Consider the following 113078-nt stretch of genomic DNA (forward strand, 5'->3'; position numbering starts at 1 on the left):
AGTCCAGCCAAATTTTATTATGGTCAATTTGATTCTCATCCTTTTGAGGTTAGTTAAACTTAAAACCTTTGCTTTGTGACTCTTTCTAACCAAATATTGAGGAGGAACATATGCAATTTAGCCCCTTGATCCTGTTCTGCCATTTAATTAAATCATGGATAATTTGCATCTTAACAACTTTCCTCAGTTCTTTATACATTATTTAACCATCTAATGGTCATTATTTGCCAGATGCTTCCTTATCATCAGATTGTTAACTAATCCTGGGTTAGTAATCATAAAATTTAATATGGCCTGTTCCCTAGATGGCTGTAAAACATTGCAGCCTGTTCACTTTTACTGAAATTCCTGCTTTCTACTGTGGTTAGTTATCAACAATGCTACTTCTCATCCCTTTCCAATGTCCATCTCCTCCTCCTTAAAAAATCCCAACCCCTAGAAATGTTTAGCTCCCAATCACTTGCTCAGGTCTAAATGAGTCTATTTAATGGTCACTACATCAAACCCTTCTGGCTGAATTTGAGCATCTAACTCACTTGTTTTATATATCTTAAGTGGTGTGCATTCTTGTACAGAATGCTCATCTGGATAAATGCCTCCACCCTGCCCATGCATGTTGCTGGTCTTTTTCTCACTTCATTTGTCCCCCTCCAAACCCCTCAATTTAAATCTTTCTCTGCTGCCTTATTTAGCCTTTCCATGAGAACAATGCGTGACCATAAGGTGGGATAGCCATCGAAACCTGAACACCATATAATCAGGTTTCTCATAATTAGACATTTTCTTAGATAGTTGCATCACCAAGTCATATTTTACTTAAGACCTGTTCATGTTTTAACACTAGTAAAGCTTACAGTTTGACTAGCAATGTAATTAACTTAGGTGCCATAAAAATCACTTATCTGGGTTTAGGGTCAACTGATATTTTACCTACTTCAGCTGTTTGCAAGCTACCAAGGTCCAAGAGCAATGAGATTCTGTTGAGCCTTTGAACTGTTGGCATGCTAAAGGAAGTTCCAATAATCCTCCTGTTAGTCTTTTTAAAAATATATCAGCTCATAAAACATAATTAAAACAGATCTTGCGAAACAATTAGTGGTGAGGCAAGCAATGCTCACTGTAACTGGGTAAATCAGACAGCAACCTTTGGCGTCTGAACATGCATTGGCAGGATAGGCACACCAACGTCAGTGTTCTCGCTCAAGCCAACATCCCCAGCATTGACCACACGCAATCAGCTTTGCTAGGCGGGCCACATCGTCCGCATGCTGACATGAGACTCCTGAAACGGGCGTTCTTCTTGGATCTTCTTTCGCAGTAAGTGAGCCCCAGGAGGGCAGAGGAAACGCTTCAAGGGCACCCTCAAAGCCTCCTTGAAAAAGTGCAACATCCCACCAACATCTGCGAATCTCTGGCCCAAGACCGCCCGAAGTGAGGGAAAGCATCCAGGAAGGAGCTGAACACCCAGTCTCATTGCCAAGGGCTAGCTGAAGCCAACAGTGAAAGGAGCGCGTGGCAATCCAGGCACCCCACCCACCCATTCCCCCTATACCACCATCTGCCCCACCTGTGACAGAGGCTGTTGGTCGCGCATTGGACTCTTTAGTCATCTGAGAACTCATTTTTGGTGTGGAAGCAAGTCATCCTTGGCCCTGAGGGACTGCCTAAGAAGAGAAGAACAGCTAAACATAAAACACTGGCAGCTTCTGTTAGAGATATCCTGTTCCTTCATTAGGTGAATCCTTGCAATGCTCTCAAGACTTGACACTGAAAATAGTTTAATGGCTGAACTTGGGGTACTGGTCCACTGCAATCATAGAATGATTACAGCACAGGAGGCCATTCAGCCCGTCCTGTCCATGCCAGCTCTCAGAGCAACTTAGCTAGTCCCTCTCCCCTAGTCTTGCAATTTTTTCTCCTCTTCAGATAATTATCCAATTCCCTTTTAAAAGTCATGATTGAACCTGCCACCATCATACTCTCAGGCAGTGCATTCCAAATCCTAACCACTTGCTGCGTAAAAGTAGTTTTGCCTCATGTCACCTTGGAGTTCTCTTCGTCAATCACTTTAACTCTATGTCCTCTGGTTCTCAACTCTTCTGCCATGGAAACAGTTTCTCCCCACCTACTTTGTCCAGACCCCTCATGATTTTAGATAACTCTATCAAATCTCCTCTTCTTTGAGAACAGCCCCAGCTTCATCCATCTATGTAACTGAAGCCGCTCATCCCTGGAACCACTTAATTTTTTCTGCACTCTCTCTGATACCTCACATCCTAAAGTGTGGTGCCCAAAATTGGACAAAACATTGCTGTTGTTGCCAAACCAGTGTATTGTAAATGCTCAGCATATATTTCTTGCTTTTGTACTCTTATGCCTCCTATAAAGTCCAGGATCCCATATGCCTTAGCCATTTTCTCAACTTCATATCTGTGCCGCCACTGTCCCTTTTATTCCATGGGCTTCAACTTTGCTGACAAGTCTGTCACGTGACACTTTATCAGCACCCTTTGAAACTCCCTGTAAACCACATCACTGCATTACCCACAACAACCTGCTGTTAGTTCATTGAACAGCTCAGCCAAATTAGTTACACAGAATTTTCCCTTTACAAATCCATGCTGGCTTTCCTTAACTCTTGTGTGTCCAAGTAACTGTAAATTTTGTTCTGGATTATCAATTCTAAAAGCTTTCCCACCTCAAGTGGTTAAACTGACTGGCCTGTAGTTGTTGGCATTAACCTTGCGCCCTTTTTTCAAACACAACTGTAACATGCCTAGCTCCAAGGTGGATTAGGAGATTACGATCAGTGCCTCCACAATTTCCACCCTGGCTTACCTCAGTATCCTCAGATGTAGCCCATCCAGCCCTGGGTAACTTGTCAACTTTAGGCACAGTCAGCCTAAAATCTCTAGCAATTTTTAGCACCCATCCACTCCTCAACTTCATCCTTTCACTACGAATTGGGCAACATCTTCTGCCTTGGTAACATAAGATGCATAGTTCTCATTTAATACTTCAGTTGTGCCCTCCACCTTCATGCACAAATCTCCTTTTTGGTCCAAATTGACCCTACTCCTCCTTTTAACACTCCATTATTTATATGCCTATAGAAGATTGTTGGTTTCCCTTTTATGTTGGCTATAATTTCTCTCACTTTTCCTCTAAATTTTCTATATTTAGCCTGGTTTAACACTTATATAATCAACCTGACATCAGTCACATGCACCCTTATTCTGATCACACTCAGTAGTAAGTTTTTAATGGTGTGATAATTACTGTGAACATCTTTGGACCTTGTTATGAAAATTGACTTACCTTGATGTTGAGAGCAGAGGTTGGGAACTTCAACTCCTGACAGACCAGGGAGCTTTTGAGCATGTACAGACAGTGAGCGGGCTGCACATTTTTTTATTCATTCATGGGATGTGGGCCTTGCCCAGCATTTATTGCCCATCCATAATTACCCTTGAGGTATTGTTGGTGAGCTGCCTTCTTGAACTACTGCAGTCCATGTGGTGTAGGTACAAATATGCAGATCAGCATTTTTACGTTCTTGGGCCCAGTGCAGCCGTATGGAAGAAAAACAGTGCAAAAACGCAAGGAGGTGGCCGGAAGTGGAACGCTATTGAGAAGGGAAGACCCAGGTAGGAGACAGGGAGAGGTCGCAAAGGGAGATGGGACAAAGAGAGGTCCAAAAAGAGTCCCAGAGAAGGGGCAAGGACAAGAAAAGGTCCTGGTTCAGTTAAAAAAAAAGAGAAACAGGCTCCAAACAGGAAAAGGGCTGTGGGGAGCAGACTTTAAGTGAAAAAGACAGCTGAAGGTTGGTGACTCTGTACTGTGGGGGAAAAGGTACCCCTTTGGAGCATCAGTGTTCTGCTTAGCATGGCCAAAAAGCTTAAGTTGTGCTTGTGCATTGGTGTTGAGTGCATTCTTGGGAATCCAGGTGAACAGAATCTTGGGAGACGAGATTGAAACCCTCCGAGGTTGGCCATTGTTGATGCCATGCGAGTTGGAGCAACTTTTGGAGAAGAATTCCCAGGCTAGATCTTTAAAGGTGAAGACTGGAATCCCCTGTGAGAGACAGAGCTTCAGTGAGTTTGGTTGACTCAAGTGTTACTGACATCCAGGTGGGCTGTTGAGAACTCCATGGACTCTGTCTTAGTTGCATTTGCCATTTATTGTGTTGTGTGGTGTGTGTTTGACCACAGTTGGCTTGTTAATTCACATGTGCCTTATACTTACCCTAAATGTTAGAATAAAGAATAAATATTGTAAATGGTTTTATCTTTCACGCCTTTTATTGTAAGTTTATTTTTGTTTGTTCAAAACCAGTGGAAGCTTGTGGCTTTATTCATTAAATGTCTTGGATCTCAAACTCTGTCAATTTTAAATAAATTTCATTGGTCTCTGACCAGTTCTTACCAAAATCTTGGGGATAATTCTAGGATCATAGCTTGAAAGTTTAATTTTATTAGTGTGGAGCTTCATTCCCTCAGAATAACACTTCCATTGAAGGCTCAATTTTCTTTTTTAACCTCATCTCTTTCCCTTTCATCGCTCCTAATTTCATCTGCATTTCCCAATCTTTATTTCCTACTCTATAATTACTGGTTCAGACTCTGCAAGAAATCTTCGATCTGATTGTTTGAAGAGATTTGCTGTCTTGGTCTGCTGATAGGTATTATACGACATATACAATAGATGCCGTGTAGAGGGTGCCACACTGGATTGAGACACAACATTAGAGAAAGACTGCAAAGCTTTGTGAAGAGCTGTCAGTGAGGTAAATAGCCAAGTGCCAATCCTTTGCTGCTGACTGATCCATATTATACAATGTTGGATGAAATCCTTGCTTCACAGTAATACAGACCTCATAAGGTGAACTTTATTATTGTAATATTAATTCCTTAAAAATAAGAATTTTGAATAAAAATCAAACATTCGAACATACCAACTCTGCTCATATTGACCAGTGCTTTGACTTTTTAAATTTCAAATATGTTTTTGCTTTAATCTTCCATAAGGTGAATGAATTTATGAGGGGCCCAAATGGAGTGAATAGAAATAATCCTCAGCAAAGAGGCCAATAACCAGGCATCATAAATTTAAATTAATTGGTAGAAGGATTAGAGGGAAATTGAGAAGAGTGATGAGGGTCTAGAACTTACTGTCCGAAAAGGGGTACAGGCAGAAAGTCTCATCATATTAAAAAGTACTTGGATACGATTATAAGTGCTATATCCTACAAAGCTGCAGTTTAAGAGCTAGGTAGATTATTAGGCTGGATAGATAATTTTGAACCGGGACAGATACATTGGGCCAAATGGCTTCCTTAAATCTTTAGGATGTTGTTATTCGGTTATATCACTTGCTCAGTTATGTAACATTCTTCTTAAAAATAAGATTCAAAGGAAATACACATAATAATGCAGTCAATGGTGCAGAGAAATGTTGCCAACTTGCAATTAATTTTCCACATTTTTTTTCCATGTGTAGGTTAAGGGACTATCCATAATTTACTTAGTTGTTGCTTTGAAAGTATCACTTTAGACTGAATTAGAATTCTACATATTTGCTACAACTTCACACTTAAGAGTAAACGAATAAGCCGGAGTACAGACCATAAATATCACAGGATACACAAAGACAGTAAAAGATCTTGCTTGTTCCTGAAAAGAATGGAGAGCTTGCAAAAGGTCTGTCCCCAGGACCAGCTTCATTCAGGCACAATGGCTGCCATTTACACAGTTGGAATTTGCAAATTACCATTTTTGCAACAGCAACTCTAATGATTTGTACATAAAATAGAATTATTATTTATTACTGATTTGTACATCGACACTTGTTCCACATACCTTATGACTGAATTGCCCAGTAGAATTACTGGCCTTGGGTTAACTGCAGTTCAAACCATGTGGATTCTTGCTCATTTCTGCTCTTCTACTATTTTCATCCTCTGATATTTTTAATCTCTGGGACAATCCACCAGGACTATTTCATGCAGATTATTTTTCCCTCATGATTTGTTATACTTTTAATAGAATCCTCAAAGTGCACATCACAATCATTCCTCTTTTGTATAACATTATCATTTTACTTATCTCTCCAAGCAGTCATTTACATTCTTAACACAAGAAACTATGGAATGGGAACATACTCATTCTCTCTAGAATAGAAGGTTTGATATTATCCAAAATCTTATCATGTCAAATTTACATCTTTAACAAACTTGTCTTTTTTTTTGGTAAAAAATTAGATTCAGTGTTTACTACGTTAAATAGGAGTTTATTTCCAAAATCACATATGTAATAAGAAATTCTTTAAATTATTCAGCGCTGGTTTTATAGTTGCCTCTCCCGCAAATGCTGAGAGTGGTACAGTGGTCATTAGTTGCTTTACTCAAATTACCACTAGCCCAATCATGATAACATAAGTGCATGTTGCTTCTTCCAACCTTTCTTTTTGCTTAAATTAATAACCTTAACTCTTCCCCATCTATGCTACATTCCTAACTTTTCCAATGAACCCTTATCATTTTAGGTGTTCTTGTGATGAGAGCTAAAATAAGCAGCATTTAATAAATAGACTATGCATCACAGGGTATCATTTACCACAATGGAATACGAAGGGTCTATGAAATAAGAGCTAGTCGTTTACCCAAGGTATAGGTCAATTTTATTCTCAACTTCCCAAGCAACCAAATTATGTAGTTCCTTAGTGTAATTGTAGAAAGATGGTTGGAATGGTGTTTGCAGGGTGGGTGGGTGGGGGTTGGGTAAGCTCATTGGGGGAGGTCAAGAGAATAAAGGCAGAGAGGACACAGTCATTGTCAGTTCTTTGAAAGGACTATCTAATTAGCCCCACTCACCAGCTCTTTCCCCATATCCCTGTATTTTCTTTTTGTTTTGAACTATAGATCCAATTCTCTTTTCCATGTATTAATGTAATTAACAGATGTCCACTATCTACAAGGCACAAGTCAGGAATGTGATGGAATACTCCCCACTTGCCTGGATGAGTGCAGCTTCCACAACACTCAAGAAGCTTGACACCATCCAGAACAAAGCAGCCCGCTTGATTGGCACCACATCCACAAACATTCACTCCCTCCACCACCGACACACAGTACCAACAGTATGTACCATCTACAAGATGCACTGCAGGAATCACCAAGGCTCCTCCGACAGCACCTTCCAAACCCACGATCACTACCATCTAGAAGGACAAGGGCAGCAGATAGATGGGAACACCAGCATCTGCAGGTTCCCCTCCAAGTTGCTCACCATCCTGACTTGGAAATTTATCGCCGTTCTTTCACTGTTGCTGGGTCAAAATCCTGGAACGCCCTCTGTAATAGTGCTGTGGGTGCACCTGCACCACATTGACTGCAGCAGTTCAAGGCGGCAGGTCACCACCACCTTCTCATGGGCAGCTAGGTATGGGCAATAAATGCTGGCCCAGCCAGCAATACCCACGTCCCGTGAATGAATTTTTAAAAAAATCACTGCAAGGTTACTGCAGATCATGGTCATTTTCTGTGCAATACTCCAGGACTGGTACATGTGAATCAAGAAGTCCCTTAAGCTCCATGAGCAGTGATGAATATCATTCGCCAGTAAGATTTGGAAACTAGCAAAGGTACATTTTGGAATTAAGACTGTAATCACTATATTCCTGAATGGTCAGTTATCCAATTAAACCATGCAGTGTCGCTCCAATTCTTCCTCTACAGAAGACAGCAATGACAGTGGAGGCAACATACTTACTCAGGCATCAGTTTCAGACAAACATTCTGGTCATATTGTTATTCAATGCCAATTTGAGCAATGAACCAACTGTCAAAGTAGGATTCTTTTCAGTCCAGTGATCAATCCTGGAGGCGACTGTAGGTCAGAGAATCCAAATACATTTATTCATGTTATACAAATTAACGTGGCTTGGCCAGAACACGTTTTGTAATATTCTCTACAGACAGTTTAAGTTCCTCCTTCACAAGAACATTTTAAATTGTTTATTTTGAATTGTCTCAGGAATGAATATCCTATATTTATGAATTAGTTGTAATCTACACATCGACTCATGGTGTCTTTCACTTTTTATTGAAAAAATCATCCATAAATTAATACAAAAATGTATAACAAATGAGCAAAGGAGTGAAGATAGGACAGAAGGCTTTGAGGTGAGAACTCTAATGCTTTTCAGTGCACAGGTCTAGAACTTTGCTGATCTGTCCAGCTCTACTTGGAAACATGCAAAAACTAGACCATACAACAAAAATTTAAATAGGAACCATATTCTATAAACAATACATGCCAACATTTGAGAAAAAGATCTTATATTGTCAGGCCTCTTTTGCCCCTCTTCCTGCAGTGTTATAGAAAGTTTGATAGATTTCTACGTTCTTGTATATTTACTAATTTCTTTTTGCATGCAATTTGGGTCATATACAAACATATTGTGGGTCTTGTGCACCAACATGGTAAAAAGCGATCCAAATCAGAATTATCCTTCATTCCCACAACATGGAACACGTTTGTGAAATGAGCAAGGGGTTTTACCGAGTAGATATACCAAAAAATTATAAGGTATATACAAAAAGCAAAATCTGTGGTTTGAATTGTTTTAAATTGACACCAAGTACCTTTACCAAGATGATTTTGGAGCTTATGCTGCCTTACAACAGCTTTCCAATTCTTAAGCTGTGGCATTTTTCAAAATGTTTTCTATATCATGTTGGAACATGCACATCACAATTTTCTCTTCTATACAAATACACAAAACTCATTGTATAGAAATCGCCAAAACATGAATAGTACATATTTAAGTGCTTCATCAAAGCCATTTTGGAGAGGGAGTGGGAATGGAACTGAAGGAAAAAGAGGTGGAAAAAAACATATGGTTACATATAGCTATAAATCAAAACAAAATACATTTACAATTTTATTTCTGCAGTAATATACCAGATTCAGAAATAGCAACACAATTCACCATCGACAGCTGAAAATGAAACAAATCAGCATTCTCTTTATTGCTATACACTCTGACTGCATCATACTTGGTCTTCAGGATAATATATGCAATATTCCTCCTTTGTGAAACATCAGTTTTAAATGCAAACATAAAAACTAAATAAGGCTAGCAGCCTTTCAAGGACAGATAAGCCTAGGACAATGAAATTCTTTGTCCTGAATTTTTTTTTAAGCAAAAAAGGATCAGCAGAAAATAAAATAGAAATTCTATTTTGTGTTCACACTAACCGTTTGGCTAAAAAAAAATGAACAGGAGAAATTTCATCCCTAGATGTCCTCTCATACCGACTGATCATGACCTTGCAACAAAAGCTTCAATGTCTACTCACTTGGGTTGTTCCTCACTGCAAACAGCAGGGCCTGTGTCATGTCACTGCCATTCATTGGTGGGTGGGATCATAGACTCATAAAAGATGTAAACCAAAGATTGATACAAAAATATACATACATATATACATATACACATATACATATACATATACCCCACTTCTTTTAAAAAAAAAATTTTCCCATCTCTTCTCCTGGCACGTTTAACAATGGACCTTCAGCAGTTGTTAAAGCTGCATAGGTGGGCTCATCATGTTTTCCCAAACACTTCATTTATCATTGGCAAAAAAACTGCAGAATCTTGCGTGTAGCTCCATATCCTACCATTCTCTGATGCAGTGAGCTACAACATCTAACACCATAAATTATGCTTCATTTTAAAACAGCTAACAATTTAAACAGGCAATGGGCTTTAGCAACTAAATCAATAAGTTGACATTTTACTAATGTTCACAAACATGGTAGGGGTAAGAAACTCTCCAAGTCAGACAGATAAACTCAAATTATCAGCTAAATGCCATGGACTAGAGAAGGCAGTTGAACCCCCAATGTAGAACATTAAAGAAACACAAACTCAGCAGTTTCACAAGTGCTGGACGTTGTCATAAACTCAATTCATAACAAAGATGGAAAATAGTTTTCTACACTTATAGTGTCATAACATATGAATTAATAGAACAAAATGCTACAATATCATTGGCACATATTTGTTTTTAAGAAAATGCTGATATTTCAAATATAATCAGTAATGTTGAATAAAGTCAAGCAACCACAGTTTAACTAAGGCATGTGTAAAAATGTCAATTTTTCTAGGAAGGATCTATGAATTTCAGCAGCATGAGAGTGTAGCAGTAAAGAGGGCTGAAACAGAACACTCAAGTCATATATTCAGGAACACATACTAATCAAATCACCTCACATTTAAAATTAAAGGAGATTATATTCAGTGTGTGTTCTGTGCCTTACATATACAACAGTGTCAGACTTAAATTGTTGACCTCAACATGTAAACCTTGTGGTTCATTAGACTATAAATAAAAAAATATCTGGCAATTCACAGCTTATTTACAAAAACTTTGTCCACTAGAAGTGCATTAACAATTGCTAGTGAATAAAAAAAAAAGGTAATGGTATGTTTTTCAGCTAATTTAGTATTTGATCACAAGGTGATTGGAAAGGAAACTGCTCACTTCATTCCTGTTGGCATCCAATGCCAAAATACGATACAATAGTTTCCAACTAGGTCTGCAGTCTTGGAATTCAGTTTGATTCATTGCCCCGATGCTGCCGCATGGATTCGACAGTTTTTTTTTCCTTCTTGATCAATGATGTATTATTCAATTGGAAAAGTGAGATTAAGAGGTTACACTGATGAAGTTCATGACAATGAATTTCAAACCTGATTCTATCATAGTCACCAGCACTCCTGCATAGTCATTGACCATTACCCAACCTGTTGAGAGTAAAATCAAGCTGCTGGCCAATTCCTCAAGACTACGCAAAGGAACTTTTGTGTTGTCTCACTGCAGATTTTTTTTTTTTTAAAACCAGGATTACAAGTCCATCAATTTTCTCTGAGCAAGCAACCCTAACCCTCACTAACCTGTTATGCCTATTATAACTTAATAGTCACTCACTGGAGCCAGCTCCGGTGTCAAGTTTACAGTTATGTTTTTATACAAGACTTCAACTGTGATATTTGGAAAGTACTTCAAGTTTTGCAGGCCATCAAGCTGTTGCCTCTCTTTAGAATGTCTCAATAAAGCATATCTGCAACAAAAAAAACAGCAAAACAGCTTGTTAATGTTTTCATGTCAGTTAAAATAACTAAGGAACAATCTCATTTCACAGTTAAGAACAACAAATAATAGGCACAGGAGTAGACCATTCGGCCCTTCCAGCCTTCTCCGCCATTCAATAAGATCATGGCTGATTTCATGTGTTTCGATTTCCACATTCCCATTTAACCCCGATAACCTTCGATTCCCTTGCCTAACAAGAATCTATCTACCTCTGCTTTAAAAATATTCAATGACCCTCACCTTCTGAGGCAGAGAATTTCAAAGCTGCACAACCCTCAGAAAAAATTTCTCCTCGTCTGTGTCCTAAAAGGGCAACCACTAATTTTAAAACAGTGCCTCCCAATGCTACTTGAATTTGTATACAACTAATAATGAACATTACTCAAAATAGATAGGTTCAATTTTTCAGAATTAAAAGTTAGTAAAATAGAGCAGAGGTAGAATCCTAACACCATTAGTACCAGCTAATTATTGGATGCAACTAAACTTCAATTTCTAGGAAACCTTGTCCTAAATATCCATTGGCACAGTATGTTGAAGACCTGTACAGCTATGTTGTTGAATAGGTGGATAGCATGTTTTGGGGGTGGAGTTTAAAAGCATATCAAACAAGGTCAAGTTTGGAATACACTTTGTTTTCTATGTCACAATACATCTGGCAATTTTGTAAACTTAACAGCAAAGGACTGAAATGGAGCTCAATTAATACATTAATGACTCAAAAAACTACAATCAACTTTTAGCCCAAATTGTTATTTATTCTTTGACCTTTGTCCTTCGTTTAACCAATGATGGGAAACACTGAGCCAAGAGATCTATGGTTCAGTGCCATTCTCAGGAGATTTACTTTCGTAGCATTGAACCCAACACCATCTCCTACAGAAAATTCAGAGTTCTTTTCAAAGAGAGTAATCTGTAGTGAGATGTTAAGTGATAGTCAAATAAGCAATTCACAAAACTGAGGAGCATAAACTCAAAAATTATATTGAATTATGTTACATTGTTGCTCACCTATGTCCTACATTTGTAGAATTAGTGCAGAATTATGGAGATAAAATTTTTTGGTGTTAAAGTTGCCTTAATGATCAATGCACTATAAACAGTACATTGGCCTGGGTTTTGCAATGACAATGATAGTGAAAATGTCAGTGTCATCATCATTGCACAGCACTGATACCACCAGTAACTTTGGGAGTCTACCTATGTGGAAATAATGCAGAAGTCCAGAAGTTGCAGTTAGTGATCTACGCCCCTCCATAAGGTGTGTTTTTGAAGTCACTTCAATCAAAGAATGGGCTGAAACATCCACTTTCATGTCATTAATCTCACTGTAAATTTCCTTAGAAAAGTTGCACATTACTAATGTGTTTTTAATAGTATACTAGCTAAACACCCTTATCAACCCTGAAGAGATAATTTTATATTCGTGGAATGTCAAACTTCTCCATTATGATTTAAAAAATTCTACATGCTTTGAAAAAAATGTTTATGTTAATACTTCAGCTTGCTAAATCCAATCATTTATTTTGCTATCTGAAAATTTAAATTAAAAATGAAGGATGAAGTACTTATAAATTCTTGCTGTCTGAGAATACTTCAATGTAATTGGCTACTTACCCTGCCAACAGATCTCACTGTTTTTGCATACCTGGAAAACCTCACGCTGGTGCCAGATTCAGAATGCTGCCAGGCAAGGGGAACAGCTAAATTTTTGTGAGCAGCTTTCTTTAGAGTCAACAGCAAGTGACACTGCTTTACCGCTGACTGCAAAATCTAGCCCATTGCTTCCCACCAGTGCTGGATTCACATTTCAAAAACATCCTAGAAAATCTCAGTACTGGAACCTACAATGATTTATTAACTACTTGGATCAGTTTGCATACTTGCTATGCACTGCCAATTTAATCTGTTAGTCAAGAGTAACATACATTTAGAGCCGTTATACTCCAGGCCTGAAGATGTATGTTTATGCTTGGGATTCTAGCATAAGGTTTTGCACTTTATTGATAAAAATGTGTGTCGATTTTGAAACAATGAGGAATTAATTAGGCTACCTCACAATAGGCATGTTCTTCATTTAATATAATTCAGTCTCACTGCAAATCTCTCTGTGTCCAGGCTTTACTTACTTCTCTTTACAATCTAGTGTGGTTTAGAGCTGCTTTTCACCTATTACCTACATCTCAATGCTCCAAATATCGGTAGTCTTAATGCCACCTCCTTAGATCAAATATTGAAAGGCAGTACTTAAAGGATTACATATGGTTACACAGTTGACAATTAGTTAATCCACACATGGGATGGAATTATTCAAAAGGAGAGCTTTTTCAAGCCAGTTTACCAACCAATGTTATGACAATGTCCCATGTGAATATGTAGGAGCATGAGGAACACCCTTCTTACAATAGACAGTCTAACCTTTTGTACACTTCATTTATATGCTAGAAATTCCAATAAGAATTTTTACCTTGTTGTCCTGTCAAAATTGGTGCTAAGTAGTTCTGTGATCAATTTTTATTTTGTATTATTTGTATGACCTTGGACAAACCATTTTAAGGACACTTTCTACTATCTCTTCAGAATCCAAACTCAAACTCAATAAGCATGTTCAAGTACAGTACCTCAAAAAGTTAGACTCACCTTCCCAAGAACTGCACTTCCCCTCTATGGTGGTGAGGAACAGATTTGTATTTTCCCAAATCACCGCCTGGTCTTGTTACAGTAAGGCCAGCAAACTGAACCCTAAAAAAAGCCAAATAGATGCTTCAACACAAGTTCTTAGTTCAAACACTACATTTAATTTTTTTGCACTTGATTACAAGCAAATCCAGAGGTTAAGTCAAATATTGCAAAGTTTATTCATCTTCGTAACAAAGGTTTTGTTGCAAGGAATTTCAAGAGCAACACATTTGCCAGTTGAATTTGACAAAAGGATCACAAAGTACAGCTCAAAGAAGGTACAGAACGTTACTCACCTTTGGCAGTTGCACTGTTCATTCTTCAACTTAAATTATCCTCCATTTACCATCAACTTGTGTGAGAAGGGGAGAAGAAAGAAAAACTAGAGAAACTTGTCCTAAAAAACGCTTTACCGACTAGACTAGTGTGATTCCCTCTTCTCAGGCCCGTGCATAATATTTCCATCAATAACCCAAACAAAAAGATGCACTAATGAATCTACTTTCCTTTTTAAAAATACACAGTTCAATGCATAATCACTAACAATTACCAATTCCCGATAATGTTTTATCAAACCTGTCTCAAAGACAAGTGAAAATAAACGTACATCATGGCAATAGCATAATTTAGAACCCCAAAGCAAAGAACCAAAATTAAGCTCATGTCAATGGTAATTTAGCAAAAACAATGGAGGGACTGCTCTAATATATTAGTATCTACACTACTCAAATTTCACCAATTACATTAGCAATGACGATTTGATTGATCCAGTACCGTGGAACATTTGTGCCTGCAGTATTCCTGAAAAGTTTCACGTTCATCCTTACAAGATATTTATCCCGACCCTTTAAATAGTTATTCAAATATATTATGAAGGCACTAAATCCTGCTAATGTATCCACCACACTTCAGCTCAGTGAAAAATTCAAATGTCAGTATAATATTTACTCTCCATCTAGTTTTCCCCTCTTGTATGTGGAGATAATCACCTAACCTTTACATAGCGCCACTCCAAAGCAGCTTAATCAAAATTAAACACAATGGGAGACCAAACCTGCTTTACAACCCCTCTCCCTGGCAACTGCAGCAGAAAGCATCATATTCCACAACTCTCAATGAAAACCAGCTGAATTTTGTCAAGCTCTTCTAATATCAAACTGTGAATGCTAGAAATCCAAATTAAAACATTCTGCAGAGTTACTGGAGGGGCTTGCCAGGAACATTAGTTTTAGATCTTTTCAGATGCTGACAATCCTACTGTATAATACAAAACTTGAGTAAAATGAAAAGTTAGCATGCCCTGACTTTTGAACTTAGTAATATTTAAATTTCAGAATTTTAACTATTTTTAAAAATTAAATTGAAGATAATCAGCGATTTATCAATTTTTATACCCAAATAGAAGGTAACTAAGCGTGCAACACCATATCCTGAAGTGAAGCTGTGGCATTAACTGGGTGTTTTATCTTCAGTGCTACTCAAATACTGAAAGTGTTTCCAGCAGAAAGAAAATAATGATGGAGCTGTGCCAGAAATCTTACAGCAATGGGGAGAAGGTCTATCATCCTTGGCCTGTTTCTCGTAGAGGTTGGTCAAGTTCTTGCAACCAAGGATAGTTTAAGCTTCATAGCCTCTTGGGTATTATCAAGCTGAAGACTGAAATCAGTATGTATTCAAGCTTGGCACATAGGACCACATTCCTTTCCACTGCATAATTCGTGAACTTGTTGCCTTCCAGATCCATGGCCACATCTCTCAATTCCACCTGAAACTCTCCAATTATGTTTCCATTCCTGCCACAATTCCAAAATTATTCTGGCAAAGCACAAAAATGACATTCCCTACAAATCTGCCAGAAGATATTATTCTTCCTTGGCCCCATGCTCTGGAATTCCACCCTAAAGGTCTCTGCCTCTCTCTCATCCTGTAAGATGCTTCTTAAAACCACCTCTTTGATCGCTTCACCTGTCCTAATATCTAATGTGGAGCAGCATTTCATAATTATCTTTGAGAAACACATTGAGATATTATACTGCAGGTGCTATGCTTATTTTTTATTCATTCACGGATTGTTAGCATTGCTGGCTAGACCAGCATTTATTGCCCATCCCTAATTGCCCTCGAGAAGGTGGTGGTGAGCTGCCTTCTTGAACTGCTGCAGTCCATGTGGTGTGGGTACACCCACAGTGCCGTTAGGGAGGGAGTTTCAGGATTTAAGTACAAGATGTTGCCCTTTCTTTAGCCTTCAGCATTGTAAATCATACCACCCTCTTCAATATCTTTCCTTAACAATCTAGCGCAGAAATATTCCTCTTATTTAGTTCTACTCTTCAGCTGACTGTGGCCAGAGCATCGCCTGCAATGATCTCTCTTCCAAATTCCTCAGTCACCAGGAAAGAGCATCCTTGGCCCCTTTCCTCTTCCACATGTGTATATATGAGGGTAGCTTCTACAACATGCTGGTGACACTTGGCACTGACTCCACTGCCTTTTGACTACTCTATTGTCTTTAAGCTTTTAGTCCTAGAGGATCCGAACCTTCCTTCAGCTAAACAATAGGAAGACCAAAGCTATAGTTTCAGCTCCAACAACAAATTCTTGCCACCAATTCCAACCCCTCCCACTTATCACCTCAGGATAAACCAGACCATTCAATCTTAATATCCTATATAAATTCTAAGTTCTCCATACCCCAAAAAAAAAGTTTATTTCCATCTCACCCTGGCACATAACCATCATATCCAAACCCTTCTAATCCATTGCATTCTGTTTGGTCTCCTACTTTCCACCCTTCATAAATTGCAGCTCTTAACTCTTAACGTGGGTCCTATCCCCTTGCCCATCATCTGAGTTTACACCGATCTAGATTGTCTTTTGGTCTTCCAATATCTCAAAATTTCAACTATTCATTCTTGCATTAAAATCTCGCCATGTCCGCATCTGACCATATCTCTAACCTTGCAGCCGTCCTTCCAAACTCTGCTCTTCTGAGTCTAGCTTCTTTTTCTGCCCTGTTCCCTTCACTCTATCAGTACATAAGAAATAGGAGCAGCAGTAGGCCAAAGGACTCCTCAAGTCAGCTACACCATTAAATGCGATTATGGTTGATCTTCTGCCTTTTCCTTATATATCTCTTCATTTCCCACAAAATCAAAAATCTATCTATCCCAACCTTGAATATATTAAATGATGGCACATTGGAAATCTTCTGGGGTTTATGCCAAAGATTCATGAACCTCAGTGAGGAAATTTCTCATTTTAGCCCTATATGATCAGCCCCTTTATCCTGGCTCATTTCCCCCATGTTCTAAATTCCCCAGGCAAGAGAAACAGCCTCTTGTGAAGTACCAGGGATGCTTTTCTATGTGAAAAGGTAGTATATAAATACAAGTCATCAGCATTGCTGTTGTTGATGCATCGCCAAAAATAATCTATTGGACAAAGCTTGAGAAGGTAGTGAAAGATGGGGAAAGAGATTATTTGCAGCTGATTATTGAATTGTGGTCAGAATTATGCAATTTTTAAATAAAAAAATTAATCTTCCTTTATTCTTACATGAAAAGATGCATTAATTTCAGACAAGCATCCAAAAGAAGTCAGATGGCTAGAGCTACGAGTTTACAACAGGTGAGCAATGACAGCATTCCCTTTTATGGCTTTTAACTGCATAAACTTATGAAAGACAGAGTAAGCCTTGAGTGCATCAGGAGAATGTTTACATAAGTTGCAAGCTTCTTGTTTAAATTGTTTATTGTACAAATGATGACCTTTGATTTTCATCTATCTCATTTAGAAAGCTACCAATGTCACAACTGTAGTACCTCAATATCTGTACATTGTAGCAGTAACAAATATGAACACGCCAGTTATTAAACCTTTAATTGCCTCCAATAAAAATTTCAGTTCAAAGTTTCCCAGGTCTGGGTGAATACTTCAAGGTACAAGCTTTGGGCGGCTTGAAGGAAGGGCAGAATTTGAAGTGGGATTTAATACTAAACTACTAGAATTGTCTCTTTTTATTATGCTAAGATTTTCTGGCAGGAGGACAGCTTGCGTCAGCTACACTCACTGTGCTAATGGCAGATGAACTCAGGATGACATTATCCACCATTAACTCCAGCAGTTTGCTCTCCTTACCACCCCACCCCCCAACCACCAAAGAGAGTATACTCCATGGTGCAAGTATACTTACATTCCCAAATTAGCTTGCTGACAGAAGTGGTGGGATCCACGATGCCAGTTTCTTAAAATGATTGACTGCCTTTAGGAAAAGCAGCTACTTCAAGATCAATATTTCTTTCACCTTCACTGTGTTTGGACAGATTAGCTCACTGGCTTCCCCCAACCCCTCCCACAAAAAGGAAAAAATTCCACATGGAAATCCTTAGCCTGCTGCAGGGATGCACCATAAACAGTATAGGTTTCCAAATGACCCTGGCCCAAAGAATTCAGGACAGTCAATCCAGGGAAAACTGCCTGTCAGAAATCTGCCACACTACACTACCAGCAGCAGTGCAGCCCAAAATTTTCAGGCCCAATATATTTATGACAAGTTGAACATTTGCTCTGCCCACTTATACACACAGATGATTACAGCTGAAAGATATTTCATTGGCTGTGAAGCACTTTAGAATGTCTTAAGGATATAAATTCAAATCCTCTCCTTCGTGCAGTAGGAATCCAAAACAAGCACGATCACTTTCAACATGGTATTCACTTGAATATGTGCAACTGTTTTTAACCAGAAGCATTTCATATGGATTGAATTAGTGACATATGAATTTAGATATAACTCATTATTGTGTCAAACCTAACCAACCTTTTCCAGAGATCATCATCTTCACCTCCCCAACCCCAAAATGCATTTGGGAATCCATTGATTTTTCTAAACTGTTCCACTGTTAATCCACTTACTCCACCAAAAAATTCATCGTAAGGAAGCCTGTAGAAAAATATGACAGAACTGTAATAACCAATTAAAAATTCCTTTTAAATATTTTAAATATTTTAGGCGGTTAGGGGTTGAAAATTAGAGAGAGAGGGGTCTGTGTAGTTGCAGTAATGCATCAAGGGAAAGGATTATAGGACCAGGGTTTCTGCTCCAAATGGCACATGCAAATTCAGGGCGTTTCGAAAAATTGACTCTCTTGTTAATTGTTAACTGTTTATGGCCTTCTTAATGATCTTATACAGGAGCATAAACATAGTTCTCTGAACAAGTCACTTGCTTACATAGCTTTCTGAAGAATGGTATACAGTATGGAACTTCAAAAAGGAAGGAAACTTAAAAAAGATGAAAATATTGTGAAACTGATTCAAATAAAGTTTTGCTCGAATTTCACACAAATTTAAAGCTACATAATACCTTTCCTAATGATATTTTGTCCAGTTATATTTCTAACTATAATTAATCGATCACCTCAGATTAAGCAACAGGACGTACAAGTACATGTATTTATCCAACTTGGCTGCAAAGTGCCTTGGCATCTGGCCACAACCGTAGTAGTTACGATCATTTTCAGGTATGTGATCAACATCGTGAAAAATTACACAATCCCAGTCCATGTCTTTCAAAGCCTCCATAAATCCAACATTGAACAGCATTGCACGGTTAAATGGGTGGAACCCAGCCTGATAAAAGAGAGAAAAGAATTAACTTCTCTAGCAACATAATTTAAAAAAAATTTTTTTTTTTTTTTTAAAGAAGTAGCCAAGGGTGGGATGGATTATTTTCTGTGTTACTTGCAACAAACTTATAACTGAACTCATAAAGTTGTTTACAATTTTGTTAAACCTATGGCACAAAGAAAATCTCGACTATCTTGACACCAAATCTACACATTAGATCTCAAAATTACCGACACTATATACATCTCACCATTAGAATAAGGATTTTATCTACATGATACAATATTAAAAACCAGATAATAGGATAGAAAAAAAGTTACTGAAATCATAAGCAGCTTTGATCAACATTGTTGAAAAGGAAGTGCAGTTATTTTGCAATGCTTAACAATAGTTCTTCACATTGCGATTGGTGGCAAAAAAGAGAGAAGAAACAAAAATATACAGCAAGGTACAATCATTGTAAAAGAAAAACAGATTTGCATTTATATGACACTTTTCATAACTATCAGACAAAGTGCTTTACAGCAGCCTCGTCTAATCTAGTCACTGTTGTAATGCAGGAAACACAGCAGCCAAATTATACAATGCAAACTCCCACAACAGAAATACAATAGTGACCAGGTAATCTGTTATATTTGTGATTTTGAATAAGGGATAAATATTGGCCAGGACATCAGGGCTCTTCTTTGAAATACAGCATCCAACCAAAAGACAACACTGAAAAGGAAGTGAAAGAATACACACGGCATGTTCCGTTGCAAAGCTAGATTTTATCCATAGCAAACTATGGTAATTATAATAAACGCAAAATACTGCGGATGCTGGAAATCTGAAACAAAAACAAAAATAACTGGAAAAACTCAGCAGGTCTGACAGCATCTGCGGAGAAGAATACAGTTAACGTTTCGAGTCCGTATGACTCTTCATCAGAACTTTTCTTTTCTGATGAAGAGTCGTATGGTAATTATAATATCTCTTTAATCATTACTGAGCCTCACCAGTGAGGGTCAGTGGGCTATTTGACAAAAGGTCACAGCAAAGACATGCCCCATCTTCACCTGACATTCACATATGCTCAAACTTTAAATAAACTTCTAAATGTACTGTTGACTGTACAAAGAGCCTGTAATTTACAGTGGTCAGTTGTAATAGCAGTGATAGGCTATAACTGGTTCCCCACTTAGCAATCCTGTTGTGATGGAAAGTGCAGGTGTACAACTTGCTCGGCTTTAAGGTAGATGTTTTGCAATACACTAGATAATGACCAACAGTTAACAACTTATAGATCTTACAGTTTTACATTTGAGGGGATATGCTGAATATCTTATGTTGAGACCATGAACCTTAAAACACTTTAAAAAAAAAAAATTAAAAATTGCCACTTACCTGTTCAATGACATAAAAAGCAAACTGCAAGCGTTGGTGCTGTAGCATTGGAATCAGATGCCTCAACAGGATTGGAAGATGCTCATGACGATTGCGGAATGGGATCAAAATTGCGACCTGAAATGATAAGCTCAAGTAAGGTTATTTGCAATAACAGATGGTTAATTTGATAGGCAGAATTAATATTAATCTGGAGACTCATTCAAAATCTTCAAGCATTCAGAAAATTAAGTATTGCCAATTCCACAAAGCAGGGAGGCTAAGTGTTCCCTGGATCATATATTCCATGAGGCAGACAGAGTTCAGGATAGTTGATGGGTGACCATTTGGAACAGTAAAAAGCAGGAAGTTATTTTTTCATTCATTCACAGGATGTGGACTTCACTGGCTGAGCCAGCATTTATTGCCCATCCCTAGTTGCCCTTGAGAAGGTGGTGGCTGCCTTCTTGAACCGCTGCAGTCCATGTGGTGTAGGTACACCCATAGTGCTGTGAGGAAGGGAGTTCCAGGATTTTGACCCAGCGACAGTGAGGGAACTGCGATATATTTCCAAGTCACGGTGGTGAGTTACTTGGAGGGGAACCTCCAGGTGGTGGTGTTCCCATCTATCTGCTTCCATTGTCCTTCTAGGTGGTAGTGGTCGTGGGTTTGGAAGGTACTGCCTAAGGAGCCTTGGTGAATTCCTGTAGTGCATCTTGTAGATGGTACACACTGTTGCCACTGTGCATTGGTGGTGGAGGGAGTGAGTGTTTGTGAATGTGGTGCCAATCAAGCGGGCTGCTTTGTCCTGGACGGTGTCCAGCTTCTTCAGTGTTGTGGGTGTTGCACTCATCCAGGCAAGTGTAAAGTGTTCCATCACAGTCCTGACTTGTGCCTTGTTGATGGTGAACAGGCTTTGGGGAGTCAGGAGGTGAGTTACTCATTGCACGATTCCTAGCCTCTGACCTGTGCTTGTAGCCACAGTGATTTACATGGCTAGCCCGGTTCAGTTTCTGGTCAATGGTAACCCCCAGAATGTTGATAGTGGGGGATTCAGCGATGGTAATGCCATTAAACATCAAGGGGCGATGGTTGGATTCTCTCTTGTTGGTTTGGTCATTGCCTGACACTTGTGTGGCACAAACGTTACTTGCCATTTATCAGCCCAAGCCTGGATATTATCCAGGTCTTGCTGCATTTGGATGTGGACTGCTTCAGGAGTCAGGATGAGGAGTTGCAAATGGCGCTGAACATTGTGTAATCATCAGCAAACATCCCCACTTCTGACCTTATGATGAAAGCAAGGTCACTGATGAAGCAGCTGAAGATGGTTGGGCTGAGGACACTACCCTGAGCAACTCCTGCAGTGATGTCCTGGAGCTGAGATGACTGACCTCCAACAACCACAACCATCCTCCTTTGTGCTCGGTATGACTCTAACCAGCAGAGTTTTCCCCAATTCCCACTGAGTCCAGTTTTGCTAGGGCTCCTCAATGCCACACTCGGTCAAATGCTGCCTTGATGTCAAGGGCAGTCACTCTCACCTCACCTCGGGAGTTCAGCACTTTTGTCCATGTTTGAGCCAAGGCTGTAATGAGGTCAAGAGCTGAGTGGCCCTGGCGGAACACAAACCAGGCATCAGTGAGCAGGTTATCATTACGCAAGTGTCGCTTGATAGCACTGTTGATGACTCCTTCCCTTATTTTACTGATGATTGAGAGTAGACTGATGGGACAGTAATTGGCCAGGTTGAATTTATCCTGTTTTTTGTATATCTGGGCAATTTTCCACATAGCTGGGTAGATGCCAGTGTTGTAGCTGTACTGGAACAGCTTGGCTAGGGGTGCGGCAAGTTCTAGATCACAAGTCTTCAGTACTATTGCCGGAATATTGTCAGGGCCCATAGCCTTTGCAGTATCCAGTACTTTCAGCTATTTCCTGATATCACGTGGAGTGAATTGAATTGGCTAAAGACTAGCATCTGTGATGCTGGGGACCTCCGGAGGAGACCGAGATGGATCATCCACTCGGCCCTTCTGGCTGAGGATTGTTGCAAATGCCTTATCTTTTGCACTGCTGTGCTGGGCTCCTCCATCATTGGGGATGGGGATTTTTCTGGGGCCTCCTCCTCCAGTGAGTTGTTTAATTGTCCACCACTATACACAACTGGATATGGCAGGGCTCGATCTGATCCGGTGGTTGTGGGATCGCTTAGCCCTGTCTCTCACTTGCTGCTTATGCTGTTTGGCATGCAAGCAGTCCTGTGTTATAGCCTCACCAGGCTGACGCCTCATTTTTAGGTATGCCTGGTGCTGCTCCTGGCATGCCCTCCTGCACTCTTCATTGAACCAGGGTTGATCCCCTGGCTTGATAGTAATGGTAGAGTGGGGGATATGCCAGGCCATGAGGTTGCAGATTGTGTTCGAGTACAATTCTGCTGCTGTTGATGGCCCACAGCACCTCAAGGATGCCCACTCTTGAGTTGCTAGATCTGTTCGAAATCTATCCCATTTAGCACGGTGGTAATACCACACAACACGATGGAGGGTGTCCTCAATGTGAAGGCGGGACTTTGTCTCCACAAGGACTGTGCGGTGGTCACTCCTACTGATACTAGCATGGACAGATGCACCTCTGGCAGGCAGGTTGGTGAGGATGAGGTCAAGTATGTTTTTCCCTCTTGTTGGTTCCCTCACCACCTGCTGCAGACCCAGTCTAGCAGCTATGTCATTTCAGACGTGGCCAGCTTGGTCAGTAGTGGTGCTACCAAGCCACCCTTGGTGATGGACATTGAAGTCCCCACCCAGAGTACATTCTGTGCCCTTGCCACACCCTCCGTGCTTCCTCCAAGTGGTGTTCAAGCACTGATTCATCAGCTGAGGGAAAGCTGTACGTGTTAACAAGCACGAGGTTTCCTTGCCTATGTTTGACTGATGCCATGAGATTTCATGGTGTCCGGAGTTGATGTTGAGGACTCCCAGGGCAACTCCCTCCCGACTGTATACCACTGTGCCATCAGCACGTACCCAGGGATGGTGATGGAGGAGTCCGGGACATTATCTGTAAGGTATGATTCCGTGAGGATGACAATGTCAGGCTGTTGCTTGACTAGTCTGTGAGACAGCTCTCCCAATTTTGGCACTAGCCCCCAGATGTTAGGAAGGAGGACTTTGCAGGGTCAACAGGGCTGCGATTGCAATTGTCGTTTCCGGTGCCTAGGTCGATGCCGGGTGTTCCATCCGGTTTCACTGCCTTTTTGTGACTTTGTAGTGGTTTGTTACAACTGAGTGGTTTGCTAGGCCATTTCAGAGGGCATTTAGAGTCAACCACATTGCTGTGGGTCTGGAGTCACATGTAGGCCAGACCAGGTAAGATGACAGATTCCCTTTGCCCTGAACCAGATGGGTTTTTACAACAATGGTTTCCATGGCCATTAGACCTTTAATTCCAGATTTTTATTGAATTCAAATTCCACCATTTGCTGTGGTGGGATTCAAACCTGGGTCCTCAGAGCATTATCCTGGGTCTCTGGATTACTTTTCCAGCGCCTGCAGGAGTCTTCGAGGCCTGTGGCATTCTCAAACCAGTACCCAGCATTGGAGACTACTGGCAGTGATGACACTCGAAGGAGTGCAGTCCAGACCAGTGCACCAATGGTCAAGGTACTGCACAGGAAGGGGGGGCAGAAAACAGTAATGGTGTAGAAATGCAGTCATTCCATAGGAGATTCCATAGTTAGGGGAATAGACAGGCATTTCTGTAACTATCATGGTGTGTTGCCTCTCTGGTGAAGAATATCATGGAGAGTGCAGAATAACTCACTTCCTTCCTCATACAAGTTAAGTTGTGGTACACATCAGTACCAATGATAGACAGCAGACATTTGCGGGGGGGGATGTTAAAAAAATAGGACCTCAAAAGTTATAATCTCTGCATTACTCCCAATGCCACATGCCAGCAAGAGCAGAAATAGGAAGATAGGGAAGATCAATGTGTAGTTTGAGGCACGGGGTGGGGGGGCTTCACATGTTTGAGGCATTGAGACCAGTTCTAGGGCAGGAGACACCTATTCAAAAGGGACAGGTTGCACCTCAACTGGACAGGGAACAATGTCCTCACAAGGAGGTTCACTAATGTCTTGGTGAGGGTTTTAAACTAAACTGGCAGGGGAAGGTGGGCACTAGCATACAGGAGTAGAAAAAAAGAATTAAGTGCATAAAAGGAGTGAGTGTTGGGTAATACTAGAGAAGGACATAGTATCACATTAAACAGGAATGGACTAAGAATGGCTACAAGGATTACAAAGACAGGTTTAGAATGCAGAGAGTAGTGAATAAAGCTGATGAGCTACAAGCACAAATAGCTGTGTGGGAATATGATGTAGTGGTAATAACAGCAATGTGGCCGAAAAATGGGTGAGGAATGGGCGCTTAATATTCAAATGACAAAGTGCTCAGAAAAGATAAAAAATAAGAAAGGGTGGCAGTACTGATTAGGGAAGTCATTGTTGTGTTGGAAAGAGAGGATGTCCTGAGGGGGCAGGAAAGAAACATTTGGTTAGAGAAGCAAAAAAGGAATGATCATGCTACTGGGGTGTGTTCTATAGACCGTCAGTTGTGATAGAGAGATAGAGGAGCAAATCTGCAGGGAAATCAGATGCACAAGAACTACAGAGAGGTGATATTGGGGGATTTTGATTATCCAAATAATCGATTGGGATAATATTGGAGAGAAGGCAAAGGTAAGGGAGTAATTTCTGAACATGTTCAGGAGAACTTCCTTGACCAGTATGATTTTGTTCTAACAAGGAAGGAGGTAGTTCTGGATTTGGTGCTGGAAAATGAAGGGGGAAGAGTTGGGCAAGAGTGACAATCGTATCATAAGGTTTACATTAGCAATGGAGAAGAGCAAAGCACAATCTAAAGCAGGTTTCTGAATTGGAAGAGGGCTAACTTCAATGAGATGAAGGGGAATCTAGCCGGGGTAAAATGGAACCAAAGACTGTAATGGAACAATGGGTGATCTTCGAGGAGATGCTTCAGGTACAGATGAAATACATTCCAAAGATGAACAGCAGGAAGAAGCAAATCCTTGCCTCAATGGATGTTGAGGGACTTAGAGAATATGATGAAACAAACAAACAAACAAACAAAAAGGGTGTGAGGGTGTTTTATTCTTGTCAGGTGAATTCATCAAGCAAGAACCAGGTAAACTACCAGGTCAATGAGCTGAAAGCGGCAAAGAAGAGGAAAATATGAAAGGTAAAGAAAGTGTATAAGAATAGAATGGGAGTTAAATAAGAAGCCTAAAAATTTACCACTGTGTAAATAGTAAGCAGCTAATAAAAAGGGTGGGTCCTATTAGGGACAAAGAGGCCAATATATACTTAGAGGCACAGGACAAGGCTAGAATACGTGGTATTGGAATTTACGAAGGAAAGGGGTGCTTAAAAAAGTGGAAATGGAGGTGGTAGAGGTAACGGACGGGGTGAAAAATCGATAGGCAGGATGTACTGGAATGGCCGACTATGCTTAAAGCGGATAAGTCTGGGTGGCTTACATCCCAGGTTCCCAAGGGAAGTGAGGATGGAGGGAGCAGAAGGGCTTGCCATAACCTTTCAATCTTCTCTAGATACAGGGAAGGTGCAGGAGGACTGGAAATCAGCAAATGTGACACCCTTGTTCAAAAGGTATAAGGGCATATCTAGTTACTACAGGCTGGTCACTTTAACATTAGTGGTGGGTAATGTTTTGAAAACAATAAATCAGGAGAAAAAAGAATCAACAGGCCAATAGCGTTTGACTAGTCGAATTGAATTTTTTTTTAAATGACGGATGTTGCCCATATAGATTTTAACAAAGCATTTCAAGGAGCACCACATAAAAAGCTGGCTGACAAAAGAAAATGGGATTCATGGAAAATGAGGTTCATCCAAGTGTCAGCTTAGATAAAGGATTGGTTTAAGGACAGAAAGCAGTGAGCCGTGGTAATTAATTGTTTTTCAGACTGAAGGATGGTAGACGTTTGTATTCCTGAAGGGTCAGTGATAGGAGCACTACTTTTTTTTTTAAAAAGATATATGTAAATGTGAGGGAACTATTTTTTTAATGCAGTGAGCGGTAATGACCTGGAACCCGCTGTCTGGGAGAGTGGTGGAAGCAGAGACCGTCAACGATTTAAAAAGGAAATTAGATGGACACTTGAAGGAAGTAAACATACAGGGCTACAGGGATAGAGTAGGGAATGGGATAGATTGGATTGCTCTACAGAGAGCTGGCATGGAGTCAATGTGCAAAATGGATTCCTCCTGCGCTGCAATGATTCCATGACTATGCTATTCTTGGTACGGAAATGGGTCCATTCCACAAGTGGAATAATAAGTGAGCACAATGTCCACTGTACAAAACAATAATAGAGATCCTGAACTTATGAATGCACAGATGCTTAGCAGGCAATAATGTAGAAGTGGTCTTTTACACTGCTAAAACAACACTATTACACAACATTCTTGTACATCAGAACAAGGCACAATTTAGATTTAAAAAGGTGCTTAAATGCTGACCTGCTAGATTTTAGTTCAATAAAATACCATTGTTTGAGAAATACAGAAATATTTGAGGTTACAAAAAAATTGAAGGTTAAATTTCAGGAGCAAGGTTTGTTTCTAAAAACACTTCTATAAATTCTTAAATGTTTATATAATTAACTGCAAAAGTAAATAAATTTAGGATTTTTAAAACTGTTACATTTCACAAATGAATGAAGCAGCCAGAATTCTAATTTGTCTAAAATGAGGAGTGAGTGAGTTAGATTACTCAGTCAATACTGGAGATATTAAATCATCCATCACGCAAATGGTTGGACTGCTCATGCATATAATATGGGTACTGCATTGCTTTCTTAGGGACATCTCCAACACCAAACAAGTACAGCAAATCATGACTGTCAATTTTACCAATTAAAAAAAGGCTGAATGAATTTAGCATGGCTAACCTTGGTAAAGATTCGAAAGCCAGGGAATTTGTTGAAAAGTCTAATCTTTTATTACTAGCTCTCATGCACCAGGGGTTAAGCACAATAATTAGGTGCAGTGGTGAAGCTGTGTGTACAGCACAACATAGAAATCAGCATTAGCTGAGAGAGAAAAAACGCCAATCCTGTCATTTCTTATACAATAGGGATTTTCTTCTGTTTGTAAAAATTTAATGAAAACAGACGTGAGGGAGACTGCACTAATGGGAGATTCCATTTATTTTTATGAAATGAGCTCAAGAAAAAAACTAAAAAGAGATGCAAAACTTGATTCATGCATAGGCCTCATTTTTCAAAAGCTCCTCCCACTGCAAGATGATCTTGCCCAACGTGAGTCTCTGCTTTCAGAATGTGCCTGGTGCAGGTGCTGGTATTTCTCTGGTCTATAGCTCTTGCATAAATGAAAGTCAGCATATTAGGAGCCAAGTTCAATCCTATGCATACAAAGGCACGCACTTGCCATAAGATTACTGGACTGTGATTAGGAGGAAGAATTCAGGCAATAATGTGCAAAAAAAATGAGCATCATGATGCTTAGCAGTAAGTTTCACGTTTGATCACCAGATTGAAACTTATGTCAACTCCTAACTAATTATTAAGGGTACCATTTTGCACTCAATATATCATTACTATTGTATAGTATAAACATTAGATGCAAATTAGATGGCTGTTGCACGTAGTATGGTTCAGAATGTCCAGAGACCTCAAAATCAATGTCGAGACACCTCAAAATCAATCTAATTTCTTTTGCAATAACTGATCATCTGCCTTTTAAAACATGCCCATACTAGCATTTAATTCACACAATAAATTATTGGTGTGTAAATTATTTCTGCTTATCAATACATTGGTTTTGCACTTATTGCCATTTCTAAAATGGATTAGTGCTGCTACGGTTAATATACCGATGCTTACAGCATTAATTACATTCCTTTTTTAAATCTTGAGACTCACAATTTAAGCTTTGTAAGAATCCAAGTTCACATCTTTCAAACATATTAAAAAGTCAAAAGGAAAGTACCATTGTTTCATAACCATACATCAATTTATTACCTTCCAACGAGGCATGCAATCTCTTGGCTTCCAGTGACCACCAATCCGAATATAAGGATCCTTAGCATATAATTCCTGGATCTCTTCCAATGAAATTTCAGTCATGTTTACATCGATTGGGCCCTCTGTTTGGGAACATTTGAAATGAAAGGTCAAGCTGCTCCAAACGTGTCAGCAGTCTATGTTGACCACAGCATTAAGCAATTTTAGAACCAACAGCATACTACTACCCAAGGACACAGCTACAAGCCCAAAGCTCTGCATCAACATAGACAAAAGGATTGTGTACTACCAAAATGTGTAAGCCCATGGCTTAGCACATGCCTCACTCCTCCATCACTATCAATTTGTCAATGGGAGTGTAGGAAAAGGGTGCCAGGTACATTCCCAGGCATAGACCAGCAAGTAAAACTACAGCAGAGGGCTACCTAGATACTAATCATCAAAAAAAAAATGCACTAAACAGTTCCACAACTAACAGATTAATGAAAAGTTTTGTATAGTCTTACCATATCCAGCGAGAATGATGGTAAACAATCAGATAACTAATGTTGGGAGAAAGTTCCACAAACATACTCAGTTCTGGTGGAACACAGCATGTGAATGAAAGAGGCAAGGCTGAAGCATTTGCAATATCTTCAACCAAAAGTCCCAAGTCGATCTGACACTCCCTTCTCCCTAGGTCCCAATCATAGGTGCCAATGTCTTGCTAGTTTGCTCCTCTCCATGTGGCATCAAGAAACAGCTAAGTGTACGAGACACAAAATTAACAACTGTGGCAATATCCTAGATATAGTAAAGCCTTGCACACCAGAACTTGATACTTCCATTGTCAAACTATTCCAGAGCAGCTATGACACTACTGTCCACCCACTGACATTGGAAAATTGCTCAGGGTATGTCCTATACATAAAAAGCAGCAGAAACCAAACTCAAGCAATAACTGTCATCAGGTTCCCCCAATTATCAATAAAGTGATGAAAGGAATCTTTCCACCAAGCGACACCTACTCACTATTCCGCTCACCGAACTTCCATTTCAGTTCTTCCAAAACCACTTGGCTCCAGATCTTAGAGTCTTAAATAAGGAACGGATGCAAGGGCGATTACTAAAGGAGACAAGAATAACTGCATTTGACGTGGAGGAAGCATGGATACAAAGGAAGATGAGCAAAGTTGAGGTCAGTGGCAGGTGACTGTGGAAGTCTGCTAGTGACTGTAGTCATACCTTATGCATAAAAAAAGGATGGCTGCAATTATTAGACTCAATCATTGCAGCAAAAGTGCTTGGTCCAACCATCTTCAGCTGCATCATCACTGCCTTTTCCTCCATTATAATGTTAGAAAAAGTGGTACAGTTCAATGACAACTCTGCTGTATTCATAATCCATTCACAACTCCTTACATAATGAGGTAACATGTCAGCCTACAGCAGGACCATCCAAGTATGGGTCACAAGTGACAAGCAAGCTTTGCACCACACAAGTGCCAGGAAATGCCCATCTCCAACAAAAGGAAAACTACCTCTCGTCAGCCTTCAACACTGCCAGGTTTACCCATTAACATGAAACTTAACTGGTCCAACCACACCAACAACATAAGAGCAGGGCAAGATACTACATAATCTGCAATGAGTGGCACATGTCCCAACCCATCAAACCATTCATAAGGTTTGACTTAGGCAAGTGGTCAATGTTACACTATGTTTCTGGTGAGTGGTTATTATAATAAAACCCATGAAGCGTGACTCCATTTATGAATGAGTAGTCCACTTGATGGCCGCCCCTGCCACTGGACTCCATATCCATCCTCTCCTACTGTGCTGCAGTAATTATCTAAAGGATCCATTATGGCTTCACATTAACAACACCTCACAATTCTGTGGCCTCTACCATCAATAAAGGGCAACAGCAGAAAGGTCACTGGAACACCAAGTTCCTCTCCAAGTCTCTCACCATCCACATTTGGACATAGGCCACCATTTGCATCATTGTCAGCAAATCCTTGAGGTAGATATCCAATGTGGGATCAACATTAACACAATGACTGCAGTAGTTGAAGAAGGCTTCTCACTTTCTTCAAACAAGTAGGGATGGCAAATAAATGTTGTTTCGGCAGTGTCATCTATATATTTGGTAAAATCTTTATTTTAAACCAATGGTCTGATCTGTGGGTTTTTACGACAATGAGCAGCAGTTTCATGGTCATCAGACTTTTAATTTCAGCTTTTTATTGAATTCAAATTTTGCCACCTGTCATGGTGGGATTCGAACCCCAATCCCCAGAGCATTAACAAAAATACCTGGAAAAACTCAGCAGGTCTGACAGCATCTGCGGAGAGGGGTACAGTTAACGTTGGGTCCGAATGACTCTTCATCAGAACTAAGGAAAAATAGAAAATAGGTGAAATATAAGCTTATATTTCACCTTTTCTATTTTTCCTTAGCTCTGATGAAGAGTCATTCGGACTCGAAACGTTAACTGTATCCCTCTCCGCAGATGCTGTCAGACCTGCTGAGTTTTTCCACGTATTTTTGTTTTTGTTCTAGATTTCCAGCATCCGCAGTATTTTGCTTTTACCCCAGAGCATTACCCTGGGTATCTGGAATACGAGTCCAGTGACAATAGCACTATGCCACCGCCTCCCCATATAAATTTACCAAAACTAACTTTAAACAAATTATAGATCGTTTGGATCTCTATAAACTTCCATTGCAAACTTAATGCACCACATTTATGCTAATCGTGGCTTGAATTTGGTACAAAAATGTGTAAAATTAATATTCTACTGCTCTGCATCCAGAAAGACCAAGTAGGTAATTCCATGATTCTGTCATACTTTCTGACTGAATTCCAACAGCTGCAGCATCCCATAAAGCAATCACCAGGCATCTGCTTACCAGGGCAAGTACAGGCACCCTTGGGCCTTTTGAGGTGTGTTGTTTAAATATAAATGGAATTCTTTGCACGTCTGTTGCACAATTTTCTTCTCCCGCACCATCCCTCTACCTTGGTCTAGGCATGCTTTGGCCAACTACAACATCCCACTGTTGTTTTATGACTATTGGAAGCCATAATTAGTATAAATCTATACAAAGCAGGAAGAGGTCTATGTGATGTCGTACATTAATTTATTGAGTCAAAAGGAAGTGTAATCTTAACAAGCGTCTTCCTTTACAAAATGTAATCAACATTTTCTTTTGGGTTTATTTTTAACACTACATACAGTAGTGACAAATTATAGATTTCCATGCATATATTCTATTGTTTTAGTTTCCATGCTCAAATATTGTGGTATTTCTGTAGTAGAGAAAAACCTAGCTATAACTTTGAATGGATAAAATAATTCTTATTTAGGTTAATTCCAACAGCCATTTGATGTCTCAACAGATTTACACTAAGTTGACTTGTTCATATACTCACTCATAGAAGGAAGTCTTTCAGGGCACATGAGGTTTGCTTGGTAGGTAAAATCTTCAGGAAGAAATGTTGTGGTTTGTAGATAAGTTTCACTATGGTTTAAATCATCTGGATAATCTGAGAAGAAAGTTGAGAGCACAGTAAATTTCAGATCTTCTGGCATGTCACAGTAAAGCTGCAACACATACATTGATGTCAGGATTGCAGGCAAGTACCAATGTTATGTTAAATATAAAACATGTTACTTGCCATTCGAAATATTTCTAATTTCACTACAGCAAGGTGTTGCAGTCCATTAGACTTTAATGATATCCAAGTGTTTATTATCCATCTGTTATATACGTGCAATGATTTAGTGCGAGTATAAATAATGTTTCCCTACTTTATGCATATATTGACTTTCTGCTAACAAATGGCAAAAAAATACATTTTTGAGTAGTCTGGAATAATTACACGATCACCGTGATTCTCAACTTCATTGGGCACAAAATACACTTGGAAATATTTTCAGAATATGGGGAAGTTGCTAACAGGCATGGCTAAAGGAAATGGCCTCTTCAAAATGGATTTGGATTGGAGCGCTAATGGTGAAACTGGCCTACTTTTGGGTAATCCTATTCTGACAATATTGTCAGCCAATTCACAACCTACTGATGAGGCTCGGCCATAAGCATGCTGAAAACCACCATGCTCCAGGTCCTCACTGTGTAACAAGGGATTTGTGGAAAGAGAGATAAATCATAAATCAATTAAAAAAAAGACCAGCCACCAACCACAAAATTTAAAACTGAAATATCCTGTCAAAGGTTTTGTAACACTTTTCTAGTTAGTCAAGTTGTTTTTCTAATTCATTCATGAGATCTGGGCACTGGCTAGGTGAGTATTTATTGCCCATCCCTAGTTGCCATTGAGAAGGTGGTGGTAAGCTGCTTTCTTGAACCGCTGCAGTCTATGTCGTGTAGGTACACCCAGTGCTGTTAGGAAGGGAGTTTCAGGATTTTGACCCAGTGACAGTGAGGAAACGGCAATATGTTTCCAAGTCAGGACGGTGAGTGGTTTGAAGGGGAACATCCCATCTGTCTGCTACCCTTGTCCTTGATAGTGATAGTGGTGGTGGGTTTGGAAAGTGCTGTCTAAGAAGCCTTGGTGAGTTCCTGCAGTGGACCTTGTAGATGGTATACACTGCTGCCACTGTGCATCGGGGGTGGAGGGAGTGAATGTTTGTGGATGTGGTGCCAATCAAGTGGGCTGCTTTATCCTGGATGGCATCAAGCTTCGAGTGCTGTTGGAGCTGCACTCATCCAGGCAAGTGGAGGGCATTCCATCGCACTCCTGACTTGTGCCTTGTAGATGGTGAACAGGCTTTGGAGAGTCAGGAGGTGAGCTACTCGCCACAGGATTCCAAGCCACTGGCCAGCCCTTGTAGCCGCAGTATTTTTATGGCTGGTCCAGTTCAGTTCTTGGTCAATGGTAACCCCCAGGATGTTGATAGTAGGGGATTCAGCAATGGTAATGCCATTGAATGTCAAGGAGTAATGGTTAGATTCTCTTTTGTTGGAGATGGTCACTGCTTGGCATGTGTGGCGCGAATGTTACTTGCCACTTGTCAGCCCAAGCCTGGATATTGTTCGGGTCTTGCTACATTTGGACATGGACTGTTTCAGTATCTGAAGAGTCGTAAACGGTGCTGAACATGGTTTGCTGATGATTGCGCATCCCCACTTCCGACGTTATGATGGACGGTTGGTCATTGATGAAGCAGCTGCAGAAGATTGGGCCTGGGACACTACCCTGAGGAACTCCTGCAGCGATGTCCTCGAGCTGAAATGATTGACCTCCAACAACTGCAACTATCTTCCTTTGTGCTCGGTATGGCTCTAACCAGCGGAGAATTTTCCCCTCCGATTCCCATTGATCCCAGTTTTGCTGGGGCTCCCTGATGTCACACTTGATCAAATGTTGCCTTGATGTGAGGGGCAGTCACTCCCACCTCACCTCTGGAGTTCAGCATTTTTGTCGATGTTTGAACCAAGGCTGTAATGGGGTCAGGAGCTGAGTAGCCATGGCGGAACCCAAACTGAGTGTCAGTGAGCAGGCAATTGCTAAGCAAGTACCGCTTGATAGCACTATTGATGACCCCTTCCATTACTCTATTGATAATCGAAAATAGACTGATGGGGCAGTAATTGGCAGGATTGAATTTGTCCTCTTTGTGTATAGGACATATCTGGGCAATTTTCCACATTGCCAGGTAGATGCCAGTGTCGTAGCTGTACTGGAACAGCTTGGCTAGGGGCACGGCAAGTTCTGGAGCACAAGTCTGCAGTATTATTGCCAGAATATTGACAGGGCCCATAGCCTTTGCAGTATCCAGTGCATCCAGTCGTTCCTTCACATCACATGGAGTGAATCAAATTGGCTGAAGTCTAGCATCTGTGATGCTAGGGACCTCTGGAGGGGGCAGAGATGGATCATCTACACAGCACTTCTGGCTGAAGATTGTAGCAAATGCTTCAGCCTTATCTTTTGCACTGATGTGCTGGGCTCCCCCATCATTGAGGATGGGGACATTTGTGGTGCCTCCTCCTCCAGCGAGTTGTTTAAATTGTCCACCAATGGATGTGGCCGGACTGCAGAGCTTAGCTCTGACCCACTGGTTGTGGGATTGCGTAGCTCTGTCTATCACTTGCTGCTTATGCTGTTTGGCATGCAAGTAGTCCTGTGTTATAGCTTCACAAGGTTGACACCTCATTTTTTGGTAAGCTTGGTGCTGCTCCTGGCCTGCCCTCCTGTATTCTTCACTGAACCAGAGTTGATCCCCTGGCTTGGTGGTGATGGCAGAGTGGGGGATATGCCAGGCCATGAGGTTACACATCGTGGTCGAGTACAATTCTGCTGCTCCTGATGGCCCACAGTGCATCATGGTTGTCCAGACTTGGGTTGCTAGATCTGTTCGACATCTATCCCATTTAGCACGGTGGTAGTGCCACACAACACGATGGAGGATATCCTCAATGCGAAGACGGGACTTTATCTCCACATGGACTGCGCGGTGGTCATTCCCACCAATACTGTCATGCGCAGATGCATCTGTAGCAGGCAGATTGTTGAGGATGGAGGTCATGTCTTATTGGTTTCCTCACCATCTGTTGCAGACCCAGTCCAGCAGCTATGTCATTCACGATCCAGCCAGCTCAGTCAGTAACCCTGCTTCCAAACCACTCTTGGTAATGAACATTGAAGTCTCCCACCCAGAATACATTCACCCTCAGTGCTTCCTCTAAGTGGTGTTCAACATGGAGCAGCACTGATTCATCAGGGAGGGCAGTACATGGTAAAGCAGGTGGTTTCCTTGCCCATGTTTGACCTGATGCTAAAAGACTCCATGCAATCCATGTTGAGGACTCCCAAGGCAACACCCGCCTGACTGTATACCACTGTGCCACCACCTCTGGTGGGTCTGTCCTGCCGTTGGGACAGGGCATACCCAGGGATGGCGATGGTGGTGTCTCGACCATTGTCTGTAAGATATGATTCTGTGAGTATGACAATGTCAGTCTGTTACTTGACTAGTCTGTGAGACAGGTCTCCCAATTTTGGCAACAGCCCCCTGCCCCCCGAGGTTCATAAGGAACATTTTGCAGGGTCAACAGGGCAGGGTTTGCCATTGTCATTTCCGGTCCCTAGGTTGTTCCTGGGTGGTCCATCCGGTTCCATTCCTTTTAGGCTTTTTAGCCATTTCTGTGGGTCTGGACCAGGTAAGGATGGCAGGTTTCCTTCCCTAAAGGACTTTAGTGAACCAGATGGGTTTTTATGACAATCGACAATGGTTTCATGGTCATCATTAGACTTGTAATTCCAGATTTTTATTGAATTCAAATTTCACCATCTGCCATGGTGGGATTTGAACCCCAGAGCATCACTCTGGGTCTCTGGATTACTAGTCTAGCAACAATACCACTATGCCACCTTCTTCCAGCACTCCTGTTCTATGACTTTTTATAATGATAGAAAAATGCAAGGCGGCGTGGATCTATTGAGTACCAAGCTAACTGACCACAATTCTTACCGATACCTTGTGCCCAGGACCTGATGGTTTCCAATCCAGACTGCTAAAAAGTGGAGGGGTGCATTAGTAATAAACCTCCAAAAGAACTTGCAATTTGGGATTTGTGCTATTGGATTGGAAAAATTGCTGAAGTCCATTTTTTTTTAAGAACAGAGGAAGAGAGAAATTAGGCAATTACAGACCTGTCAGTCTAATGTTACCTCTCAGGGTATTACTGAAATGGAACATGAGGGGATTGTGAATGAACAGGTCAAAATGTAACAGTACACATTTGTGAAGGGCAAGTTATGGCTGAATAATCTAATACTGAATATTTTTGAGGAGGTCACTAATACAGTGGATAAAACTGCCTCCATGGATATTATATGATAAGGTTCCACACAAAAAGATTGGTTAAAAAAATGGAAGTGTGCAGAATTGGAGGTAACCTTGCATTTTGGGTTAGAAACTGCTGGGGGAGTGAGAAGGAGAGAAATAAATACCACACGCACATTGACAGGACATGCCATGTGGTGTTTCTCAGGGATCTGTACTGGGGCCTCAAACTTTTGAAAACCATATTTGTCCATAATCAGCATGAAGGAACAGTGAATTGTATATCCAATTTTGTAGGCAGCACAGTAAGTAGGACAGGTGGGAATACAAAGGGATGTAGGCAGATTAACAAGAGTTTTTTTTTCCTGTCATTATTGAAGTTCAATATCTGAGAGGTCATTCACTCTGCTAATTCAAGCAGATGTGCTCCCATTCTTCTTCGCATCGTCTATATTTCGAGCTGATCTTGCTTGGACCAAGGAAATATTCTTTACATTTCATGATAGCTAAATTCCCCTCATATGCTTGTGAGTCTGGAATGTATTTCACCACTAAGATTCGATTCCATTGATTTATTTTTCACTTGGGTCTTTGAGATCCTTTGGGTTGTCACTGTGACTTTTCCAAACTAGAGGAGATCCCTTTCTTGTGGTTCATTGAATTCCTTCTGTAGTGTTGTACGCCACCAAGGGGCAACTTGTCAGCCCCAGATAATAGGTCATCAGATCATATGCTGCTTGGTTTGAATAGGTAACAGGCTGTAATAACACTTCCCTCCCCTTCCTTGGCCTCTCTGTCTTCATTTCCAGCGATAGCCTCTCCACCAATATTCATTACAAGCCCACTAAATCCCACAGCTGCCTCAACTACAGCTCCTCACACCCTGCTTCCTGTAAGGGCTCCATCCCATTCTCTCAGTTCCTCTGCCTTTGTTGCATCTGTTCCAATGATGCCACTTTCCAAAATGGTGCTTCTGACATGTCTTCCTTTCTCCTTAACCGAGGTTTCCCACCCACTATAGTAGTTGGTAGGGCCCTCAACAGTGTATGACCCATCTCTGGCGCCTCTGCCCTCACACCTTCCTCTCCCTCCCAGAACCATGATGGGGTCCCCCTTGTCCTCACTTTTCACCCCACCAGCCTCTGCATTCAAGGGATCATCCTCCGCCATTTCCGCCAACTCCAGCATGATGCCACCGCCAAACACATCTTTCCTTCAATCCCCCAGTCAGCATTCCATAGGGACTGTTCCCTCTGGGACAGCCTGGTCCACTCCTCCATCATCCCCAACACCTCATCCCCCTCCCAAGGCACCTTCCCATACAAATCGCAGAAGGTACAACACCTGCCTCTTTACCTCACCATTCAAGGGCCAAACACTCCTTTCAGGTGAAGCAGTGCTTCACTTGCATTTCCTTTAATTTGGCCTATGGCCTTCGTTGCTCCCAATGTGGTCTCCTCTACATTGCAGAGACCAAATACAGACTGGGTGACCGCTTTGCAGAACACCTTCGGTCTGACCGCAAGCATGACCCAGACCTTCCTGTCGCTAGCCATTTCAACACACCTCATGTGCTCTCATACCCACATGTCCGTCCCTGGCCTGCTGCAATGTTCTAGTGAAGCCCAACGCACACTGGAGGAACAGCACCTCATCTTCTGATTAGGCACTTTACAGCCTTCCGGACTTACATTGAGTTCAACAACTTCAGACCATGAACACACTCCTCCATCCTCACCCCTTTTTTATCCCTCTTTTTCAATATTCATTTTTATTTTTTAATTTTTATTTTTTATCCACTTATTTTTATTTTCATTTTTATTCATTGTTTTATCCTCACCTTTTATCCTATTTTTGATCTTTTTTTCCCTCCCCCGACCCCACACCAAGAAGGGCCATCTGTCACTTGTTCATGTTGTTCTTCTCTAGTCCTGCTATTACCACATTCTGCTTTCTGACCTTAATGTCACCATCAGCACCTCCTTTAGCCAGCACCACTACCATTAACACCCCTTTTTCCTTTTGTTCATGACATCTTTGTCAATCTCTCCTTTGCCTCCACCTATCACTGGCCTTCTATCCAGCTTCACCTGCTAACGTAAGTAAAAGATTGGAAACTAGACTTTCTTCAGACAAAAGACTATATATGGAGTTAATCCAAACCATCCTCAAAGTTAACTTTGGAGAATGGCTTAATCAAAATGTAGAGTTTCGATATGATGACCCACCGGTGTTTTCTGAGAGTGAACACTATGAGCAATGGAAGAATGAAGTAACTGTGTGGACACGGGTTACGCCCTTACCGAAGGAAAAACAGGGAGATCTATCAGAAAGATGACTTAAGTGCTTACGAAGCGTGGTCAGATTTTGCCAAATTTAGAAAGTTGGAGGATAGCTCCATAAAAGATTACATAATGGAATTCAGTCAATTATATGCAAGATTGCAAACGTTCTGTCTAGCAATTCCCCTATCAGTGCTGGCATTTAAGTTACTAGACTGTGCTAAGGTATCAAATGTAGACAGACTTCTAGTTTTGATGAGAGTTAATTTTGCGGAGAGACAAACTGCTAGAACAGATGTAAGCAGCTCTAAACAAAATTTCTCGGAAAACATTCCTTTCCAGCAGCGTTCACGGCACAAATGGGTCATTTGGTGGCAAGGCAGGAAACGGAGGATACAATGTTAATGGGATGGTGAGATCGTCTAGAACCAGGACGCAGGCGTCAGTACGAAAGGAGATTTGTAACTAGAAACAATGAGGACAGAAACAGGGGAAAAGAATTGGGGAATTACAACAAAAGGATGAACCCCAGAAATGCCCAGGGTGTGGCCAATCGGTGTTTTAGACATGTGATTCAAAATGCAATGAACTGTCTTAAACAATATAATGTGTTCAAAATTGAACATGAGACAGAAGACTCGGAAGAAGATGATGGGGACATTGACCAAAGAGAGGGCATTGTATTAGTTACAAGAAGTTTCAGCCTGGTGATGATTTTTTTTTTAAAAAGTCATTCATGGGATGTGGGCTTCACTGGGTGGGCCAGCATTTATTGCCCATCCCTGGTTGCCCTTGAGTAGGGGTGGACTTGAGAAGGAATGTCTTGAATGCAGAGTCCTTCAACTGTGCAGCGCTAGATAGCGGATGCACATCTACAGCCTGGAATAGATTGGTTAAAATGTTACCTGGACCCCTTAAATGACAAGGATCAGAATAAGGTTAAGGAATTTGAGAGTTCCACCAGCTTTAAATTTGGAAATGGCAATACCTTAAAATCTTCAAAAAGGGTAGTGAATCCCTGCAAGATAGCTGGAGTCAAATCATTTCATCAGTATGGACATAGTGTCTAGCGAAATACCATTACTGTTGAACAGGTCATCGGTGAAGAAAGCACAAACGAAGCTGGACATGGAGAACGACAAGGTGATTGTATTTGGAAAACATGTGAATTTACAATTTATGCTATCTGGAATCTATTGTATTCCTTTCACGAAACCTAACTTTTCCACTAAGGAGATTAAAGATGTGTTATTAACGTCAGGGGATAGGAATTTTAACAAAAAGCTAATTGAGGTTGAAAATGCATCGGCAGTTTGCCCAGCCTTCTTTGCAAAGATTAAAAATTTTGCTAAGGGATGGAACTTATAGAGGAGATAAGCGATAGATGTGATATATTTAAGAAATACAGAAGGACACCGTCGCATCTACCCTTAGCGGGGGATTTCAATAAAGTTGTGGTGATGGATTTAAAGGTGTGGGGTAAAGAAGAGAACATTTTTATTTTACATTTCGTAGATTTGGCCACAAGGTTTGGCCAGTCGACAATCATACACAGCAAAGAAAAGAAAATAATAGTGGATCAGATAATGGAAAAGTTGACAGGGACCGGATTGGGACCACTGGCAAAATTATTTGCTGATAATGGGGGCGGGGGGGAGAGATTGCTAACCATGAGTTTTGGGATATGTGCAAAAACATGAAAAGTCATAAATACAGCAGCAGAGCGCCCTTTCACTATCGGAGTGTGTGAAAAGAATCAGGTGGTGATAGATGAGACGCTTTGTAAAATATTAGTGAATAGGCCAAGCTGTAAATTAATATCATGGGTGTCCATGCCAAAAATTCACTGCAGATGGGTGGGGACTATAGTCCATATCAGTTGGTTTTTGGTAGAAACCCAAAAATTCCTTCAGCCCCGAGTGATCATCCCCCAGCTTAGGAGGGTACTACGATTAGCTTCACCTTTTGAGCATTTAAATGCACTACATGCAAGTAGAAGAGTTTTCCTTAAAGCCAAAGTTTCAGAAGGAATTCAGCAATCTCTAAGACGCAAAGACCATCGGAAACTACTTTTAATCAGGAGACATTTCTTACTATAAAAGAGGAGGGCTTAACAAGTGGAAAAGCCTGAAAAAGGTTACAGGTAAAGATGGTAAAACAGTCATTTTACAGCATGGGAACCAGACTATTCGGGTACACTCATCGAGGTTAGTTGGCGCAGACTACAAATTTGCAGTTCCGCAAAGGGCTATAGGAAGGATGAGGAACCATATACTTCTCATACCCATTATGTTTTATGATTGTAGACCAGGTTGCTGAGGTTGACAGAATATCTGAAGATGGGCACAGTAATTCGGACAAACAAGGTGAAGCGATTTGTCCCAGAGGACAATTGCCGAAAGCTGGCACTAAAGTTACATACTTGCCAAAAGGGGCCAGTCAATGGAGGGGTGCAATGATTGTACATAGAGCAGAGGCCGCCACGGGAAAATACAAAAACCGGTTATATGTACGAGAGAGGGGACAAGAGGTTAGGCCTATGGATTGGGAATATGAAATACAAAAATGGAAGGCACACATCACAAGGGTACCTTTAAGGTTTTACCTCCTAGATTTGTACATTGATTCCAAGGAGTGGAGGAATGATAAACAGAAAAATAATTAAGATAAGACTTCTGCTCCTAAAGAAACTTTATAACATAATCAGGAGGCTAAATCCACTGTTGACTTTCTCACCTGTACCTTCCCAGGAGCTTACTCAAGGGATTAACAAGTGCTCCCTTGTGATAATTTGCTTAACGCATATAATGCACTTTGCAAATTCTCTTTGGAAAAGGTGTTGGATATCACAACATCAGTTAACAAACCAAAGCAAATATAATTGCAATTAATGATATGAGCCACAACTCAGCAAACACACAAGAAACATTGAAGGTTATAAACAATTGTCCTTCATAGTCTTCAATGACAAGAATTGCTATTTAAAAATATTGATCAAATTTGTTTCTGAACAATAAATGTGATCAATTTTCATCCTAATAAAAATAAAAATACCTGGAAAAACTCAGCAGGTCTGGCAGCATCTGTGGAGGGGAACACATTTAACGTTTCGAGTCCGTATGACTCTTCAACAGAACTGGACTTCCATCACGTCCAGATAGCTGGAGCACTGTCTATAGACTCTCGTTGCAGGATAACAGAGTCTTCTGCGGACCCTTCAGTCTTGTGCTTCCTGCTGGCACTGCACCCCATTTGGCTGCGCCTCTTTCCACAAACCGCTCTCTGGGATGCTGCCTACAGATTCCAGCCCCCCCTTTCTCTTCTGGCCCTCTCACCCTCTTCAGAGAGTAAGTCCCTCCAGCAGAGTAGACAATCCCCATTTGCTGGAATACAGATGGCACAGGATAGTGCCCTGAATGGTGCACTCGGCAGAGAGCCTCTAAGAAAACTTGTAAGCCAAAGAGTCCTCCGGAAAACACAAAATGCAAGTAACTGTCAGAAAAGCACCTACAACCAACTCCCACCTAAACTCCTACCTATCCACATAGCCATGGCTCTGATCAACTTTCATCCTGCCTGGATTGAGTGTCACTTAACAGGATGGCCATCTGCCCGTGTGGCCTGTGTGCTGATTGCAAAATCGCACGGGTCACATAAAATTTCAATCAATTAATTTTACATTTAATTATTGATGGGCATGCTTCCCCCCCCACCCCACCCTGCCCTGTGTATGCCCACCGACCGTAATATGACGTGATGGCGCAATGACGTCAGAACGCATTCCCGACATTTTCTCGTGCAATTTCACGTGAGGTCAAGTTGGCCTTGTGCCCGATCCTGCAACTTAAAAATCTGGCCATGGAATCAAAGTGTGCCAATGGGAAACTATTCTCACTGAATTCCTAGTTCATCTCAAAAGATAGTGGAATTGAGAGGGTTACCAATTTCTAGAACATTCATAGATGACAACACTTCTAGGCAGGAATGATATCAAAACATTAATGGCAAATTAATGTTTCCATTAGATTAGCTCTGGTTGACTTTGGCCTTTGATATGTGGGCAAACCAATTTGCTTTATTTTTATGGAGCTTTTGAAGGCTGCTGGAACAGGGGACTGGAACAGAGGTGCCATCAATTGGAAAGACCAAGTTTGGATTGCCTACTATGATTGGGATAGCTTGCTTAAACTCTCAGTAAGTTTTCCTGTTAGATGCACAAGGACAAAATATTGAATGAAAAACACTTGGAAAGAAGAAGTGTGAAGTTGAGAATGGAGAAATTGAATCCATCACCTAGTGGCAGTCAAAGCAAATGGCAGTGCTTAATGCCAAACTGAACCAGCCAATAATGTACAAGAACCCAGTATCTGAATTATAGCTTGTGATTTGGCAACACAATATGTCAATGTCAGACTTCATACACGGCTAACTTGCAAATAACCAGCAGAGTTGATAAAGGGGAACAGTAGATGTATGTATTTTTATTTCCAGAAGGCATTCAATAAGGTGTCACATAAAAGGTTATTGCACAAGATGGGAGCTCATGGTATTGGGAATAATGTATTAGCATGGATTGAGGAATGGTTAACACAAAGAGAGAGAGTCAGGATTAATGGGTCTTTTTCAGGTTGGAAAGATGCAACTAGTGGAGTGCCACAAGGATCAGTCCTAGAGCCTCAATTATTTACTATCTATATTAATGACTCGGAGGAGTGGGCAGAGTGTAATGCATCCAAATTTGATGATACAAAAATAGGTGGGAAGTCATATTGTGATGAGGATATAAGGAATCTGCAAGGGGATATAGATAGGGTGAGTGAGTGGGAAAAAACTTGGCAGATGGAGTTTAATGTAAGAACGTGTGAGGTCATGCACCTTGGTAGGAAAAATAAAAAGACAGACTATTATTTAAATGGAAAGGTGCTCCAAAAAAGTTCAACACAGAGGGATCTGGGTGTTCTTGTGCATGAAACACAAAAAGTTAGCATGCAGGTGCAGCAAGAAGGCAAATGGAATTTTGGTCTGTATGCTAGGGGGTTGGAATTTAAGAATAGGGAAGTCTTGTTACAACTCTACAGGGTGTTGGTGAGGCTGCACCTGGAGTACTATATACAGTTTTGGTCCCCTTATTTAAGAAAGGATATACTTGCATTGGAGACAGTTGAAGAGAGATTCACTAGGCCGATTCCTGGGATGAAGGGGTTGACTTACCAAGAACGGCTAAAAGGTTAGGCCTTTATTAGGCTCAGCGGCAGGAGTGAGAGCAGCCCTCGGTGAAAACAGCATGGAGAGTGAATAACGAGCGGGGAGGGAGAGAGGGACAGGAGTCCCAACCAGCGATCCGAACCAACACTGAAAAAACAAAGTGTTATGTAACAGGAGAGCAGGCAGGTGATTGGCTGGTGAATATTTCAGCTTTTAGCTTTGTTTTAGATTTAAATGAGGTGCTGGGTAACTATCACTTGATTACTAAATTAGTAACACAAGGATAGGGGGAAATTAAATAAATAATAGAGGTGAAACAAAGCAAAAAGAACGGGAATGGACCAGCTGTATAAAGAACAGGAATTTACCTGAGAGGGAGGGGAGCAGCTGTATAAAGAGCGGAGCGGTGTTTACCTGTGAGGGAGCCAGTTCTCACCCAGATACTCGAAAGGAGTGATGTCAGGACATCGGAGAGAGCTTATTGGTAAGTAGTGGGTAAGTTGTTTTTTTTTCCACTTTAAAGCGATATTACAGAAGGTAAGAGTTTCAGCATGTGTTTTTTTTAAATGAAAAACTAAATAGTTTTCTATTTGGCTTAAATTTAAGAAAATAGTCTTTTAATTAAAAACAAACAATATGACAATATGGGAGCTCAGGCCTGTGTGCTGTATGGCCTGCAGCATGTGGGAATTCTTAGACACTCCTTGCAGTTTGGATGACCACATGTAGGAAGTGCCACTGGCTTGACCAGCTTGAGCAACGGGTTTCGGAGCTTGTGCGTCAGCTGGAAACACAGCGGGGCATCCACGAGGCTGAGGGTTACGTGGATAGCATGTTTTTAGATGTGGTCATTCCGCAGCTTAAAGAAGTGCGGTCAGAGAGGGAATGGGTGACCACCAGTCAGAAGAATGGAAGCAGGCAGGTAGTCAGGAAAGCCCCAGACTGCATCTTACTCAAGAGCCATTTTTGTGTGTTGGAAAACGGTGAGGGTGAAAGTTCCTCTGGAGTGTGCAGCCAGAGCCAAGTTCACAGCACTATGGGTGGCTCAGCTGCACAAGTGGGGAGGAGGAAGTGTGCAAGAGCAATAGCGGTAAGAGACTCATTAGTGAGGGGTACAGACAGGCACTTCTGTGGCCGCAGATGTGACTCCAGGATGGTTTGCTGCCTCCCTAGTGCCAGGGTCAAGGATGTCTCAGAATAGCTGCAGGGCATTCTGAAGGGGGAGGGCAAATAGTCATGGTTGTGGTTCACATTAGTACCAACAACATAAGTATAAAGAGGGATGAGGTCCTGCAACAAGAATTTAGGGAGCTATGTAGCAGATTAAAGAGTAGGGCCTCAAAGGTTGTAATCTCTGGATTATTCCCTGTGCCACATGCTAGTGAGTATAGGAAAAGGAGGAGAGAGAGGATGAATGCGTGGCTGAAGAGATGGTGCAGGAGGGAGGGCTTTAGTTTCCTGGATCACTGGGTCTATTTCTGGTGAAAGTGGGGCCTGTAAAAGTCTGATGAGTTGTACCTGAACCGGAACAGGGCCAACATCCTTGCAGGGAAGCTTGCAAGTGCTGTTGAGGGGGCGGTTTAAACTAATTTGGCAAGGGGGTGGGATACAGAGTGGAGGTACAGTAGGAGTTGATGCACAGCCAAATATAAAAGAGAAACTAAGTCAGTCTGGAAGACAGAGCAAATAGAAACTTGTTAAGGTGCAAGGGAATAATACAAGACTGGATTGCATCTATTTTAACACAAGGAGTCTTACAAGTAAAGCAGATGAATTGAGGGCAAAAACAGAAGCAGAAATACCTGGAAAAACTCAGCAGGTCTGGCAGCATCGGCGGAGGGGAGCACAGTTGACGTTTCGAATCCTCATGACCCTAGGGTCATGAGGACTCGAAACGTCAACTGTGCTCTCCTCCGCCGATGCTGCCAGACCTGCTGAGTTTTTCCAGGTATTTCTGCTTCTGCTTTTGTTTTGGATTTCCAGCATCCGCAGTTTTTTGCTTTTATCAGATGAATTGAGGGTGCTGATTAACACATGGGAATATGATATTATTGCTATCAGAGAGATATGGTTGAGGGAAGGGCAGGATTGGCAGCTCAATATTCCAGGGTATAGAATCTTCAGGCGTGGATGGGGAGGTGGGGTTGGTTTTATAAGAGAGGAGGTAGCATTGCACTATTGATCAATAATTCAATTACTGCAGTAAGGAGGGATGGTATCTTAGAAGGTTCCTCAAATGAGGCCATACCTGTAGAACTTATAGGAGAGCAATCACTTTGCTGGGAGTGCACTATAGGCCTCCAAACAAACAAGCAGTCAGGGGGAGATAGGGGGGCAGATATGTAGGCAAATCTCAGAGAAGTGTAAAAATAATAGAGTAATAATAGTAGGGGATTTCACATCCCCCAACGTTAACTGGGATAGTCTTGGCGTGAAAGGCTTAGAGAGGGCAGAATTCTTTAAGTTAATCCAGGAGAGCTTTTTGAGCCAGCACGTAGAAAAGTCCTAATAGATAAGGGGCGGTACTGGGCCTAATCTTAGGGAATGAAGCCGGGCAAGTGGTAGAAGTGTCAGCGGGGGAATATTTCGGGGATAGTGACCATAACTCTAAGATTTAAGGTAGTTATGGAAAAGGACAAAGGTAGTCCGAAAATAAAGGTCCTCAACTAGAGGAAGGCCAATTTCAATATAATAAAACAGGATCTGACCAAAGTGGACTGGGAGTAGCTACTTGTAGGAATGTCTACATCGGGCCAGTGGGAGTCATTCAAAAATGAAATAGCGAGAGTTCAGGGCCAACATGTTCCCATAAAGGTGAAAGGGTAGGACCAACAAACCCAGGGAACCCTGGAGGTCAAGGGATATAGAAAATTGGGTAAGGGTAAAAAAGGCTTATGGCAGATACAGAAGGCTGAAAACAGCAGAAGCCCTAGAGAAGTATAGAAAGGGGGGGTACTTAAAGTAATTAGGAGAGCGAAGAGGGGGCATGAAAAAACACTGGAAGGCAAAATAAAGGAAAATCCCAAAGCATTTTATAAATATATTAAGGGCAAGAGGGTAACCAGGGAAAAAAGGGACCAAAGTGGGGTTGTGGGTGCGGAGCCAAAGGACTAAGTGAGGTTTCAAATTATTACTTTTCATCTGTGTTCACTATGGAGAAGGACTTTGTAGGTGTAGCAATCAGGGAGGGGGACTGTGACATCCTTGAACAAATTAGCATTGAAAGGGAGGAGGTATTAGCAGTTTTAGCAGGCTTAAAAGTGGATAAATCCCCAGACACAGATGAGATGTATCCCAGACTGCTATGTGAGGCAAGGGAGAAGATTGCAGGGGCTCTGACATTAATTGAAATATTCTCTGGCCACAGGAGAGGTACCAGAGGACTACAGGACAGCGAATGTGGTACCATTATTCAAGAAGGGTAGTAGGGATAACCCAGGTAATTACAGACCAGTGAGTCCAACATCAGTGGTAGGGAAACTATTGGAAAAAATTCTGAGGGACAGGATTAATCTCCACTCGGAGAGGCAGGGATTAGTCAGGGATAGTCAGCATGGCTTTGTCAGGGGGAGATAATGTTTAACAATTTTGATTGAATTTTTCAAGGTGGTGACTAGTTGCGTAGAGGAGGGTGGTGCAGCTGATGTAGTCTCCGTGGACTTTAATAAGGCTTTTGACAAGGTCCCACAAGGGAGAATGGTCAAGAAAGTAAGAGCCCATGGGATCCAGGGCAATTTGGCAAATTGGATCCAAAATTAGCTTAGTGGCAGGAGGCAGAGGGTGATGGTCGAAGGTTGTTTTTGCGATTGGAAGCCTGTGACGGGTAGTGTACCGCAGGGATCGGTGCTGTGACCTTTGCTGTTTGTAGAAGGTACATTAATGATTTAGGTGTGAATATAGGAGGTATGATCAGTAAGTTCACAGATGACATGAAAATTGGTGGTGTTGTAAATAGTGAGGAGGAAAGCCTTAGATTATAGGACGATATAGATGGGCTGTAAGATGGGCACAGCAGTGGCAAATGGAATTTAATCCTGAAAAGTGTGAAGTGATGCATTTTGGGAGGACTAACATGGCAAGGGAATACACAATGAATGGTAGGACTCTAGGAAGTACCGAGGATCAGAGGGATGTTGGTGTACATGTCCACAGATCCCTGAAGGTAGCAGCACAGGTAGATAAGGTGATTAAGAAGGCATATGGGATACTTGCCTTTATTAGCTGAGGCATAGAATATAAGAGCAGAGAGGTTACATTGGAGCTGTATAAAATGCTAGTTAGGCCACTTCTGGAGTACTGTGTATAGCTCTGGTCGCTACGCTATAGGAAGGATGTGATTGCACTGGAGAGGGTGCAGAGGAGATTTACCAGGATATTGCCTGGACTGGAGCATTTCAGCAATGAAGAAAAACCGGTCAGACTAGGGTTGTCTTCCTTAGAGCAGAGGAGGCTGAGGGGACACCTGATAGAGGTATACAAAATTATATGGGGCATAGATAGGATATATAGGAAGAAACTTTTCCCCTTAGCAGAGGTATCAATAACTAGAGGGCATAGATTTAAAGTAAGGGGCAGGAGGTTTAGAGGGGATTTGAGGAAAGATTTTTTCACCCAGAGGGTGTTTGGAATCTGGAACATACTGCCGGAGGGGGTGGTAGAGGCAGGAACCCTCACAACATCTTAGTAGTATTTAGATGGGCACTTGAAACACCATAGCAAACAGGGCTATGGGCCAAGTGCTGGAAAATGGGATTAGAATAGGTAGGTGCTTGATGGCCGGCAGGGCCTGTTTCTGTGCTGTATAGCTCTAAAACTCTATTTATTCATTAGGGGTGATCTTATTGAATCATACAAGATTCTGAGGGGGCTTGACAGGGTAGATGTTGAGAAGATGTTTTTATTATTGGGGGAATCTCAAACTAGGGGACATAGTTACAGAATAAGGGGACACTCACTTAAAACTGAGATGCAAAGCAATTTCTTCTCTCAGAGGGTAGTGAATGTCTGGAATTCTCTACCGGAGAGAGTTGTGGAGGCTAGATCACTGAAAGTATTTAAAGAGGAAGTAAATAGATTTTTGAAATATCAGGGAGTTGAGGGATATGAGGAGCTGGCACAAAAGAGGTCTGGAGGCCTAGGGCAGATCAGCCATGATCTTATTGAATGGTAGAGCAGGCTTCAGGGGCCAAAAGGCCTACTCCTGCTCATATTTCTTATGTTCTTATTTCTTTGTTGAAGCCATGAGGTCAAATCCTGCAAACACATGCCAGGTCTTTGTTGTAAAATGCAATCTAATTCCAATACATCCTCCCCCATCTCTATTTGGTTACAAACTGAGCATAAAATGATATTTTTCCATGAAAGCATGGAAATATTAGATGCAGCGTAAAAATTGATTTTTTAAAGCAAAATAAGCACAATATATGGCTTTCCAGGCTAACTTCATTTGCATCAAAGCAGTAGTTCCTCAGAGTATACAGATGGTGACCCGAATAAACACATCAACCTTTTGATCCAGGTTCAAGTTTTCCACAGGGGTGGAATGTTTTCACATTAGATTGGAGAAAAGTGCACTGAAAATTTGCTAGGTTTAAATAATGAATCCACTGGCGTGCAGACTGGACGTTAGGCAGTTGTTCTTTACCCAGAGAGAGTAGAGTGCCTTTAAGAGGTAATAGCACCAGTTCTTGACTGAGGCAGAGATCACACCATATGGAGGTTGTGTCTTTATGGATAACACTTGGTCCATGTGATCTCCTGAACTGGTTTTGATCACTTGAGGGATTTGGCAAGAAATTTTCTAGGGTCTTTTACCCCTTCTTATTATTCTGGTTTCTCTCCATCTCTTAGGAAATAACATGGGTGATGAAAACCAAAATATTTGGGGAAATAACATGTTGTGAAGTGTTGCATTTTTGCATTCAAAATATTAGTGCCTGCCACCCTTCAATACCCATTTCAAGCTGCAGCACATGTCCTCTACACCTTGAGCAAACCATATGCAAATGTATTCAACTCTTCTACAGAGCCAGCAAAATGGCAGTGTGTTTATTTACACCTCATCAGATCCTTCAAAACCCCAAAGAACTTTACTTTAGAAATGTAGTTACTTATCTAGGGAAAAACACAATAGCCATTTGCACACAGGAAGATTTCATATCAGGAGGCTGATGTACACTGGTTACAAGGGCATGGAGACCTCCCAGCTCCTCTTCAAAGTTTGCCAGGTCATCTTTTATGTCAGCAAACAGGCACACACAGCTTTGATTTAACACATCACCCAAAAGATCGCACTGCCAACAATGCAGAGCTCACATGACATTTGCAAGAATACCAAATGTATTGGCAACACCGCTACAAGAGTCCACTTGCCAACCAATTAGCACTCTCTTCTTGTGAAACATAAATTGTTGTTCCCTTTACATTTGGCATTCTCGCAAATGACCTGTTAAGTGCAAGACATTAAGCTTTAAGGTGTCTTCTTTCGGAGATACTCAATTTCAGTACTCCCAAATGATTTGTAAAGGAATTTTCTTTTCCAGGTGCATAATATTTATAGATGTTAAACAGAGGCCAGTTATTCTACACATGTAAAATATATTTCTCCACTTTAATTTGTTACCATGGCTACTGCATAAATACCTGTACCATTAAGGCTGCTGTTCATCTTGGCATAAGTGCCGCGAACCACCTGCTCATACATTTGGGATCCCATTGTTTTCACACTCTCTCTGATCATGATGCCTTGGGCTTGCATCATAAATAGATACGTGTTTACTGGAAAAGAAAATAATGCACAATTAAATACACTTCAGTAGAATTGCATAATTGGGAATTGCAGTTCAATTATGGTAAACAGCAACAGCTGAATTTAGAAATAAATCAAGTACCTCATTAAAATCAAAATGTACAAACTCCAGCCTAATAATACTGATTCAAAAACAGGCAGACTAGCAGGTAGCAAGCTTGAGTTTCAGACTCTGTACATTACATTCCTGATCTCAGTCAAACTAAATGAGCACTATACTATGAGGAAAGGAATCTGTTCAAACAGCAGCCATAGAAGAGCAGACACCCAGTGACAGGTAAAAATGAAGTCAGAGGGGGTGTAAAAGGGATCAATCCTTAGAGAAAAAAAATAGCATTGAACAGGTTCAAAACAACAAGCATCAAGAAACTCAGTTCTTGCAGTCACCAAAACAGGCATTTAAAAAGTGATATCCTTTGAGACGTTCCTGCAGATGTCTCATCACCCTGCCGGCCTTGTGCACTTTCCTCCTCTGGCTGCAATCAGGGAACCTCTTTAAACAGTAGAATAAATACACAATACAAAACACCCTGCTAACAGTAATCCGCAATTCTGCTCGGAGTATCATGGTACCTGAAGCCTAACTTCCGAACACCACTGGCCTTCTTTGGACTAAATCAGTTGCCACCATGAGCCTCATTATATCCATGCTCCTTTGAACAAAGGGTAGCTCCATTCTCAGTGAAGGCACCCAGACACTAGTCTAACTGTAAACATGTGGTGGACTGCCTTAAAATGAAGGAATCTTGGGACAGCATAATGGTGTTTGAGATCACTAACCAGCTCGGCAGTTAAATTGTTCCCTGTTGAATGAGTTTATATCATTTTTGAAAAGGGGCATTTATGGCTTCAGCTGACATCATTTTGAACCTGGGGAAATACAACCAATCGATAAAAGGGAACTGCTCCTTCGAGCTGATGAGTAATCTTTATGGGAAAGATGTGACACACAACTCATTTTTTGTTTAGATACGTGGAGTAGCTACTCAGAGTCACAGGAGTCAGCTGATGAACTAACAAAAGAATAAAATATTTATTAAACAAGAAAAGATGAACTATATTACAATACTCCTTCACCCACAATTGTACCTTTACAGATATATACAGATTTGTAAGGATAACACAAGTTACAAAAACTCTTATACTCTGATGTTCACAGTAAGTACACAGTACATGTAAACCAATAGGCAACCTGTGGTCAGATATGCCACACTCCGAAACCAACTGATAAATACCACCCAACAGATGCTGTGGATCTCTCATCAACTCTCCCCAGGTGCTTGTCACACAGTGAGCCAACCAGTCTCACTGAACTCTGTCTTTCACACAAGGGTTTCCAATCTTCACTCTGGAAAAACTCGCTTTGGGGTCCCAAGCCGACACTCTCTCAGATGCCTTCTACAAGGGTCTACCTCCAGTGTTTTGAACTCTCCTTCTGATGCTCCTCTCTCCTAGATCGCCACATGCATTCAAGCTTTCTTCCACACAGTCTCTCTGACTCAGCCATACCAACAGATCATCACTGCTTCACATGCCTATAGTAAAGAGTTACAGACCTTCAGCTGTCTTTTGGAACTTCTGGCTTCTCTCAAGCCTATATTGCTTTGAATCTGCATCCTGCAGCTTTCATCTCTTTAAGCTTGAAGCCTTCCTCTCTGCTCCTTACTTTCACTTCCATAGAACAGAACCTCTTCCAGATTCCTGTCCTTTGACTGGATCATCCTCTTTGGACCTTTCCTGTTTCACTTCCCTGGATTTGGGGACTTTCTTCTGTAGTTTCTGGAACCTGCTTCTGCAGTTTCTCTCCTATTCAGCTACCCCTGGCAGCTGGCTTCAACTTCAGTTTGGGACTTGCTATGTGTCCCTTTGCTGTTCAGCCTTTCTTGGAAACTTGCCTGGGCGAGTGAAGCTCCAACAACACTCAAAGCTCGACGCCATCCAAGACAAAGCACCTGCTTGATCGACACGCTATCCATCATCTTAAACATTCACTTCCTCCACCACCAGTGTACAGAGGCAGCAGCGTGTATCATCTACAAGATGCCCTACAGAAACTCAACATCTTCCAAACCCATGAACTCTACCCCTAAAAGGATAAGGCACATGGGAACACCACCACCTTTAGGTTCCTCTTCCAAGTTGCTCACCATCTTGACTTGAAACTATATCACCGTTCCTTCCCTGTGTCAACGGTTCAAAAACCTGCAATTCCATTCCTAACCACATTCCTACACCACATGGGCCTCAGCGGTTCAATGCTGCAGCTCATCACCATCTTCTTGGGGGCAATTAGGGATGAGCAATAAATGCTAGCCTTGCTCACAACATCCACGTCTCAAGAACAAATTTTATAAAAATTACTTATTTTACCATTAAAGACCCAGTTACACCCGATTAAACAAGGTGTAAAGAGTTTCTAAAAGCGTTGTGAGCGTGGCAAAGGGGAGGTTCGCACTGACTTCGATAATTGCTGGCTTGGGGTGGGAGGGGGTCCAGAGTACAGCATCTTGACGGAGTGCTGAGTGACAAACCGCAGTTTCAAGATTTCCATGCTAATCTGCGGATGTGCTATATCCTGGAGTTGCGGCAAATTTCAGAGGGGTAATTCTAGCAAACGCCCTTCTGTAACCACTGCCCCTGTAAAATCCAGACCTTTATATTATCCTAGATTTCTGTGACAACTTTGCCCCTTCTGTAGCCCAGGGCACAGAGGTCGGTTGTACCCTCCTGCGTCACCTGCCTGGGCTGAGAACATTGAATGCAGTGCAATTCAGGGATTAAGCTGGGGACCTACCTTGCTTGTCTAGCACAGCTAGGGACTAGATAAACTCACTGAGCTTTTGGAGGAGTTGAAGCAAAATGAGCTATAAGCTAACCCTACAAAGAATGCTATTAAGCATTTTTAGAATATTTTTCCATTATTCGAATACATGCTTAACAGAAACTATTTATCAGGAAATAGTTAACCACCAGACACTAATGCTGGCTGGGATTTTGCAATTGTGTTCACCAGCCCATAATTTGGGACCGATCATGAACTGGCAGTGCAAAAGTGGAAAGCTCGGGGCCTCATGTTCAGTCATTTGTGGCATTTTCAAATCACACTAATATGCTACAAAAGTCTCTAACATTGCTCGGAATGTGCAACTATGGTAATCAAACGAAAACAAATCTTTATTAAGTTAAAAAAAAAATACAACCAGCTGAGCTGGACAAGCAAGGTTAATTCCTGAATTGCATTGCATTCAATGTTCTCAGCCCAGGCAGTTGATGCAGGAGGGTACAACCAACCTCTGTGCCCTGGGTTACAGAAGGGGGAAAGCTGTCACAGAAATCTAGGATAATATAAAGGTCTGGATTTTACAGGGGGAGTGGTTACATTAGGGCGTTTGCTAGCATTACCTCTCTGAAACTTGCTGCAACTCCAGGATATAGCGCATCCGCAGATTAGCATGGAAATCTTGAAACTGTGGTTTGTTACTCAGTATTCTGTCAGAGAACGTGCTCTGGACCCCCTCCCACCCCAAGCCAGCAATCATTGAAGTCAGTGAGAAGCTCCCCTTTGCCACACACAATGCTTTTAGAAACTCTTAAAAAAGTTACACCTTGTTCAATCGGGTGTAACTGGGTCTTTAATGGTAATTTAAGTAATTTTTTTTTAATTGTTTTTGGGACGTGGGTGTTGTGGGCAAGGTTAGCATTTATTGCCCATCCCTAATTGCCGAGCTGGTGGTGACGTGCTGCAGCCTTGAGCTGCTGAGGTCCATGTGGTGTAGGTACACCCACGTACATAAATTAATTCAGTATAATTTTAAATGAGTATAATTTAATGGAATCATTAAATTTTCTGTTTCAGTCTATTGTACTGAAACAATGAATAGATAACAATGATTATATTTTGCTGTAAGTAAACAAACAATGGTATGTTTAAAGACAAAAAATGCTCAAAATACTCAGCAGGCCTGGTTTATCTGTGAGGAGAGAATCAAAGTTAACGGTTCAGGTTGGCGACCCTGAGATTTCAGGTCGGTGCCCTCTTGTCAGAATTGATAATGGGTAATTGATGTTAATTCCGTTTTGCTCCTCACAGATGAGCCAGACCTGCTGAGCATTTCCAGCATCTCTCTTTATTTCCAAGTTCTCCAGAATCTGTAGTTCTATATTCTTGTATTAATGGCTGTGTTTGATTTAATATAGTCAGAATGATTGCTAACAAAGGCTTGTGAATAAGCAACCTTTTATTAGGTATATTGGTGGGGGCAGTAAAGAACTTAGTTCTTACCAAGGAAATTTGATATTAACATTGGATCTCCAAGTCTCTGAAGTGAAAAGGTACTTAATTGGTCAGTACTAATATGACTGACCTTGAAGATCTGAAGTATGATTCTTTTTAAAACAAATGTTGTGTGAACCAAACACATCAAGTAATGCTGAACATGATTTATATTATACAAGCAGGCTGGCCTCATGACTTTGTTCACAAGTCATGAATATTGCTAAATTTGAATGCTGATAAGTTTCATCAGGAGTTGAAGGATACAATTCATAGCACATACTAAACAATTAAAATTTTTGATGCAGGCATTAATTTCAAATGTGAACTATAATGACACCAATTTGTGGACTGAATTTGCCCCTACAGCTTATGATTCCCTTCCCACAGCCCCCTCCCCACCCACCCACCTTTTCAAAATGTGAGCCATTTCCATGAAATGTATACTTATTGAAATATCACATGTAGTAACATTTACAATGTACTCACCCTAGTCTGTACAATAATGAAGAGTTTTTTTAAATCTGGTACATCTCATAAGATTTTCCAGCAAAGTCTCAAGTCATGAACTTCCTTTACTTCTATTCATAGTAACATAATGCGTGACCTTACGCATGCAAATTTGCCACAACTGTACTGTATGGATTTAGATTTGAAACTGAACAAAGGAAAGCTATGGTACTCTTCATTGCCTGATATAGGCTAAACAGGAAACCCAACATGGTATTTAAAACCTCCTATAAGCATAAAGCACGTCAAAATTCGAGAAGTGAAGCAATTCATTGAGCGCTGACATTGCATGTTAAACTATAATACCATGTGGCAAGTATTAAATAGTCAATTTAACATTCTCGCCATTCAGTCTAGCACCTGTAAACTTAGATTTCCATTGGTATAATTTGCAATAATAAAGGACACCTGCTGTTTTGAGAAGAGCCCTTTCACAACTGCATACAGGCAAGTCATTATTTTTATGAAGTGCTGTCACTTTCTGATATGGGGAAAACACTGCTGCCAATTTGCAAATGTAACTCTGAGTCAAAACAATTAAACTAATTAACAAAATCAGGGACAAAGTAAAAGCAGCCCCTTAAAAGGGAAACTGCAAAAGCAAAAGACAAACTTCAAAGGAAATTTACAAACATCAAACAAAAATGTGATTAAGATGGTCAATAAAACATCCCAGTCCCCACGGTGCCCACTGAGCATGGAAGGCCTCAACGGTGCCGGCAGACACCACGTGCTCCCTGTCCAGGGACATCCGGCCTCGAACGTAGCCACGGAAAAGGGGCAGACAGTCGGGTCGGATGACCCCCTCGATCACCCGCTGCCTGGACCTGTTAATGGCCAACTTGGCCAGGCCCAGGAACAGGTTCACGAGGAGGTCCTCCTCCCTCCCTGGCCCCTCTCCACACCGGGTGCCCGTAGATCAGGAGCGTGGGACTGAAGTTAAACGAACCAACAGTGAAAGGTTTTTCAAATAACTGAAAAGGGAGTGCAGCCTACAACACCCTACATAAGCGTGGTCCACGAACTCCACAAGGCTGCAAAAGACACAGGCATCGTGGGAGTCCATGAACCGACACAACCTATGGTTGTATGATATTGTAGGTGCACATAGTAAGGACATTTTGCAATTAGATCCTACATTGTAATCCCCATTTTGTTTATACTGCAAGTCTTCCACGAAAGGTAAATCTTAGTTCATCCTTTCACCATCATCTCTAATTCCACTGGAAAATTGTTGACTCCCTGATTAAGAATTTGACTGCATAGGTACCAGACAACCTCTGGCACAGATTTCAGTGCACACAGTTTAATCTGTGATGCTTGACAACAAGTGTTGACAGTGTATGTGACAGGAGAGAATAGGGGAAGTCCTGCATTCAATTTGGTTGGCAACCTAGAAAGCCAATCCTTGGAGCTCAGAATCAGAAGTCAAGCTTTTGTGTCTCTTACTCACTGACAAAGAAATCTGAGTAGATTGGAGTCGTGACTACTGAACGTGACAGCTATTTCTAAGTCAGTAAGAAACTGTTCACTTTACAGTGACTTAGACTCCATCAAAAGGAAAAAACCACATATGTTTCATGATATAAGAAGTGACAAAGAAAAACTTACTGAATCTTGCTGCAAAAACCATTCCATTCATCCCTGTATTACATACATTAATTTACAATTGGATTTCTCTCACTGGAATGCTGTTCAGTCCATAATATTGGAGAAGTGCTGCTGGCAGCATGCATATGTTACAATTTCCAGTACACACAAGAGGTGTTATTGTTCTGTGCCTGGGTCAGGTCATTGCCATTATTTAACTTGATTTTGTGTATAAAAGGTATTGCCTAAATTAGAGTCAGTGGTGGCTGTCAACCCAAGTACGTTGCTAGTGCAGACTCAATTTATAACACAACCGCATTTGCCTCTGACAGCAAACAACGCATGTCAAAGTAAATAACTAAGTGAAGAATTTGAGATAAGTTGGAATAAGATATTGTATAAAACCAAAGCTTTTTATTCAATATCTGTGTAGAATCTCTTTCTGGGGAAAGGATTAGAGAAAATAATCAAGTGTTGTGTGAATTGTCGTAATAAGAGAGAGAGAGAGAGATGTGATCAGATTTAAACATTACTGTTCATGAGGTCAAAAATGCATATTGTCACTGGTCACATAAAAGCTGTAATCTGCACTTAAAAAAGTCTAGTGCTGCCACACCAGCAACGATACCAGCAATTGTAAAATTAGCATTAGTTAACTATAGCAAGTCTATAGCCCAGATTTTGTGGTCAGCAGCAAATAAATACCATTCAAGATGCTTGCAACTGCCTACAGATTTGTGCTTTTGCAAGTTTGTATGAACATACAAACATATGGATTAAGAGAAGTAGGCCAATCAACCCCTAGAACCTGCTCTGCCATTCAATAAGATCATGACTGATCTGATTGCGGCCTCAACATCACTTTCCTGCCTGCCCCCCCCCCCGCCGATACACTTGTTAGTCAAACATCTAACCTCAGCCTTAAAAATATTCCATGGCCAATCTCTGGGAAGTGTGTTCCACAGGTTCACAACCCTCAGAAAAATATTTCTCCTCATCTCCTCAAAAGGGAGATCCCTTATTTTTAAACTGTGTCCCCTAGTTCTAGTCTCTCTCACAAGGGAGGAACATCCTCTCTGCATCCGCCCTGTCAAGTCCCATCAGAATCTTACATGCTTCAATAAGATCACCTCTCATTCTTCTAAACTCCAATGGATAACAGGTCCAACCTGTCCAATCTTTCCTCATAGGATAACACCCCCCCTCATCCCAGGGATTTGTCATGTAAACCCTCTCTGAACTGCTTCTAACGCAATTATGTCCTTTCTTAAATAAGGAGACCAAAACTCAGTACTCCAGATGTACAATGCCCCGTATAACTGTAGCAAAACATCACTACTTCTATATTCCATTCCCCTTGCAATAAACAATTCCATTTTCTGATTCGGCGCAGCTCCCTCTATAGAGGATCTGGGACCTGTGCGAGCAGCAGCGCGTTTCTTCAACCAGATTGTGGACTAGTAAGGGTTCATCAAATTCAAAATTAAGAATTAGAATATTCAATGAAAAATATTTCTCTCACTTTCTGTACAATAAAGAGAGGGAAGAAAGAAAGAAGGGGCTGACAAAGAAAAAATGAATTCTTTAAAATTATAATTAAAATAATTAAAATCTGAAGGAATAAGACTCCTTCTAAGTTCAGTGCCAGAGATTGTTCGTAGTAATTAAGACTTACTGAACTATTGAAAATTCACTTACACTTGAATGAACAAACCCTCACTCTATCTTGAATGTTTAGTGGACATCTAGTAGGCAAGTGCCAAAATTTCATGCCCTTCATTTGTTTGAATGGTAAATTTCTCATTTGGCATTGGTGCAGCAAAACTCAAGGAGGAACAGAGCAAAATGGACGTCCTGATTTTCATGCTCACCATCTTCTCAAGGGCAATTAGGGATGGGTAACTAATGCTGGATTTTCCAGTGACACTCACATCAGATGAAAAAATAAAAGTGTAGATGACCTGTGCAAGCTTTTCAATTTACTGCACCAGTGACCTGACTTGTTATTCCTATTGCAGAATCCAGGGCACATATTTTTCAAAGAACTTTCTCATTGCTGGAAATTAGCATATGCGCGCACACGTGTGTGAGTGTGTATGTATGCAATATATAAATTCAGCTTGAATTAGGTAGAAAATTAGGTTCTTACTGCAAGAATTGTTTTACTGGAAGCTGCTTAAAGGTTTGCTTTTGTAGAAAAAAAACTAGATGAATGATTCTTGGGTGATGGCAGCTGTGGCTAGCCTGAAAAGGGGTTATAGTCAGAAGAGACCTCTATAATAGTAGAACAACTGGATAGATTAATAAAACAAATACACAAACTTCAAAGCTATGTTACAGTGTACAGTTATCTATGCCTAATTAAGATGGTTGCTAGGTTATAAAAGTTAATGTGTAGAAATAGAGGTTACTTTAGTGACATCACCTTATAGTTTAGTATTCTGAGAATGGTTAGACTGCATAGAAGTTATGAACAGATTAACAAAGTTTATGTAGTGACTGTAGCTATAAGACTTATTGTACTGTGTAGTATCACGTGACAGTGTGGACGAATCAGCCCTAAGCGCAGGGAACCTTAGGGGTGAAGTTTGTGTCTAAGTGTGGTTCCTGGTGGAAGCATGTAACTGCTGCTGAAGCCCGGTAAATAAAAGTTCACTGCTTATGAAAAACCTGTCTGGAAAATCAAGTCCATAACAGTTTTTGAACAGCTTTAGGCATAAATAAGCAATAGCAAGCAAATACAAACAACAAAGGCTCTGAAAGTTAGTTTGAAGGCCAAGAGATGGAATGTTTCAAGGAAGTTGTGGAATTGATCATGGGGGAAACAGATTTAGATGAGATGAAGAGAATGATGTAAAGGCTTGGTTTCTCAAGGACAGAAAGTGTGTAAAGGCTCTGGAAGTTCACAGAAGGTGGATAACATAAGGGTGGGCTTTAATCCCATGATTTAGACAAATAACTTGACATAAGAACTTTTACAGGGCTGTTAAGTCATGTCAACAGCCAGGTCCACCCCTGAACAAGATATAAAGGATATTTTTTTTTTTAAAAGGAAGCCATTGCATTTGGTGGAGGAGAGAAACTCCTAAGCATAGATCCATGTTAACAGTTTTGGGAGTTTGAGATGTCATGAAGACATGACGCACCAAGAGAGAAAGAATGTAGAAAGAGTAAGTGGTTCAAGCATGCTAGCTGCCCTGCCCACACTGGACCAGTACTTGTGACCTGTCACAGTCCTATGTTTTTGCTGTATAATTAGTTTATTGTATTCTGTCTTGCACTCTGATTAAATTCAACATGACCAACATATTGGCTGCAGTTGATCCTGATTGATTAGATAATTGATCATCAAGTAATTGTACTCAAGTTGTAAACAAATTGGCAAGATTAAAAACTAGCACCATTAACTGACTGTTCCAAGCACGAGTTGAATTGAAATTCAAGTATTTCAGCTTCACAAGAAAGTGTTGTGTTGTATTCTATGTAGAAATAACTGGATTTTAGATTTATTCATCAGTTTAAAAAAAGATGTCAACTTGCACAATGGCCAATCTCAAAATCTGTTGGTTTCCTTGTGCAGCTGAAAGACACATGTTCAAACTCTTTCGAGTTATCAACAGTCACAGATTGCAACTCTTTCGAGTACAATCACAGTTCTTGGTTTTCCGGGAGTGGGACATGAACCCACAACCCTCTGATTCAAAGGCGAGGGTGCTATGAACTGAGCCACAGCTGACACCTCTAAGACACATGTTCAATGTGATCTTAACAAGATCACAAGATAAATACAAATGAGGGAGATCGCTGAGCCTATCTCTGCTCATTCAGAAGAACTTACATTCCCAAATCTCAGAAAGCAGGTAAGAAACTATCAGCTGATGAAAACAAAGTTTCATAAAGCGTCTACTGCTTTCATGTTAAGACAGCATCACTTATGAACCACCGGATAACTCAAAAAAGTATGCAATACTCAAGCGCATTTAAAAATAAGTATTTAATATGCAAAATTACTTCTGCTACATTTTATTCAGTAATAAACACAGTAGAACACAACTTATCAACTCTCCTAATGCAGACCAGCTAACTGGCAAACCTGTAATACCTTGTTCATTAAATCAATCTTGTGGTATGCTTTTTGCACATCACAACACAATTATCTGACTCAAAAACAAAAACAGAATTACCTGGAAAAACTCAGCAGGTCTGGCAGCATCGGTGGAGAAGAAATCAGTTAACGTTTCGAGTCTTCATGACCCTTCGGCAGAACTGAGTATAGTTAGGAGAGGAGTGTAGTTAGGAGAAAGGTGAAATATGATTTACCTTTCTCCTAACTATACTCAGTTCTGCCGAAGGGTCATGAAGACTCGAAACGTTAACTGATTTCTTCTCCACCGATGCTGCCAGACCTGCTGAGTTTTTCCAGGTAATTCTGTTTTTGTTTTGGATTTCCAGCATCCGCAGTAGTTTTTTGTTTTTACAATTATCTGACTGATCATTTCCAACTGACTAAACTCAAAATAAATTTCCTTCTCATTTTTTTTTACTGTCAATACATACATATGTTGGTTTCAAGCCATTAAAGGCAGTGCCAGCAAATAGCAGGTGTAATGATACTACATTCTTGCATTACAACATAATATCTTCCTAATTTTAGGTTCAGCATTAAGCACATAATTAGCCAACAACAACTTAAATTTATATAGTGTCTTAAACCTAAAACTATCCCAAGACACCTCACAGGTGCATTATCAAACAAAATTTGAGGTGCTGGTGGTGAACTGAAGCTGGGTGTCGTCAATGTACATGTGGAACCCGATGGGTTTTCAGATAATACCGCTGATCGACAGCTTATACGTGAGAAATAGGAGTTGAGGATAGATCCTTGGGGAACACCAGAGGTAACTGTGGCAGGTGATAGGTTTGACTACCAATGAATAAATAAGAATAGCACTAGATGAATGCAGTCCCACCCAGGTAGACAATGGAGGAAATGGTGTGATCAACCATGTCAAAAGCCTGTAGATAGGTTACGATGGATGAAGGAGGTTTAGCTTACCATGATAACAGTCATTTGACAAATTCTGAGATTGTGAAGGGTTGTTTTGATAATGTGGCAGAAACCTCATTGGAGAAATCCAAACCTGGAGTTCTGGAAAAGTGGTGCATGGATTTGAGAGGCAATTGCACTCTCAAAGACTTGAGAGGAAAGGGAGATTGAAGATAAGGTGGTAGTTTGTAAGGACAGAAGGGTTAAGGGTTTTTTTCCCCCCCAGCATCCGCAGTATTTTGCTTTTATCCATAGGTTTTCTTTACCTTGAGCAGGGGAGTGGTGATGGCAGAGTTGAAGGATGGGGTGAACAGTATCTCAGGGAGAGAAATTTAATTGGATGTACAAAAGACCGCAAAAAAAAACATGAAGCATCATGTGTTTAATTCATTTGCATTTAAAATTCCTTAATCAGCTAACAATGGGGCCAGGAAGGGAAGTTGAGTGGTCTGCAGTTTAGCAAGAATCGAGTCAAGGGAGACAGACATTACCCATGTATCATTGTTTGTGAAAATAAGAATCCAGAGCCAAGTGTAAGAACTCCCCTGACTTCCAACCTGGTAAACATATAGTTGGAATCGACCAATCAGTAAAACCACCTGTAATCAGGAAATTGTGTCCAAAGAGCAATCGAAATTATGTTGGTTCATTTTCACGGCTCAAGTTTCCACTAAAATTTATTTGCATAACCACAAACCTAAAAACCTTCTACAAACCTTGATGTATTCACAAGTGTAACCTTCTAGAAGTTTTATTAAACCCATTTTAGGCATTATCACTTAAAATAAGCATTTTTAGTAAACGTCCATTCGTCCACCTCCATACACATTGTAATTTTTCTTAGTAAATTAAGTATTTTTTGGTGTGAAAAAAACTTTAAAATATACCCCCCAGTACCCAAAAAAAGAGCACAATTTGAAGAGCTTTGACCACAAAATCAGTCGAATATCAATGTTGACCTGGGGGAGTGTCTAGTTTTGTGGGTGGTCAAGGAACTAGTGTAAAAGATTGCAAAAAAAAATGCAAACAAGAATGACTGTGTGTGTGTGTGTGTGTGTGTGTGTGTGTAATTCACATGTTTAAAATTGCCCCAATCTCATGATGGTCTGGCATATTTTGCCTGATATATTGCACCATTTTAATTTATGTAAATCAAGAATGCAGTTGAACTAACCTTAGTGAAGGAGGATGAAATCAAAGAGAAGTTGGGCCAATGCTTTAATTGGCTTATGAGTGTAGAAAACCCGAGAACAAAGACAGAAAAAGTAGATGCAAATTAAGAAATGACAACTAGAATCAACCTGGAAAAAAATTAGAACAGCACTGAAAGAATTGAGGAACAGCAAAGCAGTAGGACCAAGTGAGACACTGGTGGAACTATGGACCTGCTGAGGTGAATATGGGAATCCAAGTCCTGAATAAGTGACTCAGTTGCGTTATGATATAAGAGAAAATCCCAAGGGAATGTAGGCAAAGCATTTTGGGACCAATATTCAAAGGAAATGGGGGCAATTCAAGATCACAAGAACTACTGAAGAATTAATTCCTAGGAAATCCCACCACACATCAAGATATAGGAGGCAGTCATAGACCAGAGATGGAGAAAAATAGCGGAATCCAAAGAGGTCAGTTCAGATTCATGCCCAGAAGAAGCACCACCAATGCCACTTTTGTTTTGAGACAAATTGAGAAATATTGGATATTGGGAAGGCCAATGCAATATGAAGATTTGTTCATCAATCCAGAGAAGGCTCATGACCGGGGATGGAGAAAGTCTGGAGGTGTGCTAGAATCCGTGGAGTCCCCAAGAAGTATGTACGACTATTACAGAACATGTACAAGGAATGCCAGATAAGAGTGAGAAGCAGTGCGGGGGAAGTGAAAGTTTCGAAGCCAAAGTTGGATTATACCAGTGATTGGCATTGAGTCCCTTCCTTTACTCGATTGTCATGGGTGTTCCAACTGAGCAAGTGAGACAGAAAATGCCATGGTCAATGATGCTCGCAGATGACATTGAGCTACGTGGTGACGATGGTGAGAACATGACCAAGTATCTGGATAATGGAAGACAGGGATATAACAATCAATACACCAAGGATTCAATTTATGGATTGTCAGTTTGAGCCTAGGGAACAGGGTCAGAGTGAAGGTGTAAAGATTGTGGTTGAAGATTCAGAGAAAGTGAATAGCTTCAGGTACTTGGGGTCTGTGGTGGCAGAAGATGGAAGTATGGAATTGGAAATTAAGCAATGGATTGGCTCTGGTTGGAGTAATTGGAAGAAGAAGTGTAGTGGAGTCTCATGTGAATAAAGGTATCGCCAAAATTGAAAGGAATATTTTACAAGACAGTTGCGAGTCTGGCCTTAATATACAGTGCAGAAACTTGGGCAACAGCAGGGAGAAGAACAATGACTGGATACAAGTGAGATGCAGATGCCGAGATGGATGTGTGGAGTAACAAGGGAATATAAGCACATCGGCGGCTGGGTGGTGGTGGGGGGGGGGCACGCAAGGCAGTGAAGATCATGAAAGCATCGAAGATAGTAGCTCAGAAGAGATTGAAAAAGTACAGTATCTCCTTCAGAGAGAAAGAGAGGAAATACGGTGAGGCAAGTAATGGAGATGGGACTGCCAGGAAGGAGGAGAACAGGAAGGCTCAAGACCAGATGAAAAAATGCAGTGGGGAGAGAGAGACTGAAATGTGGTGGGATTGAAAGAGGAGCGACTAATAGGAGGAGATGGAGAAGGTGGTTAACCAACATTATGGCAGTCCCAAGAAAAATTGGTAAAGCCAAAAGATGATAACAACAGGTGTAAGTGAGCAGAAACTCTACCTCAAAGTTTGAAGCATTTATGGACTGAACTCAGTAACACCATAATCTGAACTGTTTGTACAAAATTAATCTGAATAACTACAATCAGGACTGAGGCTTTTTAATCAGAAATTTCCATGGTTTCTCATTTTATATCATTCAAGACATCACACCTAGAGAACTGTTGTACAGTTTTGGTCACCTTAGGTCACACCTAGAGAACTGTATATGTTTTGGTCTTTTTACTTAAAGGAGGGATATACTTGCATTGGAAACAGTTCAGTTCATTGGGCTGATTCCTGGGATGAGGGATTGCCCTATGAGAAAAGGTTGACCAGGTTGGGCCTATACCCATTGGAGTTTAGAAGAATGAGAGGTGACCTTATTTAAACATAAGATTCTGAGGGGGCTCGACAGGGTAGATGCTGTGAGGAAGTTTTCCCCTCATGGGGGAGTCTAGAACTGGGAGGCACAATTTCAAAATAAGCAATCTCCCATTTAAGTCAGAGGAGGAGGAATAGTTTTCTCTTTTAGAAAATAGGAGGAGTAAGCCATTTAGCCCTTCAAGGCCACTCCACCAATGAGATTCAATGAGATCATGGCCGATCTTCTAAACATCATTTTCCTGCACTATCCCCATATCCTTTGATGTTTTTAATATGTAGAAATCCAACGATCTGAGTCTTGAACATATTCAACGACTGAGCCTCCACAGTCCCCTGGGGAAATGAATTTCAAAGATTCACCACCCTGAGTGAAGAAATTCCTCCTCACCTTCTCATCTCAGTGTTAAATGACTTGCCCCTTATTCTGAGACGGTGCCCCCTGGTTCTAGAGCCCATAGCTAGGGGAAATATTCTTCTGACATCTACCCCGTTGAGCCCTGTGAAAATTTTGTCTGTTTGAGTGAGATCACCCATAATTATTCTAAACTCCAGAGAATTAAGGCCCAGTCTATTTAATCTTTCCTCATAAAACAATCCCTCCGCCCCACGAATTAATCTGGTGAACCTCTGTTGCACTCCCTCTATGGCAAGTATATCTTTCCTTAGATAAGGAGACCAAAACTGCACACAATTCTCCAGGTGTGGTCTCACCAAGGCTCCATATAACTGCAGTAAGACATCTATACTCCTTTACTCAATCCTCTTGTAATAAAGGCCAACATACATCCTTAATTGCTTGCTGTACCTGCACGTTAGATTTCAGGAGGTCATTAGTCTTTTGAATTCTCTTCCACAAAGAGCAGATGAGGCTGGGCTATTGAATATATTCAAAGCTAACCAGACAGGTTTTTGATCAACAGGGAGTCAAGGGTTATGGGAGAAGGCAGGAAAGTGAAATTAAGGCCACAATCAGATCAGCCTTGATCTTATTGAACGGCAGAGCAGGTTTGAGGGGCCAAATGGCCTCCTCCTGCTCCTATTTATCTTAGGTTATGTCCAAGAGGTCAGGCATTGCACAGAGTTTACTTAATTTAACTTAATGGGCGAGAAGGAACCACAATAAAATGAAACAAGTATTCGACATTTAATAAAACCAGTTGGTTTCCCCAAAGCATTTCTCCGAGCAAAATTACAAGTTCCCATTTCCTCAAACTATCTGTGCATTACTTTACACTTCCTGCTGTCCTCTTTGTTATGCTTCTGAAACAATTGCTCCCTGAAGCTGCTTGAATCATTTGTCTTTATTCCATTCTCTCTCCTTTGCTCTATTATGTTTTTCTTTCCCTTAGTCTCCTTTCACCCACTGTTTGCATTTGTTCTGTATGCTTAATGCACAGTTAGAATGAACTATTCCGCACTTTACTCAAGGCACAGATAGTTGCATTTGTCTCTTCAAATTTTGGTTTGTGACCTATTTTTCTCCCTCTGTTTGATTGCATCCTACAGCACAGAGCTCACCATTTGGCCCATTGCACCTGTGCTGATGCTCTGAGTTACCGGTATCCAATTAATCCCACTCCCTTATTCTCTCCCCATAGCACTAATTATATTCTCTTCAAGTATTTATCAGCTTCCCTTTGAAAGTCATAATTAAATCTGGTTCCTCCACCCTTCTATATTACAGTGTGTTGCATAACTTTTCATTCATTCTGGTACAGCAGAAGAGAAAAACTGGCAGTACAAATATGTTCTTTAAAATAGTGGAAGAAGGGACCAGAAAACTGTTTTTTATATCTGGGCCAGAGTTATGGAAAAGATTGTGACAGTGCTTTATGAGGCAGATTTAGCAGCATGAGGCAAGGCTAGGGAGTGAGAATATATATCAAGGAGGACAGTGGGATGGAAATGGTGTTTGGTGGTGGGGTTGGGAGAAGAGGGGATGTGCCCCCGATGTATGTGAAGCAGTGAATGATTAGGCAACAATGCATGTGAAGCGGTGACTGAATAGACAGCGAGAAATGATGTAAAGTGTATTGGGGTCAATGAGGCAATTGTGTGATATGAATTAAGGACAAAAACTAACTAACTCCTTTGCATGCCTTGGAGAATTGAAAGTTGGGGTCTCATTCAGTGTGGTCATTTTTTTTTAAAAATGATGTTTTAGGGAACTGCACATTTTATTAGGAAGGGAGCTAAGAGTAATTAAATATTAAAATTTTCTTTTAAATCAAGTTTTCTTTCAGGAGATTAGATTCACAGGATAGTCACATGCAGGGGCTGTGGGTCAGAAATCAGACAAAGCATGTGTTCAATGTATTCAGATGACCTCAGATAACTGGGAGGCGGGACAATATTAAAACATTCCAGGGAACATTCAGATGTGGGAGTTATAGGTTTGGTGCTTTATTACATTAAATTGCTGTCAGCAAGTAATGAGATGCTTTGTGCCTGTACTGATGTGGAAGCTGGCAATGGGAACCCTAGTGTGATTATTTAGCTTATTGACTGTTCAGCTCACCTAACTGATGCCAAAGGTATCAAAAATCAGGAAGTGTAGGAGTATTGGTCCAAGATAGGAATTTCTCTGCAATGCAAGTTGAGTAGCTGACCGATGGGAAACTGAAGCACTGCAGCATCACAAATAGTGCAGAATGTAATTACAGCATAAGTTTACACAGGCAGGTGCCATTCTCAGTATGGACACAGAAAGTTACAATGGCAAAAGGGGAGAGGAGTGCATACAGACATTAGTATCTTTATTAAAGATAGACTTGATTATAGACTTGCCTCAGTATCTGAATACCAGGTTAGAATTTTGAAACAAAAGAAAATAAATTTGAAAAATGTTCCTATTTTCAAATGACCTGAAATCACACATGAACCAGGATTTCTTTTTAAGTAAATATTGGCAAGACTAATGCCATCTTCCTAGTTCTCAACAGAACATTCACAACTTAGCTCAATTCCACCTATATCCTCAACTGCTTCCTTAGACTGAACTCGGTGTGCTGGCTCAGTGCTGGTTCACTGAACTTATTCAAATCCCACATGTCAAGTAATACCAGGACTGCCTATTTGAATCTCTGAATCACTTCTGACATGTTTTTTTGACATCCCCAGGCTCAACTTTGTCAAGACTCTTTTCAGTGGTTCCTTTTTAATTGATGCATTAACTTCAATCTTCTAGTCCTCATTAACAGCTTCGCCCAGTACTTTCTGCACCTTACTCCAGCCCAAACATTTTACTTTTGAGACTGGACTACACTGCATCCCACTTCCGCTATTAACAAAGGGGGCCTTTAGCTAACTTGCAATGATCTCCATCTCAATCAATTCTTGTGGCAAAAAACTTCAAACAATTATGCAAATAAATTTCTTCCAACTTCTCTCCTCATTCTCAATTACAAATTTAAGTTTAAAATTGCTCATTATCGCTATCCTATGCACCAAAAAGCAGCTGTGTTAAATCTTAGCGTTCTTTGCTCCACTGGAAGACGACCCAAAGTCAAGTGTCTCCTCATTACTAGCTTCTTTTATCTGGCATTATCCAGGTATATCTGCAATGTATGTTATCAGGCTTTCACATCCTTTCGATGATGGGTCCCCAAAAACTGCACAGTACTATGTTTTCTATAAATCTTGTTATCTATGTCATTATTTGTAAACACAAATGCAAGTGGTCTGGTTTTTATGGCTTTAGCCGCCTGTATTCACATTTACACGGAATTGTGTATTTGAACTACAGGTATCTGTTCATCCACAGCTTCTAGCACCTTTGTATCGTTTGTATATGCACTGTTCCCCACCTGCATCACACTCCCACTGTTCTAATAATATTTGCCTTAAATCTTTTATGGTCTCTTCACTGTTTGACAAATTTCTTACTTTAAACTCAAGGCTGTACTCCCCAAACTCAAATCATCCATATAAAAACAGGTTTTAAACAGGAGGAATATAAACAAAGATAGGATCACTGTGTGGATTTGAATGTAAGGTGTTAATGTTGCAAACGCTGTGACAATGGAGTGCATGCTCTAGTTGTGATTAAGAGTTGCTGATACTAATTGGGGAGAGATGAGGGCACAGTCTCCACCTGTGTGGGAAAACTATATGAAAGGGAAAAGTAGCCTGCACTTATGTTACACTGTATTTTGTGAATAAACCCCATGTTGAAGTCAGACTGGCTCCAGCTTCTTCCTCTACCAGATGGATATTCACCACATAAACTTTAAGATATGGCCCCTTAAGTTAAAAGATGACAGAAATGGGAAGTCAGGTTAAGTGTGCAAAGCAGGAGAATATACAAATTAATAGTTTGAGTAGAAAGATAAACTACAAAAAGAAATGAGATGACGCATATTGGGAGGGCAAGAGGAAAATATGCAATAAATGATAACTCTCTGGAGAAGAGCAATGATAATTCAGAAATCAGACAAACATGTGTTAGAGAGGCAAGCAAATAAATTGATGTGGGCATAGATGCAATGCTAAGACTACAGTTAGATAAGTGTGTCCAGATTTGGATGCATGACTGTCAATACCAAACAAGCGCAAGGAAGAAAATTTACAAACCTGATACCAAAGATGACGGGCTTTAATGAATGAGACACCAAAGAAAAAGTGGCTCTGGAAAAGCAGATCAGATTGAGCAGTTCTGATAAGAAATACTTAAATTAATTGGTAGGTCAGTGACTAAAAGGCAGGAAGGCATGATAACCAATAGAACATTTCTTATTTAGAGGGTTGTTACAGCATCCAGAATGTTCTCCCATTAATATGACAGAAGCAGAATGTACAACAGCTTTTTTCAAAAACAAGGGAAGTGGATAAATATTTGAAAACACACTTTAAAAGGATATTGAAAATTGCAAGAAAATGGGACTAAGCAGATAGCTCTTCCAGACAGAAATGACCTCCTCCTGTTTTATGAAGTTCTTGGATTTTAAGGTTTAGAACAAAATGGTCCTGTTTGAAGGGCTACCATGAAGGGCAATGGAGCTAAAGTCTGTGCAGGTTCATAAAACGGAACAATTTTGCATTTGCTTGTGCTACATTATTGTCTGCAGAATATTTAAACAAAAAGGCCATTTCAGCCTTAAAAAAGATGTTTACAAATGCAAACACCATTTAGTTGGATGGCTTGCTTTACCACTGCCAATATAATTAGAACTCAAAATGCAACATGTTCATTTGGCAATCCCAGTGAATCCTCCCTTACAGGCCAACTACCCAATCACTATTAATTAGGCTAGTCATCTACCGAAGATGACTAGGGGATATTTCACCCCTTTCCTATTTTTACTTAGTTCTGTTGAAGGGTCATGAGGACTCGAAACGTCAATTGTGCTCTTCTCCACCAATGCTGCCAGACCTGCTGAGTTTTTCCAGGTATTTCTGTTTTTGTTTTTGTTCTGGATTTCCAGCATCCGCAGTTCTTTGCTTTTATCTTTGTCCTGGATTATGTCGAGCTTGAGTGTTTTTGGAGCTGCACTCATCTAGGCAAGAAGCGAGTGTTCCATCACACTCCTGACGTGACTTGCAGATGGTGGAGGCTTGGGAGTCAGGAGGCGAGCCACTCACCACAGAATACCCAGCCTCTAACCTATTCTTGTCACAGTAGGTTATGTGGCTAGTCCAGTTAGGTTTCTGGTCAATGGTGACCCATGCCCCTGGAAGTTAACAGTGGAGTAGTTTGACAATGGTAATTGAATATCAAGAGGTGGTGGTCAGGCTCTTTTTTTTTTGGAGATGGTCATTACCTGGCACTTGTGTGGCATGAATGTTATTTGCCACTATGAGCCCAGGCTGGGTGTTGTTCAGATCTTGCAGCAATGGTACTGAATAGTAACGACAGTGAACATCCCCACTTCTGTCATAATGGAGGAAAGGTCCTTGATGAAGCAGCTGATGATTCAGCTTAGGGTACTGCTTGGAGGAACTCCCTGCAGCAATGCACTGGAAATTGTATCACAGGGTTTTAAAGGGGAAGTATTTTCTCAGTACAATTAACCACAGCAGATTTATTTGCACAATAGTACATATCGCATCTAGCTATATCCATCAGGCGTGGGACAGTAACTCATTTATGGCTGGACAGTGTTGAGGGAACAAAGCATAATGATTGTTTGCCAAGGCATTTGAGTCAAATACAACTTCATTATCTCCAAGCACCTCTCAATTCCATTCTGTGGGCATATTAATTCTTCATCGGCTGCACTATTACAAGCATCAAAGACCATTTGAGACGGGAAAAAAACACTTATCTGTTGCAGTTTACAATAATTTTAAAGGCCCCTTCGAAAGCCCTGATGCTTTCTGCTCCACTTTTCAAACTTCAACATAAAAGTACATAAAGTCCAAAGCACAGAATTCATCAATTGATGCATTATCAAACACAACTAATAAGCACCGCAGATAGGACAGTGTGGCGTTGCTCATGTGCCTCAAAAAGGAATTTGGAATATCCCATTACAGGAGATATCCCTCCCCAAATCATCTTCCCTACATTCTAAAACTGTTGCTGGGTTATGCACTTCAAGCTTTTCTCCAGCACATCAGACTAGTAAGTCGTAGCAGCTTAAAACAAGCCTAATGTTATCTTTATGTATAGCATACCCCTAACATTTTACATTAAAAGTTACTTGATAGTTTCCCCCCGCCCCTCCCTGGCCCAGGGCATTTGTACACCTCAACACTTTCCAAGTTCAGCTAACTTAGCATTGATTGGGATCATCTTGCCATCTATGACTCAGTGCTGTATTAGGCAAAGTATTTGCCCACTAGCTCTTCAGGGATAGTTATTTCCACTACTTAATAATCAATAAATAAATCTACAATGGGGAAAAAAAACAACAAAAAAGAACAGAAAATGCTGGAAATACTTTTTAAAAAACTCTTCCATGGATGTGGGCATCACTGACTAGGTCAGCAGCTGTTTATGTTCTCCAAAGAAGCAACAAGTTAACCTTTCAGGTGTGGACTCTTCGTCAGAACTGGATGATGTTCCAGATGAACAGCATTTTTTAAAAGCAAAACAAAAAAAGAGAATGGGAACAAGAGGGAACAATCTATAAAAGTAAACATGAAATAAAGAAAATGGTTTAATGGCAAACTTGATATTCACAAAAGGGAGTAGGAGTCACGACAAAATTAAAGACAATTGTGAGACAATGTTATTGACTAAATGGGTGAGAGGCAGGTGGAACTGGAAGAACAAAAAGCTGGTAAAGTAGCAGGCTACAGGAACCTGGAAGAAGAAAACGTGTAGGGTGCCACAAAGTGCGGACTGCCACTAATGGAAGGTTACCACTCCTAACACCAAGCTGTCCATCCACCTTCCACCCATCCCACACTGTCAGCACCCCTGAATAAAAGGTCTGAAGTTATTAAAGTGAATACAAAAGTCAGATTGCTACCTTTTTTCTAATAGGGAGCTGTTAAAGTGCGGTTCTTAGAGCTGGCTTTGACCTTTATTGCAACAATGTGGAAGGCAAATACTAGAGATCACAGTCACTCAAATAATATGCAACAGGAAGCTTGGGGTTACGCATGTGGGCAGAACAGAATCTACTATTTTAATTATTCTTATAATCTTATATTAATTCACACTATCATGTCAACCATCCATTTTCTCACAATAAATTTCTGTGCATGTATGTGCCAGCATTTATTTTCCTTCCTTTCCCCTTTCTTTAGTTCATTTTTTAAAAAAAATACACTGTTCATCTGAAATATCTTCCAGTTCTGGCAAAGAGTTCACAGCACAAATATTAATCTCCATGGAGAAAAAGACAAGTAGAGTTTAGATATTTTGAACTTTTGTACACAATGCTTGGCTAGATTAGAGCAGATTTTAGTTGGAGTGCTCAGAAATTTATAGGTACCAGGAACTTATGCTGTCATTCACCTCAAGATGCCAGTTAGTAATATGGTTTATTTTGAAAACAGATCTCTCCAAATGAGATCAACAAGTAATGTGGAGCAAACACACTGAAGGAAAGCAATTTCATGGAAGATTAGATATCAAATACAAGTACAAATACAATTTATTTTAAGCCATTTGTGTCAGAAAAAATCTGACTCAAAAAGTTTAAGAGCAACTTACAGATTCAACCACAAGCAAAATGAATCTTCACTAATGTAATAGCCTGTTGAATTCTGAATCAGACTTTCCTTTGGTTGATTTTTACATTTCCATTATAAATTGCTATGTCCACATTTGCTTTCCAGTGGTAGAAGGCGATATCTGCATTATTGGTACGAATATAATTACATTATGAGTTTACGTAGACAGTTTCTATTATAAGTATGGATGTGGGAATTCAGAACATGGTGACAGGAAATGCCAATCTAAACTTTAATGCAACATTTATAGACAATGCAGGTTTTTTCGTAATTAAGATGGTTGGAGCGGTTGCCTTTTGTCCTCTCATATTTGCATATTGCTAACAAAACAGGGAAGGTCTCGAATGAGAGCAAACATGACCTTGGATAACACCGTGGGTAGAAAGTAAAAACAAAGTGTTGAATTTTAGGAGTTTGATAGGAGAAACAGGAATTGTAAGTGTATGTAAAATGTAAATTTTTAATATAAATTTAAGTGTGATTTAAAAATTTAGTTTCACTACAATTACAGAGCCATTTCTGTTACAAATACATTGTGTCAAAGCTGTTTACTCACAGTGGTTGACTGGGAGAAAGTAACCTTGTGGTTAATGGTATCGTACAGAACAAGTGTTAAGCAGTGATTCCCTGCAATATCTGGGAATTGCTAGCTTTAAAGTGCTGATATAAAGCAAGATACTTTCCAATATTTTTGTATTACACAAAATTATTGGTTAAGTTGATTTCCCCGCCCCACTTCCTGAGCTCCAAATCAGGGAATATTTTCTCAGCAAAGAGATTTTCTTTAGTGAATAATTTACAGATGTAGAGACAGCAATTAGTCATATTTCCTTCAGGTATCGAGCAAAAAGTTTAGAACGATCTTGTATTGAACAAAATTAAAATTAGTCACCCATTATCTAATGCATTTCAAAATATATACAAAGTACAAAAAGTTAGATCATGTAAAGAAAAATTAAATGAGAAAGTGCTTATAAAGAGCAATATTTCATATAACATAACTGTAATGTTTAACAGGTTATGAATAAATCATGGGGTAACATACTCAAAGTATCAGTTGACCAAAGGCTTGGTCAAAGAGTTCCATAAAAGGAGACGATGCAGGGAGAGAAAACTTTAAAAGTTTAGGGCCTCAACAGATTGCACACAGAGGGAGGAGCCAGGCCATGAAGGGATTTTTTAAAGAAAGATAAGAAATTTTAAAATTGTTTTGCATCATCTGATCTTTTTTGATATGACCTAATTTAAGAGAACAAAGATTTGGTGTGGGGGTGGACAGGAGAGAAAGAGAAACCTTTATAGCACCACAATAAAAAGCAGCTCAAAGTCTTTTCATCAACAGATTACAAAGGAGCAGATACAGTAATTTATCTGCCAGACCAAAAAAAGATTAAGTGATCTTAAAATTCACAAAGTTTTCATTCTGCAGAAATGAAAAAAAGTTCAAACTCCTAAAATTTTTCAATCCAAAATGATGCACTCGTGTAGGATTGATCTTAAAAGCTATACACTTTAAAAATGTCCATACAACCACTCAACTATTCCAATTAGTGTAACTTCAGGTATTGACTCCATGTGTATCAAAGCACTACAAGAGTTCCCATGGCATTTTCTCTAGGTTGAACAATATCCCATAATTTTGGTGCATTATGTCAGTAAACATCAATACTTTGCCTCAAACTACATGAATAAGTTTCAAGTATCTAATTAAACTGCTGATTTCACACTTTCTTGAAAGACAATCTGTCACTGCATACATACTTAAGTACTTTAGATGAGGTAATGCAAGATGGAGGGCATGACTGTTGACACCACCTTGTTGCATTATTATTTAAAAGGCGATCGCCATCAAAACCAGTATCCAATCTATAGGAAAATATCCAAGAGCTAGAGCTGTGACACTGTACTTCATTTAACAGTCTACTAAAAAAAAAAAATCCTAAAATAAATTAGGCAAATGATTACTTGATAATCAAAGGAAAATTAGTAGTTGAACACCTTAGGAAGAAACGAGAGAACGCAGCCTCAAATTAGCAAATGATAAAATTTCACTCCGTTACACCGTTCTGAAGACTAATACACCCAAAATACCTGCCAATTATTTACCTAATAACAAAATACAATCCAGCCTACGTCTGTGGTAGCAGACTGCTGAATTGCCAATTTTCTTAACCTCCATTTCAAATGCTAACTAAAGACAGAGCACATCAGGACGAAATTATAACAAAGTCACTACCCGAACTGTTAATCTCCTTTTTCAAATGTTGACACACCTGTACATTCCCAACATGTTTTGTTTTTATTCCAAACAAATAAAATGCAGAATGAAGGTCAATGGGGATAGAATGTCATTTCCATTCTATTAAACACCTTCCTAATGTTTACAATGGAAAATGCTAAATTGTCATCGCCTGCCCCTCAATTCAAGGGTGGCATCTACTCAGGGTCGCAAGTTTCTTCCATGGGTCTTCATGTGACTGAACAGGTCAATTCTCGACCCGCAGATCTTTGGGCACATGGGGCAAGATGTCCACAGGGTAGTGGGAACCAGGGCGCAGGCTTTGCTTTATTTTCTTTCCTTCTTTGCTGTCGCTCTGCCTCATCATTAGGATGTTGAGACTCAAAGCGTGGTGCAGCTTGATGGACAAGTTGCCGCCATCATGAACAACTGGTAGCAAGCTCCTCCCAATCATTAATGTCAATGCTGCCACACTAAAGGCGGATTTCTTTGAAGCATTTTCTTTGTCGTCCCCTGGAATGTTGGCCATTTGAGAATTAAGAAAACAGGACCTGGCTAAATAGTAGCTGAGAAACCAACAGAAGTCGTAGCCAATGCTTTGTGAATGCCAGCTATTGAATGACTTTCTCCACCACAGCCTCGCACCCCCCACCCCCAGCAACTCCACATTCACATGTACAATTTTCCCTCTCCCAATGGTAGTAAGTCAAATAAAATCAGGATGAAATGACAACAAAGCCTCCATCCAAGATATTAATTTGACTTTTAAAAACATGTTCATGCATGTATTCCTAACACATTCAACTTTTAAAAAAAAAAAATCAGGACAATAAAGGTCAACAAGGTCCTTTTCATCAATAGGTATGCATTGTTGGATGCTGCTGCCTACAACGTTAGAGTTAGAAAAAAGGGAAAGGTGGCTGGAAGTGACATGATAACCAGAGCCTAATTTTTTAGTGATCAGTTTAACATTATTTAGTTAGAATCTATGCATAAAAGTAGGAGTCCAGACATTTTGATAAAGCTAGATGTTTAACATTCTTCAAAATGTATTATGGAATAAAACATCCAAGTTTGGAACCAAGCCTTGCCATACTTATTAACTTGATCAGCTCCCAATGAATGACAGAATTATTACAGCACAGGAGGCCATTTAGCCTATGTCTGCACCAGCTCTCTGAATGAGCAGTTCACTTAGTGCCACTCTCCTGCCTTCTCCCCACCTGCAAATTCTTCCTTTATGACAGCCTAATTCCCTTTAGAATGTTTCAGTTGAACCTGCCCCCACCACACTCAGGCAGTGCATTCTAGACCTTACCCACTTGCTGCGTGAAAAAGTTTTTCCTCATGTCGCCTTTGCTTCATTTACCAAATACTTCAAATCTGTGCTATCTTGCTCCTTTCACGAGTGGGAATAAGTTTTCCCTATCTACTCTGTCTAGACCCATGATTTTGAATACCTCTATCAAATCTCCTCTCAGCCTTCTCTTCTCCAAGGAAAACAGCCCTAACTTCTCCTATCTTCATACCTGAAGCTCCTCATCCCAGAAACCATTCTCCTGAATTTTTACTACACTCTCTCTAATGCCTTCACATTTTTTCCTAAAGTGCAGCACCCAGAACTAGACACAATACTCCAGCTAAGGCCAAACTAGCATCCTATACAAGTTCAGCCTTTGCTCTTGTACTCTATATGCTTTATTAACCATGCTCTCAACGTGTCCTGCCACCTTCAATGACATACACCCAGGTCCCTCTGCTCCTGCAGCCCCATTAGTATTGTGCAATTGATTTTATATTGCCTCTCCATATTCTTCCTACCAAAATGAATTACTTTACACTTCTCTATGTTGAACTTCATCTGCCAACTGTCCGCCCATTCCACCAATTTGTCTATGTCTTTTTGAAGTTCTATACTATCTGTCTTACACTGCTTCCAAGTTTCATATCATCCACAAACATTGAAATTGTGCCCTGTACACCATGGTCTAGGCCATGATTATACATTTGCCCAAGTATAGAAGATTAAGGGATGATCTAATTGAGGTGCGTAAAATGATTAAAGGAGTTCATTGGGTAGAGAGAGGGACTATTTCCTCTACTTTGGAGGCGGGGGTGGGGGGAGGCAGCAGCAGCAGCACAAGGGTGCAGAGGAGTCCAGAACAAGGAGCCTAACTTTAAAATTACAGCTAGGTTGTTCAGGGGTGATGTCAGGAAGCACTTCTTTACACAAAGCCCAGTGAAAATCTGGAACACACTCTGGAAAATCTGCATTAGGCTTGGGGTCAATTGTAAATTTCAAAACAGAGATCGATTTTTGTTGGGTAAGAGCATTAGGGGTTATGGAACCAAGGCAGGTAGCTTAGGATTAAAATACAAATCAGCCAAAATCTAACTGAAAAGACAGAACAGGCTAGAGTGGTTGAATGGCCTCCTCCTGTTCCTATGACAAATATATAGATTGTGCACAAAGGAATTTATTTGTGAAAGCATTGACTAGGAGATATGATCAAACCTTTTTTCTAACCTATGCATATTTTCCTATCAATATTCTACAAAAGATTGGAATGCTAATAATGTTTGTTTTTCCATAGCTTCCAAGTAGCAAACCATATTTAACATAAATAAAAACAATCAAAAACACAAATGCTGGCAATCTGAAATATAAATGGAAAATGCTAGAGACATACAGCACTGGTCTCCTCATCTGATGCAGTGAATTAAATCAAGTCATCTTTATTGTAACAATAAAGCTAGGAGGAAATTTAACAGGCGTGTTGAAAATCATTAGTGAATTTCAAGAAATACAAGTTTGCTTCACAAGAGCATCCATCATGGTTCCTCCAGTTCTAACAAGCAGACATAAGGTAGTGGGAGTCAAGTCCCATAATCATAAGCCGGTCCAACTACTTACAGGAATGACTGTGTTACTGAACCAAAGGGACCACCTACAGCAGATGCAAATTTATTATAGAAGTATTTTAGACTTTGTTCTTAATTCAGAGAATCAAACATTTTTACTAGCAGGCTAGCAAGCAGTGGTCAAGGTTCCACTTTTCCCTTCTGGATATTTGGTCAAATTTAATCATCTTTGCAGTTGTGTCAGAGACTAATCCCGCAAGCTAGTTTAACGCCACACAAAATAGAAACACCTGGTCTTGGCTTAGAGTTCATTTCGACTGTATCAGTCTTTTAAATTTGATTATTTCAGCTGAATTAGTTCTCCAACTAGCCAAAGGACAACCAATTTGCAACCAATTCCCAGTGCAAAAAAAATTAATAAAAATGCTAATTTTCAGTATTTCACAGTAATAAAACATTTGACCTCAAGAGTTGGCTAAAACAGCGAAGAGGAAGAAAGAAAACAGAGAAATTGAAATGGATCATGAGTCCTTTATAAATATCCAGCCATTTTCTTCTAACAAAGGAAACAATGGGTTCATCAAGTAGGCTTTTTACAAAAAAAAATGGCGTTTAGTTTAACCCTCCATACTGATGCACTATTTAGAACTGGAATTTTTGGAGGAAAGATTGCTTTTATTTTAAAATATATATTCCATTAGGTTGGAAAATGTGTCATCAGGCAATGAGTTTTCCAGATCATGATCAGGACAGACTACAGTGAACACAATTCCAATGTCCAGCTTAACAGCAGCTTTGTCAAAGACCAAAGATAGAATGAATATATGGCCCACCTGTCAGCAACTGTTCTACAATTAATTTGAACATTTGGGGCGAAAGTGAAACTTGTGAAATCTCCTTATAAAATATTTTCTTGGCTTAAAGTAGTATATATTAGAGTTATCATGAACACGGAACTTAAACCATGTTGTAGTGTTTTGAAATGTACCTTTAACTCAAAGTAAAGCAGAGAATTCTGGATAAACATCTGAACTTGGAGACATGCCAAAGTGATCAGGTTGTCATAGGGAGAAAAGTCAAACAAATTCACTAAATTTTGATAGCCTTTGACCTGGAAGCATTAGTAATAAGGAAAATTTGTAATTATTCCAAAATATTTGGGGGAAAATCTACAATTGTCTTTAAAAACGTTTGACAAAAACATAGTTTGTATCACTTACTTATAAAGGGAATAAAAGTTTGTATCACTTGTAAAATTGTAAATTTTTGGATAAGAAATACTTGTCCATGTGATCTGATAACCCTTGACCTGGATGCAGTACCAACAGGAAGCAAGTTGAAAAACAGAGGTCATGTGGCACACAGACAGAAAGAGGAATGGGGTGAGCTGGAAAGGAGGAGAGGTGGTCAACAAGTCAAGTCAGAGAGGTGGATTCCTGAGCGGTTGGAAAACACGTTTAGGACTGCTGCCATTGTTTCTTACTTCCATGCGACTGAATGCCAAGAATCAGCCATACTGTGTGAAAGCAAAGATGGTTCTGGTGGATACATGCTATGACCAACGAGAGCCAAGAGTCGAGAAGGTTCCATAAAGAAGTGTCTCATATAGGGAAGACTGCATGGGCGGAGCCCTGTTTAATTGGAAGCTAATTCTCCTCAGGCAGCAGCTATGTCCTTGGAGGAAAGCAACTGGGATTCAACTTGGAAGAACTGTGTAGTTAAAACTAGGACCATACAGGTGGAATGGACTGCCAACTGACTCAAGTAAATGCTGTTGTAAATGCTATTCCATGCGTAATTTATAGTTCATACTAACCGTGAATTGCTTTTAATTTCCGTCGATTCTGACTTGCATTAAAGTAAAAGTTACATAAAAGTGAAATCTTGTTTGGTAATTTCTTCACTTAGGGTGGGTCAGTCTGAAAATTTGTTTATTTTAGTTTACGAATCCCCACTGGAATCTTAACAGTAATAAATTGTTAGTCATCTAAAAAATTTAATCTACCTTCCTTGTTAAAAAAGTCCAGGTTTTTCTACGCCTACATGCTGACTATACTATTGACAGAACTATCCTTAGAATGCTTTTTATTTCTGCTTGTTTCACTGTTCACAGGGTGTGGGTGTTGCTGGGAGGGTCAGCTTTTATTGCCCCTAATTGCTCTTAAGAAAATGATGAGCCACCTTCTTGAAATATTGTGGTCTGTCTGGTGAAGATACTCCCACAAAGCTGTTAGGCAGGGAGTTCCAGGGTTTTGTCTCAAATGAAGGAGTGGCAATGTATTCTCAAGGAGGGATGGTGTGCAGAACTTGGAGATGGCAATTTTCCCATACATCTGCTGAGGTTATCCTTCCAGGTGGCAAAGGTCACAGGTTTGGAAGATGCCGACAAAAGAAGTCTCATTAAGTTGCTGCAGTGCATCTTGTGGATGGTGCATGAAGAAACATCCTCATCCAGAATGGCAAGAATGTGGAATCCACTACCAGAGGGGGCTATTTGAGGGAGAAGGGAATAGAGAGTGAGATGAGAAAGGATGGGATGATACTAGTGGGGCATAAAATGCCAGCATGGACTAGATGGAGAAAATGGCCTGCTTCTGTGCCATATAGTGTTATGTAATACACACTGCAGCCACATTGCAGCGGTGGCAAAGTTACGTTCAATGCAAATCTAGTTTCCACAATCTTTTGAGCTAGTTTAAACATCATCACTAAGACAACCCTGCCCACAAAACAGGCTATTCCTGCTGGATGAACACTTTTGGGTGTTTCCACCATTGCATTTTGCAGCCCTTAAGGAAGCTTTAAAAATTAAGCTGGTCCTTTTGGGTACAAGGGACATTTGGCACATTTTATAAGCTTTTTGAAAGTCAGATCAAAATTGAAGAAACTAACCATTGTACCCCAAAATTAACAAGTAAATGGTTGTTTTTCTAGATGACATTTTGTCATTTAAAAGCTGGTTATTTGCAGGTGATGGTTTGATGCTGATTAAAAATGCTCCCATTTTCAGCTGTGTTAAATCAAACTGCACTAAGTTACCACACATCAAGGTATAGGTTTTTTAAGCAATTTTAAAAATGTTTTAAAACAACTACCCAATTGCACTGGGTTCATGCAAGATTTTGCACATGGCACAATACAAATGAGTGCCCAAGAACACAAGAAAAACTTCTCAAAATGGGCACAAAGATTGCCAATTGCACCCAAAATGAAAATTCCATTTCTCAGTTTAGCCCACATCATGTGCTTTAATAGAACATATATTTAGCATATAGTTAACATTCATACTATAATTCATCTTCACTGAACTGCTCATTTGTTAAACATAAGACAGGATACTTTATAGATTATCACAATGTATATATTGATTACATTATACATACTTGGAAGATAACTCAAATGCATTCTTTGCATACAAAAGGAGTGTATAACCTTTCAAAGTGTACACAAAACTTTGCATAAGGCTCTGTTCTTTGGAAACTAGCTGACAACCCAATTTCATGGTCCATACTCCATAAACAGCATTCTGTCCCAACTCTCCCTCTCCACCTACACCAAATAGGTCTCTGAACTCTTCGATCCAGAAAGACACCCCAAGTAAACATTGTGGATAGTTAGTACTAATGCAAGTATCTGCAGAAGAATATTAGTATGTTTAATCCTTTCTTTCACTATTTTCATACTTGTATAATCAATCAATCTCTCTCTATTATTTACTCCTTTAGTCATGATGTCCCCCTTCTTTCCTGAAACTAGGGTCTGATGCTAAAATATAATCGCATTGGCACCAGCTGCCCTCCTCTGCAGTTCGCAAGCAGCAATTTTCATAGTGAATCTAGACATGGAAATGGTTAAGCCGTTCAACCATGGAAATCACCATAGTTAGGATCATTCCTGTCTTTACCCAACATGTGCACACGTTCCAGGAGGTCTCACTGGGATCAAATAGCTGACAGTTTGCCTCCACCATTCCAGTTGTGCGATGCTTCATTTTGTTGGTGACACTTCTGAATTAAAATACTGCAGGTTATGAGCTGAACTTGCTCCATGACTTAGTACTACATCACAATGTAGTAAGCCATTAAGAGAAGACAAGATCAAGATTAAAAGCTGACCATTGTGTGCAGCTGTACAAGACACCAGCTCCAGGGCAGCAGGGAGCAACATTGGAACATGGATAGACAGCATCAACAAGAAAGGAGTAAATGGAGGAGAACAAGCATACAAATATAAAACTGATGGAAGGAAGGATAAAGTATACCAACATTCCTTTTTTTGTAATCTGCACTGGAGAGGAAGTCACATATTTTCTGATAGAGAAGCTATTTGATACAGAAATACCCACTCGAAAAAAAGCTATCTAGAACTTCAATGCAGCAAAAATAACGCTATTCACAAATAATTTCCTTTTAATTGCAGAACACATTCGAAAGGGAATAAAAGTGGAAGGTGGAAAGTGGAGAGCGGAGGGGCAGAGAAAGATAATTAGACTCTGACTTTAAAAAGTATTTAAAATTTGAAAAGGAAAGCTTAAAAATCAAAATTATATAGACAGAAAAGTCAAATTACTGGTTTATTACAATTCCTCAGGAGGTCTTTTTATAATACATAAGACAACTTGCTACAGATGACAGTTGATAAACCAACCTTAGCTGAGCCATATTGATATGTGGTTATACTTATTTTCAATGTGTCTTTGTATGCACCCAGCCTCTCTACAATAAAAGAACATTGCTGTTCTTACCCTGGCAGCACATTCAAATAGGCACATAATCAATATCCAAATATTTAAGCAAACCAGCCCCATACATTTTGGGCATTGATAGGATTAGACAACATTAGGGAAAACATACTGTGGACAAATCAAGTAGCGACACACCTATGCAATAAAGTAGTCGTATTTAAGTGCATTCTAATTAAACTTGTTGAAACGTGAAATCAGACTACCTGCAGTAAATGTGCCTCTCTGCTTTTACTTATTTTGCGACAATTATTCAAACATACGCCTCAAGGAGGCATCACATACAAGTACTTGAAAACCAGGGTTTAACATTAACTACTTTATTGGATTTTCTTTTTAAAAAAAGGCAAAGTAAAAGTAGGGCTTGCAAATAGTTTCCGCTTTCAGTATCACTTACTGATCTGAAAGCTGATCTTTCGGTCTCATAAAAGCAAGTGGTAGCCAAACCTAAAAAAAACTAAGCTGATGGTGTTTGAGCACTTTTTACAGTTTTTAATCCCATGTTACATTTGAGGTTATAGTGGAAATGTTGTTTTTGAACTACTATACTTCTTGCTTAGCACTGCATTTATAGAAAAGACACTCCAGTTTAGTTCATTCAGGTTGATAATGATGGTATGCAATAAAGATTTAGCCGATGTACAAATTTTAAAAATCTCCCAGGACACCTCCACCCTAAAGTGCCTAGACAACAGTAGGTTCTTAAAACAGACATGGTGAACTCCTGGCTCCAATCAGAATCTTGCATAAAAAGCACCAAGTTACTCCCTTCAGTAATGGAAAGGAAAGTCAGAGCAACACTCAAATGCCTCCTACAAATCAATTATGACCTGACTTGTTATGACAGATTCTGACTCCTACCCTTTGTGTTTTAATTGATGAATACCTTTTACATAATCATAAATTTAATCTTATGGTTAAAAATATAATTTTTAAAGTTAGCCATTTCACTGAATAATTAGAATGAGGAGCACAAACTAAATACAGGGGGTGGGGGTAGGAGGTAGGGTCAGTGTAGGGAAAAATGGTAAAAAGACGGATTAAAGGCTCTTTATCTGAATACACATAGTGTTTATAAAAAGATAGATGAATTTAGAGTTTAAATAGAAATAAATGAGTATGATATGATAGCCATTACAGAGATATTGTTGCAAAGTGACCATGGCTGGGGTCTGAATATTCAAGGTTATTTGACATTTCAAAAGGACAGGAAGCAAAGGGAAATGTGGTGGGGTGGCTGTGTTAATCAAGAATGAGATCAGTACAGTGGGGAGATATGATCACGGTTCAGAGTACCAAATGTAGAATCATTTTGGTGGAGATACGAAGCAGCCAAGGAAAGAATTCACTGGCGGCGTGGTTTATAGACCCCCTGACAGGAACTACATTGTAGAGCACAGCATAGATCAAGAAACAATGAGGGCTTGTAAGAAAGGTATTGTAACAATCATAGGAGATTTAAATCTTCACATAGATCGGACAATTCAAATTGGCAAAAGTAATCTGGAGGATAAGTTCAGAGTGTATCTGGGAGAGTTTCTTAAAACAATGTGTTCTAGAACCAACCAGGGAACAGCCTATTTTAGACCTGGCCATGTTTAATGAGCCAGGATTAATTAATGGCCATATAGTAAAGGATCTTCTAGATAAGAGTGATCATAACACGATAGAATTTTACATTATATTGGAGAATGAGAAATTTGGGTCAGAATCTTGTTGAAATATGCCTTTAAAGAACATTAGCATGACATCATGATATGATCATTTTAGTTTCACTTTTTCTTTGAGCAGAGCACACACACAGCTCTGATGTCGTCCGGCTTTATACACACGTATAACTGTTCTCACATGCCTGGTCTTAATAAATTAATCCACAACATGTTTACCCAATCCCTTGAGTGATTAGTGTCTTGTGTCTTGTACAAGTCCAAGGTATTATGTCATTATAATAGCACAACACATCTTAAACTTAAATAAAGGCAATTACAAGGGAATGGAGTTGGCTAAAGTGGAATGGGAAAATAGATTTAAAGGATAGATGGTAGAGAAGCAGCGGCAGATATTTAAGGAGACATTTCATAATTCTCAAGCCACATTCCATCGAGAAGGAAAGACACTATCCGTGGCTAACTAAGGAAGTTAAAGGGTGGTATCAAATTGAACGAGTAGTACAACAATGCTGCAAAGATCAATGGGAGCCCAGAAGATTAGAAACATTTTTAGCAAAGGATGACTGAAAAAGAAAGTGGGAGATATTGGAGTATGCAAGAAAATTAGCAAGAGATATAAAAACAGGCACTAAAACCTTTTACCAGTATGAAAAAAAGGGGGAGAGTAGCTTAAGTAAGTGTTGGTTCCTTAGAGGGTGAAACTGATGAATAATGGGAAACGAGGAAATGCCAGAGACCTTGAACATGTATTTTGTATGTGTTTTCACAGGACAAGCCACAAAAAGCGTCCCAAGAATTATAGGAATACAAGAGGAAAAAAAGGGAGGAACTTAAAACAATCACAGTAACTTAATAGGACTAAAGGTTGACAAGTCTCCTGAGCCTGATGGCCTGCACCCTTAAAAGAAGTGTCAGCAGAAATAGTAGGTGCAATTGTTGATAATCCTCCAAAATTCCCTAGATTCTGGAAAGTTCCCAACAGATTGGGAAACTACAAAAGTAATACCTCTATTCAAGAAAGTAGGAAACTGTAGGCCAGTCAATCTAACACCTGTCATTGGGAAAATGCTAGAATCCATTAAAGGAGGTGGTAGTAGAACATTTAGAAGCTTATAATACTATCAGGCAGAGTGAACATAAATTTCCCTTTCAAAAATATATGCTTGACAAATTTATTAGAGTTCTTTGAGGATGTAACAAGCAGATTGGATCAAGGGGAACTGGTAGCTTACAAAGAGATCAAAGCTGGGAACTAAATATTCAGGGGTCTGTGACTTTTCGAAAGGACAGGCAGGAAGGAAAGCATGGTGGGGTAGCTTTGTTAGTATGAGATGGAATAAGTATGATAGCAAGAAATGATCTTGGATCGGAAGATGTAGAATCCATACGGGTGGAGGTAAGAAATAACAAGGGGAAGACGACATTGGTGGGAGTAGTCTATAATAGGCCCCCTAATAGTATCTATACTGTAGGACAGAGAATAAATCAGGAAATGAGGGCATGTAAAAAAGGCAGTACATTAATCATGGTTGACTTTAATCTTCATGTAGATTTGGAAAATCAAATTGGCAGAGGTAGCAATGAGCAAGAAAACATAGAGTATATTCAGAACAGTTTCCTAGAATAATATGTTGCAGATCCAACCAGGGAGCATACTATTTTGGATCTGGTAATAATGTAATGAGGCAGGTTTAATAAACGATCTCAGAGTAAAAGACCCCCTAAGAAATAGTGACCATAACATGATAGAATTTAGCATTTAGCTTCAGTGAGAGAAACTTGGGTCAGAAACAACCGTGCTAAACTTAAATAAGGGTAATTACAAAGGAGTGAGGGCAGAGCTGGCTGGAGTGGACTGGGAAAGGAAGTATAGCAGAAAAGACAGTGATTAACAATGGCAGACATTTAAGAAAATAGTTCATGGCTCACAACAAAGATATATCCCAGTGCGGAAGAAGGATTTTAGGAAGGGGATAAACCAACCATGGTTAACCAAGGAAGTTAAGGAAAATATCAAATTCAAAGCAAAATATACAATGTAGCAAAGATTAGTGGTAACCCAGAGGGCTGAGAAAGTTTTAAAAAACCAACAAATGAACAAAAAAAGAAAGAGGGAGAAAATAAACTTTGAGGGTAAACTAGCAAGTAATATAAAAACAGACAGTAAGAGCTTCTTTAAATATATAAAAAGGAAGAGAGAGGCCAAAGTGAACAATGGTCCATTAGAGAATAAGGCTAGGGAAATAATAATGGGGAGCCAGGAAATGGCATAGGAGTTGAGTAAGTACTTTGCATCAGTCTTCATGGTAGAAGACACTAATAGCATTCCAAAAATACTAAATACTCAAGAGGCAAAAGTGGGGGGTGGAAATAAATACAATAACTATCACTAGAGAAAAAGTACTGGGTAAACTAATGGGGCTGAAGGCCAATAAGTCCCCTGGGCCTGATGGGTTGCATCCTAGGATATAAAGGAAGTAGCTGAAGTAGCTGCAGAGATAGTGGATGCACTGGTAGTAATCCTTCAAAGTCCAAGGGGATTGGAAAACTGCCAATGTAACACCCTTTTTCAAAAAGGGAGGGAGACAAAAAACAGGTAAATATAGGCCAGTTAGCTTAACATCTATCATTGGGAAAATGTTAGAGTCTATTTATAAAGGATGTAATAGCAGACATTTAGAAATGCATAATATAATCAAGCAGTTAGCATGGCTCCATGAAGGGGAAATCATGCCTGACAAATTTATTAGAATTCTTTAAGGTGGTAACAAGCAGGATAGATAAAAGGGGAACCAGTAAATGTAATATATTTGGATTTCCAAAAGGCGTTTGATAAGGTGCCACAAATAAGGCTACTTAATAAGATAAGAACTCATGGTATTGGGGATGGTATATTAGCATGGATAGAGGATTGGCTATTTAACTAATAAAGACAGAGAATTGGAATAAGGGAGGCATTTTCAGGATGGCAACCTTTAATTAGTGGAGTGCCACAGGGATCAGTGCCAGGGCCAAAATTATTTACAATATATATTCATGACTTGGATGAGGGACGTGAATGTACTATCACCAAGTTTGCGAATGACACAAAAATAGGTGGGAAAGCAAGCAGTGAGAATGACACAGTTTACAGAGGGATATAGACAGGTTAAACAAGTGAGCAAAAACTTGGCAGATGGAATATAATGTGGGAAAATATGGGGTTATGAGCTTTGGCAGGAAGAATAGAAGAGCTAAATATAATTTAAATGGAGAAAGACTGCAGAGGGATTTGGGGGTCATCGTGCATGAATCCCAAAAAGCTAGCATACAGTTCAGCAGGTAATAGGGAAGGCAAATGGAATGTTGGCCTTTATTTCAAAGGAAATGGAGTATAAAAATAGGGAAGTCTTGCTAAAATTATACAAGGCACTAGTTAGACCACACCTACAATACAGTGAACGGTTCTGGCCCCCTTATCTTTGGGAAGATATACTGGCATTGGAGGCAGTCCAGAGAAGGTTCACTAGGTTGATCCCAGGTATGGAGGGATTTTCTTATGAGGAGAGCTTGAGTAGGTTGGGCCTGTACTCATTGGAGTTTAGAAGAATGAGAGGCAACCTTATGGAAACATATAAAAGATTCTTAGGGGGCTTGATAGGGTAGATGCTGAGAGATTGTTTCCCCTTGTGGGAGAGGCTAGGACCAGAGGGCATAATCTCAGAGCAAGGGGTCGCCCATTTAAGACAGAGATGAGGAGGAATTTCTTCTCTCAGAAGGTAGTGAATCTGTGGAATTCTTTACCGCAGAGGGCTGTAGAGGCACGATCGTTAAGTATATTAAAGGCAAAGATGGACAGATTTTTTTTTTTTAATCAGTAAGGGAATCAAGGGTTATGGGGAAAAGACAGGAGAGTGGAATGAGTATCAGATCAGCCATGATCTCATTGAATGGCAGACCAGACTCGATGGGCTGAATGGCCTATTTCTGCTCCTACGTCTTATAGATGTAGCATATTTGGATTTCCAAAACGCATTTGGTAAGGTGCCACATAAAAGTTATGACACAAGATACAAGCTCATGGTAGGGAGAAGGTGATATGTTAGTTTGGAGAGAGGATTGGCTAAATAACAGGAAAAAGAGAGTCAGGATAAATGATTCATTTTCAGTTTGTTACATTGTTAAATTAGTGGAATGCTGCAGGGATCAGTAGTGGGACCTCAACTATTTATCTATATTAATGACATGGACAAAGGGATAGATGGCATTGGAGCCAAATTTGCTGTGTTACAAAGTTGAATAGGAAAGCAAGTTGTGAGGAGGATTCAGAGAGTCTGTAAAGGGAAAGAGATAGGTTAGGGAGTGGGCAAAAATATGGCACATGAGAGATAATATGGGAAAATGTGAGGTTTTCCATTTTGGTGGTAAGAATAGAAAAGCAGAATATTATTTAAATAGAGACACTGCACAATGCTTCAGTGCAGAGGGATCTGGGTATTCGCATACATGAATCACAAAGTTAGCATGCAGGACCAGCAAGTAATTATGAAGGCAAATGAATGTTTGTCTTTACTGCAAGGGTTATGAAGTATAAAGTAGGGTAAGTCTTGCTACAGCTGTACAGGGCATTGGTGAGACCACCATGTACAGTTTTGGTGTCCTTACTTAAGGAGGGATATACTTGCATTGGAAGCAGTTCAGAGAAGGTTCACTATGCTGATTCCTGCTATAAGGGTTGTCTTATGTGGAAAAGTTGAGCAGATTGGTCCTATACTCATTGGAGTTTAGAAGAATGAGGGGGATCTTATTGAAGCATATAAGATCCTAAGGGGGCTTGACAGGATAGATGCTGGGAGGATGTTTCCTTGCTTGGGGGAATCTAGAACTAGGCAGCACAGTTCAAAAAAAAAAGGGGCCTCCCATTTAACATGGGGAGGGGGACGAATTTCTTCTCAGAGGGTCGCTAGTCTTTGGAATTCTCTTCGACAAACAGCAGTGCAGGCTTGGTCATTGAATATATTCAAGGCTGTGTTTGACAGATTTTTGATCAACAAGGGAGTCAAGGGTTATGGGGGACAAACAGGAAAACTGGAGTTAAGGGCATAACCAGATCAGCCATGATCTTACTGAATAGGGAGCAGGCTTACAGGCCAATGGCCTACCCCTCCTATTTATGATTGTCTGAGAATAAGGAAAATGTTCAATGTAATTTTAAGATTTATATATTGAGCAAACTACAAGTTTCCCATTCTACACAAGTGAATTTGGACAATGATCCTCAAGTTATACTAAAATGAGGAATATTACAGTAAAATGCAGTTGTATTCTTACTTTAATGCATCAACTCCAACAAGAGATATTGGAGGCTAATTACTAAGGAAATCTGTCCATTTTTGCCCCTGTTCCTGGATGAGGGCAGATGAGAGCCCCAATACAAAAATTCCATATCTTTTGCATCAAATGCTAAATATCACTGAAGATCATTGTATGGTAAATATTTTATGTAAATATTTTATAAAAATAAATAATGATGACTGCTTGAGGGCACTAATGTCTAACAGGAATAAAATCTTCAGTCACTTAAGAGTCAAAAGAATAGTACTGCATAGAAGGCTGTTCAGCCTGCGTACTGGCTTTTTCAATGTAATTTGGTCCACAGTCCTGCTCATTCCCCGTATCCCAGTACTTATTCAATTCCCTTTCAAAGAGAATTTAGAATCTGTGCTCACCATCCTATCAGGCAGTTATTCCAAACCCTAACCACTTACTGCGTAAAACTGTTTTCCCTCATGTTGCTTCTAGTTCTTCTGCCAATTCCACATCACGGTAACACCCTTCAACAGTAATCTATAGTGTGACACTCAGCTTTAAAAGAAAGTCTTAAAAATTATTAACTTTTAAAACATTACAGAGGAATTTAAATGTGTTTCTGGCCAACTTACTCCTTTTGTTCTGAGAACATGGAGCTTTGAGCAAGCCAAGCATCTGAACAGCCAATTGCAATTTAATTAATAGAGACAATGATTTAACAGATTGCCTCATGAGGAATACAAAATTACCTATTTTATTTTTCCATTACTGACACCATTCAAGTGATATGGTGATTTCAAGAGATAATCAGTTTGTAATTATTCTAACTGATAACATGTGTCATCAAGTGACAGTCACCTTTGAATACGTTGACAGATATAGCAGGAAAAGGAAGTGACTTTTTTGGCTTGTAGAGAACTGAGCAGAATATGCAACTAATTGTGGTACAATCATGTGCAGGGATATCGCCACAAGATTGTGGAGTGATAATCTTGATCAACATATTAATCATCAGAACCTTTGCATCAAAACGGCTTAATTTAAACAATGCTTTTCAAAGTCGGCCTTGAAAGTTCAGGCTAGTTTAAATTATAGATTGCTTTTAAATTTTGCATTGAATTATTGAAGTTAGAGTCTCTAAATAGTATAAAGGCAATTCAAAAGAATGAAGTCATTTAACCCACTACTTATCCAGTGTTAATGTCAATCAACTTCAGGATTTGCAATCAGCTTTGAATGCTTGATATTTGAAACCATTGGGAGAATTATTTTTTGAACATCTAAAACCATAATAGCTATCAATTTCCCAGATGAATGAATGGGGTTTTAATCTTATAAAGTTTAGATTTGATCTAACCCACAATTTTTGTCTTCATCTCTTCCCCTATTCTACATTGAATTAGGATTTTATATGAAAGTCCAAGTTCCCAGTCAATCCATAGCAAAAAGCTGTCTGTGACTCAGTATTAGGTTTAAAATCTTACTCAGACTATACGGGTAGCACATGTGCAGAATAAAATGCATGTTGCATTGGCTCAGATGGCAGTTTTCTGATCGGAGTAAAAAAAAGTCACAGTTCAAACCACAAGCCCTACTCCAAGGCTGTCGATTCTGACCACTGCTGAAAGATTACTACATTTTGGAGGCAGAACAACAATGTTGGAGGTAGCTCCAACAATGTTATCCATGGCATGCACATACTTCTGGTGCTGGCTGCACCAGGCACCATTTTAGTGAGGATGTCAGCACACACACAGGGAGCAGTCAGAAGTATGCAGAGAAGGCAGATCTGGCGTCACACTGCAATTTTGGAGCTCAACACTCCAGCTGATGCCCTCTCTTAACCTTGCACAACGAAACACCAGTTCAGCAAGAAGCACCTCTCACCAATACTATTTAAAAGGAATCAACTGCTTTCAGATTAGTTGCTGACTAGAAACCATAAACAGCTTCTAAAATCTAAGGAATAGAAAGCAGAAATCAGAATTCTTTAATGTTGCTAAGTACACAGGGTGTTATGTGACACACAAAGAATCTTGTCCTGCCTTCAGGAATTAAGCACAGACCACTTGCTCCCATTTTTGGATGCAGTAGTTTGTACCCCCTTTGGCCTACGGCACGACAGAGAGAATAGGGATAGCAACACAGAGCAAGGCAAATTATTGAAAAGGGGAGGGAGGATTGGGGGCAGGGGGAGAAAAATGAGCTCTCAGTGGGAGACCACAGTTACCCAGGCTGTTCAAGGAGCAATTCTCCTACCTGTATCTCAGCATGGACTAGTGCATGCCAGACATCTCTGCTTTATGAAGGAAGCCCTCACTGAAATCTGCCAGACCAGGGACAGCACAGCATTGCCAACAGCTGTGAAGGTGACCACAGACACAAATTCATGTGCCAGGCTCCTTCCTATATTGGAGCAGGCAATATATTTGCAACATCTCCAGGTTCATCACCTATTGTTGTGCAAGAGATCACTGAGAATCTGCATTCCAACATATCTTTTACAAATGACATTCCCTCTTGCCAGAGAGAAGCAGCAGAGCAAGCACCTGGCCTCATGAGGATTATATGCTTCCCTAGTGCCTGCAGTTAATGGTACCATGCACATCACTTTGCAGGCTCTGCAGGTCAATTCTAAAATGCACTGTAACTGTGAGGGATTCTACTCCTTCAATGTCCAACTCTTGCATGGCCACATGCTGCATGTCATACAGGCCAATGACCAGTATCCTTGCATAAGTCACACCTTAATTTTGTGGAGGCCCAAAGTGCCATTTGCATTTGAACCACCGTGACAAGCCAGGAAATGGCGACTGGATAGCAAGTGCTATCTAGTGACCACAGACACGGTGCACATGTAGGTCATGTGCTTGTAGCAAAAGCCATTCTATCTCACAACATGTAATTGAGCTGACATCAGAGTGCTTAAGTAAAACTTCAGCTGCCTAGACTGCCCTGGACCCCTAGAGTACTCAGCCAAATGCAAATCAAAATTCGTAGTGGTCTACACCATGTGATACAACTTCTCCAATGAGGGAACAGCTCTTGCCACCATCTACACAGGAGGCAAAGGAACAAACAGCCTTTACTGGCCTGCTAGCTGTGATCAACTCAGTACCAGTGAATGCAGCCCCAATTCCCTATGCATCAACAGTCCCTATCTGACCTTCTTTCCGTTACTGGCCATTTCAGCGCTCCCTTGGCCACAATGTTAAGATGAAAGTCACCATAAAACAAATAATCCAAACCAAATTTGTAAGTATATACCATACTGCAAAAAGTTAACAGTCACCCTTGTGCATTCCTTCAGTATCTGTCATTCGTGTGCTCCTGTGCAGCCCTGCTCTAGTGGCTGCTGAATGGCTCGTTGAGTGCAAAAAAAGAGACACGACAACAGGGCAGGGAGGAAAGAAAGAGACTGCAGATGGCCTTGCAGGAGGACCTTGAGCAGCTCTATCCCAGATTGCACCACCTCAGTATGGGCTGCAATCTGGGTGGCTGGCTGACAGGCAGGCAGCAGCAAGGGCAGTGGTGGAACAGTAGTGGCGAGAGAATGAATGCTGCCTTCCTGGACTGGAAGATCATGCTCCACAGTGCAGCTGCCACTCCCCTGGGGCAGCAGCTCATCAATCTGAGCAAATGTGTGGAGGGCAGATTGATGGATAGCCAAGATGCACTATAAGCGGGGATGCAGTGATATAGTGGTAACGTCACTGGAATAGAAATCCAGAAGCCCAGATTCATACTCTGGGACATGGGTTCAAATCCCACCATGGTAGCTGGTGGAATTTGAATTCAATTAATAATCCTGGAATTATAAGCTAGTGACCATGAAACTATTCTCAATTGTCATAAAAACCCATTTGATTTACTATTGTCCTTGAGGGGAGGAAACCTGCCTTCCTTGCCTGTTCTGGCCTTCATGTGACTCCAGATCTACATCAATGTGGTTAAATCAAATGCCCTCCGAAATGGCCTAGCAAGCCACTCAGTTGTATCAAACCACTACAAAGGGAAAAGGAATTAAACCGGATGGACCATCCAGCATAGAATGGGAACAACAATGGCAACCTCAGCCCAGTAAATCCTGCAAAGTCCTCCTTACTAACATCTGGAGGCTTATGCCAAAATTGGGAGAGCTGTCTCAACAACTAGTCAAGCTACAGCCTGATATAGTCTTAGTCACAAAATCATATAATGTCCCAGGCACCACCATACAATCCCTGGGTTTGTTCTGTCCCACCGGAAGGACAGACCCAGCAGAGGTGGCGGCACAGTGGTATACAGTTGGGAGGGAGATTCCCTAGGGGTTCTGAACATCGACTCCAGCCCCCATGAAGTCTCATGGCATTAGGTCAAATATGGGCAAGGGAACCTCCGCTCCTCCCTCTACCCCATCCCCCCAACCCCAATGATTCAGTCCTCCATGTTGAACACCAATTGGAGAAAGCACTCAGGGCAAGGACAGAATGTGCTCTGGATAGGGGACTTCAGTGTTTATCACCAAGAGTGATTTAGGACATATCTGCTAGACTGGGTCTACTGGGTGAGGGAACCAAAAGGGAAAAACCTACTTGACTTCGTCCTCACCAATCTAACAGCTGCAAATGTATCTGTCCACAACAGTGCTGGGTAACAGTGACCAATGCACAGTCCTTGCGGAGACAAAAGTCCTGTCTTCACATTGAGGATGCCCTCCATAGTGCCACACAACACAATCACTGTGCTAAATGGGATAGATTTCCAACCAATCTAGCAGCTTAAAACTGGGCATCAATCAGGCGCTGTAGGCCATCAGCAGAACTGTACCTGACCACAATTTGTAACATGATGCCCTGGCATATTCCCCCACTGTACCATTACCATCAAGCCAGGGATCAACCCTGTTTCAATGAAGAGTGCAGGGAGGTATGCCAGGAGCAGCACCAGGCATATGTAAAAATGAGGTGCCAACCAGGTGAAGCTACAACACAGGACTACTTGCCAAACAGTGTGAACAGCAGGTCATAAACAGAGCTAAGTGATTCCACAACTAACAGATCAGGTCTAAGCTCTGCAGTCCTGCCACATCCAACCATGAATGGTGGAGAACAATTAAACAACTCAATGGAGGAGGCGGCTCCACAAATATCCCCATCCTCAATGATGGGGGAACCCAGCACATCAGTGCAAAAGATAAGGCTGAAGCATTAGGAACAATCTTCAGCCAGAAGTGCCAAGTGAATGATCCATCTCGACCTCCTCCGGAGCTCCCCAGCATCACAGATGCCAGTCCTCAGCCAATTTGATTCACTCCACATGATAAAGAAACAGCTGAATGCACTAAATACTCCAAAGGCTATGGGCCCTGACAACATTCCAGCAAGAATACTGAAGACTTGTGCTGCAGAACTAGCCAGGCCCCACTACAGCTACATCATCAGCGTCTACCTGGCATTGTGGAAAATTTCCCAGCTATGTCCTGCCCACAAAGAGCAGGGCAAATTCAACCCAGCCACTTACCACCCCATCAGTCTACTTTCAATCAGGTGTCATCGACAGTGCTATCAAGCAGCACTTACTCAGCAATAACCTGTTGACTGACAGTTTTAGGTTCTGCCAGGGTCACTCATTTCCTGACCTCATTACAGCCTTGGTTCAAACATGGACAAAAGAGCTGAACTCCCGAGGTGAGGCAAGAGTGACTGCCCTTGACATCAAGGCCACATTTGACCTAATGTGGCATCAAGGAGCCCCAGAAAAACTGGAGTCAATGGGAATCGGGGGAGAACTCTCTATTAGTTGGAGACATACCTAGCACTAAGGAAGATGGCTGCAGTTGTTGGAGGTCAATTATTTTAGTCCCAAGACATCGCTGCAGGAGTTCCTCAGGGTAGTGTCCTAGGCTCAACTATCTTCAACTGCTTCAAGGAACTTCCATTCATCATAAAAAGGTTAGAAACAAATGTTTGCTGATGATTGCACAATGGTCAGCACCATTCGTGGCTCCTCAGATACTAAAGTAGTCCGTATGCAGCAAGACCTGAACAATATTCAGGCTTGGGTTGACAAGTGGCAAGTAACATTCGCGCTGCTCAAGTGCCAGGCAATGACCATCTCCAACAAGAGAGAATCTAACCATCGCCCCTTTTCATTCAACGGTGTTACTATCACCGAAACCCCCACTAATCAACATCCTGGGGGCTTACCATTAACCAGAAACTGAACTGGACCAGCCACAAAAATGCTGTGGCTACAAGAGTAGGTCAGAGGCTGGGAATTCTGTGGCGATTAACTCACCTCCTGACTCAAAAAAGTCTGTCCACCATCGACAAAGCACAAGTCAGGAGTGTGATAGAATACACTCCACTTGCCTGGATGAGTGCAGCTCCAACAACATTCAAGAAGCTCAACGCCATCCAGGACAGCAGCCCGCTTGATTGCCATCCCATCCACAAACATTCACTCCCTTCACCACCGATGCACAATAGCAGCAGTGTGTACCATCTACAAGGTGCACTGCAGCAACTCGCCCAGGCTCTTTTGATAGTACCTCCTAAACCCCTGCTCTACCATGGACGAAGGCAGCTCGGGAACACCACCATCTAAAGTTCCCCTCCAAGCCAGACACCCCATCCTGACTTGGAAATATATCACTGTTCCTTCACTGTCACTCGATCAAACTCCTGGAACTCCCTTCCGAACAGCACTGGGTGGGGGTGGGAGGGGTGTACCTACACCACAGACTGCAGCAGTTCAAGGCGGCAGGTCACCAACACCTTCTGAAGGGCAATTCAAGATGGGCAATAGATGCTGGGCCAGCAATGGCCACAGCCCATGAATGAATGAATAAATACAAGCCTTTTTGAACTCTGCCGTCATCATCCTAGCAGCAGATGCCAATTTGAGTTTGTGGCAGCAAGCTGAGCTTGCCTGATTTCAGTTGATGCTCCCACTCCAGCTCTAAGACATTAGTTGTTTTCTGCTTTCCTGCCATGGAACCCGAGACATCAGCCATCAGGTACTGCATCACAGTTTGATCCACAAGGTTTGATCTCACGGAGTTAGTCACCAGTTCCACTTTGGAAAGGATTGGCTCCAAGCACCATGGAAGGCCCTGTTCTAAGCTAGGCCTGAACCATACTCTTTTCAACAGCAACCCTTCAGCCTGCCAGTACAACAAGCATTTCAGTGTGCATATAAATTAGCTTCCTTCATAGACCACACAATGCAAGTCCTCTGCAGCAGAATGTGCGCGCAATTGCACCTGCTTAACCAGCTGACAATTGTGCAATACTTCTTCCCTGCCTCTGTTATCTTCTAAAGTACATGCTGTGAGCTGGTGGCTGCGAGTGACAGTGGAAGACTGTGGTGAATTGTTCTGGCCGTGCTCCCCCATAATGCCCCAGCAAGTTGCCAGACCAGGTTCACCCTTTTTGGGCACTGATATGAGGGGGTTAATATGGAACACTAACATAACTGAAGTCATTGGGAATCAGGGGAAAACTCTCCACTGGTCGAAGTCATACCTAGCACAAAGGAAGGTGGCTATGGTTGTTGGAGGTCAGTCATCTCAGCTCCAGGACATTGCTGCAGGAGTTCCGCAGGGTAGTGTCCTAGGCCCAACCATCTTCAACTGCTTCATCAATGACCTTCCTTTCATCGTAAGGTCAGAAGTGGGGATGGTCACTGATGTTGCACAATGTTCAGCACCATTTGCAACTCCTCAGATGCTGAAACAGTCCATGCCCAAATGCAGTAAGACCTGGGCAATATCCAAGCTTGGGCTGACAAGCGTATCGTGAATGTTACTTGCCACAAGTGCCAGGCAATGACCATCTCCAACAAGAGAGAATCCAACCATCACCCCTTGATGTTCATTGACATCACCACCACTGAATGCCCCACTATCAACATCCTGGGGGTTACCATTGACCAGAAACTGAACTGCTCTAGCCATATAAATACTGTGGCTACAAGAGCAGGTCAGAGACTAGGAACCCTGCAACGAGTAACTCACCTCCTGTCCCAAAGCCTGTCCACCATCTAAAAAGGCACAAGTCAGGAGTGTGATGGAATGCTCCACCCTTGCCTGGATGAGTGCAGCTCCCACAACACTCAAGAAGCTTGACACCATCCAGGACAAAGCAGCCCGCTTGATTGGCATCACATCCACATTCATTCCCTCCACCACCGATGCACGGTAGCAGCAGTGTGTAACATCTACAAGGTGCACTGCAGAATTTCACCAAGGCTTCTTCAACAGTACCTTCCAAACCCACGATCACTACCATCCAGAAGGACAAGGGCAGTCAATAGATGGGAACACCAGCACCTGGAAGTTCCCCTCCAAGTCACTCACCATCCTGACTTGGAAATATGTGTCACCGTTCCTTCACTGCTGCTGGGTCAAAATCCTGGAACTCCCTTCCTGACAGCACTGTGGGTTTACTTACACCACATGGACTGCAGCGGTTCAAGAAGGGAGCTCACCATTGCCTTCTCAAGGGCAACTAGGGATGGGCAGTAAAAGCTGGCCCAGCCAGCGAAGCCCACATCCCATGAATAAATATATTTTTTAAAAATGTGTATGAGGTCATTGAACTTCTTCCAGCACTTCATCCAGGTCCTTGAGATTAGAGTCCTGGCAATGACAGCTGTCTAGTGCCATTGTTTTAACACTATCTGGAGGGCCTTCTAGCCCGAAGGATAGAAAACATCTCCTGCCCTCTGCAACTCTTCGACCATAAAGTCAGGGCGGGACCAGAAAATCTTGGACTCTGCTCTATTGTGCTATTCTTGTGCTTCCTCCCACCATGCACCCACCACCTTCCGCCCAAGTCAAACTTCCTGCTCCAATGACTTGCAGCACCTGCTTCAGTGAAAATGCATCTCCCTTCAAGAGTTGCAGACTATCTTTAAGAACTCAGACCAGCTTGAACTTATGTTAGCCTCACAATTTTGTGCCACCATTCTGCATGTGATGCCCGCATTGTAAGCAAAAGGAGATTAATCTCACAATGCAATCCCCATGAGCATTCTTGGGTCTGAGCAATTTTTGCAACATTGTCTTTTGAGTGTGATTTTAGACCGAGGCTCCTTTGGCTATCAGCTGAATGCTAAAGATCCCATGGCAATCTTTAAAAGAAGAGAGAGCACTTAGTGTTCTGGCCAACATTCATCCCTCAACCAACAACATCAGACAACAGATTAACTGCCCATTTATTCTTTCTGCCTGACCTTTGTCAGCCATACTTGCTTGGCCACAAAAGCATTAATTTACTGGCAGTGAAGAACTTTGAGATGTCTGGGCAATGTGAAATGTTATATATATGCAAATTTTTCTGCACTTCAACTGGGGCACCATTCTATAATTTAGTTTAAGACATAAATTTTGAGGAAGTGTAACTTGGCCAGTGTTAACCAACGATGTCAAAAATGGAAAGTGGTAGATTCTTTGAACAAGCAAAGAATTTAAAAGCCATAATTTAAGAACATTGAGGAATAATACTCAAGAAAATTCTTGTGGGACCAATACCTAGTAAATTTTCAAAACAATATATGCTGGATCTAAGAAATAGGCAATTCATACAATCCAAACAAATGCACCAGTAATGACTTTAAAAATGATAAAAATGGGCTGAAATGCAAGTATCACGGGTACGTGCTATAGCTAACAGGATGTCTCCTTCACACAGAAGGTTATCACTTGAACAAGTTACCACTTCTGGTGGCGAATGTTAATTCACTACAACAATTCTGATAGGAACTAGACAAATTCCTTGCTATGGCTAATACCATTATGAACAAAAATGGGTGAGATATCTGCTATGTACATTATGGCCACAGACCTCCTGAACTCATTTTGATTTGGGGCAACGGTGGGAGGGGCAGTGGGGGAAAAGATGGTCAGAGACATTTCCCAGATGTTTTCCCCGCTGCCGAATTGGCCTACGGTACTTACATAGTTTCTTGCCTCACAAAAGGAAGCTACAGCACTGCAGATGGGAGAAAACTTTTGAGTTATGAACTCATAACTGTTTGGAACAGTCTTGAGACATCAGCCAATCTTGTTCATCTTTTCACATGTTCGTGTGCAAGAGCTTTCTGACATTTCAATACATTTTTCTATCATCTGTTTCTTTCCTGTATGCTTTTTCTTTGTGAAAATAACTTTTCAAAACTAATCCATCTAGCTACATACCTTTCAATATCATACTATAGGATGTTGCATGGCTCATGTAACTTTTACTTAAGTTTTGGCCATAGATCTGACTATTGAAGTAACGGGTGTGAAATTGTACTATAGTATCTATGTAACGACTAGAGGTATACTCTAAAACAAAAACAGAATTACCTGGAAAAACTCAGCAGGTCTGGCAGCATCGGTGGAGAAGAAATCAGTTAACGTTTCGAGTCTTCATGACCCAGAAGGGTCATGAAGACTCGAAACGTTAACTGATTTCTTCTCCACCGATGCTGCCAGACCTGCTGAGTTTTTCCAGGTAATTCTGTTTTTGTTTTGGATTTCCAGCATCCGCAGTAGCTTTTAGCTTTTTGTTTTTATAGAGGTATACTCTACTTCCCCATCTAATTACTCTTTTAAAATGTTATCACTAGTATTTTCGGCAACGCAAAGCTCAGTCTTCTATCAAGCTTCAATGTGTTACGAGTTGTAATTAAAAACCTCAGCTCAAAAAATGCCTTGCACCAAGGTTAAATACCAACAACTACACAAATAAAGCAACAGGTCTCCTGTCAGAGTCCTAGCAACAATAAATTGAGCAGGCCTGCATATACATGACTATTAAGCTAGGTGATTTGAAGGTCTGGTGAATTCTGTACGCCAAATTTAGTTAGTAACATGTACTTGGCATAAAGTAGCAGAGTAAAAAGGACTGAGACAGAAAGAATGAATATAGAGAAAGAAAACTACATAATCAATGTGTAGGAAAAGAAGAGGCTACATGTTTCGCAGTCTGAATCCCAGATCTGACAATCTTATAATCAAGGGACAGATTCAATCCCAGGATGTAGTACATGTTTTGTATTACTAATAGAAATTATTTTAAAAATTTGAAATGTGTGTAATGCAATCAAGATACACGTTTTTGTATAATGGCATATTCAATATCAATATTTATGGAAAAAGCTCTTGCCTGCACCAGTTGAAACATAGACCCTTTTGGTTTCACCTTTTATATGCTATTTTTGCATTTATAGCACACTTTACAACAGTGGTGAAACTGAACAGCACCAAGTTATGATGCCTCACTTACACAGTGCTTATACTCGGAAGTGGGGTTCTATGCATGTAAGCTCCAGCAGATCATTTTTAAACTGACTACTTAGTTATCTGGTAGCTGAGTAGTCTTAATTTTAGCAAAAAACTTATTTTTGCTCAGACGCCTTAAATGGAAATCATTGATATTGTCAGTATGCATCTTTCTTTTCAAAAAGAAAGGGAATACTATATTGCAATAACACCTTGATAAATGCAAACAGTAGAATACTTTCCAGGAATATGGTTTTTAACTCATAGCAAAACAAAAGACATGACATCACTAATTTCATCGACCCTTTCTCGATCTAACTCAGCCTGAGTGTAATGTCAATTTGAATTTCATTTCGCCCACATTAATATTTTGTTTCAGGGAACCTTTACATGACCAATTAGTGAGGCAAATGTTTACAAATGTTCAGTCAGCCTGAAATGGAACATTGAATAGAAGTGAATGCTTACTGTGGTAAAGTGAAATAAATGCTATTAACTTATTTGATCTGTTGTTCAATAGAGATTCTTTCAAACATATCTTTCCAAATGTAAGTTGCATTTCTAAATTCATTTATATGTTGTACAATACTTTAAGATTAGACAAGTGCATGGAAAACTATTAAACAGTCTTGATGGGTAATTAGGATAACTTTCCTTCAACAAAACCCTGAATACAAGTATTATTTTTTTTTTTAAAAAATGCTGGTGCGACTGACATTAGCAATGGAAATTAGATTCAAATCATAGCTGTTAGAGTTAAGACAGGATGATAAAGCCAAATCTTTATCATGCCATGTCTCAAAAAAGTAGGGACATAAAGGAGGTATTCAAAACTGTAGTTTCCTTTCACATCCCTTTCACCAATAAAATCCAAAACACAGTGACACATTGCTAAAGACAGAGAAGGGAACTCTACAGTAGGGCAAGCCTTACACTAGACAGCATCAGTATATGTCTGGAGATATCACTAACCTTTTTAATTATAAACATTAGTTTAGGTTAGCACACTTCCTGTGTGGCTAACAGCACTACTGGAGTTAAGTGGGGAACAATCTATGATAGAAGAAATATGGTATGGTATAATCACGTAAAACTTCATTCATAATTAAAGTCTTCATCATGTAACATCCTAGATTTGTATAACTAATGGGTCTCAGCTAAGAGCAGTAGAAACCGATTAATTGGCCCAAATTTCCAGAGCAGGGTAGGGGAAGAAAATCAAAAAAAGGTAAAAATCAGCCAGTGGTCCAACTCTCATGCAGGGAATATTGTGAATAATAGGTGAGGATGAAGCCAAACAGCAATAATCCAAGATCAAACATTCTATTGATAAGGGTCCAGCCTCATATGATGGCTGGCCATTTGAAAAAGGTACGGGCTGCTGGTGTTTACAGAATGGTACCTCAGTCAAACCTACTAACTTCAGGAAAGGAGGGGATAAATGGTGGGAGAGTGCGCAAGTGATATTCCTCAGCATAAATCCTACTACAGTAAAGCTTGAAAACATAACTCATGAAACACTGTCACTCAGTTCACCAGCTCATCACATCAAGTTCTAGGTGGCAACCTTTGCAGCCTACATTGTAGATTCAATTCACAGTAATTGGCACACAGCCTCTGCCAACTTCAATTGGTGCTGTCCACTCAATCCCAATTTCTCTGCATCCTTTGTATTCCTTTTGAAATACCCAGTTCTCTCTTCAATTATGGAACAGTGTCGGTCTCATTAACCAATTGTGGTTAACATTGCATTCCAATAATCTCCATAAAAATGCTCTAGCTCCCCCAATATTAATTCAATGACAAAAGCACTGTGCACAAAATCATGGGAGAGCAAAATTTCAAAATGACCATCCATTCAAAATAGATCTTTACAAAAAACCTCTGGAAAAATAAGTAAAAGGATGGACACGCCAATGGAATAATAAAGAACAGGAAAGGCAAAGACAACCTTGACAAAGTTAAAATCCAACATAGAAAGGATAATAAATAGGAAAAAAATGTCACTCATTATCAGAATCTTTTCCACATCCTGCAGCAAACCTCTGGTCTTACTTGGCCAACCTCGATTAAATAACATTTTTTTCAGCTACTACCTTATTGCCAAACACAGCCTTAAATAAACTCAGGAGAAAAAGGCTACTTATCTCCACAACTAATTATGAATGATTATGAATATGAATGATTTATTGAATAACATATCTCTGATGCCAATCCACATTGGGCTTTTAATTCTTATGATTAATCATGAAGGTTCATTTTATCTCATTAAGTTAGCACTTCTCATTATTCCGACTTTTTACAGTCAGCTTTTCATGACTCCAATCCATGACCATAACATTTAGACTTTGGCAGGCTGAAAGCTCTTTCTGCGAGCACATTTTGCATAGGTTTGTATAATCATCCATGTTGTGACTGGCCAAACTACTATCCCACAAGACAGCATGCGAGAACTGGAGAACAGATATTACAGTTTACTGAAGGAACTAACTCCTATCTGGAAATTTCTCTGCTCAGCTGACAGGCGAGTAGGCTAGTCAATTTTACGCAGCATTTCAGGGTTTGTGAATGACTCAGTGCACCATCACATCACCTACTGAGAGCAACATTTTAGAGGCGTTAATCGTCTGCCGAGAGTTGCGAAATTCAACAATGTGATTCAACTGTTTCCAGTTAAAAACTTGCGAAAACCAAGACTGTGTGGCTACAACATTTGCTAAAGATAGATACAATATACAGCAAAAATAAATGTATCCACAACTGTGGAAATGCATAAAATCACAAGGGGAGGGCCAGAATGGAATTTGTGGCGACGATTATAAAAACAGACACTAACACTTTTTTTAAAAAGTGTATATTTTAATATGAAGCCCGTCCTTAAAATAGCCCCATTCGGTAACACACAAAACTGTCTCTGTTTGGGCGTCTCTTTTCGTTCCAACCCCGTGCAGCACTTCCGCCAAACCAGCACTGGTTTCCTCATGAATTGAGCTTTTCAAAATTCAATTCCCGTTCCTCATTTGGAAGGAAGAGCCGGTAAAGCCTCAGATAGATGGCTCCCCCGATCTTTCTCTCCATCGGAACCAGAGCCAGTTCCCTCCCGCTGGGCCTGAGAATGTGACAGTCAGCTGAATGTGCCCTACTCCAGCACCTCCCAAATGACACCATCACCTCGGAGACCCAGCGGGAGACCCAGAAAGACAAAAAAAACCAAGATAAATAAATGCAAGAAAAAGGCGAGAGAGAAAAAAAAAACAAACTTGACACTCACCTAATCCGGGCGCTACATATATGAAGTAGAGGAATGATGATGACAAGGAGAAGAGAAATAACAAAGCAAACACTGAGCGGTTCGGGATGCGTAAAATTCTCATATTATGCTTTAAAATAAATGTAGAAAAATTGCAGACGCCCCCGTTAGAGAAAACAAAAAGCACATACACACACTACGGCGAAGGGGTCGGGGGAACACCAAAGACTAAGAGATTTTATTCAAGGGAGGGGGAGAGCGTCCGCGATGGGATAGCGGCAAAAAGGAACCTGCTCTCCGCACTCATGAATAAGGAGGAATCCGCCTTTAAACTGAGGGGAATGCAGATCTTGCTCTAGTTTATTTTTTTGTTAACTTCCGGCTGGGAGAGTCGGGCCCGCCCTCTTGTTCGCGAAAGGAAAAGGAAGAATTGAGTTTTGAACGTGGTAATGCGTTTCCTGTTAAGAAGACAATATTGCTGATTCTAAACACACGCACATATCCCTTTATACTCTTTATTCCCACGGTGAAATTGCAGCCTCTTTTTTTTTGCCCATTCAAGGTTAAAGGCACAGCGTCGCCCTTCCTCATTCATTATCAAGGATAATATTGCAACTCCAGCAGTTTTTTTCGATCTACGCTTTTGCTTTTGTTTTCGGTCGTGTTTTAATCTTTTAAGATATTGATTCGCTCCCCCTGATCTCAGCGGCTTCCTGGGCGCCGAGATTATTTGCAGCTTTGCGCTGCGAGCGAGTGTCCCGTTTCCAAAGCCCCGGGTGTGGTCTCTCTCGTTCCATGCGTCAAGACCGAAATGTAATGACACTCCATGATGTGATTTCCTCCTGTTAGTGATTCAGGCTGAATACAAAGGGCGGTACAAACTTTCAGTATGTCTCACTTAGGTGAGCTCAACGTAGGAACAGTTATTTGGCAAGAAGTACTTTTTAGGACAACGACAACTTAGTAAAACCGTCCATGAGTGTGCCCCCTGTTGTTACTTCACTTGGCCCATTCCTAATCTTTGTGTTTTTCTTAAGTGGGATTTCTACTTTTTGGTCTCCAAAGACCGCTACTGAAACCACGTTAAACCAGAAAGTGTAGAGTAACCGGCCTCTAATGCCGATCACAGTGGTCCCCCGTTCCCTCCCTCAGAATAAAGTTTGGTTTTTGATCAGCACCAATGCACTGGAATAAGGACAGGAAAGGGGACATCAGCAAAAGGGGCAACAACAAAGGAGGTAATGGAAAATACTACCCACAGCTCCGAAGCAATGGAACAAGCAAAGGGCACAATGCACACCAACTCCAAAATGATGAGTGCAATGAGACGCCCCCACCTCTGGGAGGCACAGAACAGCAACTTCCTCAAGGAGGGAAGATAGCACCTATAGAGGATAGCCCAAATATCTCTGCTGGTATGACTCCCCAGATGTACCGCGGGCAGAACAGCCCTATCACGGTGGATGGACCATGACGGCTTTCTCAGGCCAACAATAATGAAATTGTTTAGGAACACTATGGACATGCAGGGACAAAGCCAACGACCAGGTCTATCACACACAATTGGTAAGTGAGAAAGTTTTAATGGGTCTAAAGGTTGCCTCCATTAATGTGTGTCACATTAAGTTTATTGTGCAATGTGTTTCAATCTTTTGTACCTTGCCAAGGTCAAAGATGGCCTGCTGTTTCTGCAGGAGTGTGGAATTCTGCACCTCAGCACGTACAGGCAATGGTCACGATCGTGGTTTCATGGGTCAAGAGCAAACAATACCCATTCCACTGGCCTTGGTATTCTGCAGCGGGAAGGCAATGTCACCATCTTGTTAAGGAGGTGGTAGGCAGTCTCCCCGTCGTGGAAGATGTATTGTACAAAAGCACTCCACTCCAGTTAATCAACATGTACACCCCGGCTCTAAACAGCAAGTGGCTGGCCATCCATCAGCAGCTCCCACTGCTGTTAGTGACATCCAGTGACAGGGTGGATGTGGAGAAGATGTTTTCTTTTGTGGGAGAATCTGGAACTAGGGGTCACTGTTTATATATAAGGGGTCACCAATTAAAACGGAGATGAGGTGAATTTCTTTTTCTCAGAGGGTCGTGAGTCTTTGGAACTCCCCTCCTGAAAGGGCGGTAGAAGCAGAGTCTTCGAATATTTTTAAGGCAGATGTGGATAGATTCTTGGTAAGGAAGAAGGGTGATAGGTTATTGAGGGTAGGCAGGATGTAGATTTGAGGTTACTATCAGATCAACCATGATCTTTTTAAAATGGCAGAGCAGCTCGAGGGGCCGAATGAACTACTACTCCTTGTTTTTATATTTGTTCGTATGTGTCTTCAACCACTTCATTGAGGTAGTTGGACAATCCGGCAAAGCCGACAGCAAACTGGACACCACGTCCAGACTCCCGATGGAGACAACAAAAGATGCCAAGCTGCTCAACAAGTTCAGCAACCCTTCAGATGGAGCGCTGACCAGGTACACCTGATTGAGGCCAAATGGGTCTGTCCGTTCCAGGATAAACTTCCTGTTTGTGTCCTGAGTGTTAACTGTCAGATCCACTGATATCAAATCAGCGTTTTCCTCTGACCGCTGCCTTCTACTGGATAACTCTCACCTACAGGAAAATCTGAAGTTTGGCTGGGGAACATGGAAGCTGAGCATGAAACTGTTGACCCCAGAAAACATCAAAGAGTGCATAAAAGAGATCTGTGATCAGGAGCCTGAAGGAAGAAGATATCTTGGTAACATCATCACAGTCGAACATACCAAAGATCAGCAAATCTTTTTAGTGCTGGGCTGTACGATGTGAAGCCCACAGACAGCATGGTCTCCCAGTCCTTCCTGTCTCCTATCATGGATATCTTAGGCAACAGTACGTGGGAGAGCCTGGACACATCGCTAATCCTGAACGAGCTGACAAAGGTCATCAGGTCCTTCGAGATGAGTAAAACTCCTGGAAGCATTGGTTTACCATAGCAGTTCTATTGGACTCTGTGGAACTGGATTGTCCCAGAGCTGCTGGAAGTGTATGAGAGTATGCTTCTGGCCAGCAGCATATCACAACTCATGAGAAAAAGCATCATTACCCTCATCTATAGGCACAAGGGGCAGAGGGAGGAAACCAGAAATTGGTGGCCCATCTCACTGCTTAATGTAGACTACAAAATCCTGTCCAAGATTATCGCCAGTCAGGTCAAATCTGTTCTAGAGTTCATGATCCACCCTGATCAGACCTGCAATGTACCCATCAGGGAGATCTTGTGCTACTCAGAGATATGATTGCCAATGTGCAGACCGGGAGATGGACACCTGCCTCATCAGCTTAGACGTGGAGAAGGCCTTTGACACGATATCACAGACCTTCATGATAGATGCTCTCTCCAAAATGAGATTTGGAGAGGCAATTTGCTATTGGATCAATAGCATTAAAGGAGGAAGGCATTGTAAGATCTAACAGAAGTGTGAGAAGTCTTCAGTATTTGTGCAGTAAGCCTGCTGTCCACAGAAACCGAAGCTAGGAAAAGCCACTTTGAATTCCACTGTCCAGGATATTGTAGCACAGTTTCAATCAGTGAATGGGATCAGAAAGCTTTCCTTTCGAATCTGGAGTTAGGCTGGGGTGTTCGCTCACCCGTCTTGACCACATGCTTTATCAGACCTTTTATTGAGTCCATCAGGAAGGATGCTGGAATAAGGTGGGGGGGGTGACCTGTAATTGTAAGTGTAGTGAGGCACCTCAGAGTGCCACATACTGCATGGAAAGAAATTGATCTGTTTTTGCACTTTATGTCATGTTAAATCTGAACTATTATGTAGTGTACCCTTACAAATTTTATCAATAGAGTTTTGTCACAAAAGTATAATCATTCTCATAATATTATTGTGACTTATTGTGGGTTTTGCGTAGTTTCTGTGTGTGATTTAATTACATCTTGTAGCTAAGCAGACTGCAGGTTGAAGTTATTGAAAGAGATAAGGTGTAGAAGTGTCTTTAATATGTTAATGAGTAAATATGGTTGGGGTCTTAGCATGTAAGGTGTAAAGGGAATTTGTAGTTATAGATAGATGAAGGGGGATTTGGTTTCAAAAGGGATCTCAGTCTGTTTACAAATAGCCAGACAAGCAAGTTAAGGAATGTGTTTATTTTTCTCAAGGGTTATTGACAATATACTGGTAACATGAAAAGATTTATATTATGAAAAAGGTAAAGTTCCAAAGACATATGGACAATGGAATTTACATATTAAAGGATGAAGACATTGTAAGATCTAACAGAAGTGTGAGAAGTCTCCAGTATTTGTGCAGTAAGCCTGCTGTCCACAAAAACCAAAGCAAGGAAAAGCCACTTTGAATTCCACTGTCCAGGGTATTGCGTTTAACTTGCTGGATCTGTTTAAAATCATTTTTTTTTAACCGTTGCCTTAATGGGGGGTGTAACTGGAAGCCAGATTAATTAGGGGTTTTAGGAGTTATTATATAGTAATCATTTGTAAACCTATGTATGTACTTGAAAACTTTTCATTTGTTAATAAATGTTTAGTTTTTAAAAAAAATCTCAAGTCTTGGTGGATTAATACTTCTGAATTCAGGGCACGCATCTCGAAATAAATACAAATTGCAAAACCATTGTGATAACGTGATCAAGTTTCCCTTGTGGATTTGATCCGCCTGGCACACATCATCTGTTGTGCCATAACAGTATCCATTTTGGAAAAAAAGCCAATATTAGAGGTTTAGAACACCACAAAACTGAAGCAGCAAGATCATATCCCATCACTCCATGATACTCTATTTTACTTTAACAATAAAATTCATCTAATTTAAAGCTCAAAATTCTAGTCGCACTGGAAGATAGGCTGGACAGAAACTGCTTCCATGTTTCGGCCTTCCACAGGGCTGTCAAACATGCACTTGTTTCCTAACACTATATATAATAATTCTAAAATATCCCACCTCCTACATAGTAGCACAGCATTTAAAGGAACTAAACACATAGCTAAACATGCACACCTGCAGATTCTAAGGGGCTGGTTGGAGGTTCCATATACGAAGTACTTGACCACGACTTCCCAAAGTAGGCAGAGGACTAAAATTTCCAAACTTAAAACTTCATTTGTGGGCAGTGCTGCTCCAGGTGTGGCCTATATGTAACTCCAGGTATACAATAGTGTGGTTGACTCCCCTGAAATGGCCGAGCAAGCCACTTAAATGTAGCAAACAGCTATACAAAAGTCTAATTTAGAAAAACAGGATAGACCACCAGGCATCAGCCTAGGAATCAGACATGACAAATGTACACCCAGCCCAGTATACCCTGCAAGGTCCTCCTCACTAATATCTGGGGACTTGTGCCAAAACTAGAAGAGGTGCTGAAGGTAGCAAGGGCACAGGATGTACTATGGGTGGGGAACTTAAATGTCCATCACCAAGAACAGCATGGTAGCACACTATGACTGAGGCTGGCTGAGTCCTGTAGGATACAAATGCCAGACAGGGCGTGCAGCAGTTGGTGAGAGGACGAATCTACCTTGCAGATGCATGTGCCTGTGACAATATTGGTAAGAATGGCAACTGCACAGTCCTTGCAGAGACACAAACCCATCTTCATACTAGGGACATCCACCATCACGTTGTGCGGCATTACCATTCTGCTAAATTGAGATAAATTCAGAACAGATCTAACAGCTCAAAACTGGGCATCCATGAGGTGCTGTGGCCAACTGCAGCAACAGAATTCTATACCACAAACTGTAACCTCTTGGCCCAGTATACCCCTCATCCTACCATGACCATCAAGGCAGGCAACCAGCCATGGTTCAGATGAGTATGCCAGAAGGAACAGCATGCATACTTAAAACTGAGGTGCCAACTTAGTGAAGCTACAACACAGGACTATATGCACCCTAAACAGTGGAAGAATCATGCTATGATATAGCTAAGCAATCCCACAACCAACAGATCAGATCAAAGCTGTGCTGTGCTACCACATCCAGTCATGAATGATGGTAGAAAATTAAACAACTAACAGGTGGTGGATGTGGTTGCATGAACATCCCCATCCTCAATGATAGGGGAGCCCAGCACGTCATTGCAAAAGACAAGGCTGAAGCATTCGATACCATCTTAAGCCAGAAGTGCCAAGTGGTTGATCCATCTCAGCTTTGCTTGAGGTTCCCACCATCACAAGCAAGTCTTCTGCTAATTTGATTTACATCACATGACACCAAGAAAGGAATGAGTGCACTGGTTAGAGCAAAGGCTATGAGCCCTGACAACACCCCAGCTATAGTAATTTGCTCTGGAACTGTCTCTGACCAAGTTGTTCCAGTGTAGCTACAATACTGGCATCTACCTGACCTACTCTGGGTCCTGGTCCTGCAACACCTTGATTTTAAAATTTTTATCTTCTTTTTCAAATGCCTCCATGGCTTCACCCCTCCCTATCTCTGTAACCTCCTATAACCCTCCAATATCTCTCTGCCTCTCCAATTCTGGCCTCTTGCATATTCCTGATTTTTGTCACTCCACCCTTGGTGGCTGTGCTTCAGCTGCCTGTGTTCTAGGCTCTGGAATTCCCTCACTGAACTTCTTCACCTCTTTACCCTCATCTCCTCTTTTAAGATACTCCTTAAAACATATCTCTTTGATTAAACCTTTGGTCACCTGTTTTAACATCTCTTTATTGGCTCCATGTCAAATTTAGTTTGATAACACGACTATGAAGCACCTTGGGATGTCTTCCTATGTTAAAGGCTGAACATAAGGAAGTTGTTGTTCTTGTGGATTGCAAAGGTCATTCAGAAGATATTCTGGGTCTTGTGCCAAATGACTGCCTTTATTTTTTTTTTAATCTATTACACAACGTTAAGCAAAGCAGTTCCAAGGATGACATACTGGAAATGTATGCTAGGCATGCTATTGCATAACATTACTGCTGGATCTTCTATGGTATTGTTTACTGCAAGTCGCAGGTTATGCTCTATATCTCATCTGGTATGGAGTTTGTCCAGAAAGCCTACCGTCAAAAGGTTAAATAAAAAATGTTGGCTTGACATGCAAGGGGTTAAAAGCAGAAGCTTCAAATGCAATGTTAGCAGGAAGCAAGAGGCTTGCAAAGGAAATAGAAATAGTTATTGGTCTTCTTTTAAATTAGATGGGGTGGCAGCATTCTAATGACTGTGCTTAAGAATAGTCAGAATAATGCAAGTGAACAAAAATACATAATCACAAGGAATATCAAATTACCTAAAGCACTTTTATATTGTTTTAGGGCATCAGTACCATACCAGCTTCTCAGCACTCCTCTCTCTCCTATTTACATAGCCAATCAACACCATTTTTCCCAGACACTGACCAGTGGAGCTGATGTATCTGTTGGAAATTTACAAGATCCATGAAGATGTACTTCTCTGCTGTCCCCAGGACAAGGTAAGTTTCCCATTTTATATCTTGAAGTGTAGCCAAAAGCAGGAGATGCTATCTCCTGTAGTATTATTACATAAACATGTCTTGAGCAATAAGATTAGACAATTAGATAAAGACATATAGGAGACAAAGACTAAAATTAAATATACCTCCCATAGTGTTGCTGAACTAATCGTGAAGTCTGAGGACAAGCATAACTGCAAGAACAGAAAAGCAACCAAAGGACTTAACATTAGCCTCCTGGACTGGGTGTAACAAACCAACAGGAAAATCCATGAAATTCTCCGGTTACATAAGTGCAATGAGAAAAGGGTACAACTTTCTTTTTTCATTTGCTACAGGTTGTGAGGGAAAATTAACAGAAACACTTCGTTACCATATCAATAGGCCAGAAGGATGACAAAGAAAAAGAAAATAATGTTGATGGAAGACTTGAGCCTTCCTGGCATAAATTGGGCATGCCCAAGTGGGAAGCACTCGGAGCTGTAATGCACAATTACATCCTTATTCAAAGCATCTCTATCTTCTTGTGAAGGGTTAAGTTGTGGGTGTTGATTACATCTCAGTAGTCTTGATGAAGTCTTTGTCG

The 113078-nt window shown here is 40.7% G+C and overlaps 1 protein-coding gene across 2 annotated transcripts; it reads right to left on the reverse strand.

The window, feature by feature from the left end:
* Positions 1 to 8080: 8080 nt before the first annotated feature.
* On the reverse strand, positions 8081 to 105421 carry LOC144688573 (beta-1,4-galactosyltransferase 5-like). Of its 2 annotated transcripts, none has more exons than XM_078555310.1 (9): positions 105086 to 105421; positions 50857 to 50985; positions 32341 to 32454; positions 28919 to 29043; positions 20855 to 20971; positions 19284 to 19471; positions 18660 to 18782; positions 13802 to 13903; positions 8081 to 11129 (listed from the first exon to the last, which is right to left on the reverse strand). In XM_078555310.1, the coding sequence occupies exons 1-9, from the start codon at positions 105186 to 105188 to the stop codon at positions 10982 to 10984; spliced, it is 1149 nt and encodes a 382-aa protein (XP_078411436.1). In that variant the 5' UTR covers positions 105189 to 105421; the 3' UTR covers positions 8081 to 10981. The 2 variants fall into 2 exon arrangements, with proteins under 2 accessions (XP_078411436.1, XP_078411435.1); XM_078555309.1 differs by having other exon boundaries at positions 50851 to 50985; positions 105086 to 105317.
* Positions 105422 to 113078: the final 7657 nt, after the last annotated feature.

The sequence above is a fragment of the Cetorhinus maximus genome, chromosome 13 (genome assembly GCF_964194155.1).
Source record: "Cetorhinus maximus chromosome 13, sCetMax3.hap1.1, whole genome shotgun sequence".
NCBI classification, from domain to species: Eukaryota; Metazoa; Chordata; class Chondrichthyes; order Lamniformes; family Cetorhinidae; genus Cetorhinus; species Cetorhinus maximus.

Bases quoted from the DNA above. Each gene is read 5' to 3' on its own strand.
- LOC144688573 (XM_078555309.1), bottom strand. From the start codon at position 105,188: ATGAGAATTTTACGCATCCCGAACCGCTCAGTGTTTGCTTTGTTATTT. The intron at 29,044-32,340 runs GTGAGTATATGA...GTTCCCAAACAG, and splicing joins TGAAAGACTTCCTTCTATGA to AGGGCCCAATCGATGTAAAC. The intron at 19,472-20,854 runs GTAAGTGGCAAT...CTCTTTTATCAG, and splicing joins CTTTTTATGTCATTGAACAG to GCTGGGTTCCACCCATTTAA.